Source organism: Schistocerca americana, chromosome 9 (assembly GCF_021461395.2).
Source record: "Schistocerca americana isolate TAMUIC-IGC-003095 chromosome 9, iqSchAmer2.1, whole genome shotgun sequence".
NCBI lineage: Eukaryota > Metazoa > Arthropoda > Insecta > Orthoptera > Acrididae > Schistocerca > Schistocerca americana.
In genome coordinates, this window is record NC_060127.1 from 8,494,554 (window position 1) to 8,624,907 (window position 130,354).

Genomic DNA, 130,354 nt, shown 5'->3' on the forward strand with positions numbered 1-130,354 from the left:
TTGGCAATAGTAATGAAGGTTTGTGCAGATGTACATTAATATCTTGGTGTGTAAAGTAGATGTTTACTGGTATAGCGAGTTTTGGGGAAGGGAGATTTAAGGAGGGGGAAAGAGGGAAGTAATGAGGTGAAGTGCATTCATGTACAGAGGAAGGCATTACTGTTGCGTAAGTAGATACGTCATAAACTGTTTTTTTGAAGCCGGACAGGTTTTTAAGTTCTCTAATATAACGAGGGAGGTTATTCCAGAGCAGGGTTCCCGCTACTGTAAAGGACTTGGAGAAGGTGACTGAGCGATGCAGTGGAACACAGAGTATTTTATTATGATGGGAACGTGTGTTTCTGTCATGTTGTTCCGACATAAGCGTTAAGGACGAGGAGAGATATCAGGGACAGTGTACATTTATAAGGCAGTAGATGAGACAGAGTGTATAGAAATCTCTGTGTTTGTCTGCACGCAGCCAGGACAATTTTGCATATGCTGGTGAAAAGTGATCAAAAAGTCGAACGTCACAGATATATCGGACGCAGGCATTCATGACCAGTTCTAGACGTCGCGAATTTTCCTGAGATAGGCCTTGTAGGATAATATCGCTGTAGTCAATGATTGGGAGTATAAGCGTTTGTACTAATTTCTTTTTCAGATCGACGGACATGAAGGGATGCTGATGCTTTTTTGCACACTGCAGTTACGTGCTCTGTCCAATTTAGATTTTCATCCATTATTACTCCCAAACTCTTTGTTGAGGATTGGCTGCAGGCAATCAGCTAACCTCCCCCTAATCTACACACGGCCATTACTGGCGCCGAGGCAGAACCAGCTTTCATCAGAAAACACATCGGACCTCCATGGTGCCCTCCAATAAGCTGGCACCACTGAAACAAGAAAGGCGGTGGTTTGGGGTCTGTGGAATGTGCACTGTAGGGCATGTCTCGGAGCTGTCATGGAAGTAACCGATTTGTAACAGTTCGTTGTGTCACTGTGGTGCCAACTAGGTTTCTGCTGCAGATGCAGTACGATTTGCCAGAGCCAAAGACCAAAAACACGACGGTCTTCCCTCTCCGTACTGCCACGTGGCCATCTGGAGCGCAGTCTTCCTGCGACCGTGCATTCTCGCGACTACCGCTGGCTGCCATCAGTGGCTACGTTCCTGCCAAGTCTTTCTGCAGGGTCGCTGGAGGATCAGCCTGCTTCTCGTAGCCCTGTCAGACAACCCGGTTCGAACTCAGTGATGTGTTGATATAGCATCTTTATCGCCTTAATGGCATTCTTGACTAGTGTGACCTAATCTCGTCTAGTATCAAAGGTAACTAACGCTCACGACCAGTGATCTCCGTACAACCTGGATGATGAACTTCAGCTGTCTGATCGTGCCTGTCATAGATGCTCATACTAGGTTTCTTGCCAAATTACAACATGGCTGGTAGGCTATGTCACGAGAACAAGAAAAGGAAATACTTTTCGATTCCGCTCCCACATCAGCCTATTACATCACATATCGACATAAAGCTCACAATAATAAATCAGTCTGCAATTCTTTGTCACGTACAGACCGATGGACATTTGTTTGCCAAACTACAACATGGCGGACGATGCAAAGCACACGTGTAGATTAGATTAGATTAATACTTGTTCCATAGATCATGAATACGACACTTCGTAATGATGTGGAACGTGTCAGGTTAATAAAAGATGTCTGTACAAGATATTACATTACACAAAATATTGCATGACCCTAATGTTTAAGTTGTTTTTTCCCCTTAATTTATATCTAAAAATTCAGCCAATGAGTAGAAGGACTTGTCATCTAGAAATTCTTTTAATTTATTTTTAAATGTTAGTTGGCTATTTGTCAGGCTTTTGATGCTGTTCGGTAGGTGACCAAAGACTTTTGTGGCAGCATAATTTAACCCTTTCTGTGCCATAGTCAGATTTAACCCTGCATAGTGAAGATCATCCTTTTCTCCTGGTGTTATAGCTATGCACACTGCTATTACTTTTGAACTGGGATGGATTATTAACAACAAATTTCATAAGTGAATATATATACTGTGAGGATCCATAGATCCTTAAATAGATGACTGCACGATGACCGTGGGTGGGCTCCAGCAATTATTCTGATTACACGTTTTTGAGCAATGAATACTTTTCTACTCAACGATGAATTACCCCAGAATATGATGCCATACGAAAGCAGTGAATGAAAGTAGGCATAGTAAGCTAATTTACTGAGATTCTTATCACCAAAATTTGCAATAACCCTAATAGCATACGTAGCTGAACTCAGACTTTTCAGCAGACCATCGAAGTGTTGCTTCCAGTTTAACCTCTCATCAATGGACACACATCAAAATTTTGAAAATTCTACCTTTGCTACAGACTTCTGTTCAAAGTCTATGTTTATTACTGGAGTTGTGCCGTTTACTGTACGGAACTCTATATACTGCGTTTTATCAAAATTTAAAGAGAGTCCGTTTGCTGAGAACCACTTAATAATTTTGTGAAAAACATTTACAATTACATCACTTAGTTCTTGGTTTTTGGATGTTATTACTATACTTGTATCATCAGCAAAAAGAACTAACTCTGCATCTTCATCAATGTGGAATGGTAAGTCATTAATGTATATCAAGAACAGTAAAGGACCTAAGACCAATCCCTCTGGGACCCCGTACTTGATAGCCCCTCAGTTTGAGGAATCAGCTTTTCTTTTAACATTACATGAACCACTTATTTCAACTTTCTGCAGACACGCTCCAGTCCTATACTCAGAGATCAGACTTCTACATCCAGGATGTGTAGGGATCACTGCTCACAACCGTTAGGGTGGGTATTTAAAACGAACTTGATTTGGATTCTCATATTGGTGATAATGGTGGAGTACCTGCAGTTTACACGAGAAGAGAATAGAAGCTTTTGAAAATAGACCGTTGAAAATTAGATGTGTAGTAAGGATTCCCAGTGAAGTGATAGTAAACAGAATTGGGGAGAAGAGCAGTTTCTGGCACAACTTCATTAAACTAAGGCTTCGGTTAATGGAACATGTCCTGAGGCATGTGCGCGATCGTCGGTTTGGTAATGGAAGCAGCTCTGCACCCGGGGTGGGGAGGGAGATGGGGGGGGGGGGGGGGGGGGGGGAAAGAGGTAGAAATTGTGGAAGCAGACATGTACAGTAACTTCATGTGTACAGTAATCAGGTTCAAGTGGGTGTAGGTTGCGGGAGTTTTTCGAGATGGACAATCTCGAATGACGTAGGCAAGTGTAGAGAGTTGGTCAAACCAGTCTTCGTAACAGAGAGCACAATAAACAAACAACAACAACAACGACGACGACGCTGTAACTGCGCTCAAACAGTCCAGTGCACTGCTCTCACTGGTAACAATACGTTCGTAGCTGTGGTACCCACCTGTGTGACAAGGGCCGAGAGCAGGCTCAGAAACGCTAGAGGCTGCAGAAGGCGCATTTTTAAAACCACCTGCTGCTACAGTTGTTGGACGTCTTGTCTGTCGGCCGCTACACTGAACGGACACTACGAACACTCGCGAATATATGCCAGAGAAGAGCCGATCGAGTCGAGTGTGACAGCGGGGTTCGCTTGCTGCTGTGTCCGTGGCAGGCTGAGATAGCGTCGTTTTGTGCCTCCCGGGAGCCGCGCAGGAAGGCCGGGAGCTCTATGGCGATAAGATAAATGCATGTCACGTCTAACAAATAGCTGTTGACAGGTACTTGAAAACCTGGACTGCATTAAGCAAGTAATACTTCAGAGTATCTGCGTCTTTGTATTTCCCACTTGGGCACTTCATTATCAATTTTATTAACTTGGCAATTTTGGCTGATTTTGCAGATAAGGACGTGATCGTTTGAGAGATTAACAAAGAAACGTCTGATCAAAGAAGTGTCGCTATCACCCGTTTTGCGGTTGCTCACTTCTAATGTTGTGACGGCCTGTGTCTCGCTTTGACTTCATGTAACGACGGCTACAGAAAAGTGCCTTTCTGTACCTATGAGCACTAACCCGTGAGAGTACAGGCTGACAATTATTGAACTATATGAAATAAAATCGTCATACTGAACGGTCTGCATCAGAAGTGCAAACAGCACGGATGGCCGAGGGGCATGATGGGGATTAATATGCGCATGCGCACACGCCTTGTTGCTGTCGGCCATGGTCATTTGGACGCGTTCGTCAATAAGCAAAACTGGCGCGTTTGGGGGACTCAGAATCCGAAATCGACGATTCTCTTCACTCGCAACGGGTGACTGTGTGGTGCGCAACCTCCAGTCACGGAATAATCGGTGCGATATTCCTTGATGGCACAGTGAGTACCGAACGGTGCGTGAAGGTTTTGGGAGATGACATCATCCCCATTGTCCAAAGTGACCCTGATTTCAAAAAGATGTCGTTCATGCAAGACGGAGCTCGACCCCATCGAAAGAGGAAAGTGTTTGATGTCCTGAAGGAGCACTTTGGGGACCGCATTCTGGCTCAGAGGTACCAAGATGCCCATCGCATGGGCGTCGATTGGCCTCCATATTCTGCGGATCTGAACACAGGCGACTCCTTTCTGTGGTGCAGTGTTAAATACAAGGCGTACAGCAGTAACCTGAAATCCGTTGCTGAGCTCAAAACAACCATTCAGGAGGTAGTCCACAGCAGAATTTCGCTATTCGTCTGTGCCTCACCACCGCCAATGATGGGAGGCATATCGAACATGACATAACCTAAATCCGAATATCTGTAGTGACGTTCACATGTTGGACAAAATGTTTCCACACCGCAGTTTGTAATTAATTTACGTTTTTTTTTCATGCAGTGCAGTAATTGTCAGCCTGTATTACACTATTGGCCATTAAAATTGCTACACCAAGGAGAAATGCAGATGATAAACGGGTATTCATTGGACAAATATATTATACTAGAACTGACGTGATTACATTTTAACGCAATTTGGGTGCATAGATCCTGAGAAATCAGTGCCCAGAACAACCACCTCTGGCCGTAATAATGGCCTTGATACGCCTGGGCATTGAGTCAAACAGAGCTTGGATGGCGTGTAAAGGTACAACTACCCATGCAGCTTCAACACGATACCACAGGTCATCAAGAGTAGTGACTGGCGTATTGTGACGAGCCAGTTGCTCGGCCACCATTGACCAGACGTTTTCAATAGGTGAGACATCTGGAGAAGGGCAGCAGTCGAACATTTTCTGTATCCAGAAAGGCCCGTACAGCACCTGCAACATGCACTCGTGCATTATCCTACTAAAATGTAGGGCTTCGCAGGGATCGAATGAAGGGTAGAGCCAGGGGTCGTAACACATCTGAAATGTAACGTCGACTGTTCGAAGTGCGTCAACGCGAGCAAGAGGTGACCGAGACGTGTAACCAATGGCGCCCCATACCATCACGCCAGGTGATACGCCAGTATGGCGATGACGAATACACGCTTCCAATGTGCACTCACCGCGATGTCGCCAAACAAGGATGCGACCATCATGTTGCTGTAAGCAGAACCTGGATTCATCCGAAAAAATGACTTTTTGCTATTCGTGCACCCAGGTTCGTCGTTGAGTACACCATCGCAGGCGCTCCTGTCTGTCAAACAGCGTCAAGGGTAACTGCAGCCACGGTCTCCTATCTGATAGTCCATGCTGCTGCAAACGTCGTCCAACTGTTCTTGCAAATGGTTGTCGTCTTGCAAACGTCACCATCTGTTGACTCAGGGATCGAGACGTGGCTGCACGATCCGTTACAGCCATGCAGATAGGATGCCTGTCATCTCGACTGCTTGTGATACGAGGCCGTTGGGATCCAGCACGGCGTTCCGTATTATCCTCCTGAACCCACCGATCCCTTATTCTGCTAACAGTCATTGGATTTCGACCAACGCGAGCAGCAATGTCGTGATACGATAAACCGCAATCGCGATAGGCTACAATCCGACCTTTATCAAAGTTGGAAACGCGATAGTACGCATTTCTCCTCCGTACACGAGGCATCACAACAGCGTTTCACCAGGCAACGCCGGTCAACTGCTGTTTGTGTATGAGAAATCGGTTGGAAACTTTCCTCATGCCAGCACGTTGTAGGTGTTGTAGCCACCGGCGCCAACCTTGTGTGAATGCTGTGAAAAGCTAATCATTTGCGTATCGCAGCATCTTCTTCCTGTCGGTTAAATTTCGCGTCTGTAGCACGTCATCTTCGTGGTGTAGCAATTTTAATGGCCAGAAGCGTATAAAGTGTATCAGTATGAATGTTTCTACGACCGGATAACACAGCTGCTGGTAAACGTTTGAGGCTATATGATCGTGGCCCACGAAACCCTTCTCTTCCTAACGTTTCGTCCACTACTGTGCTGGACATCTCCGGTAAGTCCCGCGCCGTTGTGAATGGAACGTTAGAAACGCAAGGGTTTCGTGGGCCATGACCACACACACCGAACAGCTTACCAGCAGCAATGTTACCAGGGGCATTCAGTAAGTAACACAACACATTTTCTGTAAGCAGGTTGGCTTTCTTCACGTTTAGAATACACCATATTATTCCCCAGTATTTTGCCCAAAAAAAACTGTTTTTCAGCACAACATCCGTTTAGTGCGACGACCTTACGACACGTCCCTGGGACCAGCCCTATGCCCGCACACTATCACTCTACGGGTCGACGTCGGAGCCAACACCTTGGTGCGTCAGTGACCTCCTCCATTCAAACGTCGAGCATGCTGCCTCGCACTAGACGTGTTGATTTCCTATTGGCTGAGCCTTACCACTCTGCAAAGGCTACCCATTGCAACTGACCAAGGACGGACTATGCTACAGATATTGGACAGTGGTAACTGATTATCGTAGTAACAGCTCGCGATTTATCAGGCATGTAAAATGTGAGAAAATGAAAGTTGACAAATATCACAGGCAACTTCCAATGTATTGCTGTCTTACACTCAGTCTTCTGGTTCAGATTAGAGTTGTAAAACTTCCTTAGCTACCGTAGACTACCACAAGTAAAAGCAGACTACGGTAGTTTCAGCCTAGTATATTTGGTCAGTTGAGGTTGCACCCGCATGTCCCCCAAGTTAAGTGTGTTGCATACCTATTGGGCGTTACCTCAGAACGACCGCTTCTTTTATGTATGCGATCAGCGTCTTACCAGGTTCTCCTAGAAGCCGGAAATGGTAAATCGTCTACAAATTGAGTGACGATAGCACCTACTCAACATTTTTGTTCTACAAGGTTATCGTCCTGTCTGTTACTTAAAAATAAACAGTATTTATAGCAAAATTGTACTTGTCAATGTTTAATTCACGTTTTTTTCGGAAAATTTTTATTTATAATGTGAAACAGGAATGTTGTAGTAAAAATGAGGAAAACAATACAGGTCTCTCATAAAGCGAAAAAATGCGATTCTCTCAACAAAAAGGTAAAATAAAGAAAAAAGTGAAAAGAAAAATATATCAAACATCGCTTCAATACATTGTCGAACTTACATGAGACAAGTCTCTGGTGTTTGTGAACAACTTTTGCATTTACTAATAACAACAGCATACTCTTGCCTTTGATCATGACTCTTAATGTTCTGTTGAACACAAAATAACAACAACTATGTACATTTTTTAAGTTTGTGCATGTAAACTTCACTTGCATCAAAGTAATCGGTTACACCAAAGCGCAGAAGTTACATAATCAATTAATTTTTATTACTTATAAAATGCAGTTTATATTCTGCATTGATACAAAACACACAATGGACTAATATTGCTGTTTTAATTATGTGCAAAAGAAATAACGAAATAAACAAAGAGAAATTGTCGGCTGCTGGTGTCTCTCTTACACATTCATTTATGTTTCTTTCCCTCAGAGTGCTACCATTACTACAGGTAATCCTACCATTTACTATGAAATTTGCCCACTGTGCCCAAACTATTGAACCGTAATTTTGGTAGAGCGCAGCTCTCATTTAGATGAAAAATACAGTGTTGGAGCTATATTCTACGAACATTTATTCATTATTCCACGTCTTCTCTAATCCTCCTTGCAGTGTTACATTTCCTCCTGTCTCTTGAGTTCTGCACATATTATACTTCCCATCTCGCTTAATGTTTCACACTCACCAGATTGCCGATGCAATGTTTCGCCTCTATTCTTTTTATTCTATTGCCAGATGGCTCAGTAGATAGCCGACTAATCCAAGTCTTCTGCTAATAATGATTTATCAGAGATGTTTTCACTTGTCTATTCATTCCACTGTTTCTCAATTTCGTGCATTAGCCACGGTAAACACTGTAGATCACTTTTAACACAACACAAATGTCACTGCGCAATCTTAGTCGACTGTATGCTTTGCGGCCAGAACGTGGACATTCAGTTTGAGCCTTTCCACTGACAGAACAGCTGTTAGCCGCAGGCAAGGGAACTGCGTGTTACTTATGCTGCACGGAGTTTCAGAACCACATCAGCGGAGGAAATCTTCGTGGTCTTAGGAGTATACCCGATAGATTACAGCATAAAATATCGGGCCACAGTATACCAGCTGGGTATGGGAAGGCTGCGCAAAGGAACTGCCGTAACTGGAGAAGGAGTCAGAGACAAACGCCAGTTACAGTAGTGGCTGCTGGAGACCTGGGAGAGCAGTGATAAAAGCTCCCTCCTTATAAAACATAATTAAAGTGATATCTGCAAAATTAGCTGCAGTAAGGTAATATATTTAATATTTTACAGGACATCCGAGTTCCTTATTAACTGTCATTATCAAGTGAGCAGCGAAAATAACGCTGGTAAGATAATTTGTATTTAAATTGTGTCTGTTTATGTTTACATTTGCATTGGTGCTTATGTCTTGTTGAAGGTGATGACCATATTACACCTACAACACATTTTTTTTTTCTGTCAAGTCGTGGTAAGTATAACATTTTTGAAGTTATACGACAAAAAAAACTCCTTTTTGAAAGATGCTTTGACAGTTCAGTATTTTGACAGTTCTTTACTACGATACTATTCGCTTACAAAGTATGCACAGGTTACCAGCAACGATATTACATTTCATTATCTTGATCTTCCTTTGAATTTTACTTATGGTCTGTGTATGTTTTATTTTCCATGTGACTATCACTTTTTGTATTCTGTTATGTCAATAAAGTCTTTGAGATAGTATTTATGTTTAAAGTCTGTGTGTTCATTTAGTATTTCGTGTGGATATTTTCTTGTATGACCACACTGGCTTTAAACAGACGTACGATCTCGAAAAATTTATCGATAATAGAATACAAAAAGGGAAAGTCATGTGGAAAACAAAACGTATACGGGCCATACATAAAACTGAATGGAAAATAAAAACAACGAAATGGAACATCATATCTGGTAAGCCGTACATGCTTTGGAAACGTATAGCATGGTAGTACAGAATTATCAATATATTGAACTGTCAAAATATCTTTAAAGAACTTATTTCTTACCTTTCGCAAGTGCAAAAAATATTATACTTACCTCGACTTTACAAAAAAAAAAAAAAAAAAAAAAATTACTATAGATGCAATATGGTCGTCACATCCTATACATATGTAAACATAAAATAGGAACGATTTACGTATAGATTATCTCATCAACTTTAGTTTGATAAGTCACTTGATAATGGTAATTAAGCCAAAACAGGCCTGTCGTGCAAAAAATTAAATATATTACCTTCTTGAAGCTAATTTTGGAGTTTTCATTTTCATTATCTATTATAATGACGTATACTATGCTGCGGACCTAACAGAACGTAAAATCTGTCTCCATCCGAATAGGTGTCGGAAGGCCAGATGGTACCGACCGACCGCCGTGTCATCCTAAGCCAACTGACGTCATCGGAGGCAGACACGGAGAAGCGTGTGGTCAGCACGCCGCTCTGCCGACCGTTGCCAGGTTTGGTGACCTGGAGCGGCTACTGATCGGTCAGGTAGCTCCGCAGTTCGCCTCGTGATGCAGTAGCGCTCCGGAAGGCCAACAGCACACGGCGGCCCAGGTGGTCACCCATCCAAGTGCCAACTACGCCCGACGGTGCTTAACTTCAGTGATCTGACGGGAACGGGTGTATCCACTGAGAGAAGTGGTAAGTGTATACCTTATGCCCCAACATCAAGGTATGTCGAGCAGAGTCCAGGCAGGGTCTATTCCCTCACTGGACACGACCCTCGTCCCATGCATCTGCACTGCATGAACCTCACGCTGTATCAGCATTTGTACTCTGGAAACCAATGCGAAGGGTGTTCAATAAGGTAAACCCCATTGAACCAGTAATGAGGGCTTTTTCGTGTTATACTCGCGTGTGGAGCACAGGAAGAATGAGTGCTTAAATACTTCTGTGCGTGGCGTAGTTAGTGTAATGTTGTCCTCGCGATCGCTGTAGGAGCAGCATGTAGAATACGATACTGCAGTGCGTGTGTTGTTAAGAGGTACTGTGCAGCGCTGCTACGGACATGCATAAAGACTGAAAATGCCAGGCAGCGACTTTCAGTTAAAATATCCTGCATTAAGCTTGTTGCCTGCTGAAACGGTTTTGTCAAAAGCCAGTATTTGATGTTCTTATATGGTGTTTAAAACTAACAGTTTCTGCAAAACTCGATATTTGCACTCAGCTGCTTAAAGCAAAAGTCGATAAATGCAAACTGTGCTTTGTCTTCTGAGAGATCAGAAGAGAGAGTAACAAAACTGGGACGCCGTTGTCAACGATAATGTGAGATAATGAACTGTAGAACGAACCGTAGGCAAGCACTTGCGCCCAAAACCAACAGCCGTCCACGGTGGCCGAGCGGTTCTAGGCGCATCAGTCCGGAACCGCGCGACTGCTACGGTCGCAGGTTCGAATCCTGCCTCGGGCATGGATGTGTGTGATGTCCTTATGTTAGTTTAAGTAGTTCTAAGTTCCAGGGGACTGATGACCTCAGATGTTAAGTCCCATAGTGCTCAGAGTCATTTGACCCAAAACCAACAGTAGGAATAAATTAGTGGCTTACACAACAGCCTTAACTCCTGCTTATTGCTCAGTGCTAACAGCTTTGTCACAGAGAAGGAACGTCAGAAAAGAAGCAAAAATGAGGAATACTGTTTCGATAAAGAACAGCACAAAGGAAAAAAGATAGACAGTACCTCTATGTGCCGCAACATTTGAAACTATCAGGGATGTCCAAAGACACAAACCCAAATGGGTATTAGACCAGGAGCAAACGAATCAACTGATAAACCACATGTTGCATAAACTTCGTGCAAGAAAGTTCTACGCAGTAACGAAAGAGGAAAATCAAGTTGTGGTTAAAGTATGTTTTGATATACGACAATACAACAAAACTGGCCCATACCAAAGTTCTCCGTAAGTGAAGTATCTGTTCAAGACAGGTTTGGATGTACAAGCTGTGCATTATAATTTATTTCTGAGCACGGGCAAAGGAAAGGATTGCTTTTTACAGTTGGCTTGAGACGGGAAGGACTGAAAGCGCGTAACGAAGCAACCTCTGCCCTACTGGATTTCCTCGGAAACCTTGAGGTGTCACAGCCAGAAAATGGTCCAAATGAAATATATTTATCTGCTTCATCCCGTACCGATCAAATTAAAAATATAGTAACTATGTGCAAATTAATGGCCTTCACGGAACAAACCGAAAAATTTTACAAGCTGGTATATGATTTCCCTGTTCGTCACAGCTGTAATCCTAACAGTGTTTGCCGGAGTGTGGTGATGTTTGGTCTGTGGGGCACTCAACTATGCGGTCATCAGCGCCCGAACAAAGTCCCAATCTTTACGCAGTACAATCTAGCCACTGCCACGGATGAGAGGGGGAGGGGTGAAAAGATGAGGACGACACATATACCCATTCCCCGCGCAGAGAAAATCCCCAACCCGGCCGGGAATCGAACCCGGGACCCCATGATCCAGAGGCAGCAACGCTAGGCACCAGACCACGAGCAGCGGACTTGGTAGAGTGCGTGAGGACTACCGGCAAAAGGAAGATAATATCTCAGCGCCTGAATACTGCTGGAACAACATGGCATCGTCAAGATGCTAAGTAAAGTTTGGGAAGAAAAGGATCTAAAGACCAGTGCACTAAAGGCCCTGAGATGTAAGATGCCTTTAAAAATACCTGCTCAGCGAATGATGGCTTATGAAGGTCTAACGAGAAGCTGTTGCTGTCAGTGTGGGGTACTTATAATGGCAGTCTCGTTGAGGTATAGAAACGACAATCCAGAAACTGCAGCCACGAAGTGAGAAAAGGAACCACCTTGGAAAAGGAGAACACGGCCAGCAAGGAAAGAGAAAAGATGTCTTAAAACTTATGAGGGAGTTTAACGTAAAGAACCGCAAGGAGCAGAAGAGTTTTGTAAGGATATTGTTGAAAGCGCTCAATATGTTCGAACTTTGGTATTGCTGCAGCCAGTATTTTGCTTTGTATTTCAGTATCGTTTGTTGCTATTTTTCACTTTGCTCATCAAGTATTTATGGAATATCGTGACACTAAAACATTACATTGCAGTAGTTTATTGCATTTCTATGCAAAATGAAGAATAAAGCAACTTTCTTTCTAATTAATGTTAAAGATAAAAAACGGCAAAAATGAATTTGAACGAGAATATTAACACAACTTTTAATTCACATCTTCGCTTTATCGGCTTTTGAAAAAAAACTTATAAAGTTTGTGCTTCTATTCTGAAATAAACAATGAAAATTTTAGAAAAGTCGAACACACAATCGGAATGGCGCGTAAAAAAGTTGTGTAAATGTTAAATTATTTCGTTAAAGTAATTGGCCTTTCGGTGTGATACTTAAAAAATACCTTTCCTCAAAAATGTACTCTTTTGCTTTTATCGAGTTTTGAAAAAAAGTCGTCTGCATTTCCCTAGTATTTTACCAACACCTTACTCAAGAGTGAGCCTATGTGATCATTCAATTTGACATTCTTACAGATGTTTACATTCAGTTATTTGCACGAGTTTATCGGTTGCAACTGTACAGCTGTCATACTGGAGACTACGTTTTCTTCGTTTTGCCAAGTTCACAATTTTACATTTCTGAACTTTTGTAGCAAGACGACAGTCTCTGCCCCACCTTGAAATCTTATCAAGATCCGACTGAATGTTGGCGCATCTCTTTTCACTTCCTCATTACAGATAACTGAATCGTTTGCTAAAAGAGTAACGAAGAATTTGCTTGTGGGCAGAGAGGCTCCCCAGAGCACGTCGTAATACACCGCAACCTTCTCACGCAATCCGCACGACTTCAGCTCACGTACGATAACGTACAGAAACAGACCTTAAATGCGACACGGGAGGCAACGCACAACCACAACAGAGGAAGACGACGAAACTGTTGCAAGCGACAATACAGATGAAAATGCCGATAACTATTAGCTTGGTGCTTGAGTTAGCAGCGTTTTTGTTTTGCGTATTAATATTCCGCTTGCGATGGGATTATTTATCGATCGTCGTTTTCTATTTGTATTTCACTGTTTCTGAATTTACATATTGTCGCTTTGTCCTCTGGAGACAGTGAGTGGAGCGGTGGTGGAGAAATCGGAACAATCCCGACACATTCGTCGACCATCGTGCGACATTTGAATGCGAAACAACAGAAATCAGCGAGTGGACTTGCGATGCATCTCTGCTTGCACGTCATCAATTGGTTCATGAACAACATCGACAGTTCCCAACCTGTATCGTTAGTGGCGACGAGAAATGGCGTCTTTGTGCTAACAGAAGGGAAAGGAAGGAATGGCTGAGCCCAGACAACAGACAAAGCAGCAGTTCCCCATACGAAGACTTACTCGCATCTACAAAAGACAATGTGGTATGGAACAGCGACGGTGTGGAGCGGAGTGCTACGAACTGCTTTTCCTGTGTGTAGCCATCACTGCTGACATTTACTGTCAACAGCTGAGACGTCTTGGACCAGGAAGACTGTTGTGAAGTGAGTCTACTCCACGGTAACGCCCGCCAGCCATTCTGCTAGACTGACGAGAAACACTGTGCAGGAGCTGGGTTGGCAAGTCATTCCGCGCCCACCTTATTCACCTGATCTTCCACCTCAGATTTTAACCTTTCCCGTTCTCTATCGAACAACTTTAAAGGAACTTTCTTTTCGGATGAAAATGACCAACGAACATGGCTTGACGAGCTATACGATTGAAAACCACATGATTTCTAAAGTGGTGGAATCGAAAAACCAGCGCAGCCTTGGAAAACTGTTGTAATTACTGAAGAAGAATATATTGTTGATGACTAGAGTCTCTGTTATGTGTACCTGTTGTGTTTATTAAACTTATGGAGAAAATCTACGAACATATGCAGCTACCAAATACATAGCCTGAAATTATTTAGTCTATAAATCCTGACGGGCTATTGTATCTTGAACCACTTTAAACATGTAACGTAGATTTAGGTGTAATAGATAAGTGACGATATGGTCTAGAGCAACATTTCGAGGTAACGCCTCCAACCCCCCCCCCCCCCCCCCCTTCCTCCAACCCTTCCCCATGACGCACCATTGACAAATCGAATCTATAACGCTCCTTTATTTTTTGCCGTCTTTACGCTTTTTTCAGTTACAGTAACACAATTGTAAAGTTTCATCTTCCGGCAGATGTAAGTCATTTTTGTTTCAATAGTAAGAAGTTGTGGGTGAAGAAAGTAGTATGTGACACCTAAATATGTGGTCCGCCTCCGAGGTGGACACTCCTCGAGATCTTCACCGTGAACGAATTGGGTCGGTTTGCTAAATGAAAAATTATGTCTCTCTGTAATTCTTCAAAGATACGATATTTCTACGATATTTCATCTGTGTCTCCGATTTTGCTTGGCCCACATTGGGCTTCTACACGACGCCATGAATACATATATAATTTCATATTATCATTTCATACGTCTGATCTCTTCACTGACCGCCAACGTAGCTGAGTGGAACAGCACGCCAGCTTGCCATGCCGGAGGGCCCGGGTTCGATTCCCGTCTGGGTTGGAGATTTCCTCCGCTCAGGGACTGGATGTTTGTGCACCCGTCACCCACCTGTCAGCCACCCGTCAGCCACCCGTCAGCCACCCGTCAGCCACCCGTCAGCCACCCGTCAGCCACCCGTCAGCCACCCGTCAGCCACCCGTCAGCCACCCGTCAGCCACCCGTCAGCCACCCGTCAGCCACCCGTCAGCCACCCGTCAGCCACCCATCAATCACCCATCAATCACCCATCACCCATCCAACATCCATCCATCACCCATCCATCATCCATCCACCACCCACCCATCATCCATCCACCACCCATCATCCATCCACCACCCATCATCCATCCACCACCCATCATCCATCCATCAGCCACCACTCATACATCAGCCATCACTCATACATCAGCCATCACTCATACATCAGCCATCACTCATACATCAGCCATCACTCATACATCAGCCATCACTCATACATCAGCCATCACTCATACATCAGCCATCACTCATACATCAGCCATCACTCATACATCAGCCATCACTCATCCATCAGCCATCACTCATCCATCAGCCATCACTCATCCATCAGCCATCACCCATCCATCAGCCATCACCCATCCATCAGCCATCACCCATCCATCAGCCATCACCCATCCATCAGCCATCACCCATCAATCAGCCATCACCCATCAATCAGCCATCACCCATCAATCAGCCATCACCCATCCATCAGCCATCACCCATCCATCAGCCATCACCCATCCATCAGCCATCACCCATCCATCAGCCATCACCCATCCATCACCCATCACCCATCCATCACCCATCCATCACCCATCACCCATCCATCACCCATCACTCATCCATCACCCATCACTCATCCATCACCCATCACTCATCCATCACCCATCACTCATCCATCACCCATCACTCATCCATCACCCATCACTCATCCATCACCCATCACTCATCCATCACCCATCACTCATCCATCACCCATCACTCATCCATCACCCATCACTCATCCATCACCCATCACTCATCCATCACCCATCACTCATCCATCACCCATCACTCATCCATCACCCATCACTCATCCATCACCCATCACTCATCCATCACCCATCACTCATCCATCACCCATCACTCATCCATCACCCATCACTCATCCATCACCCATCACTCATCCATCACCCATCACTCATCCATCACCCATCACTCATCCATCACCCATCACTCATCCATCACCCATCACTCATCCATCACCCATCACTCATCCATCACCCATCACTCATCCATCACCCATCACTCATCCATCACCCATCACTCATCCATCACCCATCACTCATCCATCACCCATCACTCATCCATCACCCATCATCCATCCATGACCCATCATCCATCCATGACCCATCATCCATCCATGACCCATCATCCATCCATGACCCATCATCCATCCATGACCCATCATCCATCCATGACCCATCATCCATCCATGACCCATCATCCATCCATGACCCATCATCCATCCATGACCCATCATCCATCCATGACCCATCATCCATCCATGACCCATCATCCATCCATGACCCATCATCCATCCATGACCCATCATCCATCCATGACCCATCATCCATCCATGACCCATCATCCATCCATGACCCATCATCCATCCATGACCCATCATCCATCCATGACCCATCATCCATCCATGACCCATCATCCATCCATGACCCATCATCCATCCATGACCCATCATCCATCCATGACCCATCATCCATCCATGACCCATCATCCATCCATGACCCATCATCCATCCATCACCATCACCATCACCATCACCCATCATCATCATCCTGATCGATGTGCAAGTCGCCTCAAAAGACCTGCAGCAGGGGGTCAGGTCTACCCACCGGAAGGCCCTCGCCACACGACACTCCAATTCATCTCTTCGCTTTCCTCCGCATGACTGGCTAATCGAGCGTTTTCTGGTGTACGTCCGAAATGTCGATTCCATTTTCTGCCCGACAGCCAGGCAAAGCGACCAAAACGTGTGGTTCAGGTGCTGTGCTGTGCTTTTATATGTACTGTGTGGCACTGAGCCGAAGTACCTTTGAGTCTTTCGTTTGAGGTTGTACACAAGTGACCCACCAAATATGAGCCGAATGTGTTGGCTGTGTCTGAAGCTTTGTCCTGGTTACTGAGCCAAAGTTGTCTAATATTTTATAAATAATAATAGTGTACTATAATTATGGATTGCTGGAAGAAAAGGTAACACGCTTAAGCATACAGTCAGTTTATTGGCAGATGAGATGACAGGTAGGTGATCACCGTTGGAGTACACGCTGAGCTAATAAAGTCATGACACACCTCCCAGTACCGTGACGGACCACTATTAGACCGGCGTAGTGCAGCAGTTCGACATGGCGTGGACTCAACAAGCAGCATCTTAAGGTGGGGAAACTAATAATGATTGGCTGCATCAGCCGCTACGGAAGATGGTCACACGGTCGTTAAACACTAAGCCGTGTGCGGCTCGCGTTGATGCCGTTCATAGCTTGGCATCTTGTAATAGCGATAGAGGCGTCTCCTTATCTTAGTGTGGTCACTGGCGCCACTACGTTTGCTCCCCATGTCTGTCCGTGAGTGGCAGCAGCAGCGCTTATCGATAGCGCGAACTATGTTACCATCTTTGGAGCGGCCTCTAGTATTTCCGGGTCGTCGTGTGTCGAGCGAGGAGAGTTGGGACGGAGCAGCAGTGAGGTCCGGACAGCCAGTACTCGCCCGACCGCTGGCGACACACGTGCACTGACCGACGGAAGGGTGTGGTCGCGAGAGTGCACGACCACGTCAAGAACCAGATTTTCAGCGAGTTTTAGTTGAATGGACCGTGATGTTCGAGTAGTGCAACTTTCACCTTTGTGTACGTCTCCGCCCGTCGAAGTGACCTCATACCAATAAGTTGTCAGTCGGCGATTTATGCTGGGATCACACACATCCAAGCCCGAAGCAGTATTCGAACCTGCGACCGTAGCAGTAGCGCGGTTCCGGACTGAAGCGTGTAGAACCTCGCGGCCGAGGCATTGTGGAACTGCAACGAAATGAGAAGGGATAATGATCAGAGATACCACTCGGCACCTTTAACGGGAGAGGGGAGGGGCGGGGGGGGGGGGGGGTTACACTGAATACTGATGCCACTGTTTGGTCATCCTTTGCTGTGAAACTTGTTTCATTTGGCCTGAATTTATTGTTACACCGAGGTGACACGAAATTATGAAACCACAAAATTAATCAAAGGTAGACTGATTGACGTCTTTCAAGAGGTTGCGAAACTCAGAAGATGTTAATGCATGGAGAACTTTCGAACAAGCGTGAATACAGCAGTGCATAGAAAATAGCTGCTGATGTTGATGCCGCTAATGAACTGAAAATTAGACGTCACGCATATTCCTCCCCATTACCTCGCATGAGTACCGTGGGACTGATATTTGGACTGAGGTGGGATAGCAATATGGACGTATACAGATGGTGGTTGTATCGGCCGGTCGTGGTGGCCGAGCGGTTCTAGGCACTTCAGTCTGGAACCGCGCGACCGCTACGGTCGCAGGTTCGAATCCTGCTTCGGGCATGAATGTGTGTGATGTCCTTAGGTTGGTTAGGTTTAAGTAGTTCTAAGTTCTAGGGGACTGATGACCTCAGATATTAAGTCCCATAGTGCTCAGAGCCATTTGAACCATTTTTGGTGGTTGTATCGCGTACACAAGGTATAAAAAGGCTTTGCTTTGCTGAAAGAGACATTTGTAATCAGTTGATTCATATGAAAAGCTGTCCGAGACGATTATGAACGCTCGACGGGAATTAAGACTCAGAACGCGGAATAGTAGTTGGAGCTAGACGCATGGGACATTCCATTTTGCGGAATTGAATACTCCGACATCCACAGTGTCAAGAGTGTGCCGAAAATACCAGATTTCAGACATTACCTCTTACCACGAAAGCCGCAGTGGTCGAGGGCCTCCACTTAACGACCGAGAGCAGCGGCGTTGGCGTAGAACAGTCAGGACTACCAGACAAGCAATACTGTGTGCAATAACCCCAGAAAACAGTGTGGGACGTACGGCGAACGTATCCGTTAGGACAGCGCGGCAAAGTTTGGTTCAAAAATGGCTCTGAGCACTATGCGACTTAACTGCTGAGGTCATCAGTCGCCTAGAACTTAGAACAAATTAAACCTAACTAACCTAAGGACATCACATACATCCACGCCCGAGGCAGGATTCGAAACTGCGACCGGAGCGGTCACGCGGTTCCAGACTGCGGCGCCTTTAACCGCACGGCCACACCGGCCGGCGGCAAAGTTTGGAGTTAAAGGGCTGTGGCAGCAGACGACCGACGCGAGTGCCTTTTCTAACAGCACGACATCGCCTGCAGCGCCTCTCGTGGTCTCGTCACCGTATCGGTTGGACCCTAGACAACTGGTCAGATGAGTCCCAATTTCGTTTAGTAAGAGCTAATGGTAGGGTTCGAGTGTGGTGCAGACCCCACGAAACCATGGACATAATTTATCCACAACGCATTGTTCAAGCTGGTGGTGGCTACATAATGGTGTGGGTTGTGTTTACGTGGAATGGAGTGGGTCATCTGGTCCAAATGAACCGATCAGTGACTGGTAATGGCTATGTTCGGCTACCTGGAGTCCATGTGCAGTTATTCATGGACTTCATGCTCCCAGACATGATGGAATTTTTGTGGATGACAACAAACCGTGCCACCGGGCCACAATTGTTCGCTGTTGGTTTGAAGAACATTCTGGACAACTCGAGTGAGTGATTTCGCCTTATACAGGGTGTTACAAAAAGGTACGGCCAAACTTTCAGAAAACGTTCCTCACACACAAATAAAGAAAAGATGTTATGTGGACATGTGTCCGGAAACGCTTACTTTCCATGTTAGAGCTCATCTTATTACTTATCTTCAAATCACATTAATCATGGAATGGAAACACACAGCAACAGAACGTACCAGCGTGACTTCATACACTTGTGTTACAGGAAATGTTCAAAATGTCCTCCGTTAGCGAGGATACATGCATCCACCCTCCGTCGCATGGAATCCCTGATGTGATGATGCAGCCCTGGAGAATGGCGTATTCTATCACAGCCGTCCACAATACGAGCACGAACAGTCTCTACATTTGGTACCGGGGTTGCGTAGACAAGAGCTTTCAAATGCCCCCATAAATGAATGTCAAGAGGGTTGAGGTCAGGAGGGCGTGGAGGCCATGGAATTGGTGCGCCTCTACCAATCCTTCGGTCACCGAATCTGTTGTTGAGAAGCGTACGAACACTTCGACTGAAATGTGCAGGAGCTCCATCGTGCATGAACCACATGTTGTGTCGTACTGGTAAAGGCACATGTTCTAGCAGCACAGGTAGAGTATCGCGTATGAAATCATGATAACGTGCTCCATTGAGCGTAGGTGGAAGAACATCCGGCCCAATCAAGGCATCACCAACAATGCCTGCCCAATCGTTCACAGAAAATCTGTGTTGATGACGTGATTGCACAATTGCGTGCGGATTCTCGTCAGCCCACACATGTTGATTGTGAAAATTTACAATTTGATGGCGTTGGAATGAAGCCTCATCCGTAAAGAGAACATTTGCACTGAAATGAGGATTGACACATTGTTGGATGAACCATTCGCAGAAGTGTACCCGTGGAGACCAATCAGCTGATGATAGTGCCTGCACACGCTGCACATGGTACGGAAACAACTGGTTCTCCCGTAGCACTCTCCATACAGTGACGTGGTCAACGTTACCTTGTACAGCAGCAACTTCTCTGACGCTGACATTAGGGTATCGTCAACTGCACGAAGAATTGCCTCGTCCGTTGCAGGTGTCCTCGTCGTTCTAGGTCTTCCCCAGTCGCGAGTCATAGGCTGGAATATTCCGCGCTCCCTAAGACGCCGATCAATTGCTTCGAACCACTTCCTGTCGGGACACCTTCGTTCTGGAAATCTGTCTCGATACAAACGTACCGCGCCACGGCTATTGCCCCGTGCTAATCCATACATCAAATGGGCATCTGCCAACTCCGCATTTGTGAACATTGCACTGACTGCAAAACCATGTTGGTGATGAACACCAACCTGTTGATGCTACGTACTGATATGCTTGATGCTAGTACTGTAGAGCAATGAGTCGCATGTCAACACAAGCACCGAAGTCAACATTACCTTCCTTCAATTCGGCCAACTGGCGGTGAATCGAGGAAGTACAGTACATACTGACGAAACTAAAATGAGCTCTAACATAGAAATTAAGCGTTTCCGGACACATGTCCACATAACATCTGTTCTTTATTTGTGTGTGAGGAATGTTTCCTGAAAGTTTGGCCGTACCTTTTGTAACCCTGTAGGATCAACGTTTATGACACGTAACCGGGAAGTCAGTTCCTGCAAAAAAATCCTGCACCGCCAACGCTTCCACAATTATTTGGGGCTATAAAGGCAGCATGGGTCGGTATTTCTGCAGGGGACTTGCAACGACTTGTTGAGTCCACGCGACGTCGAGTTGGTGCACCAGGGCCGGGCTAATGGTGGCCCGTAACGGTACTAGGAGGTGTGTTATGACTTTGTCAGCTCAGCGTATACTCCAACGATGATCGCCTACCTGTCATCTCATCTGCCAATAAACTGTAGAGTGTCCTACACCAGATACGTTTCTCGTTTATTTACAAACCTCCTTCTGTGTCACTCGTTGGTTCTGCTACTTCTTTATATATTCTGTAAACCACGGATTTTTCAAACTTAATCTGCGATAAATGCAGTGGTTTGCTGAAGACGAAAAGCATCAATGGCCACAGGAGTAGCTGTGCAAAATAGAAGCGAATTGCATCTCGTGTAAAACACTAACTGCAGTAAGCTCCAGCCGGAAAAACCAATAACAACTAACGATTGTAAATTTTTAGAATTTTTTGCCACTTGCGGACTCTTATTACTGAAGAAACCATATACCTCATTATGCGAAAATACAAACGCCTTTAGTAAAATATCAGTAAACTCCTTTTCTCTAACCAATCGAAACCTCATGTGTAAAACGGCTTCAAACGCCTGATTACTTTACAAATGAGTTAACGTGTTAAGTATTTGACAAACATGTATGCGAGAGAAACTTTAGGAAAGATTTGAAATTACGCTCGACGTTCGTTTGACATCGGTGAGTGCCCTTACTATGAAACAATTGATTAAAATATTCTGGGTAATTTGTGCTTCACTTTGAGCAGAAAGTAATTATTCACGTATCTCCATGTTTATGACGTCCACTATGGGGCGTACAACGATACAGTATCGCAGGTAATTTGACTCATACGTTGGTACCGTCCGCGAAATGTGCTGCGCGTGGAGACGATAGCAAAGCTGTAATAAATTAAAATGTAATGTTCCATGGTCAAAATTTGCTGCATGAACAGAGAAAATGTAATAAGCGATAAAAATTTTATCTCTCACCATTTTGCAAGGGGTGTCAGCGAGTAAAAGTTTCGTAACTGTTTGAAATTACATGTAAAGTAGGTTTCAAGTCTTAACTCCTCTCACTTTCAAATTCCTGGTGAATGTACACTACTAGCCACTAAAATTGCTACACAAATAAGAAATGTAGATGATAAACGGGTATTCATTTGACAAATATATTATACTAGAAGTGACATGTGATTACATTTTCACGCAATTTGGGTGCATAGATCAAGAGAAATCAGTACTCAGAACAACAACCTCTGGCCGTAATAAGGGCCTTGATACGCCTGGGCATTGAGTCAAACAGAGCTTGGATGGCGTGTACAGGTACAGCTGCTCATACAGCTTCAGCACAATACCAGCGTTCATCAACAGTAGTGACTGGCGTATTGCGACGAGCCAGTTGCTCGGCCACTATTGACCAGACGTTTTCAGTTGGTGAGAGATCTGGAGAATATGCTGGCCACGGCAGCAGTCCAACATTTTCTGTATCCAGAATGGCCTGTACAGGATCTGCAACATGCGGTCGTGCATTATCCTGCTGAAATGTAGGGTTTCGCAGGGATTGAATGAAGGGTAGGACCACGGGTCGTAACACATCTGAAGTGTAACGTCCACTGCTCAAAGTGCCGTCAATGCGAACAAGAGGTGACCGAGACGTGTAACCAATGGCACCCCATACCACCGCGCCGGGTGATATGCCAGTATGGCGATGACGAATACACACTTCCAATGTGTGTTCACCGCGATGTCACTAAACACAGATGCGACCATCATGATGCTGTAAACAGAACCTGGATTCATCCGGAAAAATGACATTTTGTCATTCGTGCACCCAGGTTCGTCGTTGAGTACACCATCGCAGGCGCTCCTGTGTGATGCAGCGTCAAGAGTAACCGCAGCCATGGTCTCCGAGCTGATAGTCCATGCTGCTGCAAACGTCGTTGAACTGTTCGTGCAGATTGTTGTTGTCTTGTAAACGTCCCCATCTCTTGACTCAAGGATCGAGACGTGGCTGCACGATTCGTTACAGCCATGCGAATAAGATGCCTGTCTTCTCGACTGCTAGTGATATGAGGCCCTTGGGATCCAGCACGGCGTTCCGTATTACCCTCCTGCACCCACCGATTCCATATTCTGCTAACGGTCATTGGATGCCGACCAATGCGAGCAGCAATGTCGCGATACGATAAACCGCAATCGCGATAGGCTACAATCCGACCTTTATCAAAGTCGGAAACGTGATGGTACGCATATCGCCTCCTTACACGAGGCATCAGGACGATGTTTCACCAGGCAACGCCGGTCAACTGCTGTTTGTGTGTGAGAAATCGGTAGGAAACTTTCCTCATTTCAGCACGTTGTAGGTGTCGCCACCGGCGCCAACCTTGTGTGAATGCTCTGAAAAGGTAATCATTTGCAAATCACAGCATCTTCTTCCTGTCGGTAAAATTTCGCGTCTGTAGCACGTCATCTTCGTGGTGTAGCAATTTTAATGGCCAGTAGTGTACTTCCAGTATTTCCGCAGAATCACGACGACCGTGCTGTTTCTAATCGCAGCACTTGTCTTATTATGTTAAAGTTTCAACGTGGTAGACAGAAGAGCCAAAGAAACTGGCCTAGTACCGTGTAGCGCCCACGCGAGCACGCAGAAGAGCCGCAACACGACGTGGCGTGTACTCGTCTAATGTCTGAAGTAGTGCTGGAGGGAATCGACATCATGAATCCTACAAGGCTATCCATAAATCCATGAGAGTACGAAGGAGTAGAGATCTCTTCTGAACAGCACGGTGCAAGGCATCTCACATGTGCTCAATAATGTTCACGTCTGGAGAGTTTGTGGCCAGAAGAGTGTTCCTGGAGCAGCTTCATAGCAGTTCTGGACTGCTGGAACTCCCCGAGTCCGTCCATCGACATGAATGGATGCAGCTGATCAGAAAGGATGCTTGCGTACGTCTCACCTTTCAGAGTCGTATCTGGACGTATCAGGGGTCCCGTATCGCTACAACTGTACACGCCCCACACCATTACAGAGCCTCCACCATCTTCAACAGTCTCCTGCTGATATGCAGGGTCCATGGGTTTATGAAATTGTCTGCATAACCGTACGCGTCCATCCGCTCGACACAGTTTGAAACGAGACTCGTCCGACCAGCCAACATGTTTCCAGTCTTCAACAGTCCAATGTCAATGTTCACGGACCCAGGCGAAGCGTAAAGCTTCGTGTCGTGCAGTCATCAAGGGTACACGAGTGAGCCGTCCGCTCCGAAAGCCCATATCGATGGTGTTTCGTTGAATGGTTTGCACGCTGACACATGTTGATGGCCCAGCACTGAAATCTGCAGTAATTTGCGGAAGGGTTGCACTTCTGTCACGTTGAACGATTCCCTTCAGTCGTCGTTGGTCCCCTTCTCGCAGGATCTTTTTCCGGCCGCAGCGATGTCGCAGATTTGATGTTTTACGGCATTCCTGATATTTACGATACACTCGGGAAATAGTCGTACGGGAAAATCCTCACTCCATCGTTACCTAGGAGATGCTGTGTCCCATCGCTCGTGTGCCGTCTGTAACGCCACATTCTAACTAAGTTAAATCTTGATGACGTACCACTGTAGCAGCAGTAATCGATCTAATAACTGGGCCAGGGAGTCGCTCTCTCATATAGGCGTTGCAGACCGCAGCGCCTTATTCTGCCTGTATGAATATATATTTCAAAACGGATGCCTATACAACTTTGGCGGTTCAGTGTATTATATCTCTCAGAGATTACATTATGACATTAACTTAACTTTCTGAACTGTCAAGAATTGCATAAAATATTGAAAACAATTTTTTTCCTTGTGTATGCCGTTTCATTGGCAACCCGCAACTGGTATTGAGTTAGGCGACAGTGGCGCAGTAGTGGCGGTTGTTTTGGGTTTGCGAGAGGGGTAGGGGAGGGAGTGTTGCGGCGCAAATAACACTTTGCACTTCCATACTACACAGAAGTATTCTTTGGACAAAAGAAATAAATTACACTACTGGCCATTAAAATTGCTACACCACGAAGATGACGTGCTACAGACAAGAAATTTAACCGACATAAAGAAGATGCTGTGATATGCAAATGATTAGCTTTTCAGAGCATTCATACAAGGCTGACATGAGGAAAGTTTCCAACCGATTTCTCATACACAAACAGCAGTTGACCGGCGTTGCCTGGTGAAACGTTCTTGTGATGCTTCGTGTAAGGAGGAGAAATGCGTACCATCACGTTTCCGACGGTCGGATTGTAGCCTATCGCGATTGCGGTTTATCGTATCTCCACATTGCTGCTCGCGTTGGTCGAGATCCAATGACTCTTAGCAGAATACGGAATCTGTGGGTTCAGGAGGGTGATACGAAACGCCGTCCTGGATCCCAACGGCCTCGTATCACTAGCAGTCGAGATGACAGACATCTTATCCGCATGGCTGTAACGGATCGTGCAGCCACGTCTCGATCCCTGAGTCAACAATGCGGACGTTTGCAAGAGAACAATCATCTGCACGAACAGTTCGACGAAGTTTGCAGCAGCACGGACTATCAGCTCGGAGACCATGGCTGCGGTTACCCTTGACGCTGCATCACAGACAGGAGCGCCTGCTATGGTGAACTGTATGACTCACCTGGGTGCACGAATGGCAAAACGTAATTTTTTCGAATGAATCCCGGTTCTGTTTACATGATCATGATGGTCGCATCCGTGTTTGGCGACATCGTGGTGAACGCACATTGGAAGCGTGCATTCGTCATCGCCATACTGACGTATCACCCGGCGTGATGGTATGGGATGCCATTGCTTACACGTCTCGATGACCTCTTATTTGCATTGACAACACTTTGAGCAGTGGACGTTACATTTCAGATGTTCTACGACCCGTGGCTCAACCCTTCATTCGATCCCTGCGAAACCCTACATTTCAGGAGGATAATGCACGACTACATGTAGCAGGTCCTGTACGGGCCATTCTGGATACAGAAAATGTTCGACTGCTGCCCTGGCCAGCACATTCTCCAGATCTCTCACCAACTGAAAACGTCTGGTCAATGGTGGCCGAGCAATTGGCTCTTAACAATACGCCAGTCACTACTCTTGATGAACTGTGGTACCGTGTTGAAGCTGCATGGGCAGCTGTACCTGTACACGCCATCCAAGCTCTGTTTGATTCAATGCCCAGGCGTCTCAAGGCCGTTATTACGGCCAGAGGTGGTTGTTCTGGGTACTGATTTCTCAGGATCTATGCACCCAAATTGCGTGAAAATGTAAACACATGTCAGTTCTAGTATAATATTTTTGTCCAATGAATACCTGTTTATAATCTGCCTTTCTTCTTAGTGTAGCAATTTTAATGGCGTGAGATTCATACACAGACAACTTACAGAATAAGTAAGTATACATCGTAGGCATGGGCTCGTACTGTATTTCAACGCGGGTGAAAGAGAAGTACTGGAGCACAAATTTCCACGATGTAGGCGCCTAAGCGTGTTACTTTAAATAGGAGGTGTACACCTTTCAGTTCACTGTACATTCTGTAACGGAATACGATGTATTGTACACGTAACTAAGTGAGCACATAAGCGTACAGTTGCGGTATTGAGTGAGCAATCAGCTGCGGCAGTGGCTGTCGGTCTGTGCGACACGCAGTGGCAGCTGGCGCTTACCGGTTAAGCCTGCCCGATCTCTGCGAACACCTGGCCACCGCATGATCACACGTGATATCGACACACTCGTCTTATCGGTAAGGACCGATATCTGCTGCAGACACTTGACCCTGATCATGTTAAGATGAAACAGTAATATCACAACACGATGCAATACGATCGGTCTCCACGTTTATAAACTCACCATGAGAATTTGAGCTCTGTACAACCACAGCCCATTCCGATGGTCGCAGTTTGCACTACTTAGATCTCTTGTGTGATCACTTATATAGCTCCCACTACTACTCAAGCCTCTAACTCACCCCTCAATTTTGAAATTGAGTCTTTACGTCCCACTAACTTGTCCCCTAAGTTCGTCGCACTCTTATACGCTAAGCCGTTCCTTTTTCTTCTCTCTTTCTTTTAGAACAGTATAGCATTTCTACATTATACATCAACATCTCTGCGCCCCAAACCTAACACCCACAAGGTGACTCGTCAGAAGAAGGAATTTCGGGTACAGAGTTTATGCCATACGTTTCCAGAGAGACACACATTGCTCAAAAATTACGTAAAGACTGCAGATTATTCAAAAACCGGTCCAGAGTGTCCAAGCTTCTACTGACGGGACCCATTCTTAGCACACTGCGTGCGTGTGGAAAGTGTGTGTTGGAATGACTGTACGATGCGTCAGTGCCAGGATTTCGGAACAGAAACGGTACCGCAGGTTGGGACAGGTGGAGAAATAGGCCGGAAACGGACCGCGCGCTGCGTTAGACTCACCACGTTATGAAATCCGCCGTTACGCAGGTTTTCACTGTGGAGGAGACATACCACCCATTTGTTCAGGAAAGCCATAGAAATACCCAAACATCACAGTAGTTTCAATAAAAAATACACCCACGGTGTACAGATTGCAACCCCAAGAAGGAGTTATGCGACACGAACGACACTTGGTACGCGTGTTTCTACATTTGAAAGATGACATCTACTCAAATTTCGCGCTAGCCGCTTAAGATAGGCGCTAGTAGCGCAGCCATGACCATGTAATCAGATTTCCTGTGAAGACACGCCGTAACGACCGTGAGACCCTTGAGATTGGGCATCGTGAATTGATGTTAGTTATGAACGCCTTTAAGGCGACAAAGACGCCATCTCAGCAGTATTGGGATACTTAGTAAATCACAGTTCAGATTTCAAAAATACTGTTCCACTGAGAAAGCAGTATACGATTTCACTGTCCACATAATAGAGTATTTAAATAGTAAAATGTCACCAATAGAAATTTGCTGCGACTTGTCCAAAGCATTTGACTGTGTGAACCATGACATTATGTTACAGAAATTACAGTTCTATGGTATAAATGGAATAGTATATGAGTGGTTTAAGTCATACCTACAGAACAGGATTGAAAAAGTTTCTTTATATGGGTCAAGTGATATAAATAAGTTTGCCACTTCATCTAACTGGGGTGATATTACATTAGGTGTTCCACAGGGTTCAATCATGGGTCCCTTTCTGTTCTTGATATATGCGAACGACCTCCCTCCCTATCTGAAACAGGAAGCAGAACTGACACTGTTTGCTGATGATACAAGCATCATTATTAATCCAGTAAAATAAAATCTAATAGAAAATGATACAAATAAGGTCTTTGGAAAAGTCATTCATTGGTTTTCTGCAAATGGGCTTGTTCTAAACTTTGAAAAAACACAGTACATCCAATTTTATGCTGCAAAAAGTACAGTTCCTTCAATAAATATAACACATCAACATAAGTCAGTAGACAGTTTTTGGGTGTACACATAGATGAGAATCTTAATTGGAAAATTCATATTTTGGATCTTCTAAAGCGACTAGGTTCAGCAACTTTTGCAATCAGAATAATTGCCAATTTTGAGGATATAGAAATTAGTAAGCTAACATACGTTGTATACTTTCACTCTCTGAAGTCAAACGGAATAGTATTTTGGGGTAACTCAACATTTAGACAAAAAGTATTCACTGCTCAAAAGAAAGTGGTTAGAATAATGTGTGGGGTTCATAGCTGCATATCTTGCAGGCATCTTTTCAAAAGATTGGGAATTCATACAACAAGCTCACAGTACATTTACTCACTAATGAAATTTGTTCTCAACAACAAGGACAAGTTTAAAAACAGCAGTGACAGTCATGATTATAATACCAGAAAAAAGAAAGACTTACACTATCCTTTACTCAACCTATCTTTGACACAGAAAAGGTAAAATATGCTGCTATAAAAATTTTCGACAAATTACCAGATGAAATAAAATGTATGACAGACAGCAGTAATAGCTTCAAAAATAAATTGAAATCATATCTCCTTGACAACTCCTTCTGAATCATAGATGAATTTTTCAATAGGAATAAATAAATCTATAAATATAATACCGGATATGCATTTTCTGCCATTTAAGGGAATGGGGTAAATAATATGTAAATCGTAGAAATGTTGTTGTTGTGGTCTTCAGTCCTGAGACAGGTTTGATGCAGCTCTCCATGCTGCTCTATCCTGTCCAAGCATCTTCGTCTCCCAGTACCTACTGCAACCTGCATCCTTCTGAATCCGTTTAGTGTATTCATCTCTTGGTCTCCCTCTACGACTTTTACCCTCCACGCTGCCTTCCAATGCTAAATTGGTGATCCCTTGATGCCTCACAACATGTCCTACCAACCGATCCCTTCTTCTAGTCAAGTTGTGCCACAAACTCCTCTTCTCCCCAATTCTATTCAATACCTCCTCATTAGTAAAGTGATCTACGCATCTAATCTTCAGCATTCTTCTGTAGCACCTCATTTCGATAGCTTCTGTTCTATTTTCGTCCAAACTATTTATCGTCCATGCACCACTTCCATACATGGCTACACTCCACACAAACACTTTCAGAAACGACTTCCTGACACTTAAATCTATACTCGATGTTAACAAATTTCTCTCCTTCATAAAACATTTCCTTCCCATTGCCAGTCTACATTTTATATCCTCTCTACTTCTACCGTCATCAGTTATTTTGCTCCCCAAATAGCAAAACTCCTTTACTACTTTAAGTGTCTCATTTCATAATCTAATTCCCTCGAGTTAATTCGACTACATTCTATTATCCTCGTTTTGCTTTTGTTGATGTTCATCTTATATCCTCCCCTCAAGACTCTGTCCATTTCGTTCAACTGCTCTTCCAAGTCCTTTGCTGTCTGACAGAATTACAATGTGATCGGCAAACCTGAAAGTTTTTATTTCTTCTCCATGGATTTTAATACCTACTCCGAATTTTTCTTTTGTTTACTTTACTGCTTGCTCAATGTACAGATTGATAACATCGGGGAGAGGCTACAACCCTGTCTCACTCCCCTCCCTACCACTGCTTCTCTTTCATTTCCATCGACTCTTACGACTGCTATCTGGTTCCTGTACAAATTGTAAATAGCCTTTCACTCCCTGTATTTTCCCCTGCCACCTTTAGAATTTGAAAGAGAATATTCCAGTCAACATTGTGAAAAGCTTTCTCTAAGTCTACAAATACTGGAAACGTAAGTTTGCCGTTCCTTAATCTTTCTTCTAAGGTAAGTCGTAAGGTCACGTGTTCCAACATTTCTACGGAATCCAAACTGATCGTCCCCGAGGTCGGCTTCTACCAGTTTTTCCATTCGTCTATAAAGAATTTGCGTTAGTATTTTGCATCCGTGACTAATTAAACTGATAGTTCGGTAATTTTCACATCTGTCAACACCTGCGTTCTTTGGGATTGGAATTATTATATGCTTCTTGAAGTCTGAGGTTATTTCGCCTGTCTCATACATCCTGCACGTCAGATGGCAGAGTTTTGTCAGGAATGGCTCTGCCAAGGCTGTCAGTAGTCCTAATGGAATGTTGTCTACTCCAGGGGGCTTATTTCGCCTCAGGTCTTTCAGTGCTCTGTATTGTAACATAGATATTAAAAAATCTTGTTTCATATGTGCATTTCTTGTCCACTTGACACGTTCCACATCATAACGGCTACCGTGCCGTGCGATCGCACCTACTAACACCTCACTGAGTTTGAAGCTGGATGTTTCATCTGCGAAAGACTTTCCAGGAACGTAGGTATCCACTGTACATGACTGCTGCTAGCGGTGGTCACCAGACTGTACGGCCGCAAGAAGACCGTGCTCCGGACGGCCACGGCACTACCGAGAGGAAAGACCATCATGTTCGGCGTATGGCTCTGACGCATCGTACTGCATCTGCAGCAGCAATTCCAGTAGCAGTTGGCACCACCGTGACACAACGAACTGTTGCAAATCAGTTACTTCAAGGCAAGCACCGAGCGAGACGGCCTGTAGCGCGCATTCCTCTGACCCAAAACCACCGCCATTTGTGGCTGCAGTGGCGTCAAGCGAGAGCTCATTGGAGGGAAGGGTGGAGGTCTGTTGTGTCATCTGATGAAATCTGCTTCTGCCTGTGTGTCAGTGGTGGCCGTGTGTTGGTTAGAGGGAGGCCAGTGAAGGGCCTGCAGCCAACCTGTCTGCATGCCAGGTACGAGGGACCCGCAACTGGAGCTGCGGTCTGGGGTGCGATTCCGTGTGACAGCAGGAGTACTTTGGTGGTTATCCACGCACCTTAACGGCAAATCGGTGCGTCAGTCTGATGATTCCACCTGTTGTGCTGTCACTCATTAACAACATACCAGCGGGTTGTTTTCCAACAAGATAGCGCTCGCCCACAGACCGCTGTTGGAGCCCAACATGCTCTGCAGAATGTCGATCACTAAATCTGTCTCCATTCGATCACATATTGGACATCATCGAACGCCAACTCTAGCATCATCCACAATCAGCATTAACCGTCCCTCTGCAAGAGGCTTGGAACTCCATTCCACAAACCGACATCCGGCAACTGTGCAACACAATGTGTGTACGTTTGTAGCGGCTTGCATTCAACATTCTGGCTGTTACGCCGGTTATTAATATACCGGCATTTCACATTTGCAGTGGCTTATCTCACGCTCACATTAACCTGTGATCTTGCAGTATTAATCACTTGCACTGTCACATAGATAAATGTACTTCCTAAACTTCAATACTCTATGTTAATTATTTTTTGATCTTATGATTTCTTCCTGTCAGTGTAGCGAAGTCTCGACGTACACAGCGCCTCGATTCTACCGTTGCATGTAACAAGGGAACGACCACTTCAGTAACTACGACGAAAAGACTCACCTTAGGCACTTGCACGGCAGATACATTCGTATAACTTCCTGCTGCGGAATCTACTCCTGATAGCCAGCAATAGTGGAGGTTCTGTCTTTGACAATGGCGAAACGTCAGGACAACCACAAAACGATCCACGGTCGATATCCGGAGACGAGCGTCAACGAGCAACACGTCAACAAGTGGCTGCGAAAGCCTCAACAATTGTCTACACTTACACCATCACCCTGCAGGCCTCTGAAGCGTACAACACGGGCTACTTACGATGGTACCATTTGTTAGAGTTCCTTCCCGTTCGGAACGCGTATGCTGCACCATAAGAATCGCGGCTTCAATATCTGTATGAGTGCTGTGACTAGACTAATCTTTCTTTCACGATCACTAAAGGAGTGGTATCAGGGGTATGAAGAATTTCTCTACTCCTCACGTTGCACTGACTCTCGCAAAATTGTAAACAGTTTTACGTAGTTAAATCGAGCATTTAAAAATTGACACTGTTCAGAATATTCATAACGCTCAAGTACATATTTTTGCAATCTGCAGTAATGGCCGTTCTCCAGAACGTGTTGATGAACAGCCTGCAGATTCCGTAAGTGCTCTTCTCACGTTGACCCCTTGGCCCAAATTTCATTAAGCTAGTTCATAAAGTAAGGAATGTGCTGAATAACTGATCCAAATGTTATTGATAAATTCCAGGTGCAGTTGTTTAAATTGATAAGGGCTGAGGACTCCAGGAAGCGGTGTGCAGTGACAGCTCCTGGTATGGATCATGCAAGTTGATGCATGAAGAGTACTGGCCCTTGACAACTTCGACAACAACACCTCTGACCACGGAATCGAATATGAGTCTGTGGAACAATGTGCGTTGACTTTCTGTTTAAAACCGCCACAGAGGAGCACGGCGCCGTCCAACATCTGAATCAGTACCAAAGGGGTGACCCACTGACTCCACGGAACAGCACAAATGACACAGGGGTCCTGGAAACGCTACAACCCTGCCTCGACCATGCCACATGTGGCGATAGGAATGGGGTGGCGGTGAGAAAATTTAAGTATTTTGGACAGCGTAAGGGAGAAATGTGCCTCTAAATTTTCTGCCTAATCCAAAGTATTCTCAAACAATTGATAATACGACTAACTGAAACCCTCAGCTGCGGACAGGTGTTGTTGATATACCTCGATGTGGACAGCTGAAAATGTGTGCCCCGACCGGGACTCGAACCCGGGATCTCCTGCTTACATGGCAGACGCTCTATCCGTCTGAGCCACTGAGGACACAGATGAATAGCGCGACTGCAGAGACTTATCCCTTGCACGCCTCCCGTGAGACTCTCATTGCCAACTGTCCACAATTCTACATATGTAATGTACCTTATAGACATTTGCCCATACACTCATTACTCGCGCACGCTTTGGCGATTCCCGTAAGAGTTTGGACAACCTGTGCGCATACCCACAGATGAAGGTCAATGGCTGGGTAGGATTTAACTATATATATGAAAACAGTATCTGTTCTCGAAAGAACACATTACTGTTGTTGACCGTGCAGCTCTGCCCTGGAAAAATGATGACTAACTGTGCGTATGCGCACAGGTTGCCCAAACTCTTACGGGAATCGCCAAAGCGTGCGCGAGTAATGAGTGAATGGGCAAATGTCTATAAGGTACATTACATATGTAGAATTGTGGGCAGTTGGGAATGTGAGTCTCACGGGAAGCGTGCAAGGGATAAGTCCCTGCAGTCGCGCTATTCATCTGTGTCCTCGGTGGCTCAGATGGATAGAGCGTCTGCCATGTAAGCAGGAGATCCCGGGTTCGAGTCCCAGTCGGGGCACACATTTTTAGCTGTCCACATCGAGGTATATCAACAACACCTGTCGGCAGCTGAGGGTTTCAGATAGTCATCATTTATTCCAGGGAAAAGCTGCACGGTCAACAACAGTAATCTGTTATTTCGAGAACAGTTATTGTTTTCATATATATAAATTGATAATACGACGATATAGAAGAGTGAAGATCTTGGAAGGAGATCGACTGAGACACTAAATTTACTATGTCAACTATCTTGAATGCAAAATCAGAATAGACGTCTAATCTACTTTGCGTGAACGGTGAGTTAACCAAAAATGGCTCTGAGTACTATATGACTTAACATCTGTGGTCATCAGTCCCCTAGAACTTAGAACTACTTAAACCTAACTAACCTAAGGACATCACAAATATCCATGCCCGAGGCAGGATTCGAAACTGCGACTGTAGCAGTCGCGCGGTTCCGGACGGAGCGCCTAGAACCGCTAGACCACCGCGGCCGGCGGTGAGTTAACCACTAACGATATAAGTTGCCGTTCCACATTCTTACGTCTTGCAGAAACGAACACTTGTCCCTCAAAGTAATACACTGTTTACAATAGGGCACAACCTGATGTCATTGCAACGCAGGGTAACTTAAGAGCCGGTATGTACAGTGTCTTAGATAATGTCAACCCACAGGGGAGCAGTTAATCCCCTTTCAGTAACAGTAATGTGTCATCCACACATCTCCTGGAACATTTAGTTTTCTGTAGCTAGTGTTCTTAGCTGGTAAATAATTTTTCTTAGAAATGTTTTCTGTATATGTCACCTACAGGGTGTTTCAAAAATGACCGGTATGTTTGAAACGGCAATAAAAACTAAACGAGCAGCGATAGAAATACACCGTTTGTTGCAATATGCTTGGGACAACAGTACATTTTCAGGCGGACAAACTTTCGAAATTACAGTAGTTACAATTTTCAACAACAGATGGCGCTGCAAGTGATGTGAAAGATATAGAAGACAACGCAGTCTGTGGGTGCGCCATTCTGTACGTCGTCTTTCTGCTGTGAGCGTGTGCTGTTCACAACGTGCAAGTGCGCTGTAGACAACATGGTTTATTCCTTAGAACAGAGGATTTTTCTGGTGTTGGAATTCCACCGCCTAGAACACAGTGTTGTTGCAACAAGACGAAGTTTTCAACGGAGGTTTAATGTAACCAAAGGACCGAAAAGCGATACAATTAAGGATCTGTTTGAAAAATTTCAACGGACTGGGAACGTGACGGATGAACGTGCTGGAAAGGTAGGGCGACCGCGTACGGCAACCACAGAGGGCAACGCGCAGCTAGTGCAGCAGGTGATCCAACAGCGGCCTCGGGTTTCCGTTCACCGTGCTGCAGCTGCGGTCCAAATGACGCCAACGTCCACGTATCGTCTCATGCGCCAGAGTTTACACCTCTATCCATACAAAATTCAAACGCAGCAACCCCTCAGCGCCGATACCATTGCTGCACGAGAGACATTCGCTAACGATATAGTGCACGGGATTGATGACGGCGATATGCATGTGGGCAGCATTTGGTTTACTGACGAAGCTTATTTTTACCTGGACGGCTTCGTCAATAAACAGAACTGGCGCATATGGGGAACCGAAAAGCCCCATGTTGCAGTCCCATCGTCCCTGCATCCTCAAAAAGTACTGGTCTGGGCCGCCATTTCTTCCAAAGGAATCATTGGCCCATTTTTCAGATCCGAAACGATTACTGCATCACGCCATCGGGACATTCTTCGTGAATTTGTGGCGGTACAAACTGCCTTAGACGACACTGCGAACACCTCGTGGTTTATGCAAGATGGTGCCCGGCCACATCGCACGGCCGACGTCTTTAATTTCCTGAATGAATATTTCGATGATCGTGTGATTGCTTTGGGCTATCCGAAACATACAGGAGGCGGCGTGGATTGGCCTCCCTATTCGCCAGACATGAACCCCTGTGACTTCTTTCTGTGGGGACACTTGAAAGACCAGGTGTACCGCCAGAATCCAGAAACAATTGAATAGCTGAAGCAGTACATCTCATCTGCATGTGAAGCCATTCCGCCAGACACGTTGTCAAAGGTTTCGGGTAATTTCATTCAGAGACTACGCCATATTATTGCTACGCATGGTGGATATGTGGAAAATATCGTACTATAGAGTTTCCCAGACCGCAGCGGCATCTGTTGTTGAAAATTGTAACTACTGTAATTTCGAAAGTTTGTCTGCCTGAAAATGTACTGTTGTCCCAAGCATATTGCAACAAACGGTGTATTTCTATCGCTGCTCGTTTAGTTTTTATTGCCGTTTCAAATATACCGGTCATTTTTGAAACACCGTGTATGATACCAGATGTACGTACATGATCCGATTGGTCTGTCGCCTCAGCGTGGAATAACACTCGTCAGTTCCAGTGTCTTTCTTCGATTGCTTCGTCCACGTTATATGCCTACCAGACCACGTTTCACTGTTACGAACATTTGTCCAGGTTATATGCTGTCTGCACCAAATTTTACTGTTATGAACCTTTGTCCAGGTTATATGTCTACTGGACCACGTTTTACTGTTACGAACCTTTGTCCAGGTTATATGCCTACTGGACCACGTTTTACTGTTACGAACCTTTGTCCAGGTTATGTGCCTACTGGACCACGTTTTACTGTTACGAACATTTGTCAAGGTTATATGCATCTGCACCAAATTTTACTGTTATCAACCTTTGTCCAGGTTATATGGCTACCGGACCACGTTTTACTGTTACGAACATTTGTCCAGGTTATATGCCTTCTGGTCCAAATTTTACTGTTACGAACTTTTGTCGAGGTGATATGCCTGCTGGGCCATGTTTTACTGTTACGAACCTTTGCATCACAGATGAATTGTTTTGGAGTTCCAGTTCGCCCTGTAATTCCCTGCTCACAGAACACCCTTGCTATTGTTTTGTTGCTGAGAGAATCCTGCAGTGCGGAATGCAGTTCTGCAGTGACTTTCGCAGAACCTGCAGGCTTGACTTGCACCTGCATTCACGTTCAAGTACGCATTTTCCGCGGTGTTTTCACTTTTTGTGTCCAACATCTGTTTCACTCCGTGCATAGGCAACTGCTCACAAGTTGCTATCACTAAATGCTTTGGAAGCTGGTTAGTCCGCCACTGATGACTTTATTCAAATTCGTACTATTATACGCTGACTGACAAAAGTCGTGGGGTAGCGGCGTGCACATATAGAGATCCCACTAGGTGAAATGGTAGTTGGAGCTGGACGCATGGGACTTTCCACTTCGGGAATCGTTTGGGAGTTCAATATTCCGACAGCCACACTGTTGAGACTGTGCTGAGAACACCACGTGGCACGCACCACCTCTCACGACGGACAACGCAGTGGCCAGTGGCCTTCACTGAACGACCGACAGCAGCGGCGTGTACGTAGAGCTGACAGTGCTAACAGACAAGCAACAGTGAAGACCTTTCTGAATGTGAAGAACACCTAACGAACAGCCTTACTAAACTTTATGAGTATTTTGAGACATGGCGACTGAGACCAAATGCTTCTAAAACCGAAGTAAGTCTGTTCCACCTTTGTAATAGCCCTTCATCAGCAAAGATCAGTCCACAGTTCGGCCCTCTTAGCACAGTCAGATACAACGAAAGCCCAAAATACTTGGGAGTCACTCTGGACGGAACTTTAACATACAAAAAACACCTTTCCAACTTGGCCAAGAAGATACAAACACGAGTGAACATTGTGAGAAAGCTGGCAGGCAGTACATGGAGAGCAACCACATCAGTCCTCCGACGAGCATCCCTTGCACTGGTATACTCTGCAGCAGAATACTGTGCGCCAGTTTGGCTCCAAAGCGCGCACGTAGTGAAAGTAGACGTCCAGCTGGATTCAGTTACGAGAATAATTAGAGGTAAAGTCCGGCCTACACCTACTTGCTGGCTACCAGTGCTTTCAAACATCAGTCCACCAGACCTCCGTCGAAAGGCTGCTGTTTAAAAGCTCTGTCAGCAAGTTTCTGAAAACAACTCGATCCCTCTTCATGACGATTTGCTATCACTGCCCAGGAAACGCCTCAAATCTAGAACACCAGCATATGAAATGGGAGTCCAAATGCTATACACAGGATTCGACCAGGACGCAGAGTGGAAAAGTGAGTGGGAAGCTACAAGAACCCGAAACCACGAACCTGTAGACACTCCAACAGTTCCAGTTCCTGGCTTCCGCCAACCGAGGGAGGTATGGGTGCAGTTAAACAGATATCGGACCGAAGAGGGTAGGTGCAAATACAACATGCACAAGTGGGGCTTTTCAAGTGACAGTGTGTGTGACTGTGGTGACACCCAAACAATGAGCCACATTGTGAATGAATGTCCAATCAGACGCTTCCCTGGTGGCATTGAGAAGCTCCATCAAGCATCCCACGAGACACTTCGCTGGATCGAGTCCATCAACATCCGAGTGTAGTCTGAGCCGTTTTAAAACTTGTGTACTATAAATATTTTCACGTGTTCACTTTTATATATATTTCTTTGTTTTGCTACATGTGTATTACTGTAATTGATGCATACGATAATAATAATAATAATAACCGCAGAAATCAAGGTGGGACGAGCGACGAATGTATCCGTTAGGTCAGCGCGACGAAATCTGGCGTTAATGGGCTGTGACAGCAAACGACTGACGCGAGAGCCTTTGCTAACAGCAAGTCATCGCCTGCAGCGCCTCTGCTGGGCTCTAGGCCATGTCAGTTGGGACCTAGACGACTGGAATACCGTGGCCTGGTCACTTGACTGCCGATCTAGATTGCTAAAAACTGATGGTAGAGTTCCAATGTGACGCAGACCCCACGAAGCCGTGGACCGTGGTGGCTCCATAACGGTGTGGGCTGTGTGTACATACAACAGACTGGGTCCTCCGGTGCAAATCAACCGAATGTTGACTGGAAATGGTTATGTTCGTGTGGTGTGCGTACTGTAAGACCTTCGGTACACACACCATCAGATTAGTTGACTTGTCGCTCTAACGAAGTAGGCGAGTGTCAGCAATATGTCTCGTGGTCTTATCGTGGCGTGTTTATCTTCTGCCATTAGGTCAGACGATAGAAATGCCACTTGCACGCTTAGAGTAGCAGATTGACGGTGACCAACTTTAAACAGAACTTGATTAATTTTCACACACGTTTATTAAAATAATAACAAGCATAGATATTACGTAACTTGATTCTGGATGCTGTTTACAATTGACAATCTGAAGTTGCTTTGGTCTTGGTACCTTAATCTTATTCTCACATATCCCTGATACTTGACAAAGTGCCTATACATTTATCTTCATGGCTATGTACAGGAATATGATAACCTTATTAGGCGCAGACTGAAACTTGACTATAGACTAACGCAGACTGGTGCAGACAAATGCAGACTGACTCATCGGAGGTCTGTACACTCGTTATAATACCTCGCACGTTCAGGTGTCACTGCGCGAGTGTGATCCGCGAGGAGAAAAGGTTCTACGTTAGCAGCAATCTCATTGGCTGCGTGACATATTTATACGCGGATCGGCGGAAGCAGAATTTGGTCCGTCTCTAAGGCAGCGCCATCTCGTAGTCTGGAGACGGACGAGCGCTGCGCCTGCGCTGTTGTGCTGAGTGGGGCGCGCTCTAGTGGGAAAGTTGTGTACGCGCTGACTACGCGGAACTATGTACACAACAGTTTGTCTACATCGAGACCTTCTGCAGCCATTCAGGTACTTCACATTCCCAAACAACAATGGAATTTTTAAGAATAACAATGAGCCAAGTCATTGAACCACAGTTGTTCGTAATTGGTTTCAAGAGCATTCTGCGGAGTCAGCTGTAGACTGGGCCCTGAGAAATATAAATAATGAAAAGTGGAATATCGTTGCCTGCTAATTGGATTTCAGGTGGTAATAAAAAGAACCTAGGTCGTCTAACCTGGGATACAGGATGCTGCTTTGTTACAATGTCTCACTCGAATAGTGTCACGTTATGTATGAAACGAATTCGTGTTGCAAAGTACTCACCCTGAAAACCATTTTGACTTTGTACACACAGGGGAGGCAGCCCCATAGTAAAGCTGGACCATACTGTCGGAAAAGCAACACATGTACGAGCAATCTGTTCTATTCCTAATGCTGTTCATTTGCAGGCTACTTCACACATTAAAATATACAGTTTGCATTCCTTTTCGTTGCACTGAATGCACGAAATTGTGTGCTGTGTGAATACTTCTGTCTACTTCGAGTCAGATCCCGTTACAAAGTTGTTCCTTTTGGCGCCATAAATCTACAATCTCCATACCTTCGAAGTATCACAGCTTGTTGGCCACTGTCTACAACAGTAGTCTATGCTCCTTTATAAATGTAGTTCACCCAGAATGGTGGGTCTTCAGGACGTCTGTCACAAGGCTACCAACGGCCTTTCTACCGTACGTGGGAGCTGTTTCTTCAAAAACTCGCAGAATAATGAAGAGGCATAAAGTGGACCATCGGTCAAGACGTCAACTCCTCTGGCATCTGCTTTTACGAAAGGTTGGCGCATATGAAGTTCCTTACCAGTCAGTTAAAAGGTACGCACTGTACAAACACCGTCCGACGGTGATACATCCGCCTACTACAGCCCAATAGATCTACAGTGACAAATTATATATCCACTGGGCATTGCACGGATAACAGGAAAGTCAACATTACGCCCACAGCCTGATCCTACAAGCATCCAGTTACCAAGAAAGCTGCGAAAGTATGGCTGGCGAGGAAACTGCTCGACCGAGACGAGAGTTTCAATCTCAACAAATCATTGAAAACCGCTCTTTCCACTTCTGCAGTCTCAGAGGAATTATTGCTCTGAGTCCCGGCTGCCTGGCAGTCCAACACATGTCACCCATTTTAATAATCAACCACATCACTCTTAAGCATCGTGGATTTGTTGACTCTGTGCTTGCTTTGTTTTACTCTTAGAACGCGTAACGTTTCACCTGTGACCGACGCTTTTGTTGCCGTTTGCTTCGCAGTATTGCGTCAAGTGGTTTAGATCCCGCCAGCATCTCACCTTGAAAGTGAAGTGTACGTTTATCAGGCCAACTATCGGGAGATGAAGCGATACGTCCGAGAGATGATAGAATGTTCCATCCGCCGGTAAATTCGAAAAGCAGTAGTGTTGTAATTTACAGTTTGTCAGCAGCGATAAGAATATAATCTGCAACGGCGTAAAAAGAGTACAGAGAATACAATGAAGAAGGCGACGCATGTCCAATTCAGCGCCCTGATATTATAAGTATACTGATAAAGTGTGAAGAACAGAACTACTTAAATCAAAAATTCTTCAACCTAATACGTCAGTATGTACGATTTCATCAAAGATAAAAGTCAGAGAAGGCTTTTGTTTTCAGGTCAGACAGACCACAGCAGCTCATAAATGATGGATATGTCCATTAGAATGATTCGTTCGAAATTAAATTACATGAGAATGGGGAACTAGCTGGGCCGGTTATTAAGAATATGTCATGTCCCAGTTATGAAGTCCACTGAGAATGCAACCAAATACAGGGCAGCAGATACTTATAAAAAGACATACAACGTCATAAATACACTCCTGGAAATGGAAAAAAGAACACATTGACACCGGTGTGTCAGACCCACCATACCTGCTCCGGACACTGCGAGAGGGCTGTACAAGCAATGATCACACGCACGGCACAGCGGACACACCAGGAACCGCGGTGTTGGCCGTCGAATGGCGCTAGCTGCGCAGCATTTGTGCACCGCCGCCGTCAGTGTCAGCCAGATTGCCGTGGCATACGGAGCTCCATCGCAGTCTTTAACACTGGTAGCATGCCGCGACAGCGTGGACGTGAACCGTATGTGCAGTTGACGGACTTTGAGCGAGGGCGTATAGTGGGCATGCGGGAGGCCGGGTGGACGTACCGCCGAATTGCTCAACACGTGGGGCGTGAGGTCTCCACAGTACATCGATGTTGTCGCCAGTGGTCGGCGGAAGGTGCACGTGCCCGTCGACCTGGGACCGGACCGCAGCGACGCACGGATGCACGCCAAGACCGTAGGATCCTACGCAGTGCCGTAGGGGACCGCACCGCCACTTCCCAGCAAATTAGGGACACTGTTGCTCCTGGGGTATCGGCGAGGACCATTCGCAACCGTCTCCATGAAGCTGGGCTACGGTCCCGCACACCATTAGGCCGTCTTCCGCTCACGCCACAACATCGTGCAGCCCGCCTCCAGTGGTGTCGCGACAGGCGTGAATGGAGGGACGAATGGAGACGTGTCGTCTTCAGCGATGAGAGTCGCTTCTGCCTTGGTGCCAATGATGGTCGTATGCGTGTTTGGCGCCGTGCAGGTGAGCGCCACAATCAGGACTGCATACGACCGAGGCACACAGGGCCAACACCCGGCATCATGGTGTGGGGAGCGATCTCCTACACTGGCCGTACACCACTGGTGATCGTCGAGGGGACACTGAATAGTGCACGGTACATCCAAACCGTCATCGAACCCATCGTTCTACCATTCCTAGACCGGCAACGGAACTTGCTGTTCCAACAGGACAATGCACGTCCGCATGTATCCCGTGCCACCCAACGTGCTCTAGAAGGTGTAAGTCAACTACCCTGGCCAGCAAGATCTCCGGATCTGTCCCCCATTGAGCATGTTTGGGACTGGATGAAGCGTCGTCTCACGCGGTCTGCACGTCCAGCACGAACGCTGGTCCAACTGAGGCGCCAGGTGGAAATGGCATGGCAAGCCGTTCCACAGGACTACATCCAGCATCTCTACGATCGTCTCCATGGGAGAATGGCAGCCTGCATTGCTGCGAAAGGTGGATATACACTGTACTAGTGCCGACATTGTGCATGCTCTGTTGCCTGTGTCTATGTGCCTGTGGTTCTGTCAGTGTGATCATGTGATGTATCTGACCCCAGGAATGTGTCAATAAAGTTTCCCCTTCCTGGGACAATGAATTCACGGTGTTCTTATTTCAATTTCCAGGAGTGTAGTTATGTACCAATCCCAGCTGGAGCTACATTACTTGTCAGGTACTTTAGCTGAGATCTTTATAAACGAGCTAGAAAATAATTTTTTCAACAAAATCCTACTGTATTCGAAAAAACTGTGTATTACAGACATTATGCAGGTGACATACTACTGTACGTGAGCTAACACACAGGATCACTGGGACGCACCACAAAATTTAGTTCACAATGGAACTGGAAGAAGGATGTTTTTTGGATCTTAGGTTAACTAAAAGAGATGGAAGACCTAACATTAGTATATTCTGGAAGACGACGGCTACTGACTTGATTATAAACGCGAAATGCTGTCACCTTAAGAAGCATAGTTCTGCAGAGTTCGGAGCTCTGAGTAACAAGATGCTAAACCTAGCACTCATCCCTAACGATCAAGAGGAAGACTTAAAGTAAAATTTTGTATTTGTGGGGATCCACAGCCTCCACATGTTTAATAAAAGTAAACATCGTCCTTAGTAGGCTGCAATCTGATTTTTGTTTAATCGTGCGATTAGCTAATGTCGACTACTTGTCATTATCAAGCAGCTGTAGAACTAACATGGAAAAGCACTACATTGTCTGCATAAATCGCTATGAATAAATAACCATTTACACAGCTCGCATTACGGTAAAATGTAATGTCAAGTGTGTAAAATGTTATTTGTACATATGCAGACAATGTAGTACTTTTCCACCTTGCTTTTACAGGTGCTTGATAATGACAAGTAGTCAACATTAGCTAATCGTATGATTAAATAAAAATCACATTACAGCCTGCTACGGCCCATGTTTACGTTTACTTGAAGACTTAAAATGTTATTAAGTACATAGCCAGTGGAAACTGATACAGGGGCCGTGATGTAATGAACATTTATAGCAAACGAAAGCCAAAAATGGGTGACAAGGAGGAGACAATAGATCCAGAGGGCAAGAAGTTTTTTGTTGCTGTGTCATACAGTATTACAGTTTCCGTCAGAATTGCACAAGCCGTCAGAAAAACGAAACTAAAAATTGGATTTCAAACTACAGGTACAGTTGGTTCTAGGCTACGCCAGAAAGCTGCAAATATTTACATCCTGGTGTCTACAAGATCAGCTGCCAAGACTGTGAAAATATTTATATGTGTCAGACAAGAAGAAATTTTAAGACACGTTTAGAGAACATACGTATAGCCGGAATATTTGGTACACCTTGAATAAAGAAGAGCATATGGCAGCAAATAAACAGAATAATATGGATGTGTCGCTTAAAGCACCAAAAGGACAATTATTGACTCTACTAGAAGAAATGGAAACTTAGGTACATAAAAAATGGCAACCGGGATTATCGCTTAATGAACACAATGAGTTTAACTCGAATGCGTATTCTGAAACCTACTTGTCTGGGCAGCGTAGCGCGCCGTAGCAGCAGCTTGGCGGCGAAGAGACTGGCTGGGCCCTCTTCCAGCGAGCTGCGCCGGAGGAAAACAAAAACTTCTCACAGGGAAGTGACGAGCCGGCGCCACTGACGTTGCACTCCGAATGTGTCCTCGAATATCCAGATTTTAATTGAGGGCACTACAAGCTGACCGACCGACCGACAGACCGACAAATTGGACATGTGCAGGCGTTTTGACCGACCGACTGACGAACTATGGGATGTCGGACTGATAGGACCAAACGAAAATCCGAAGAAATTCTGGTCGTATGTAAAGTACACAAGCGGCAAGACGCAGTCAATACCTTCGCTGCGCAGTGCCGATGGTACTGTTACCGACGACTGTGCCGCTAAAGCGGAGTTATTGAACGCAGTTTTCCGAAATTCCTTCACCAGGGAAGACGAATGGAATATTCCAGAATTTGAAACACGAACAGCTGCTAGCATGAGTTTCTTAGAAGTAGATACCTTAGAGGTTGCGAAGCAACTCAAATCGCTCGATCGGGCAAGTCTTCAGGTCCAGATTGTATACCGATTAGGTTCCTTTCAGATTACGCTGATACAATATCTCCCTACTTAGCAATCATATACAACCGCTCGCTCACCGATAGATCTGTACCTGCAGATTGGAAAATTACGCAGGTCGCACGAGTGTTTAAGAAGGGTAGTAGGAGTAATCCATCGAACTACAGACCTATATCATTGACGTCGGTTTGCAGTAGGGTTTTGGAGCATATACTGTATTCAAACATTATGAATCACCTAGAAGGGAACGATCTATTGATACGTAATCAGCATGGTTTCAGAAAACATCGTTCTTGTGCAACGCAGCTAGCTCTTTATTCGCACGAAGTAATGGCCGCTATCGACAGGGGATCTCAAGTTGATTCCGTATGTGTAGATTCCCGGAAAGCTTTTGACACCGTTCCTCACAAGCGACTTCTAATCAAGCTGCGGGCCTATGGGGTACCGTCTCAGTTGTGCCACTGGATTCGTGATTTCCTGTCAGGAAGGTCGCAGTTCGTAGTAATAGACGGCAAATCATTGAGTAAAACTGAAGTGATATCAGGTGTTCCCCAGGGAAGCGTCCTGGGACCTCTGCTGTTCCTGATCTATATAAATGACCTGGGTGACAATCTGAGCAGTTCTCTTAGGTTGTTCGCAGATGATGCTGTAATTTACCGTCTAGTAAGGTCATCCGAAGACCAGTATCAGTTGCAAAGCGATTTAGAAAAGATTGCTGTATGGTGTGGCAGGTGGCAGTTGACGCTAAATAACGAAAAGTGTGAGGTGATCCACACGAGTTCCTAAAGAAATCCGTTGGAATTCGATTACTCGATAAATAGTACAATTCTCAAGTCTGTCAATTCAACTAAGTACCTCGGTGTTAAAATTACGAACAACTTCAGTTGGAAAGACCACATAGATAATGTTGTGGGGAAGGCGAGCCAAATGTTGCGTTTCATTGGCAGGACACTTAGAAGATGCAACACGTCCACTAAAGAGACAGTTTACATTACACTCGTTCGTCCTCTGTTAGAATATTGCTGCGCAGTGTGGGATCCTTACCAAGTGGGATTGACGGAGGACATCGAAAGGGTGGAAAAAAGGGCAGTTCGTTTTGTATTATCACGTAATAGGGGAGAGAGTGTGGCAGATATGATACGCGAGTTGGGATGGAAGTCATTAAAGCAAAGACGTTTTTCGTCGCGGCGAGATCTATGTACGAAATTTCAGTCACCAACTTTCTCTTCCGAATGCGAAAATATTTTGTTGAGCCCAACCTACATAGGTAGGAATGATCATCAAAATAAAATAAGAGAAATCAGAGCTCGAACAGAAAGGTTTAGGTGTTCATTTTTCCCGCTCGCTGTTCGGGAGTGGAACGGTAGAGAGATAGTATGATTGTGGATCGATGAACCCTCTGCCAAGCACTTAAATGTGAATTGCAGAGTAATCATGTAGATTTAGATGTAGATGAGAAACCTCCCGCCCCGCACCGCTCTACCCAACAAACTGTGTTGTGTGTCGTGCCAACGTTCCGACGAAAGTTCGTCTTCTGTCACTGCGCGCGGGATTAAATGCTGTTCTACAGAATGCAAGCGGGATGAAACCTTAAGGGCAGTGCTTCTGATTAACTTTAAAGACTGCAGATTTTTGTGGGATACGTCGTGCGAGGAATATAGCAATATAGACAGAATATATGAAGCACTTTTCACATTTTTTAATGAATGCATAATGGTTTCGTGTCGCACTGGGAATGAAACTCCGTCAGCCTTATGTATTTCTGGCTTTAGCTTTGATATCCGGTACGTATCGGAAATGGAACATAAAACCGAAATATCGACATTCAATGGACGTTAATTTGTAAAATATACTTGCTTCATTGTTATAGAAGTCCAGCCTTTACAGAAGTCCTCTGCTACGAAGAGATATGTTTTTTTTTTTTTTTAACACGTTTCCCAAATGCTTCATTTCCTCTGTATCTGTTATTTTCTTTCTTGTTTGTATTTGAAATTACTTTCTTACACTTACGTGTCATCTGTTATGCTCCATACAGAGTCACAGTTATTAAACCATATGAAATAAAATAGTCAGAGCTTCTGAACTGTTAGCGGTAGGACGTTCAGAATGGACAGTTGGCCGTGGGGCATGATGGGAAACAGTATGGGAATGCACACCCACCTTCTAATTGACGGCCAGTTTCATTTGGATCGGTTTGCCGATAAACAAAATTGGCGCATTTGGGAGACTGAGTCCGCATTTCGCGGATTTTGCCCAACGGGTGACAGTGTGGTGTGGAAAGTCCAGTCACGGAATAATCGGTGCGATATTTCTTGATGGCAAGGTGATTGCCGAACGGTACGAGAAGGTTTCGGAAGATGATTTCATCCCAATTATCCAAAGTCACCCCGATTTTGACAATATCCGGTTCATGCAAGACGGAGCTAGATCCCATCGAAGCAGCAGAGTGTTTGATGTCCTGGAGGAGCACTTTCGGGACCGCTTTCTGGCTCTGGGGTACCCAGAGGCCACTGGCTTGGACCTCGATTGGCCGCCGTATTCTCCAGGTCTGAACACATGCGACTCCTTTTTGTCGGGCTACATGAAAGACAAGCTGTACAGCAATAACCCCAAAACCATTGCTGAGCTGAAAACAGGCATTCAGCAGGTCATCGACAGCATCAATGTTCCGACGCTTCAGCGGGTCATGCAGAATTTCGCTATTCGTCTGCGCCACATCATCACCAATGATGGCAGGCACATCGAACATGTCGTAACCTAAATCCAAATATCTGTAGCGATGTTTAGATGTTGAATAAAGTGTGTACACGCCGTAGTCTGTAACTAACTTATGTTTTTTTCATATAGTTCCATAATTGTCATACTGCACAAAAATAAATTAACGACGTTCACATGAACGTCTTTTCTTTCATTTCTTTTGTTGTAGCCTGATGTACTTCCTCAGTCAACTATAAGTCACATTCCACGATTCAGGAATACTTTAATAATTGTGGGGCTACAACAGCAATGAACTTGAGGTCCTCGTAACTCCTGCCCATCGCTAGAAACCACAAAGCATCTAACAGCCTCTCTCGTGGCTGTATACTTGTTCGTTCAGAATGGTTTGCTAACATTGAGCAACTTCGAAATGCATGATTCATCCATTCTTAGGCGTTTAAGCAACAGAACGTTGGTGAATTCCTGTCCTCGCGTTATCCACTTCTCTGCCTAAAAGCTTTCTTTCGGCCCTTTTTGGTCTCGTTACCTCTAAAACAACCAAGGCCAAACCCCGTCTCAGTTTCTGTGTGAAATCATGCGGGGTTTTGCAGAACGTACACCACTGAGCCAGGACATTGAGTACTTCAGCCTCACTGCAACGATCACAACTTGAGGCAAAGCGTTTCAGCTGAAGCTGATGCAGATGCGCGACTTGCTCGTGAAGTATCCTCCGTGCTGAAGTTGGCAATATACTACGTGCCAGGGACACTTGCCTTTCTTTTATTCATTTGGCCTTCCGAATAGCAACTCGACTTAGCCATCAATAACACGTATTTGCAATGTACACAGAATTGGATAAAAGAATACAGAAATGCATATTTACAAGCAGAGAAAGCTCAAACCGTTACAGTTTGAGCTATATTTTTGCAACAATTAGATTAAAAGGTCGTTAGAATTGTGTTGAGTTACAGCTCACACCATTCCTGATATATTTTCAATAGTAAAACAGAAAAATAGAAAGTGTACATCATTAAAACCTACAGATTGTGCCTAGTACTGTTACCGAAATCAACAATCACATTATAAAGTCCAACGTCATTGGTAAATAAAAGAGAATTATCTTATTCACGAAGGTGGTATCTCATACTCAGCGATGTCTTCAGAATGTCCAGTCCATGTTCGCAGTCAAATGTGGGATAGAAAAACAAGATATGGTTGACGTCACCTTCCTGCTCAGTATCACACCCACATGCCTGCGAAACGTAAGCATTGATTCCATGAAGATGTTAAGGAAAAGAGGAGCGATTGAAGCAAAGTCGTATGAGAGCAGAAATCGTGGATCGGCCCAAATGTGACGTCATGAACCACGAGCCACTCGTCTTGTGCTGATACCTGGCTCTTCCGCGGCAGCCCACAAAATGTGCTCTTCCTGGTCTCAGGCGTACGATCAACGCATTGTCTTTCTCGACCAATCGTCTGTGGTGCTACGGATCCAGTCTTGCCAACGAGTCGATACACAGCGCCAAAGGGTGGATCAGTCAGCTGTCTTCGATCTGGAAACGCCATCTGATACAGCCGTGCAGTCCATTACTGTTCGCGTGGCCATAAGTAAAAATCATGTCTGCAAGCTCACGAAATGAATGTCCTACTATCGATATTTCTCGGTTTACAAGCCGCGTCACTTCGAATAAAAAACACTGGGGTTTCAGATAGCTGTTTCCACCATCGTCATCTGGGATTAAGATCACTGATTGTCGGAGCTGGCACAGAATTCTGCTTATATAGATGTAATGGCAGCGTCTGGAACCTTGCAGAGAGGGCCGGAGTGATGAATGTACGAAAGCAAATGCATAGGCTCGACGTTTGTAGGGACGCGGGGGCGGCTGTTCCAAACGCGGCGCCGGCTGCACAAGCCGAGGACCACGGGAAAGACAGGCCGCGGCGAGTACGTCACGCTCGCTCGCTCAACTCTGCGGACAAACTGCCTTTCCACACCTGTTAACTCGTAACTGCGTGTGCAAGTCCAAACGAGGATTTCATCTTCTACTGGAATCTACTATCACCGTTATTAGGCCTTCAAAGATCGGAAGTCCGAAGGCCTACTAATAATTTGCTATGGCTGTACTGCGCTACAATAAAATTAAAACCATGCCAAAATGATTATCATTTGCATAAGGCACCACATATTGTATGATATGAGGATTTCTAAACATAAAATATTAAATCCTCTAACAAACCGTTATATCATTTACCCCCCCCCCCCACCCCCCCCCCCCCCCCCCCCCCATGAACCATGGACCTTGCCGTAGGTGGGGAGGCTTGCGTGCCTCAGCGACACAGATGGCCGTACCGTAGATGCAACCACAACTGAGGGGTATCTGTTGAGAGGCCGGACAAACGTGTGGTTCCTGAAGAGGGGCAGCAGCCTTTTCAGTAGTTGCAGGGGCAACAGTCTGGATGATTGACTGATCTGGCCTTGTAACACTAACCAAAATTGCCTTGCTGTGCTGGTACTGCGAATGGCTGAAAGCAAGGGGAAACTACAGCCGTAATTTTTCCCGAGGGCATGCAGCTTTACTGTATGGTTAAATGATGATGGCTTCCTCTTGGGTAAAATATTCCGGTGGTAAAATAGTCCCCCATTCGGATCTCCGGGCGGGGACTACTCAAGAGGACGTCGTTATCAGGAGAAAGAAAACTGGCGTTCTACGGATCGGAGCGTGGAATGTCAGATCCCTTAATCGGGCAGGTAGGTTAGAAACTTTAAAAAGGGAAACGGATAGGTTAAAGTTATATATAGTGGGAATTAGTGAAGTTCGGTGTGAGGAGGAACAAGACTTTTGGTCAGGCGAATACAGGGTTATAAATACAAAATCAAATAGCGGTAATGCAGTAGTAGCTTTAATAATGAAGAGGAAAATAGGAGTGCGGGTAAGCTACTACAAACAGCATAGTGAACGCATTATTGTGGCCAAGATAGACACGAAGTCCACACCTACTACAATAGTACAAGTTTATATGCCAACTAGCTCTGCAGATGATGAAGAAATTGATGAAATGTATGATGAGATAAAATAAATTATTCAGGTAGTGAAGGGAGACGAAAATTGAATAGTCATGGGTGACAGGAATTCCAGAGTAGGAAAAGGGAGAGAAGGAAACATAGTAGGTGAATATGGACTGGGGGAAAGAAATGAAAGAGGAAGCCGTCTGGTAGAATTTTACACAGAGCATAACTTAATCATAGCTAACACTTGGTTCAAGAATCATAAAAGAATGTTGTATACCTGGAAGAATCCTGGAAATACTAGAAGGTATCAGATAGATTATATAATGGTAAGACAGAAGTTTAGGAACCAGGTATTAAATTGTAAGACATTTCCAGGGGCAGATGTGGACTCTGACCACAATCTATTGGTTATGAGCTGTAGATTAAAACTGAAGAAGCTACAAAAACGTGGGAATTTAAGGAGATGGGATCTGGACAAACTGATTAAACCAGAGGTTGTACAGAGTTTCAGGGAGAGCATAAGGGAACAATTGTCACAAATAGGGAAAGAAATACAGTAGAAGAAGAATGGGTAGCTCTGAGGGACGAAGTAGTGAAGGCAGCAGACGATCAAGTAGGTAAAAAGACGAGGGCTAATAGAAATCATTGGGTAACAGAAGAAAAATTGAATTTAATTGATGAAAGGAGAAAATATAAAAATGCAGTAAATGAAGCAGGCAAAAAGGAATACAAACCTCTCAAAAATGAGATCGACAGGAAGTGCAAAATGGCTAAGCAGGGATGGCTAGAGGACAAATGTAAGGATGTAGAGGCTTGTCTCACTAGGGGTAAGATAGATACTGCCTACACGAAAATTAAAGAGACCTTTGGAGAGAAGAGAACCACTTGCACGAATATCAAGAGCTCAGATTGAAACCCAGTTCTAAGCAAAGAAGGGAAAGCAGAAAGCAGAAAGGTGGAAGGAGTATATAGAGGGTCTGTACAAGGGCAATGTTCTTGAGGACAATATTATGGAAATGGAAGGGGATGTAGACGAAGACGAAATGGGAGATACAATACTGCGTGAAGAGTTTGACAGATCACCGAAAGACCTGGGCCCCGGGAGTAGACAACATTCCATTCCATTCCATTAGAACTACTGACGGCCTTGGGAGAGCCAGTCCTGACAAAACTCTACCATCTGGTGAGCAAGATGTATGAGACAGGCGAAATACCCTCAGACTTCAAGAAGAATTTAATAATTCCAATCCCAAAGAAAGTAGGTGTTGACAGATGTGAAAATTACAGAACTATCAGTTTAATAAGCCACAACTGCAAAATACTAACGCGAATTCATTACAGACGAATGAAGAAACTAGTAGAAGCCAACCTCGGGGAAGATCAGTTTGGATTCCGTAGAAATATTGGAACACGTTAGGCAATATTGACCTTACGACTTATCATAGAAGAAAGATTAAGGATAAGGCAAACCTACGTTTCTAGCATTTGACAATGTTGACTGGAATACTCTCTTTCGAATTCTAAAGGTGGCAGGGGTAAAATACAGGGAGAGAAAGGCTATTTACAATTTGTACAGAAACCAGATGACAGTTCTAAGAGTCGAGGGACATGAAAGGGAAGCAGTGGTTGGGAAAGGAGTAAGACAGGGTTGTAGCCTGTCCCAGGTGTTATTCAATCTGTATATTGAGCAAGCAGTAAAGGAAACAAAAGAAAAATTCGGAGTAGGTATTAAAATCCATTGAGAAGAAATAAAAACTTTGAGGTTCGCCGATGACATTGTAATTCTGTCAGAGACAGCAAAGGACTTGGAAGAGCAGTTGAACGGAATGGACAGTGTCTTGAAAGGAGGATATTAGATGAACATCAACAAAAGCAAAACGAGGATAATAGTATGTGGTCGAATTAGGTCGAGTGATGCTGAGGGAATTAGATTAGGAAATGAGACACTTAAAGTAGAAAAAGGCGTTTTGCTATTTGGGGAGCAAAATAACTGATGATGGTCGAAGTAGAGAGGATTATAAAATGTAGACTGGCAATGGCAAGGAAAGCGTTTCTGAAGAAGAGAAATTTGTTAACATCGAGTATTGATTTAAGTGTCAGGAAGTCGTTTCTGAACGTATTTGCACGGAGTGTAGCCATGTATGGAAGTGAAACATGGACGATAAATAGTTTGGACAAGAAGAGAATAGAAGCTTTCGAAATGAGGTGCTACAGAAGAATGCTGAAGATTAGATGGGTAGATCACATAACTAATGAGGAGGTATTGAATAGAAATGGGGAGAAGAGGAGTTTGTGGCACAACTTGACAAGAAGAAGGGATCGGTTGGTAGGACACGTTCTGAGGCATCAAGGGATCACGAATTTAGCATTGGAGGGCAGTGTGGAGGGTAAAAATCATAGACGAGACCAAGAGATGAATACACTAAGCAGATTCAGAAGGACGTAGGTTGCAGTAAGTACTGGGAGATGAAGAAGCTTGGACAGGATAGAGTAGCATGGAGAGCTGCATCAAGCCAGTCTCAGGACTGAAGACCACAACAACAAACATATCATTTATATTGAGAATTGATCTTAAATTTTGTTGTACGACTAGTAATCAGTAACACTTCATAATAGCAGATTCCAGTAGAAGATGCAATGCTTTTTAGTACGTAAACACCCAGTTGCTAGTTAACCGTTGCAGAAACGCATTTTGTATGCTGAGCTGAGCGAGCCACCCAGTTCAGGCCTACCTTCGCCACGTTTGCGCCGCAGCCTGTCTTGCCCGTGGGCCTCACTCACTCCCGCGATGTGCCGGAGCTGCTAGGACCCCTACCTGCCCTCCGCGCATGCGTCACTCCTGCCCTCCCTGGAAGACTCCAGTCGCTGCCATTGCATCTATTTAAGCAGAACACCGTGCAAGGCCTGGCAACCAGTTATCTTCACTCCTGCTGCCGATGGAGGAGACAGCTCTCGAAAACTGGAGTGTTTTATTTGAAGTGACGCGGCTCGCAAACCGAGAAGGATTTATCGAAGCATGTCACCGCGAAAGAGTCCAAGAACAATATCCTGCCACGTTTGAATAGAGAAGTCTCAGTTAATGATTATGAAGAATCCGCCTGGATTGCAAATTGTAACCGGATGTCGACCTAGGTTTCGGCGCGGATAACCACGCCTGCTTCGGAACACACTAAAACTAGAAACTGCCTAAAGTGGCATGGTCCAACATTAATGCAGAACGCCCATGCCTGTTTAGGAAGTTTGTAGTTTTAGTGTGTTCCGAAGAAGGCGTGGTTACCCGCGCCGAAACCTAGGTCGACATCCGGTTTCTATTTGCAATCAAGGCGGATTCTTTATTATCATTAAATTATTCACGATTGCTGACACGCTGCAATGTTAAAAGTTCTCGAGTTTCAGTTAAAGTACTGCCTGCTGTACATGTAGACAACGAACACCTTGAAGGCAGGGAAATGTAAACAACTCTCCCTGGCAAAGACAACGCCATCTACGATACAATGAGTTAAACGGATGGGCAGATAAGTCATGTTCTTGGGTTCTATGTGGAAGGCCGTTAAACGTCAATAACTCTGAAACGAAGGATTTTACGACGTACGCCTACATTAACTTTTTCCTTGTGTTGGTGTGAGAAAACCGACTTCAAAGTTTGTGAAAGTAGTTGTGAGACACCCTGGAAGAAACAGAAATTCTAGCATTTCTTCTTGGTAGTTTGCATAACCTCATGTCACTAAAAAATTTGTTTAAAAATTCTTATTTAAGTCAACGTTTACGGCAACGGAGCTTGTGGATTCAGAAATTTGCCATGTGTGGTGTGATCTAAGCAAGTAGCCGTGACAAAAATTACGTGTAGTCGGAACTGAATGCGCCACACCACTTCCTCCAAGACTGCACTGTTGCAAATATTAACGTTCCTGCAGATATTTAAATTCGCAGTCGTATTATGCAATTAATATTATTTACAGTGTCTCTGAAAAATATTCAAAATTTTTGCTCGATATTATAAGTAATTTTCATGAACACCATAGACAAGTGATATGTTGCAACTGAAAAAGCACATCACCTTCAATCGGAAACGCTACAAAGTAGATAAAGTGCTTTGTCATTCCAAATGAGAAATCAAATATGAGGGGCACTAGGCATAATAAATGCAGAGCAATACTACTACTCCAATTGCTACTACAATTAATCCGTTGTTGAGTCACCTCGTCGTCAAGAAATGCTCTTACGCGTACGGGGCTCCAGCGTGACGTTCCATCGTGCTGAGAAATGAAATGTGCAGCCTTTCCTCGCAATTGTGATGAACGCGACATCCCCGACACCACCTGTTACACGGCTGCTGTCAGCGTACGAGCTCCAGCAGGCAGACCACTACCACCATCTGGCGTCAGCGTAAACATTCAGTTTTGGGTGCGTAAGGTACGATTCATCCCCAGCGTCTCTCTTCAATCATGCACAAGACAAAGTATTGTGAAGCGGGATGAATCTTTCTAATACATTCTGTACATTTGATTCTTATTCCTTTCCAATAAGAAATAGGGAGAAATAAGAAAACGGCCAATGTCTAGTAACTACGTGGAGAAGAATTTCTATGATGATGGTCAGTTTGGCTTCAAGGAACATGAGGGACGACTTCAACCGGATGACATATAAACCAACGACATCGTTAATGATTCCAACTCATGTGACTGTGTAAAACCAATCATGATGCCAATGGTAATCTCAAAGAAAGTTTAGATGATGGCATGGATACATTGATCAGCCACAACCCACCTAATAGCCGCTATGTCCACCTTTGGCACGGCTAACTGCGGCGACGCGTCGTAGCACGGATGCAATGAGGCTTTGGTAGGTCACTAGAGGGACTTGGCACCACATCTTCACACAAGTCACCTAATCCCCGCAAATTCCGGGGAGGAGCTCCACGTTCAATCACATCCCAGATGTCTTCGATTGGGTTCAGATATGGCGAGCTGGTGGAGGGGGGGGGGGGGGGGCAGCGCATCAATTGGAACTCGTCACTGCGTTCCTCGAATCACTTCGTAACACTACTGCCGTGTGGCTTGGTGCATTATCTTGCTGAAAGACGTCATTGCCCTCGGGAAATATGATCGTCATGAAGGGGTGTGCGTTGTCTGCCACCAGTGTACGATTCTCCTTGGCCGTCGTGGCGCCTTGCACGAACTCTACTGAAGCCATGGATGCCCACGCGAACGTTCCCCAGGGCATAATGGAGCAGCCGGCACCAGATTGCCTCCGTCCCGCAGTACAGGTATCGAGGAACTGTTCCCCTGGAAGACGATTGATTCACGCCCTCCCATCGGCATGATGGAGGAGGTATCGGTATTCATCAGACCAGGCAGCCCTCTGCCGCTGCGCCGACGTCCAGTGCCGATGGTCACGTGCCAATTGCAGTCTTAGTTGCAGATGTCGTGGTGTTAAAATCGGCACATGCACAGGTCCTGGGCTGTGGAGGCCCATAGGAGGGTTCGGTGCACTGTGTGTCCAGACACACTGGAACTCTGACCAGAATTAAAGTCCGCTACAGTTCGCTGCCTTTACTTTTTGAAGAGTCTGCCCAGCCTACGACGTCCGACATCTGTAATGTGGGGTAGCCGCCCAACCCCACGACGTCTGGACGTGCTTTCGCCACGCGTTGAAGACACTCAGTAAGTAGGCTGTTTAGATTCTTATACTGGTAACGCCACCGCCACGTGGCGCTCTGTATGAAAATCACTGGCTGTGCTGTGTGGAGTCTGTGGCTGGGTGGCATTGTTGGAATTTGCTATTGTAGTGTTGGGCAGGGATGTTAACAGCACATAGCGTTGCGCAGTTGGAGGTGAGCCGCCAGCAGTGGTGGATGTGGGGAGAGAGATGGCGGAGTTTTGAGAGCGCATGATCTGGACGTGTGTCCATCAGAGAAAGCAAATTTGTAAGACTGGATGTCATGAACTGATATATATATTATGACTTTTGAACACGTAAATACATTGTTTGTTCTCTATCAAAATCCTTCATTTGCTAACAATGCCTATCAGTAGTTAGTGCCTTCAGTAGTTTGAATCTTTTATTTAGCTGGTAGTAGTGGCGCTTGCTGTATTGCAGTAGTTCGAGTAACGAAGATTTTTGTGAGGTAAGTGATTCACGAAAGGTATAGGTTATTGTTAGTCAGGGCCATTCTTTTGTAGAGATTATTGAAAGTCAGATCGCGTTGCGCTAAAAAAATATTTTCTAGGGGTACGTTTCAACCACAGCACTCCTCGAGCACCCGACAAGTCGTGCAGTTTCCGAAACGCTCGTGCCGAGCCTCCGGGCCATCACAATCTGCCCTCGGTCAAACTGAGATAGATCGGGCGCCTTCCTCATTCTAGACTCTGATACTACATGCATGCTGCAAGTGTCTGACGGGCAACCATTCCTCGCCAGGTGACGCCGCTCTCGCCTAGACAGGTTTATGTCAACAGTAGGTCGGTGGTCATAATGCTATGGCTGGTCAGTGTGTAATACAATGACTGACCCAGGGCTGTTATATGGTACAGTAACACTGAGTACAACGAACAGCGATGAGGAAACATGACGGCGCTTGAGAGGAAGATCCTGAAAATAAGAAAAAGGCTGGCTGAAGGAAGAAAAAGGCTGGAGGAGACTGAAACACGAAGTAACGTACGCTGTGACGAGTCAGCCAAATACAGCACAAAAAGCGAAAGTTAAGCGACTATCACGAGCTGTAGATGTTGCCGGAACGAAACAATGCGCTGTGCCAAAACTAGTGTCAGTAGGAACGGCAGAGGCAAAGCACCCCCAGGGAAGACCAAGAGCAAGGTCCATCATGGACGGGGCACATCCGCTAGTTATGTTAATGTGAATGTCAATTAAATTCAGCAACAGCCGTGTAACTTAATATGTTATTTTATTTTATTTTGAAGCTTACCAGCTTCATTATGCCACCTTCAGGCCCTATATGCATGTCTCCAAATAAACGAAAATATCATATAGAGCCACAAATCTCTTGATGTCGTGAATTGAATGGTTACACTAGTGCTTTATTGGAAGACTTGATTGCAATCAAGTCTTCAAAATGAAATAAAATAACATCTTAAGCTTCACAGCTGTTGGTGAATTTCTTTGACATTTAGTAACAGCAAGGTGGGAGGACGGACTACAGAAACACCTGCAGCAAATAGGTTCACAACAGACAGGATGGAAGCTGCACAGCAGAGGATCTGTAGGAGGCAGTTTTCAAGTTCTGAGCAAGGTCTGTGAGGCCCCTGGCCGCAGGCTAAGTAAGCAAAACAGCGCCAGAGAGGCAGCTCTGAAGCTGAGATTTACGAAAGTAATCTCGCTTAACAAAAATCAGTACACGTGTGAGGCATGGATGTTATTTTGGTTAGTCTGAAAATTCTGGTTATTACGTGCAGGGTCACAGTTATTCAACTACATGAAATAAAATCGTCTTAACTTCTGAACGGTTTGCGTTAGGACGTTCAAACTGCAAGGTTGGCTGCGGGGCATGATGGGAAGTGCTATATGCACTGTTGTTTGGATTAGCGACGAAACCCATTTTCATTTTGATGGGTTCGCTAATAAGCAAACTTGGCGCATCTGGGGCACTGAGAATCCGCATTTCGCGATCGAGAAGTCTCTTCACCCTCAAGGAGTGACTGTGTCGCGTGCAATGTCCAGTCACGGGATAATCGATGTCAGGGTGACTACCGAACGGAACGTGAAGGTTCTGGAAGATGACTTTATCCCCATTATCCAAAGTGTCCCTGATTTCAACAAGATGTGGTTCCTGCAAGACGGAGCTCGACCCCATCGAAGCAGGAGAGTGTTTGATGACTTGCAGGAGCACATTGGGGACCCAACTCTGGCTCTGGGGTACACAGAGGCTTCACGCATGGGCCTCGGTTGGCGGTCATATTCTCCGGATCTGAACACATGCAACTCCTTTTTGTGGGGCTATATTAAAGACAAGATGTACAGTAATAACCACAAAACCACTGCTGAGTTGGAAACAGCCGTTCAGGAGGTCATCGGCAGCGTCGATGTTTCGACACTTTAGCAGGTCACGCAGAATTTCCCTATTCGTCTGCGCCACATCATCGACACTGATGGCAAGCATATCGATCATGTCATAATCTAAATCCAATCTTTGTGGTACGGAATTTTCCGTTATAATTTTTCAATGTCGCTTTACTGCTCAATGCTGTGCGCTGGTTTCAGAAATCTGCAAAAATGTTTGGCAAGACACAAGACACGCGAAAATACACTTCAGGGTCAGGATTTTCTTTCCATGTTCAGTTGCGTATTTCCTTCAGGCGCCAGGTTGCATTCAGGGTAGCACTGCATTTTTATAGAAACAGTCAGCATCAGTTCGTAGGCAGTGTTGAGCAAATCACATTAGGCCTTGGCATAACTCAGTGTAGTCCGACGTTTGAACGGGTACACAGCAATTAGTTCGTTTCGTAATCATTATTGAGCAGTTTTGGTAGACAGTTTCATGAAGATTCATTCAGTTAGAAGCAGACAATCGGTTAAGGTACAAACGTTCATAGTATCTATTGACTTAGGAAAAAGTGTTCTTCAACATAAAGTGGTACAAGATGTTGTAAACTTTCAGCGAAGTAGTCGTAAGCTGTAGGGATAGACAGTTGATATACAATATGTACAAAAACGAAGAGGGGAAAATGAGAATTGGAAGCCAAGAGCGAAGTGCTCAGATTAGAAAGGGTGTAATACAGGGATTTAGCCTTTCGTTCCCACTGTTCCATCTTCACGTCGAAAAAGCAATGACAAAATTCAGGAGTGAAACTGAAACTCAGGGTGCAAGGACAGCGCTGACTAAGACTCGCTGATGACACAGCCATCCCCAGAGATGGAGGCCTGCAAGACCAGTCTAATGAGCACGTACTACAGCTTGAAAAGAATATACGGAAGTGTTGAGGGGTAGCAGAATTGTGATCAACAACTTATCAAAAATGTGATGCAGGAGGTAGACGAAGTTGTGGAATTCTCCTACCTAGGGAGCAGAAGCAAGGGGGAGAAGTAATGCAGAATGGCACAGGCAAAGACAACATTCGTAGCCAAAATAAGTCTGCTAGTATCAAGCATTGGCCTTAATTTGGGGAATAAACATCTTTGAACGTACGTTTCCAGCAAAGTGACGTTTAGAAATGAAGCGCAGTCTGAGAGAAAACAGTAAAAGAAGAGTATCGACGCATTCGAGATATATATGTTTGACACTGGGTCAATCGTTGGGACTGATCTGAAGGTTACATTACTCTTGAAGAATCAAGTTTTCCAAGGTCGCTAGTAATTCATTTTATTACTATTACCGGTTTCGGCAGATCTATACTGTCATCATTAGATGATGTTAAAAAATCCGACGATGACAACGTAGATCTGTCGAAACTGGTAACAGTAATAAAAAGAATCACTAGAGATCTTGGTAAACTTGATTCTTCAAGAATATTATGTTCAAGATATACTTCCTTAGAAGGGTGGTGAAAATTTATAATATGAAATGAGGGGATTCTGTGCGGATTCGGCGAGGAAGATAATATGAGGAAAGCATCGAGACACGAAGGGATATGATAATAGGACATGTGTTAAGGCATCAGCGATTGACATGCACGGTACTTGAGGCTGTAGAGGTTAAAAACTGTAGAGGCCGACACAGAGTGGAATATGTCCAATATACACTACTGGCCATTAAAATTGCTACACCAAGAAGAAATGTAGATGATAAACGGGTATTCATTGGACAAATCTACTATACTAAAACTGACATTTGATTACATTTTGAAGCAATTTGGTTTCATAGATCCTGAGAAATCAGTACCCAGAACAACCACCTCTGGCCGTAATAACGGCCTTGATGCGCCTGGGCATTGAGTCAAACAGAGCTTGATTGGGAGTAAAGGTACAGCTGCCCATGCAGCTTCAACACAATACCACAGTTCATCAAGGGGAGTGACTGGCGTATTGTGACGAGCCAGTTGCTCGGCCACCATTGACCAGACATTTTCAATTCGTGAGAGATCTGGAGAATGTGCTGGCCAGGGCTGCAGTCGAACATTTTCTGTATCCAGAAAGGCCCGTACAGGACAGGGAACATGCGGTCGTGCATTATCCTGCTGAAATGTAGGGTTCCGGGTCGTAACGCATCTGAAATGTAATGTCCACTGTTCAAAGTGCCGTCAATGTGAACAAGAGGTGACCGAGACGTGTAACCAATGGCACCCCATACCATCACGCCGGGTGATACGCCTGTATGGCGATGACGAATACACGCTTCCAATGTGCGTTCACCGCGATATCGCCAAACACAGATGCGACCATCACGAACCTGTAAAAAGAACCTGGATTCATCCGAAAAAATGACGTTTGCCATTCGTGCACCTAGGTTGGTCGTTGAGTACACCATCGCAGGCATTCCTGTCTGTGATGCAGCGTCAAGGGTAACCGCAGCTACGGTCTCCGAGCTGATAGTCCATGCTGCTGTAACGTCGTCAAACTGTTCGTGCAGATGGTTGTTGTCTTGCAAATGTCCCCATCTGTCGACTCAGGGATCGAGACGTGGCTCCACGATCCGTTACAGCCATGTGGATAAGATGCCTGTCATCTCGACTGCTAGTGATACGAGGCCGTTGGGATCCAGCACGGCGTTCCGTATTACCCTCCTGAACCCACCGATTGCATATTCTGCTAACAGTGATTGGATCTCGACCAACGCGAGCAGCCATGTCGCGATACGATAAACCGCAATCGCGATAGGCTACAATGCGACCTTTATGAATGTCGGAAACGTGATGGTACGCATTTCTCCTCCCTACACGAAGCATCACAACAACGTCTCACCAGGCAACGCCGGTCAACAGCTGTTTGTGTATGAGAAATCGGTTGGAAACTTTCCTCATCTCAGCACGTTGTAGGTGTCGCCACCGGCGCCAACCTTGTGTGAATGCTGTGAAAAGGTAATTTTTTGCATATCACAGCATCTTCTTCCTGTCGGTTAAACTTCGCGCCTGTAGCACGTCATCTTCGTGGTGTAGCAATTTTAATGGCCAATAGTCTATAACTGCGGTCGTCGTTGCTACAGATCAATTTGTGGCAGGTCACATCGAAGGAGTCAGAAGACTGATTAAAAGGAAAACTGAGAAAAAATAATGAGGCCTCCTTTCATAGCGTGTGCCACGCACTGACGCAGGATATGCTTGCTTTGCTGCTTCCAGTCCCAAATTCCCGTCGAGTGAATCCGCGGAGTTTGAAGCCAGCATGTCACACACACGTCCTGCCTGACCGTAGTCTCACCGTCGCTTTTCGGGACGGTCACGGGATCGACTCCCTCCCGGGTCGCTACGAATAGTGTGGTTCATGCTGTGCCATTGTCAACCGTAGCGGCCATTTCTCTCCGTTCGCTGACGACTGCTGCCAAACCCGTTCATCCCGTCGTTGTTCCTTTTCCATGAGATCCAGTCATACAGCAGCCGTGGACGAGAGCAAAGTTTCCATTTCCATTCGCACACAGAACTTTGCAGTGTTTTGGACAACACTGCGGCCCGTACAGAGCCACCGTCCGGATGACGGATCTACAAACTTCCCCGTCAGTGCGGTCGACCGCTTGCTACAGAATTACTTCACGTCCAAGAGTTGTGATGGCTGGTGCTGCCTCCATTTGACCAACCTGCGCTGACATCATTCATTGTGGGAGGACGCTGACACTTTCCCAGGTGGATGAAAGAGTAAAGTATGCACGGTGTAACGGAAATCAAGCGTTACTGCAGCGTGGCCCCGGTAACTGCTTGTTAACGGCGTCTGCTGTTCCGGCGTAAAGTCAAGCGCCGGCACGCCGGTCTGAAAAGTTACGGCAGAGGGGGCTGTGAAGAAGAAGTTAGCCAACTGCACGCGAACCGACCCCTCTCTAGGACGACAACGTGACGGCAGCGTCCTCTACGCGAAGACAACACAAGCGCTGCACACGACTGGTCGTGGCCCAGTTCTCCCAGTTCTGGGAGTTCTACAGAAGCGGTAAGACCAGCCACCTACATAGCAGCATCCACTGTATTACTTCTCTCGTATTCAGGAGAAATAAAACTGGCGTTCTACGGATCGGAGCGTGGAATGTCAGATCCCTTAATCGGGCAGGTAGGTTAGAAAATTCAAAAAGGGAAATGGATAGGTTAAAGTTAGATATAGTGGGAATTAGTGAGGTTCGGTGGCAGGAGGAACAAGACTTTTGGTCTGGTGATTACAGGGTTATAAATACAAAATCAAATAGAGGTAATGCAGGAGTAGGTTTAATAGTGAATAAAAAAATAGGAATGCGGGTTAGCTACTACAAACAGCATAGTGAACGCATTATTGTGGCCAAGATAGAGACAAAGCCCATGCCTACTACAGTAGTACAAGTTTATATGCCAACTAGCTCTGCAGATGATGAAGAAATTGATGAAATGTATGACGAGATAAAAGAAAGCTAACACTTGGTTCAAGAATCATAAAAGAAGGTTGTATACCTGGAAGAATCCTGGAGATACTAAAAGGTAACAGATAGATTATATAATGGTAAGACAGAGATTTAGGAACCAGGTTTTAAATTGTAAGACATTTCCAGGGGCAGATGTGGATTCTGACCACAATCTATTATTTATGAACTGCAGATTGAAACTGAAGAAACTGCAAAAAGGTGGGAATTTAAGGAGATGGGACCTGGATAAACTGAAAGAACCAGACGTTGTAGAGAGTTTCAGGGAGAGCATAAGGGAACAATTGACAGGAATGGGGGAAAGAAATACAGTAGAAGAAGAATGGGTAGCTCTGAGGGATGAAGTAGTGAAGGCAGCAGACGATCAAGTAGGTAAAAAGACGAGGGCTAGTAGAAATCCTTGGGTAACCGAAGAAAAATTGAATTTAATTGATGAAAGGAGAAAATATAAAAATGCAATAAATGAAGCAGGCAAAAAGGAATACAAACGTCTCAAAAATGAGATCGACAGGAAGTGCAAAATGGCTAAGCAGGGATGGCTAGAGGACAAATGTAAGGATCTAGAGGTTTGTCTCACTAGGGGTAAGATAGATACTGCCTACAGGAAAATTAAAGAGACCTTTGGAGAGAAGAGAACCACTTGTATGAATATCAAGAGCTCAGATGGCAACCCAGTTCTAAGCAAAGAAGGGAAGGCAGAACGGTGGAAGGAGTATATAGAGGGTTTATACCAGGGCGATGTACTTGAGGACAATAATATGGAAATGGAAGAGGAGGTAGATGAAGAGGAAATGGGAGATACGATACTGCGTGAAGAGTTTGACAGAGCACTGAAACACCTGAGTCGAAACAAGGCCCCGGGAGTAGACTACATTCCATTAGATCTGCTGACGGCCTTGGGAGAGCCAGTCCTGACAAAACTCTACCATCTGGTGAGCAAGATGTATGAGACAGGCAAAATACCCTCAGACTTCAAGAAGAATATAATAATTCCAATCCCAAAGAAAGCAGGTGTTCACAGATGTGAAAATTACCGAACTATCAGTTTAATAAGTCACAGCTGCAACAAAATACTAACGCGAATTCTTTACAGACGAATGGAAAAACTGGTAGAAGCGGACCTCGGGGAAGATCAGTTTGGATTCCGTAGAAAAGTTGGAACACGTGAGGCAATACTAACCTTACGACTTATCTTAGAGGAAAGATTAAGAAAAGGCAAACCTACGTTTCTAGCATTTGTAGACTTAGAGAAAGCTTTTGACACTGTTGTCTGGAATACTCTCTTTCACATTCTAAAGGTGGCAGGGGTAAAATACAGGGAGCGAAAGGCTATTTACAATTTGTACAGAAACCAGATGGCAGTTATAAGAGTCGAGGGACATGAAAGGGAAGCAGTGGTTGGGAAGGGAGTGAGACAGGGTTGTAGCCTCTCCCCGATGTTATTCAATCTGTATATTGAGCAAGCAGTAATGGAAACAAAAGAAATATTCGGAGTAGGTATTAAAATTCATGGAGAATAAGTAAAAACTTTGAGGTTCGCCGATGACATTGTAATTCTGTCAGAGACAGCAAAGGACTTGGAAGAGCGGTTGAACGGAATGGACAGTGTCTTGAAAGGAGGGTATAAGATGAACATCAACAAAAGCTAAACGAGGATAATGGAATGTAGTCAAATTAAATCGGGTGATGCTGAGGGAATTAGATTAGGAAATGAGACACTTAAAGTAGTAAAGGAGTTTTGCTATTTAGGGAGTAAAATAACTGATGATGGCCGAAGCAGAGAGGATATAAAATGTAGACTGGCAATGGCAAGGAAATCGTTTCTGAAGAAGAGAAATTTCTTAACATCGAGTGTAGATTTAAGTGTCAGGAAGTCGTTTCTGAAAGTATTTGTATGGAGTGTAGCCATGTATGGAAGTGAAACATGGACGATAACTAGTATGGACAAGAAGAGAATAGAATCTTTCGAAATGTGGTGCTACAGAAGAATGCTGAAGATAAGGTGGGTAGATCACGTAACTAATGAGGAGGTGTTGAAAAGGATTGGGGAGAAGAGAAGTTTGTGGCAGAACTTGACTAGAAGAAGGGATCGGTTGGTAGGACACGTTTTGAGGCATCAAGGGATCACAAATTTAGCATTGGAGGGCAGCGTGGAGGGTAAAAATCGTAGAGGGAGACCAAGAGATGAATACACTAAGCAGATTCAGAAGGATGTAGGTTGCAGTAGGTACTGGGAGATGAAGAAGCTTGCACAGGATAGAGTAGCATGGAGAGCTGCATCAAACCAGTCTCAGGACTGAAGACCACAACAACAACAACATACAGAGTGTTACGAAAAGGTACGGCAAAACTTTCAGAAACATTCCTCACACACAAAGAAAGAAAAGATGTTATGTGGACATGTGTCCGGAAAGGCTTACTTTCCATGTTAGAGCTCATTTTAGTTTCGTCAGTATGTACTGTACTTCCTCGATTCACCGCCAGTTGGCCCAATTGATGGAAGGTGATGTTGACTTCGGTGCTACTGTTGACATGCGACTCATTGCTCTACAGTACTAGCATCAAGCACATCAGTACGTAGCATCAACAGGTTAGTGTTCATCACCAATATGGTTTTGCAGTCAGTGCAATGTTCACAAATGCGGAGTTGGCAGATGCCCATTTGATGTATGGATTAGCACGGGGCAATAGCCGTGGCGCGGTACGTTTTTATCGAGACAGATTTCCAGAACGAAGGTGTCCGGACAGGAAGACGATCGAAGCAATTGATCGGCGTCTTAAGGAGCACGGAACATTCCAGCCTGTATCTCGCGACTGGGTAAGACCTAGAACGACGAGGACACCTGCAATGGACGAGGCAATTCTTCGTGCAGTTGACGATAACCCTAATGTCAGCGTCAGAGAAGTTGCTGCTGTACAAGGTAACGTTGACCACGTCACTGTATGGAGAGTGCTACGGGAGAACCAGTTGTTTCCGTACCATGTACAGCGTGTGCAGGCACTATCAGCAGCTGATTGGCCTCCACGGGTACACTTCTGCGAATGGTTCATCCGACAATGTGTCAATCCTCAGTTCAGTGCAAACGTTCTCTTTGCGGATGAGGCTTCATTCCAACGTGATCAAATTGTAAATTTTCACAATCAACATGTGTGGGCTGACGAGAATCCGCAGGCAATTGTGTAATCACGTCATCAACACAGATTTTCTGTGAACGTTTGGGCAGGCATTGTTGGTGATGTCTTGATTCGGCCCCATGTTCTTCCACCTACGCTCAATGGAGCACGTTATCATGATTTCATACGCGATACTCTACCTGTGCTGGTAGAACATGTGCCTTTACAAGTACGACACAACATGTGGTTCACGTACGATGGAGCTCCTGCACATTTCAGTCGAAGTGTTCGTACGCTTCTCAACAACAGATTCGGTGACCGATGGGTTGGCAGAGGCGGACCAATTCCATGGCCTCCACGCTCTCCTGACCTCAACCCTCTTGACTTTCATTTATGGGGACATTTGAAAGCTCTTGTTTACGCAACCCCGGTAACAAATGTAGAAACTCTTCGTGCTCGTATTGTAGACGGCTGTGATACAATACGCCATTCTCCAGGGCTGCATCATCACATCAGGGATTCCATGCGACGGAGGGTGGATGCATGTATCCTCGCTAACGGAGGACATTTTGAACATTTCCTGTAACAAAGTGTTTGAAGTCACGCTGGTACGTTCTGTTGCTGTGTGTTGCCATTTCACGATTAATATGATCTGAAGAGAAGTAATAAAATGAGCTCTAACATGGAAAGTAAGCGTTTCCGGACACATGTCCACATAACATATTTTCTTTCTTTGTGTTTGTGGAATGTTTCCTGAAGTTTGGCCGTACCTTTTTGTAACACCCTGTATACGATGGTTGGAAATTAAATAGCGGCACCTATTTATTCACAACCGATACAAAAGATCTACATGTTTTCACCTGTTACTGTTCTTCAGAGTAGTCACCAGCGTTGTGTAGAACCCGTTGCCAGCCATGTGGAAGGCGTAGTATACCGTTAGGAGAGCTTGTTCTGTTGATGGTGCGAATGGAGCGGTCTAAAGTTATGGTGATCCTCGTGTACGACTGTGATGGTGTTATCCTAACGCATTACGTTCCTCCACGGCAGACCGTCAGTGCACAGTATTGCTGTTCGTTTTTGGAGCATCACCTGCGACCAACTTCGCGAAAGAAGCGGCGACACTTTCTGCGCAACACACGCATCATTTTGGACGACAATGAGCGGGCGCATACAGCGCAAGCTGTGGCTGCTCTGTTCGGTCGATGGGACTGGGAAGTACTGTACCATCGACTTACGTCCTTGTGACTTTGATTTGATTCCGAAGATGAAGTAACCATTTCGTGGCATTCGCTTTAGAACTGTTCCAAAGATTCGACGTAGTAGGCCGCTCCATTCGCACCATCAGCAGAACAGGCTCTGCTAACGGTATACTACTCCTTCCACATCGCTGACAAACGGGTTCTGCACAACGCTGGTGACTACTTTGAAGGACAGTAACAGGTGCAAACATGTAACTCTTTTGTATTGGTTGTGGATAAATGGTTGCCACTATTGAAGTTCCAACCTTCGTAGTGAATAGATTTGTTGTTTGTCTGTCGCCCTTTGCTCGCGACGCCTCTGTAATTCTCAAAGTTAAGTATTGTCATTTATTTTCTGTAATAAAATTCATTAATGCTATTTGCTTGAATTATTGTGTAGCGATCTGAGAAATCAGGTTTCCTAGGCACCCCATATTTGACGAGTAGGCAAGATGCAACATCTACCATACATTCTTTTTAAGAGATTTGCAGGTAAACCAAAGCAACATTTCATCATCTTCATTATAAATTTTCGGCACACACATTCTTAAATACTTCTTCTGTCTGTAAATGATTTGAATTCATTCGAGTCTTTGGTCATTATCATTAGTCATAATAATTGTCCCTGTTGATCCCTATTTATATTTTTTATAAGTTTCGCATACTAATGTGTTTCGACCACAGCCGTCATCAGAATCACAATTAAAACCTGGATGCGCTGTGTCTTGTGAGTTACCACCTACTTTTGCACCACAGATTAATCTATGGTGATACAACTGTACACGAGAACTGACAAGGTACAGAACATCGAGATGTTAAACGTGCTTCTGATGACAGGTGAAGGCGAAACGCGATAGGCTGCATAACTTATAAAAAAGAATAAAAATGGTCGAGACTGACAGTTATTCAGTCATCAGCCAGAACATTATCATCACCGACCTACTATCGATATAAACCCGTCCAGGTGATAGCAGCGTCACCTGGCGAGGAATGACTGCTAGTGAGACACACGCGCCGAGCATGTAGTATCGGAGAGTGTGCTGTCCATGTGTAGAATGGGGAAAGCGCGCTATCTATCTGAGCATGACTGAAGGCAGATTGTGATGGCCCGGAAGCTCGGCACGAGCATTTCGGAAACTGCACGGCTTCTCGGGTGCTCGAGGAGTGCTGTGGCGAGTGTCTTCAACGCGTGGCGAAACCGAGGTGAAGGCACGTCTACATAGGCGTAGGTATTTTCGTCAGGACGGACTAACACTCCTCTCTCGCTTACGACGACTTTACAGGCCGTCGCTGTGTCCATGCACGTGCGTCATCCATTGACTGTATGTTCACTTTACTTGCCCCCACATGATGCACTTGATGAAGCGGCCCTCACCAACCTTCTTACACAGCTCCCCCAGCCGTTCATTATTTGCGGTGATTTTAATGCCCACAATGTGCTTTGGGGCTCTGCAATTACCTGTCCCAGGGGTAGAGCAATTGAGAGGCTTCTCCTGTCATCCTGTACCTACTTGCTGAATGGGGGACAGAGCACTCACTTCTGCACAGCGAATGGGTCGTTCTCTGCCACTGATCTCTCGCTTTGCTCTCCAGCTCTTGCCGCCAGTGCTGAATGGGTCGATATCGTGGGGTTCGGCGGCCACCTCACATTTACAGATGTCGGATGTCTTAGGGTTGGCAGACTGGTAAAACAGGGCAGGCAGCGAACTGTGGTGGAACTAGAATCTGACCTGAGTGCTGGACAGAGTACAAGTGTGTCTGAACACGCAGTGCACCGAACACTCTTAATGATGGGCACCCACAGTCCTCAATCCATGCATGTGCCAATGTAAAAACCACGACATCGTCAACAATGACTGAGCTGGAAACGTGACTGTCGGCTATGGACGTTGGCGCAGTGGCAGAGCGTTGCACGGTCTAACGAATCCCGACTGATGACCTTAGCCCTTAAGTCCCATAACATTTCACACAGATTTCAACATTTTTTTGTTCTTTTAGTTTCATTCACTGCTACAAGAGACTTTCTGTTTGCGTGTGTGTGTGGGGGGGGGGGGGGGGGAGGGTTGGTGGGCGGGTGTGTGTGTGTGTGTGTGTGTGTGTGTGTGTGTGTGTGTGTGTGTGTGTGCGCGCGCGTGCTGTAAGTGCACTGCTGGATGTAACTGATCACTAAGTGGAAAATCAGACCTGTCAATGTATGACTCTGTCACAACTTGAATATCTAAGTTAAGGATGAAAAAGTGAGGACTGTTGGTGACTTAATCAAGCGAAAACCGGTTCGTTGTAAGCAAATATCAGTGGAACAAAATGCTGTATGTACCCTGTATACCCTGAAGTACAATTTCAGTCTTGGAATTATCAGTTTGCGTAGTTCCAAGTACGTACAAACAAATGTGCACTGGACACTCCAATAAACCTGTTTCAAATGTGACCTTTAAGTATGTCTGTGTGTGTAAATAAGTTAACTTTAAGAGGCAGCAAATGACTAGCTGAAAAGAACTAAGTAATCTGCTTATTACTTCAGAAGTTATTGTGATGTTACTGTGAAGCAAGACGGTCAATGTCTTCATGGAAAAATGTTGGCCGATGCCTCTGGAAACACGATTGGTTCAAATGGCTCTGAGCACTATGGGACTTCGCATCTGAGGTCATCAGTCCCCCTAGAACTTAGAACTACTTAAACTTAACTAACCTAAGGACATCACACACATCCATGCCCGAGGCAGGATACGAACCTGCAACACTAGCAGTCGTGCGGTTCCGGACTGAAGCCCTTACAACTGCTCGGTCACCGCGGCCGGCGAAACACAGTTGTTCCAAGGAAACCGACGGCCACTTGTGTGTCCGTTCAGGGCTCCAAAAATACGGAAATCGCATGGGGAGAGCTGGGGAGACTGTGTGGAGCACGTGTATAATGTCTTCCCGGTGAAACTTCTGCAACGGGGTCGAAACAGCCTTGCCAACATTTCCGTTGAGCGTTAACCTGAAACCTAATGATTCCTTTTATAGTACAATACGAGAATTCAGCTGCGAAGCCGTCACACATCTCTCCCCATGTAATTTTCGTATTGTTGCAGTCCTGAACAGAGACATTCGTGGTCGTAGATTTGCTTCGGACCGAAAACATTTTTCAGCGAAAGCAATGACCGTCTTGTCTCACACTGGTGTAAAGGTATTAACTGTTATGGCGATTACTTTTTAAATAATAAACAGTTTACTTAATTTTTTCCATCTGTATTTTTTCATTTGACTGCTCCCCTCATACGCTTCTCTATATACCAAATTTATCTATTTAGTACTGCAGAGAAAATCACGAGTACGTGGGGAAATTACAACTAAAATACATTCATTGACTGGAAGAAGGATCGAAACGTGCTGTTAGGCCACCAAACGGATTTTGCTATCTCACTGCTTCTGGATTTTTCAAGTATAGGTTAAGGAGAGCTAGGTTGACACACGCTCCTCCTTTCCCGCAAACACTCTGTGTCGTTCAGTTACGAAATCTGCATCGTGAACGGTAAGAATTACTGAAAACACTATCACGTCTTGTTATATAGTGAACACTACTCTACTATCAGATTTATGTCTTGACGCCGGCCGGTGTGGCCGAGCGGCTCTAGGCGCTTCAGTCTGGAACTGCGCGACCGCTACGGTAGCAGGTTCGAATCCTGCCACGGGAATGGATGTGTGTGATGTCCTTAGGTTAGTTAGGTTTAACTAGTTCTAAGTTCTAGGGGACTGGTGACCTCAGATGCTAACGAGAAATTCTACATTTGACGTATAAACATGTAACCATTTAGGTAGTCCTCCATGAATGAGAGAAGTCATTAGCAAATTTCTTTGTTGCGTATTGCAGTATGCTGAGGTATTTCGAATTATCACTTAATTTATTTACTGAATCTACATTCACTGTTTCGTGTTATACCACATAAATCTAAAAACTTGCTGAAACAGTAACACTATAAAATCGGCTGGAAACTTGAAACTATGTACTGCAAATCGAGACAAAAGAAAAGAACGTGGATCATCAGCAAAGAAGCTCATTAAAATTGAGATGGCGTAACTGCCGCGTTATTTTATGAAATACTTAAACTTGTACGGCCGGAACGTGTGTGACGTTAAGTATTTTATATAGGATGAAAAGTATTTAAACCGACAAACTCTGGGAGGTTGTAGGGGACATCAGATATTTTTCCCTAATGTCATTTTTTCCTATGAGGATTATTTAAACCGGTGGAGGCCGTATTACGCTCTTCAGTTGTTAGAGGGCATATCACGCTCTTCAATTGTAGGCAGTTGCTGTCCAGCAGTGTAGTAGTGCATTGTCTCTGTTTACTAATGGAGCGATACACCTGGAGTGAGTACGCTGATATGGTTGGTGTGTACTACGTAGCGCACCACAACGGACGAGCTGCACAGCGGGTTTATCAACAACAATATCCTAATCGCCGTATCCCGCATCATACGACCTTTGCTGCTGTGTACCAACGTCTGCTTGAGACCGGGTCATTTGGCAGATTACCTGGACAGGGACGCCGTCGCACGATGAGAACGCTGCAATTTGAGGAAGCTGTCTTGCAGCATGTGGAGCGGCATCCTTCAATCAGCAATCGTGAAACTGCACGTAACATGGGGACGAATCAGACGAATGTAAGAACAGTCCTTTGAGAGCAATTTTTACGTCCATTTCACTTACAGAGTGTCCACGACGTGGAACCAGTTGATTATCCACCCAGAGCACAGTTTTCGCAGTGCTACCTGGAACAGTGTGAAATGCATCCTACATTTCCATCCTCTGTGTTGTTTACCGATGAAGCAACGTTCGGGCGTGGTGGAGTCTTCAACATGCACAATTTGCATGTTTGGAGTGAGGATAACCCGCATGTCACAGTTACTAGCTCTCGTCAAGTGCGGTTCTTCGTTAATGTGTGGGTCGGTGTTGTTGGGGACTGTTTAATTGGGCCGTATCTCTTACCTAGGCCATTGAATGGCAGGCAATATTACAATTTTCTCGCCAGAGCATTGCCAGAATTGCTGGAAGACGTCCCGCTCACAACAAGACAACGCATGTGGTTCCAACATGACGGGGCGCCGGCACATTTCAGTCGTCGTGTGCGTCGATTCCTGGACCGACGGTTCCCAGAAACATGGATTGGCAGAGGCGGTCCTGTACCATGGCCTGCTCGATCCCCAGATATATCCCCTCTGGACTTTTTTGTGTGAGGAGAGATGCGCAACCTTGTTTACACAACTCCTGTTGCTCCCCGGATAGTAGCAGCAGCAGGAACAATTCAGGATACTCCTGGAGTTTTTGCCCGTGTCAGACAGAACATGATCCGACGGTGTAACCTTTGTTTACGAGTCGATGGAGGCATTTTTGAAAATCTACTGTAATTGAAATTGGGTTGTGTTAATGTGTTGTCTATTGGTCATAAAAAATGGAGAAGTGTTTGTTGGTTTAATTAATCTTCCTCTACCGGTTTAAATACTCCTCATAGGAAAAAATGACAGTAGGGAAAGATGCTTGTTTTGATGTCCCCTACAACCTCCCAGAGTTTGTCGGATTAAATACGTTTCACCCTGTATGATGACACGGTGGCACACCCACAAAGGAAGGATTTAATGAGAGGGTGGCAGGCAGTGGAAGGTTACGTATGTGTGTAAGGAAAGTAAGTGGTATTCGTTGTGCAGTTGTACATTTATTGTTTAATACAGAGCACGTTTATGACTCTCGGCAGGTGGTCCGTCCTCTTAAGCTGAAGATCGCAGAATTTTGATCGTGCAGACGTGCGGCCCGCGGCGTTGGCACCTCCGCAGCGGGTGTCGGTGTGAGCCTGCTGGAGAGGCGGCAGAGCCAGGCGGGATGGCAGCGAGGCAGGCTCCAGGGGCCTCGCAGGCGGCGGCTGCCACGACTCTAGTAGCCGCCGTCTGTACCGCCGGAGCGCCTGCTCTCCGACTTCTGCAACACGCAACACACACAGCACAGCACAGCACGGGGTCGCCTCCAGCACTCTACTGCCACACCTACGACAACAACCGTCACTCGACAAGGCGGACCACTGGCGGTATAGCTGCCTTGCTCACGTGACCAGCGACAGGGCCGAGTTCTGAGTTACACTGACAAGGAAAGGGCCTCAGACACGGCAAACCGATTCGGCCCACATTTGTTGGTTGCTTGTGCATAACCTGAAATGAAAGACTCTCCCAAAACAGAATGGTCCAATCCGACACTTCGAAACCTACCTGGAAATTTTTTAAACAGGAAGAAGACACCGAAAGGTATACAATGTGTAAATTTTAATCGCTAAGACACACTCCAAGTACTTCTTTAAAAAAAAGTTGAAAACACGCAAATTCGTAGCTCGCCAGGCAGCTGAGGAAATATGTGCTCCTACTACAGCCGTAGCTGACAGCGCATGCGCAGTACGGCAGGCACATATCCTTAACTGACGGCGCGTTGGTAAACAGGTAGCACGGCACAGTGCCATCGTAATTTGGTAATTTATAAAACGAATTTCAATTCCCATTGATAGGATGACTGACATACTTGTCCACAGTTACTGCTCATTCGAATTTGCAACTCATTTACTACCCACAATAATCAGCAGTTGCTTGTAGTATCGCTAAGTCTTAACAAATGAACGTGAAATTTCTCACACACAAACAGCAGTTGACCGGCGTTGCCTGCTGAAACGTTGTTGTGATGCCTCGTGTAAGGAGGAGGAATGCGTACCGTCACGTTTCCGACTTTGTGGTTTATCGTATCGCGACACTGCTGCTCGCGTTGGTCGAGATCCAATGACTGTTAGCAGAATATGGAATCGGTGGGCTCGGGAGGGTAATACGAAACGCCGTGCTGGATCCCAAGGGCCTCGTATCACTAGCAGTCGAGATGACAGGCATCTTATCCGCAAGGCTATAACGGATCGTGCAGCCACGTCTCGATCCCTGAGTCAACAGATGGGGCCATTTGCAAGACGACAACCATCTGCACGAACAGTTCGACGACGTTTGCAGCAGTATGGACTATCAGCTCGGAGACCATGGCTCCGGTTACCTTTGACACTGTACCACAGACAGTAGCGCCTGCTTTGGTGTACTCAACGACCAACCTGTGTCCACGAATGGCAAAACGTCATTTTTTCGGATGAATCCAGGTTCTGATTACAGCATCATGATGGTCGCATCCGTGTTTGGCGACATTGCGGTGAACGCATGCACATTGCAAGGGTGTATTCGTCATCGCCATACTGGCGTATCACCCGGCGTGATGGTATGTGGTGCATTGGTTACACGTCTCGGTCACCTCTTGTTCGCATTGACAGCACTTTGAACAGTGGACGTTACATTTCAGATGTGTTACGACCCGTGGCTCTGCCCTTCATTCGATGCCAGCGAAACCCTACATTTCAGCAGGATAATGCACGGCGGCATGTTGCAGGTCCTGTGCGGGCATTTCTGGATACAAAAAATACTCGACTGCTGTCCTGGCCAGCACATTATCCAGGTCTCTCACCAATTGAAAACGTCTGGTCAATGGTGGCAGAGCAACTGGCTCGTCACAATACGCCAGTCACTACTCTTGATGAATCAGTACTCTTGATGAACTGTGGTATCGTGTTGAAGCTGCATGGGCAGCTGTACCTGTACACGCTATCCAAGCTCTGTTTGACTCAATGCCCAGGCGTATCAAGGCCGTTATTACCGCCAGAGGTGGTTGTTCTGGGTACTGATTTCTCAGGATCTATGCTCCCAAATTACGTGAAAATGTAATGTCAGTTGTAGTATAATATATCTGTCCAATGAATACCCGTTTATCATCTGCATATCTTCTTGGTGTATCAATTTTAATGGCCAGTAGAGTAATTATTTTGTGTTTTCTTCATATAAGCCTGCTAATAGTATCTGCCTTTGAGCAGATTCCAGAGTTTCACAGTAAGCTGGTATCTACGTAGGTTGGGACTTCAATAGTGGCAACTATTTACTCACAACCGATAAAAAAGTGTTTCATGTTTTCACCTGTTACTAATCTTGACAGTAGTCACCAGTGTTGTGTAGAACCCGTTGCCCAGCGATGTGGAAGGCGTAGTATACCGTTAGCAGAGCCTGTTCTGTTGACGGTGCGAATGGAGCGGTCTACTGCCTGTCGAATCTCTGGAACAGTTCTGAAGCGAATGCCACGAAATGGTTCCTTCATCTTCGGAATCAAATCAAAGTCACGGGGACTTTCGTCCGGGGAGTATGGCGGATGGTACAGTACTTCCCAGTCCCATCGACCGAACAGAGCAGCCACAGCTTGCGCTGTTTGCGCCCGCGCATTGCCGTGCGTAATGATGGGTGGGTTGCGCAGAAAGAGTCGCCGCTTCTTTGGCAAAGCTGGTCGTTTTCGGAGCATCACCTGCCTGCTGAGATTTTTGGGAAACCTCAGGAAGAATTTTAGGACGGAACGCAACATTTGTGGTGGTTCTGATACGGTCTATGTTGAGACACAAAAGCACTTCTTTTAGTTTAGCAAAGGCCCCTGGTCGGACATGCTGTATCATTTGGCCAGTCCAAGTAGTGATATCTGTAATAAATGTGTTATTCACTTCAGGCCTAAATGAAAACTCAATACACGCTGCTCGAAGTGGCCATCGGAAAAATAATTTGGGAGCGTAACATCTTCTCCTCCATGCATGGGAATTTACAAGTCGCGCACTGGCTGCTTCTCCAATAGGGAAAAGAATATTATTAACTTTGGTTAGGATTGGCCAAAGGGTAGAGCAGAGTAGCTAGAGGGGAGACATAGCGCTCTTGGAGTCTTGTAATTGGCACAACCTTGTGGAGGTGGTTGTGTGGGTGCTATTTGCGGGTTTATCAAGGTTTGATGGAAAGTCTGAGAGGAGAAATGGGGCTTCTGATGCAGAATATGGTCTGGAGAGGAGATTCTGATCTTGAGTGTTAATGTGGGCGGGATGCACTTGGAACACTCGTCCTGAGCGTGACTTCGCACTGTCACTGATTTTGACTGGCGAGCCCGTGGTGAAGACTCAGCTCTACCGTCAGTTTAGACCTCAATCATGTCAGACAACTCACTGTGTCGAGAGCAATCTTATTTGTATCAGGTCTGCCACCGTGGCATCTGACCTCCTTGTGCGCACTGGCGTATAACTGATTCAAATTGGTCCATGGCGTGAGCGGTGAACGGGAGCGTCACACGCTGCGATCTGCACGAGCTTACAGGGCTCGATCTGAGGGTAACTGCGATCTGTCTAACATTTCGCCTGCCCGTCACTCTACATATTTCGTGCCCACACATTACAGGCAGGTGCCACAGCATCGCTACTCTGCAGAAGCTTGCTCCACGAGCGACACTCGAGACAGTGCCACGCGTTCAGAAAGGGATGTAGTATCGCTGCTCCATCTTGTTAGGGCGAACAGAATCACGGTCTCGCCTCCTGTTCTCAGCTTCATCGACGGAGTACAATTCTGGTGTGGAATAAATCCATCAAAGCGTTAAGTAATTTCTGATTACGTTATCCACATTTTGAGCCAGTGCAAACAGATTAAACAGATAAGCCGTCGCCTTTGCCAACCAGACACCTCCGAAACGAGTGCTAATCATTTGTTGCTTCTATCTGCGTTGCCAACAGTTCACGATTTATTTGTCATCTCGCTTAACTTGTATTGTCTATGATATTTTATGATCAGTAAACTTTTACCATTGTTTTACAAAAGATTAATCCCATGTTGATATATTAATCACCCATCAATAACTGACTACAATAATGACATGGCCACCGTTTCAAATAAATTATTTCAGCATTCAAGCTTTATTTAAGATTCTGATAATAGTGATAACCTCCAAATCAGGCTTCAAAGCAGCTACTGTCAGAGGGCAGAATCAATTCAGCAGATGCGTCGCTAAGTAGACAAGCGGAAGGCTTACAGATTAACCTGACTGCTGTCAAGGTGTAAACTTACAGTCGCCTGTAGCCTTTCAAACCGAACCACAAGACCGGCGCAGTCTTGTAAGTGTACCTGCTTCGGACGGTCTTATGGCAACTACCTTCCACGTAGTTGTTCGAGGATAACTAAGGACACGTAACAGAGTGACTGAACGAGCTGCTGTACATTTACCAGGATTAAATTTTTACTAAACTCAACCTTCCGTCGGTTCTTGGCAGAATAACATTATAGGAAAACGAAAAGTGCTAGTTTGCTTTTTTTGTACAGTATTATTTTTATTGTGTTAACCGGTTTTCGGCTTACAAGGCCATCTTCAGACATTTACTGAGTATTGCCACCAAAGAAGTCACAATGTTTGTAAACAACACTGGACGAGAAGTAATACATTTAGAATGGAGAAATCTTTGATAGTGTGGTGGTAATGCAATGTAGAAACTAGCAAGCAGAACAATAAAATAAATAAAAAAAAATGGCTCTGAGCACTATGGGACTTAACATCTATGGTCATCAGTCCCCTAGAACTTAGAACTACTTAAACCTAACTAACCTAAGGACAACACACAACACCCAGCCATCACGAGGCAGAGAAAATCCCTGACCCCGCCGGGAATCGAACCCGGGAACCCGGGCGCGGGAAGCGAGAACGCTACCGCATGACCACGAGATGCGGGCAAAATAAATAAAAGTAAAGTAAACAGGCAAAGCCTTTACACAAAACAGGAACAGCAGCCTTACATAACAGTATATACCAATAAACGAAAACAAAACAAAAATAAAATTAGTAGTTGACCAGGCTACTTCAGGAGGTATAAAACATGGAGAGTGATACACAAACCAATTAAAAGAAGAAAGAATTATCAATGTAACTACAGAATGGGTAAGGAACTTAAGCAATAATCATAAAGATGAACAGAAATGAGTAAATGGAGGAAAACTCATTTACCGTATGTTCCCTCACACTCCTCCATTTTCCTGCATTTATTCGTTTTTGTTTATCTCAGTGATATAAGTTCCTTATATACTCCGCAGTTACATTGATAAGTCTTTCTTCTTTTAATTGGTTTGTGTATCACTCTCCATGTTTTATTCGTCCTGAAGTAGCCTTGTCAAGTACTAATTTTATTGGTTTCATTTATCAATATAAACTGTTATGTAGGCTTGCTGTTCCCGTTTTGTGTCAAAATCTTTCCCTGCTTACTCCGTTTTTATTTATTTACTGTTCAACCTTTTACTTTTTACATTGCGTTACCCCCAACATTGTGAAAGAACTTATTTACTGCACGTTTCTGCTTCAATCTAGATGTGTAACTTCTCTTCCAATGTTGTTTACATACAATACTCATTTAAATGTCTGATGATGGTCTTGTAAGCCGAAAACCGGTAAAATAAAATTTATCGCATATGTCATGAGACACAACACCTTCGTCAATAATATTCTTGAAGGGAAGTACAGAGAAAGGAAAGAAGCTGACGGTGTAGGATGAAGTATTTGGAAGCCATCCAGAGGAATGTAGGATGTGACAGTTACATGGAACTGAAACGAACAGCCACTGACAAAAGAGAGTAGCATTTAGAATATGTGTGTATCAGGCTCAACAGATGAACATTACAAAAATAAAATCATACAGACCTTTAAAATTACACGCACTACATGTAATGAGCGAGTACATATGTAACTTATTTAGATCACGTAAGTTAGAATAATAATCACAAAAAATGGCTTTACTTACTGTTATTAAGGACGTTTCAACGACTTGTTCCCAGAAGTCACCCAAGACGGCCGTCTGATTGCCTCTGAGCTGAAAAAAAATTAATAAAGGTGTAGAATCAGCAATAAAGAACGAACCCAACATCAACAGTTGAGACAATGTCGCACAAGCATTCGTTATCTGAATCCGCGGTCACACGCTTCTACTGTTCCTATGATCTGCGTAATATAGATCACCAACGTTGTCCTGCTCCACTAACGTTAAACCGCAGTCGCTAAGAACTAACCTACATAACATCTTTTGTGAAACGACCGTGTTACGTTTACAGAGAAATAAATTTTCAAGGGAAAATAAATACAAAAATACGTTACAATCGGCTAGTAAAGGGACTACGACCAAATAGAATCCACGAAAAAAAATACGAATATTAACAGAGACACATTTGCGACAACCTACACTTTAAATTCGCCACCTGTGACGGAAGACGTTTTGATACATAGTAGTCCAGAAGACAATCGCAACAAAGAGAAATCTAAATAAAAATTGTGTGGCCCCCCACTAACCAGTGTAAAATTTGTGAAGAGATGGGTAGCCTCAAACACGGGTTTCTAGGTGGAGGGTACTTTATGTACTGGGTTATAGACGTACTGGGTTATGGAGTCAAAATAACTTGGTGACAATGGAAACAATAAACCCAAACAACAGTCATGTAGGTACTGTTACGATCAGAATAACGTTTCACCCTAACTCCTAAAACAACATTGAAAATTCACTAAAAGGAAATACGGTGCATTTCGGCTTTTCCTACAGTGGCAAATCCCATCGTCCACTCACTACCTACTGCCTGGACTGTCAGACACTGACAGACTCATCAGCAGGTCGCAGTGCACTCGAGGAACACACCAGACACGGTCAGCAAACATAACAACGTCGTACCTAGCAACTTCACGGGAACTTTTCAAAACACGTTTATCTACTGAACGACTCACGCTAGACTACTGCAACGAAAACCACTGACGCTCTAATTCACTCTACTTTTAGTCTGTTGATGTCAATACACATTGTTCCATTAACAAAAGTCTACCTTTGCACAAAAAATACGCTTTCTTAGTAGTATTACTGTCTGTTTATTGGATAATAATACGAGCCCTTGATAGTCAATTCATTCTGTGGAAACCGCGCCAACCGCACTTTCCATTATCCTGGTACGTACGGTGCAAGTTTAAGTGATACACCCTGTATATACACAGTTTGTTAATAAAGGTAGTAAACTCACTGCATGACACCGCAGTCATTATTAATTTTTTTAAATTATGTCGTGTAGACCTCTCAATGTACTTTCAATTATTACGCCGTTTCGCCTACCCTCATCATCAGATCCTAACTTGCAACCCGCAGTTCAAAATTTCGACCTGAGACCTTGTAATAAATGAAAATGTAAAGAGTGACCTATACGGCATTTTTTCTCCCCAGTTCTATTCAGTTCTTCCTCATTAGTTACGTGATCTACCCATTTAATCTTCAGCATTCTTCTGTAGCACCACATTTCTAAAGCTTCTGTTCTCTTATTGTCTAAAATATTTATCGTCCATGTTTCACATCCATACACAGCTACACTCCATACAAATATTCTCAGAAAAGACTTCCTGACACTTAAGTCTACACTCGATGTTAACAAACTTCTCTTCTTCGGAAACGTTTATTTTGCCATTGCCAGTCTAAATTTTATATCCTCTCCCTAAATAGCAAAACTCATCTACTACTTTAAGTGTCTCATTTCCTAATCTAACTCCCTCAGCATTCCATTATCCTCGTTTTGCTTTTGTTGATGTTCATCTTACGAGCGTTGGAACTTAAATAGTGACAACTATTTATTCACAACCGATACAAAAGAGTTACATGTTTGCACCTGTTACTGTCCTTCAAAGTAGTCACCAGTGTTGTGCACAACCCGTTGCCAGCAATGTGGAGGGCGTAGTATACCGTTAGCAGAGCCTGTTCTGTTGATGATGCGAATGGAGCGGTATACTGCCTGTCGAATCTCTGGAACAGATCTAAAGCGAATGCCACGAAGTGGTTCCTTCATATTCGGAATCAAATCAAAGTCACACGGACTTAAGTCCGGGGAGTATGGTGGATGGCACAGTACTTCCCAGTCCCATCGACCGAACAGAGCAGCTACAGCTTGTGTTGTATGCGCCCACGCATTGTCGTGCAAAATGATGGGTGTGTTGCGCAGTAAGTGACGCCGCTTATTTCGCAAAACTGGTCGCAGGTGATGCTCTAAAATCGAACAGTAATACTGTGCACTGACGGTCTGCCGTGGAGGAACGTAATGCGATGCATGTCTGCCACAGTTTGCAGACCTTACTTGAAGGCTTTTACCCAACGTGCCACCGTTCTGTACGGCAATGCCGATTCCCCGCACACCTCTTGAAGGCCTTGATGACACTGTCGTGCTGTACGACCTCTGGCACATTCAGTCTTGGTCCAACTCCGTTGTTCCTGTTTCCTTTACTGCTTGCTCAGTATTTAACATGAATAACATCGACGATAGGCTACAACCCAGTCTCACTCCCTTCCCTAACACTACTTGCTTTCATGCCCCTCGACTTTTATAACAAACTATTTTTTTCTGTACAAATTGTAAATAGTCTTTCGCTCCCTGTTTTTACTCCTGCCACCTTCAGAATTTGAAAGAGAATATTCTAGTCAACATTGTCAAAAGCTGTCTCTAAGTCTACAAATGCTAAAAACGTAGTTTGCCTTTCCTTAATCTATCTTCTAAGGTAAGTCTTAGGGTCAGTATTGCCTTGCGTGTTGTAACATTTCTATGGAATCCAAACTGATCTTCCCTGGGGTCGTCTTCTACCATGTTTTTCCATTCGTCTGTAAAGAATTCGTGTTAGTATTTTGCACCCGTGACTTATTAAACTGATAGTTCGGCAATTTTCACACCTGTCAACACCTGCTTTCTTTGGGATTGGAATTAATATATTCTTCCTGAAGTCAGAGGGTATTTCGCCCGCCTCATACAGCTTGCTCACCAGATTGTATAGTTTTGTCCTGGCTGGCTCTCCCGAGGCTATCAGAAGTTCTAATGGAATGTTGTCAGGTCTTTCAGTGCTCTGTCAACCTCTTCACGCAGTATCATATCTCCCATTTCATCTTCATCTACGTCCTCTTCCATTTCCATAATATTGCCGTCGAGTACATCGCCCTTGTGCAGACACTTTATATACTCCCTCCACCATTCTGTTTTCCCTGCTTTCTTTAGAACTGGTTCTCCATCTGAGCTCTTGATATTCACGCAAGTGGTTCTCTTTTCTCCAAAGGTCTCTTTAATTTCCCTCGAGGCAGAATCTATCTTGCTGCTAGTGATACATACCTCTGCATCCTTACATTTGTCCTCTAACCATCCCTGTTTAGCCATTTTGCACTTCCTGTCGATCTCATTTTTGAGACGCTTGTATTCCTTTTTGCCTGCTTCATTTACTGCATTTTTATATTTTCTCCTTTCATCAATTAAATTCAGTATTTCTTATGTTACCCAAGGATTTCTATTAGCCCTCAACTTTTTACCTACTTGATCCTCTACTGCCATCATTATTTCATCTCTCAAAGGTACCCATTCTTTTTCTACTGTATTTCTTTCCCCTGTTCTTGTCAATCGTTCCCTAATACTCTCTCTGAAACTCTCTACAACCTCTGGTTCTTTCAATTTATCCAGGTCTCATCTCCTTAAATTCCCACCTTTTTTGTAATTTCTTCAGTTTTAATCTATAGTTCATAATCAACAGATTGTGGTCAGAGTCCACATCTGCCCCTGGAAATGTCTTACAATTTAAAACCTGGTTCCTAACTTTCTGTCTTACCATTATAGAATCTATCTGAAATCTTCCAGTGTCTCCAAGCCTCTTCCACGTACACAACCTTCTTTTATTATTTTTAAACCAAGTGTCAGCTATCATTAAGTTATGCTTTGTGCAAAATTCTACCAGGCGGCTTCCTCTTTCATTCCTTACCCCTATTGCACATTCACCTACTACTTTTCCTACTCTTCCATTTTCTAGTATCGAGTTCCAGTCCCCAGTGACTATTAAATTTTCGTCTTCCTTCACTATCTGAATAATTTCTTTTATGTCACCATAAATTTCTTCAATCTCTTCATCATCTGCAGAGCTAGTTGGCATATAAATTTGTACTACTGTGGTAGGCACAGGCTTCTTGTCTATCTTGGCCACAATAATGCGTTCACTATGCTGTTTGTAGTAGCTAACCCGCACTCCTATTTTTTTATTCATTATTAAACCTACTCCTGCATTACCCCTATTTTATTTTGTATTCATAACCCTGCATTCACCTGACCAGAAGTCTTGTTCCTCCTGCCACCGAATGTCACTAATTTCCACAATATCTAACCGTAACCTATCCATTCCCCTTTTCAAATTTTCGAACCTACGTGCCCGATTAAGGGATCTGACATTCCACGCTCAGATCCGTAGAACGCAAGTTTTCCTCCTCCTGATAACAACATCCTCCTGGGTAGTCCCGCCCGGAGATCCGAATGGGGGACTATTTTACCTCCGGAATATTTTACCCAAGAGGACGCCATCATCATTTAATCATACAGTAGAGCTGCATGTCCTCGGGAAAAATTACGGCTGTAGTTTCCCCTTGCTTTCAGCCGTTCGCAGTACCAGCACAGCAAGGCAATTTTGGTTGACGTTACAAGGCCAGATCAGTCAGTCATCCAGACTGTTTCCCCTGCAACTACTGAAAAGGCTGCTGCCCCTCTTCAGGAACCACGCGTTTTTCTGGCCTCTCAACAGATACCCCTCCGTTGTGGTTGCACCTACGGTACGGCTATCTGTATCGTTGAGGCACGCAAGCCTCCCCACCAACCGTAATGTCCATGGTTCATTTGTGGAGATAAGCATTGGATGAGAATTAATATTAAAAATAGGAAGACTATTACTAGAAAGGCAAACCAAGACAACCATAAGATTAGAACAGGGTACAGTTCAACATGGAAAGAATTTCAAATGCTTAGCCACCTCAATAAATAAGGATAAAATATACAATCACGAAATAAAAACAAAAATGTAATGTATAAGAAAGCATTGAATAGCAAATAGAAAATGGGGTGTAGAAAACAAGAGACAGTTAGAAAAAGTCTGGTCATATGTTTTGAGTGTAGAGTGGTTTTGTGTGGCATAGGAATGCGTACGGTATGGAAGGAAAATGGGAAAAGACTGAAGTAGTCTGAGTTGAAGATTTGAGGCCGGATGGAAAACATAACTGGAGAAAAATAGTAAAGAATGAAGAAGTATTAAGGACGTCGGTGAAAACAGACAAACACTACAGCATATTTTTAAAGGAAATAAGAAGATTTTTATGCTGCCTCCAGAACATTTGACGAGCAAGTTATTTAGGTTAGCTAAACAGACACGTTAACAGTTATCGTTTCAATTTCGTACATTCGAAAGCAACACTAGTTTAAGGAATTATACCTTGTTCACATACAGTGAGGCTGGAACTGAGCTGAACACAACAGGTATATAGTACGACTCACCCCGTTCAGTGTGACTGTCGGAACAAAGGTCAGCGCAGGGCTCAGGTCGCTGGTAACGTTCCCGTACGCCCTCAGGAGTTCATTGCCGGCCTGACCATTGGCGCAGTCTGAAATGGTTGGGAACGGCAGGCCCAACTCGCCAGCACACTGCAAACATTCGAGGAAGGAAAAATAAAAGACACATTAATTAGCTATACAAATACACAGCTACCCAGCTAACACTGCAAGATGGTTGTGTGCTGCAAGAATAGCTTTACAAATGCGTGAAGTTACACTTCAATAGATACACTACTGGCCATTAAAAATTGCTACACGAAGAAAAAAAGAAGACGATAGACGAGTATTCATTGGACAAATATATTACACTACAACTGACATGTGATTACATTTTCACGCAATTTGGGTGCATAGATCTTGAGAAATCAGTAGCCAGAACAAACACCTCTGGCCATAATGAATGCCTTGATACGCCTGGGCATTGAGTCAAACAGAGCTTGGATGGTGTGTACAGGTACAGCTGCCCATGCAGCTTCAACACGATACCACAGTTCATCAACATTAGTGACTGGCCTATTGTGACGAGCCAGTTACTCGACCACCATTGATCAGACGTTTTCAATTGCTGAGAGATCTGGAGAATGTGCTGGCCAAGGCAGCAGTCGAACATTTTCTGTGTCCAGGAAGGCCCGTACAGGACCTGCAACATGCGGTCGTGCATCATCCTGCTGAAATGTAGGGTTTTGCAGGAATGGAATGAAGGGTAGAGCCACGGGTCGTAACACATCTGAAATGTAACGTCCACTGTTCAAAGTGCCGTGAATGCGCACAAGAGGTGACCGAGACGTGTAACCAATGGGACCCCATACCATCACGCCGGGTGATTCGCCAGTATGGCGATGACGAATACACGCTTCAAATGTGCGTTCATCATGATGCTGTAAACAGAACCTGGATTAATCCGAAAAAATAACGTTTTGCCAATCGTGCACCCAGGTTCGTCGTTGAGTACACCATCGCAGGCGCTCCTGTCTCTGATGCAGCGTCAAGGGTAACCGCCCGCCATGGTCTCCGAGCTGATAGTCCATGCTGCTGCAAACGTCGTCAAACTGTTCGTGCAGATGGTTGTTGTCTTGCAAACGTCCCCATCTGCTGACTCAGGGATCGAGACGTGGCTGCACGATCCGTTACAGCCATGCGGATAAGATGCCTGACATCTCGACTGCTAGTGATACGAGGCCGTTGGGATCCAGAACAGCGTTCCGTATTACCCTCCTGAACCTACCGATTCCATATTCTGGTAACAGTCATTGGATCTCGACCAACGCGAACAGCAATGTCGCGATACGATAAACCGCAATCGCGATAGGCTACAATCCAACCTTTATCAAAGGCGGAAACGTGATGGTACGCATTTCTCCTACTTACACGAGGCATCACAACAACGTTCCACCAGGCAACGTCGGTCAACTGCTGTTTGTGTATGAGAAATCGGTTGGAAACTTTCCTCATGTCAGCACGTTGTACGTGTCGGCACCGGCGCCAGCCTTGTGTGAATGCTCTGAAAAGTTACTCATTTGCATATCACAGCATCTTCTTCCTGTCGGTTAAATTTCGCGTCTGTAATACATTTCGTGGTGTAGCAGTTTTAATGGCCAGTAGTGTACAACACACAAAAAGCATTCAAATGTTAAAGTTGCTGAGGACAAATCGAAGGTGTCGTTGCAGGCCCCTTGCCGCTCACTATATTCACGTATATGGTCTTGTGTCGCAAGCCGTAGATAAATTTGTCACACACGGGGAACTCGAAACGCTGGGAAACCGCAGTCAAGTCCAGAAAGACGTGTGGAGGCTCGATTGTTACGTCTGGTGGGGACCTAAAGAGGAATGGCCTCCTAAAATTACTTGCAGTAGAGGCAGATGCCAGGCCGAGATTCATTAGTGGAATCCTAATGGAATACAATTCACTCATGCAACAGGTAGTGTGGAAACCCCGCATACATTTCAATCGTTAACTTCGTACTTTAGTACGATTAAAGCAGGAGAGGCAAAAGGTCCGACGAAGACAGCGTCGATTATTCAGGGCTTCGTTTAGCCAACGTGACGACATTATGGACAAACCCCAGTGGCAGGCGGTAAAAGGCGTTGCGCATTTCGCAGAGGTTAACCGCCGAGATTCCTAGACCTTACGTTCTAGCAAGAGTCAGGCAGCATGCGCAAATTTCGTGAAATTATCACGTTTTTAAATTGGTGTAACTCAATCTCATGCGACCATATAGAGGTTTGCCACCAGGCGCTCTACCTGTGAACCCGTGGCAATGGAAGGGGAGTGGCGGAGGGGAGTACGTACCCTCAGCCACACAGCATAAAGTGGCTTACCGAGTATATATATATATATATATATATATATATATATATATATATATATATATATATATATACTGAGGTGACAAAAGTAATGGGACACTTCCTAACATCGTGTCGGACCTCCTTTCGCACGGCGGACTGTAGCAACTCTACGTGGCATGGACTCAACGATTGGTAGCAAATCTCCTCCAAAAATAGCCATGCTGCCTCTATAGCCGTCCATAACTGCGGAAGAGTTCCTGGTGTAGGAGTTTGTGCACGAACTGGACTCCTGATTACGTCCCATAAATGTTCAATGGGAGTCATGCCCGGCGAGCTAGGTCACCTAATCATTTGCTCGAATTGTCCAGAACGCTCTTCAAACCAGTGGCGAACAATTATGGTGGTGATCTGACGCACTGTCATCCATAAAAAATTCCATCTTTTTTGGGAAAGTCAAGTCCATGAATGGCTGCAAATGGTCTCGAGGTAGTGATTCGTTCAGCTGGGCAAGAGGACACAGACAGTTCCATGTAAACACAGCCCACACCATTATGGAGCCACAACCAGCTTGCACAGTGGCTTGTTGACAACTTGGCTCCATGGTTTCGCGGGGTCTGTGCCACACTGGGACCCTACCATCGGTTCTCACCAGCTGAAATCGGGACTCATCTTACCAGGCCACCGGTTTCCAGCCGTCTAGGGTCCCACCGATGTGGTCACGGGCAAAGGAGCGGCGCTGCAGGTGATCTCGTGCTATTAGCAAAGGCACTCGCATCGGTTGCCTGTTGCAGTAGCCCATCAGCGCAAAATTTCGCCGCACTGTCCTACCGGATACGTTCGCCGTACGCCCCCTCATTGGCTGGTGTGCTTATTTCATGCAGTATTGCTTGTCTGTTAGCACCTACTTGTCTACGCAAATGCCACTGCTCTCGTTCGTTAAGTGAAGCCCATCGCCCACTGCATTGTCCTTGGTGAGACGTAATGCCCGAAATCTGGTATTTTAGGCACCCACTTGATACTATAAATCTCGGAAAACTGAATTGCCTAACAGTTTTTGAAGTGGAATGTCGCATGCATCTAGCTCTAATTACCACACTCGAAGTTTCTTAATTCCCACCGTGTGGCCACAATCACGTCGGACACCTTTCGACATGAATCGTATGCCCTGCCCCTTTACTCAGAGAGTGATTTGCTCTTATGTACCGTTTGATGAAGTGTGTGTGTGTGTGTGTGTGTGTGTGTGTGTGTGTGTGTGTGTGTCGTCCCGCCGCCGCAACTTGCGATCGGGCGCGTTATGGAAACCACAGTGTAAACCAAAAATGTTTTATTTGCAATACTTAGCTACACCTTTCAGGTACTTCTTTACATAGTCACATCTCCGGTTCTGACGCTTGTCGAAGCGTTGCACCAACTTTCCGATACCTTCGTCACTCCGTTCCTCTAGTGATTTCCGTCAATTCCCGACGGTGTCTGGGCCCAAATGCTCTCCTCGTAGTCAGAAGTTCATGTGAGCAAAGAGATAAAAATAAGAGGGAGACAAGATCGGGCTGTATGGTGGGTAATGAAACACTTCCCATGGGAAACGCTGCAGGAGCGTCATCATTGCACGTGCAGAGTGTGGCTGAAACTGGCATGGAGAGGCAAACGCATGGCATTTACGTTATACGGGGTGCATGAAATCAGGCGAAATCCTTCAGCGGGTGGTTCACACTTGGCGGGAGAGAAAATTTTTCGGGCACCTTGCCGTGATCATAGTGCAATCAGAACTAAAATGTTCGACATGATGCGACAGACGGACATGCTAGCGAAACAGCGCAGCACATCTGCACGAAGCTTCGCCGGATTTTCACTGTGGATTCAGTTTTGCAACCGATCGTAGGTTGCGAAAAAAAATCGCCCATGCAAGTGCATCGTTACCTCTGCAGTTAAGAACAGGGCCATAAGAATAATAGCTGACAGTAGCACACGGGCTGGTGGCATTACCAAAGGTGAGTCCGCTGTGCAGTCATATTCAAAGCAGAATGTTTCGATAGGCGGTATATGGCTGGCAAGATGCCGTGTGGTGGCTGGGCCATGTGAGCTGAGCAGGCACTGAGCAGTGAAAGGGGGTGGGCGACCCAACTGGAGGTCCCAAAGAGATACCGAGGGAGTCGACGGAGCACGCTCTTGAAAGTGGAACAGTATGGCCAGAAACTGACAATGTTAAATCTTCGTATATCCATAATTGAAACGGACGACTTGGGACGTCAGCTGGTATAATATGTTAAAAAATTACGAAATTCCTCCAGCCGTATTAAGGTGTTGGTTTTATTGGCAGGTAGTTTCGACGTTGTTACAACATCATCTTCAGGCCCATACTTGTTGACAGCAACTGTATGTGTCTAACACTAGTAGTCAGTGGTGAGACAGGTGTGTTCCATGCGGAAGGTAGGTAGGTACGTAGGTAGGTAGGTAGGACTACCTGCCTTCCGCATGGAACACACCTGTCTCACCACTGACTACTAGTGTTAGACACATACAGTTGCTGTCAACAAGTATGGGCCTGAAGATGATGTTGTAACAACGTCGAAACTACCTGCCAATAAAACCAACACCTTAATACGGCTGGAAGAATTTCGTCATTTTTTAACATAGACAATGTTACAGTTTAACTTTAGAATATTCTCTGAAAACACTGAATCTACTTCCAGACGAAATACCAGAAATCTAAACACTGGGTTCATCTCTCATTAGTGCGATGAGCCCATTAAAACGGTTATCATTTGCACATAACCGTTATTGACAAAGCTATTGACATACACACAGACGTAAAAAGTTGGAACATCGATAAGGAGCCGTACAACATAAACGTCTTTCTACATCCGAAAGACGATGTATATTGAAAATTCACGCCACTTGCACAAGAGTGGCGCAAATGAGGTTGCTTTAAATGTACACTGTAACATTCCTGATCGTTAGTTACCTTTCAGATCGGACGTTGTCAGTTGAAGCTAGTCAAGAATGCCTTTAAGGTGACAAAGATGCCGTTATCAACACCTCACTGAGTTTGAACGACGTGTAATACGGCTATGAGAAGGCGGCTGTTCCTTCTGTGATACTGCACAAACGCCTGGCAGGAATGTGGCAGCAGTACACGATTTCCGGCAGCGAAGTTCACGAGAATATTTGGTCGCAAGAAGAAGTTCAAAAAATGTTCAAATGTGTGTGAAATCTTCTGGGACTTAACTGCTAAGGTCATCAGTCCCTAAGCTTACACACCACTTAACCTAAATAACCCTAAGGTCAGACACACACACACACACACACACACACACACACACACACACACACACACATGCCCGAGGGAGGACTCGAATCCCCGCCGGGACCAGCCGCAAGAAGAAGGTGCTCCTGACGGCCACGTAGCATTACCGAGAGGGGAAACCAGCGTGTTCGGCGTACGGCTCTGGCAAATCGTACTGCACCTGCAGCTTCAACTTCAGCAGCAGTTAAGGCCACAGTGATGCAACGAACTGTCACAAATCGATTACTTCTGGGCTACAGCTCCGAGCCAAATGACTTGTAAGCGGGCGTTCCACGGACCTCAAACCACCGCCATTTGCGACTTTACTGGTGCCGAGCCAGAGCTCATTCGAGGGCAGGGTGGAGGTCTCCTCTGTTTTGTGATGAAAGCTGGTTCCGCCTCGGTGCCAGTGATGGCCGTGTGTTGGTTAGAAGGAGGCCTGCGTGCTAGACCCACTGGAACTACACCTGGAGTTTACGGTCTGGGGTGCGACTTCGTATCACAGCAGAAGCACCCTCGTGGTTATCCCATGCACCCTTACTGCAAATTTGTACTCCAGTGATTCGACCTGTTGTGCTGTCACTCACGAACAGCATTCCAGGGGGTGTTTTCCAACAGGATAACGCTCGCCCACATTCTGCTATAGTCATCTAATATGCACCGCAGAGTGTCGACATGTTGCCGTGGCATGCTCGGTCACCAGATCTATCTCCAATGGAGCACGTATGGGACATCTTCGGACGACAACTGCAGCGTCATTCACACACAGCATTAACCGTCCCCGTACTGACCGGGGAAGTGAACCTCCGTGTCACAAACTGACACTCGGCTCCTCTTGTAATGGTTCTCTATTTACGTGACCACTACGGCACTCCAACCCCAGTTCTCGATACCAGTAATATCGTACTACTTTTGTGCGAAGTAACAGACATATTTTTGTGACAATATTCAAAAAATGGTTCAAATGGCTCTGAGCACTATGGGACTTAACATCTGTGGTCATCAGTCCCCTAGAACTTAGAACTACTTAAACCTAACTAACCTAATGACATCACACACATCCATGCCCGAGGCAGGATTCGAACCTGCGACCGTAGCAGTCGCGCGGTTCCGGACTGCGCGCCTAGAACCGCTAGACCACCGCGGCCGGCGACAATATTCACATTCGGTTTTATTAATGTATAGTTACTCCGATGTATCGATATATTACAGTGATGTGGTTCTTGTGTGTATTCATTTCTGTGAGACTGTCATAATATTTGACTTATTTGTGACCGTTTTGGCGCGAATGCGCACAGAGCAGTCCATGTTTCACATTGCAGAAGTTGTTATTTCGCTTTATAAAAGAAGAGTTAAGTCTTGTGTTTGGTTAAAGTGGAAATTAAATATATGAAGATTGATACAAAACTGTTTTCTTGATGATGTGACAATAAAGAAAACGTATATGTGAATTTACAAGAAAATCAATAAAAATGTGGATCGTGAACACCAAGTCAAAAATTATTTCTACTATACCATTGTTCTGATCTGGGATTCTTTGATCATTAAGAATTTCCTGAAAAACGCATTCATTAGGTCTTCAAATATTGCTAAAATACAGATCTGGCCTTCCAGCTGTCAAAGTGAAATCACCCTAGAATCAAGAAGATGAGCCATAACAACTTCGAAGAAATCTACGTGGGAATCCATTCAAGATAAGTGCCAAAATTAATGACTTTTTTACAGTGACTTCATTATTTCCATTCTGAGGATACCATCCACAATCAAAAAAATGGTTCAAATGGCTCTGAGCACTATGGGACTTAACAGCTGAAGTCATCAGTCCCCTAGAACTTAGAACTACTTAAACCTAACTAACCTAAGGACATCACATACATCCAAGTCCAAGGCAGGATTCGAACCTGCGACCAGACCGGTCGCGCGGTTCCAGACTGAAGCGCCTAGAACCGCTCGGCCACCCCGGCCGGCTCATCCACAATCAACAACTTTGTTGTTGCCCGATAAAGCAAACATATACTGCGTGAGCAACATTATTAATCTGATTTCTAACCTACTTTGCAAGTGGTGGCATTGTCAGACTGTACAACACAAAGCATGCACATTTCTATGTTTGCATTCGAGATTCTGGCGGTCACATCGGTTATTAATGTACCAGCGTTTACACTTTAAATGGCTTATCTCGCGCTTACATTAACCTGCGGTCATGCACTGTTCATAAATTACACATGTTACCTAGACTAATATATTCCAGAAATTTCACTACGCTACATTATTTTTTTCGTGGTGCGATGTTTTTGCGTTATTGTACATTAGAACAACACAGGTACTGCAATATAGTACTGTAAGTTTCTGAGCATCGCCTGAATCAAGTAGGCTGAATTCCTTTGCTCTTGTTTTACTTCTATGATGAACTTGTGGAGTTCTATGGTTACAACATACGACATTATGTCTGCTCAATGCACTATCCATTCGTTTCAAATGGCCTTCCAAGTCCTTTCCTAGATATGCCGGAATTACAATCTCTTACAGTAAAGTAATATTACAAAAAAGTAAGCACATTGAGATAATGGATTCATACCCCATTTATAGAGACATAAATCCTCTCCTTTTTAATGACCGACAATTCAACAAAGCTTCTCCTCCTACCAACATTAACCCTCAACTCTGATTCCCTTTCCAAATTTCTTGTTCGTTTCCTTCGGTACTTGCTCAGTGTACAGATTCATACGTATTGAAATATCAGTGACCTTGGGTTACGAAGGACCCTGAAAAGATAGCTCACAGTATAATGTGTGCTGCAGGTTTGCAGAAATAAAAAGTTTCAGACTGTACTCACCTTTTCTGAAGCTGACTCAACGTCGGTGTAGTTGCTCATCATACACGCGGCATACGAAACCTGCAGCGTTCTGCTCTCAGCCAATGCAATGCCACACGCGTGTAGCTTGTTGCCCAGACATTCCGTAGGCCCGTGCTGACAACTAAACTCGTAGCCGCTTGAGGTCGTGGTGACCTGGAAAGAGGAGGATAAGAACGTTAGCACAAAAAGACAGTGATGTAAAGTGATATGTAAAGCTCAACTCTCTCTAATACTTAGACCAGTGATGACAGATTTTCCAGAATTTGAGGAGTCGGATGAGCCACCGTCCCTTTGTTTATAACTGCAAGCAAGGGCGTCAGTCTCCATGTGACAGGACAGAGCTAGAGTATTAGCTCTAACGACGTACTCTGAGGCGACAAAAGTGGTGGCACACCTCCCAATATCGTGTCGGACCTCCTCTTGCCCGGCGTAGGACAGAAGCTGGACGTGGAATGGACTGAACAACTAACTGAAAGTCCCCTGCAGAAATATTGTATCACGCAGCCTCTACAGCCGTCCACAACTGCGAAATTGTTGCCGGTGCAGGATTCTGTACATGAACTGACCTCTCGATTGCGCCCCATAAACGTTCTAGGGGATTCGTATCGGGCGATCAGGGTGGCCATATTATTCGCTGAATTGCCCGGAATGTTCTTCAAACCAGTCGAGTAGAATAGTATGACCCAGTGACATCGTGCGTCGTTGTCTGAGAACATGAAATCCACGAATGGCTGCAAATGGTCTTCAAGCAGGTGAACATCTACATCTACATCGCAAGCCACCCAACGATGTGTGGCGGAGGGCACTTTACGTGCCACTGTCATTACCTCCCTTTCCTGTTCCAATCGCGTATGGTTCGCGGGAAGAACGACTGCCGGAAAGCCTCCGTGTGCGCTCTAATCTCTCTAATTTTACATTCGTGATCTTCTCGGGAGGTATAAGTAGGGGGAAGCAATATATTCGATACCTCATCCAGAAACGCACCCTCCCGAAACCTGGCGAGCAAGCTACACCGCGATGCAGAGCGCCTCTCTTGCAGAGTCTGCCACTTGAGTTTGCTGAACATCTCCGAAACGCTATCACGCTTACCAAATAACGCTGTCACGAAACGCGCCGCTCTTCTTTGGATCTTCTCTATCTCCTCCGTCAACCCGATCTGGTACGGAGCCCACACTGATGAGCAATACTCAAGTATAGGTCGGACGAGTGTTTTGTAATCCACCTCCTTTGTTGATGGACTACATTTTCTAAGGACTCTCCCAATGAATCTCAACCTGGTACCCGCCTTACCAACAATTAATTTTATATGATCATCCCACTTCAAATCCTTCCGCACGCAAACGCCCACATATTTTACAAAAGTAACTGCTACCAGTGTTTGTTCCGCTATCATGTAATGATACAGTAAAGGATCCAAGTATTCGCAATACATTACATTTGTCTATGTTAAGGGTCAGTTGCCACTCCCTGCACCAAGTGCCTATCCGCTGCAGATCTTCCTGCATTTCGCTACAATTTTCTAATGCTGCAACTTCTCTGTATACTACAGCATCATCCGCGAAAAGCCGCATGGAACTTCCGACACTATCTACTAGGTCATACATATACTGTGAAAAGCAATGGTCCCACAACAGTCCCCTGTGGCACGCCAGAGGCTAAGGTGCACCAGAGCACTCACTCCGTCCCATGTAAACACAAAACACAAGACACCACCAGCTGGCGCGGTGCCTTGCTGACAAGTTGTGTCCCTGGCTTCGAGGGGTCCGCGTTGCACTCGAACCCTACCATCTGCTCATACCATCTGAAATCGGTAGTCATCTGCCAGGCCCGGATTTCCAGTCGTCTAGGGTCCAAACGATACGGTCACGAGACCAGGAGAGGCGCTGAAGGCGATGTCGTGCTTTTAGCAAAGGCACTCGCGTCTGTCGTCCGCTGCCACAGCCCATCAACGTCAAATTTCGCCGCACTGGCAAAACGGAACCGTTCGCCGTACATCGTACAGAGACTTAGTATTAAGAAAACAGTCTTAAGGGGGGTAGGACGTCAAACTGGCCGTCTTGGAGTAGGAGAGACACCACAGGACATTTTAATTTCCACTGTCTATACTTTTACGAATAAATTCATAGAACTTCGTCAGCATGGACAGGAAGGATTAACGATTCACAATCATAGCAGTGGAAGTTCAAAAATATAACAAAATAATTTTTTTACGTGTGAAACTTCATCATTTTTTCACTTCTATTGGCTGCGTTTGTAGCTATATGCACACGTTTCTTCATAAGTAAGAGAGATTCTTCGATGAATTTTGTACAGCATAAAACCATACTTACAGGTGTACGAAACACTAGAAATTATTTAATTTATGAGAATATCAATGTGCTGTTACATTTTAAACTTCATCTTTACAAAAAACTCAAATTTTATAGTTACTTAACTCAACTTTTACCACAGTTTTTAATAGATTTGGAAAATTCTAGTTTTATACACCTGTACCCTATGGTTTGTATGCTGTGCAAAATTCATTGAAGAATTTCCCTTACTTATGAAGAAAAGTGTACCTATAGCAACAAATGCAGCCAATGGTCAGTGAAAAAAAGGTGAAGTACAAATGTAAAAAAATAAATTATTTTCTTTTATTTTTGAATGTCCACCACTATACGTGTAAATCCTGAATCCTTTCTGGTCATTCTGGCCACGTTTTATGAATTTATTTTTAAAAGTATAGACAGTCTATATTAAAAATTCCTGTGCTGTCTCTCCTGCTCCAAGTCGTCCAGTTTGACGTCCTACCCCCCTTAATAGCGTTTTTTTGTTTATTTAGTGCCGACCGGTTTCAGTCAATGGCAGGGCCATCTTCAGGGCCAACATATGGCCGGCTGCTGGTGGCGTCACGCCTACCAAGGCCTGTTCGGACGGAGTTTAGTTTTCTTCTGTCATCAAAGAGTACCAGCGTCTCTTAATAGTGCTACTAAACTTTCTTCTGCACACAAAAAATATTTCAGTGAACAGGGTAAATCTCGTATAAAGTGTGACTTTAGGTGTCAGAGTGAACTTATCTATTTCTACGAAGGGAGACTGCTAGTTTTTGCAGGCTTTCTATGTGTTACTGAAAAAACTAGATATTAGTTTAAGATGGGATAACAAGAGGTAAATGTACAGTGTGTAAAAGTAGTAGCAGAGGCAGAAGTGAGCCAATAATATAAATTATAACACAGTTAAGATTACTGACTGCTAGGCAGTCCAAATTGCCCAGTTTTGTTTACCAAGCTGCGACATAGCCGCGAATGGAACAGTGACCCGAAAATGTAGAATAAATTTCTTTTATTCCACGTCTGTGGTCACGAACGTTTAAGTCCTCATACTACCGGTTTCGATCAGCAATGACCATTTTCAGATCTGTTTTATACGAACACGTTCTAATATTGTGGAGCAATTGACGATGACACTATGGCTTCAGTTTATTAGGACATGTTTTTATAAAACGGACCTGAAGATGGTCATTGCTGACCGAAACTGGTAGTCTGAGGACCTACAAGTTTGTGACCGCAGACATGAAATAAAAGAAAGTTATTGTACAATTCTGTGTAAATATTCTGGCTTGATACAGTAGAACATGATAAATCGTAGCATCGTTACAGGGACGTAATCTGGACAAGGGGAGAGACTCACGGTTGCCTTCCCGAAAGGAATCAGCACCGGCCGCACCAGCTCCGGGTCCCTCAGGACGGCGGGCAGCAGCTGCTGGACCACGAAGTCGCGTGAGTCAGGGCACTTGGCCTCGTAGTAGACGGTCGCCAGCACCGGCGAGGAGCTCACGCCCTGCAAGTAAACAACAACAACAACAACTAGAGGCGGAAGGTGTCAACATATCAAACGAAGTGGAGTATCGGCAGAAAGAGTATTGTCGGAAGTGGAGTGAGTCAGAGAATGAAGGAATACAGGTGAAAGAGGAATAGAGGATGAGAGAATACAGGTGAAAGAGGAATAAAACTCGAAAAGTGGAGCCAACTGAAACGATAAAACAAAAACGTAAGGGATGACGTTACAGTTTCCACATTCGAATCAAAAGTTCAAGTGGAACAGAGAACGTAATTGAACCTATATCTACATCTACATACACCTACATACATACTCCGCAATCCCCCATACGGTGCGTGGCGGGGGGTACCTCGTACCACAACTAGCCTCTTCTCTCCCTGTTCCACTCCCAAACAGAGCGAGGGAAAAATGACTACCTATATGCCTCTGTACGAGCCCTAATCTCTCTTATCTTATCTTTGTGGTCTTTTCGCGAAATGTAAGTTGGCGGCAGTAAAATTGTACTACAGTCAGCCTCAAATGCCGGTTCTCTAAATTTCCTCAGTAGTGATTCACGAAAAGAACGCCTCCTTTCCTCCAGAGACTCCCACCCGAGCTCCTGAAGCATTTCCGAAACACTCGCGTGATGATCAAACCTACCAGTAACAAATCTAGCAGCCCACTCTGAATTGCTTCTATGTCCTCCCTCAATCCTACCTGATATGGATCCCAAACGCTCGAGCAGTACTCAAGAATAGGTTGTATTAGTGTTTTATAAGCGGTCTCCTTTACAAATGAACCACATCTTCCCAAAATTCTACCAATGAACCGAAGACGACTATCCGCCTTCCCCACAACTGCCATTACATGCTTGTCCCACTTCATATCGCTCTGCAATGTTACGCCCAAATATTTAATCGACGTGACTGTGTCAAGCGCTAAACTACTAATGGAGTATTCAAACATTACGGGATTCTTTTTCCTATTCATCTGCATTAATTTACATTTATCTATATTTAGAGTTAGCTGCCATTCTTTACAGCAATCACAAATCCTGTCCAAGTCATCTTGTATCCTCCTACATTCACTCAACGACGACACCTTCCCGTATACTACATCATCATCAGCATTGCTATCCACCCTATCCAAAAGATCATTTGTGTAGATAGAAAGCCGGCCGGTGGGGCCGAGCGGTTCTAGGCGCAACAGTCTGGAACCGCGGGACCGCTACGGTCGCAGGTTCGAATCCTGCCTCTGGCATGGATGTGTGTGATGTCCTTAGGTTAGTTAGGTTTAAGTAGTTCTAAGTTCTAGGGGACTGATGACCTCAGATGTTAAGTCCCATGGTGCTCAGAGCCATTTGTACATATAAAACAGCAGCGGACCTATCACACTTTCCTGGGGCACTCCAGATGATACCCTCACCTCCGATGAACACTCACCATCGAGGACATGTTGAACATGTGTTGACATAACCATGTGTAATTAAAAAAAATCAAAAATTCAAGAAATTCCAAGGACCAGACAGGATTTGCTTAGAACAGATTAAAGGCGTTGGGAGTATTGGCTAATTTTAGAATTTAACATCTGATCGACAGCTGCTGGCTAAAATATTAAAATTCCAGAAGACTGGCTTACAGCAAAAGTGTTGTCATCGTTTAAGAAATGATATCGTAACAAAACTTCAAACTCCCACCAGGTCCGGTCACAGGCCGACGGAGTTTGCTTCCAGAAGCTCTATGGGTCCCCTGTTAATCAGAGTGTTAGAATCTGAGGCCATATACATGCAGTTACCGATTTCCTAGTCTCTTCGGCGTTAAAATGGTTGAAACAGCGTTTTTAAAATATTTTTCTCACTTTCGGCATTTGCAAATATCTGAATTACGCAATGAGACTTTGTGATCATCAGCACGTATGGTTAGGTGGGACTTCGTGGCGTTTCGTAGTATCGGTTCGGCTTGTACACTGGTTCTCCTTCAGTACATTAGTATGAAAGAGATAAGACAGTAGATTGGTTTAATAATTATTTAAAATAATCACTCAAAACAAACCTACTCTCTTGTCTTTTTCATATTAATCTCTCAATAACGCTCTCTAACGTTTCCACAGAGTTGCGTAAGTAATTTCTCACCATAACTGATCCTTCTTTGTGACTTTCAACACGGGGTATTAGGCAGTGCCCCACGTCGCTCGTGACGTCTAATAGATCTGCATCTACATCTACATCTACACCCGTACTCTGCAAAACCACTGTGAAGTGCATGGCAGACGGTGTGTTCCATTACACCATTTATTAGGGTTTCTTCCCGTTCCATTCACGTATGGAGCGCGGGAAGAATGACTGTTGCAATGTCTCCGTGCGTGCTGCAATTATTCTGATCTTGTCTTCACGATCCCTATGTGAGCGACACGCAGTGGATTTTAACAGAGACGTCATTTAAAACTGGTTCTTGAAAGTTTGTTAGTAGACTATCTCAGGATAGTCTACATCTATCTTCAAGAGTCTTTGAGTTCAGTTTCTTCACCATGACTGTAACACTCACCCACGGATCAAACAAACCTGTGATAATTCGTGCTGCCCTTCTCTGTATACGTGCAATATCCCCTCAAAAATGGTTCAAATGGCTCTGAGCACTATGGGACTCAACTTCTGAGATCATTAGTCCCCTAGAACTTAGAACTAGTTAAACCTAACTAACCTAAGGACATCACAAACATCCGTGCCCGAGACAGGATTCGAACCTGCGACCGTAGCGGTCCTGCGGTTCCAGACTGCAGCGCCTTTAACCGCACGGCCACTTCGGCCGGCGCAATATCCCCTGTTACGCCTATTTGGAACTGGTCGAACACGCTTGAGCAACATTCTAGAACCTGTCGCACGAGTTATCTACAAGTAACCTCCTTTTCAGACAGATCGCACTTCCCCAGTACTCTACCAATAAACCGAAGGCTGTACCCACGACTGAATCTATGTGGTCATTCTATTACATATTTCTACAAGGTGCGACACGCAGCTACTTGTATGAGTTGGTAGATTCTAACAGTGACTCATTGATATTATAGTCATAGGATTGTACATTTTTTCGTTTTCTGAAGTGCACAATTTTACATTTCTCAACATTTAAAGCAAGTTCTCAATCTTTGCACTACTTTGAAGTCTTATCAAGACCTGACTGAATATTTATGAATCTTTTTTCGGGCAGTACTTCATTATAGATAACTGCCTCATCTACAACTGAGGTTACTTCTGATATGAGACTCCCTGGAAGATTAAAACTGTGTGCCGGACCGAGACTCGGGACCTTTGCCTTCCGCGGGCAAGTGCTCTACCATCTGAACTACCCAAGCACGACTCACGCCCCGTCCTCACAGCTTTACTTCCGCCAGTACCTCGCCTCCTACCTTCCAAAAGCTGTGAGGACGGGTCGTGAGTCGTGCTTGGGTAGTTCAGATGGTAGAGCACTTGCCCGCGGAAGGCAAAGGTCCCGAGTTCGAGTCTCGGTCGGACACACAGTTTTAATCTGTCAGGAAGTTTCATATCAGCGCACACTCCGCTGCAGAGTGAAAATCTCATTCTGAAAGGATAGTAGCTCAGACCATTTACTTCGTTTTTTTAGTTCGTTAGTAAAACACTGTCTAACAATGGCTACACCGAATGGTGCTGGTATTAGCAGTTAACTTTACTTCCACTTTCACACTGAAGTTTGTGATTGCTATAATGCTTTTCCAAACCAAACTCTCACGCTATAAAATGTCGACTGTAGCCTTCATAATTGTTCAAGTACTAAGAGTCCGTTAACTGTTGCTAATGGATAATAAATACGATACTGATTTGTGCACTGATTTCCTATGTAATTACGCGCAACCTCTGTGAATAATCCGATTAATTATTCACTGTTATCCTATCACTCGACTAAATACTTCCAGACTCACAGTTTACCAACATCTGTGCGACTCAACAACATGCTATCGTTTAACACGAAACGTGAACCACGACTACCCTCGCCTCGAATAAAGGCGCGCAGACAGCAGTGGCTGACCAGTGTTGAACGAGGACTCTTGTCGGTGAAGGCGCGGCCAGTCCAAATGTTCCAGAGGTCCAGCGATGGGCAAAGGGTACGGCTGACTATCGATACTAGTGCCTCTTACAGAGTTCGCGGTGTAAACAATCCACCTCTGATTGTTGGAAACTAAGGCTACAGTTAAGTACATAAAAGTACAAAGTAATATCTTAAATCTTCCTATTTCTAAACCCACCACCTTTTGACGATTCACTGGTAAGTGAAAACCCACCGATTTTTGTGGCATGAGGTTACAAACAAAATAAAAGAATTTCGTTGAATCTGACACTTTCTTTCTTACGGGGCTTAACCAAGAGGCTCTTATGTTTGGTTTTTCGCTGCAGAAGGAAAGGGATGGGGTCGGTGCTGTACCCTGGGGCTTATAGCCTCCTGCAGTACAGCCGTGTCTGACGGGTTGCGTTCCCGTCAGATGTCAACAGCGTAACAACAACATGTGTGTACGATCATGCTTACGGTAGGCGCCAAAGCCGTCGCAACACTTCCCTACACGAGTCAGATGTGCGGAAACAGAGCAGGGCCAGGGCAGCTAACGTTCTGCCCAGCTTGTCTTTAGGAGGCCACACAGATACACGACAGGCAGTCAAGTCAAGTCGTGTAAGTAGTCGAGCGGTCACCTGCGAGTTGGGAGTTAGCGGCAGTTAGCTCCGACTTCTCCACGAGTTGTCAGCAACAGCAGCAGTTATCAGCGAGTTGCCAACTAGCGGTCGTCGAGTCACCTCGGCGCGGCCTTCGAGTTACCTGGTGGACGACGCGCTGCAATGCAGTGCTCACGGATTCCGCTTAGAACCGGTCACATACAACTTACTTTGTTGTCTCAGTGATCATTAGTGGAGTTGCTTATTTTACATTGCTTCTCCCCGTACGAGTTCAACTGTATGTACTTTGCCTTGAATAAATGTGACGATTTTTGTTATTTCTATCACTCGTATCAGTGTAGCCATCTGGATAAAGTGAGAGTTACTTCGTATTCAACAGGACTCTGTGGAAACACAACAGTCGATGTCGGCGACCCTCGTTGCTAAGCGAGGAGTGGGACGATTCTGATATCATTAACCACTAGAGACGTGACACATTGCAACAGTTCGTGCACATAATTATCAAAAGGGAAATACGGAAAACAACTGAAACGTAATCTGTCTACAGCAAATCTACTTTAATTTAAAAAAGTAATCCGCAGACTCTTTTTTTATATCCGTTTCACAAAACTAGTTGGCGACATTGGAAATTTGGAAATTGGAAATTTGTGGTAAGGTCTTATGGGACCAAACTGCTGAGGTCATCGGTCCCTAAGCTTACGCACTACTTAATCTAACTTAAACTAACTTACAGTAAGGGCAACACACACACCCACGCACGAGGGAGGGCTCGCACCCCCGACAGGGGGGGCCGCCCGGCCGGGGAAAATACGCCTCAAACCGGGCGGTTACCCCGCGCGACAGCGACATTTTGGCAGTCTTTCGCCAACATGCTCTTATCTTCAGGTCCCGTATTTTGTTATTACCTTATGTTGTTCGTGTGCATTCTTTCAAGAGGTAATGCTTTTTCTGGCTGCTGGAAGAGTATGCATAGCACGACGTAAATTAATGTCATAATAGAATATGGATGCATGCACGTAGCAGGACGGTTCCAAGCATCGTCATGAGGACTAGTTTTCCTATTTTGGTCCACACTGCCACATCTCAAATTATGGAAAGCAAAGAGGTTCCGGGAGAAGAGTTTTGTTTCACGGTATCGAAGATCAAGAATTGCTCATAGCTCCTAAGAAACGCGTTTTAGAGCCCATGTTTACTTGAATCTCTTGTTTAGAATAGTCATTCTTGTCACGTTCCTGCATATTGACCATTGCTCCTGGAAAACCGTGTATACTGATGATGTTTTTCTGGAGGGTGGATGCCGCGCAGAGTAGCCGCGCGGTTTGAGGCGTCATGTCATGGACTGCGCGGACCCTGCCGCCGGAGGTTCGAGTCTCGTTCTTAGCATAAGTCATTGTGTGTAAGACTAGGGACCGATGACCACCGATGACCTCAGCAGAGTCCCTTAGGAATTCACAGACACACATTTTGAGGGGTGGCCTTGTGAGGAAGTGAAATGTGAGCGATAGACGGGGCTGAATAGAAGCTTTTGAAATGTGGTGCTACAGAACAGTCCTGAAGACAGATAGATCGACTAACTAATGAGAGGTACTGAATCGAGCTGGAGAAAAAAAGAGGCGTACAGCAAGAATTAAAAGAAGGAATCGGTTGACAGGACGTATCTTGATGCTCCAGTGGAAGGTTAATTTGGTAAGGAGGGACGTGTAGAGGGTAATCATTGCATCTGGGGCGGAGACCTGACCACAGTACTAGCACCTCCAAACAGATGTAGGGTGCAGTGGCTACGCAGAGGTGACCAGGGGGTTGCACCGGATGGAGTAGCGTGGAGAGCTGCCTCAAACCACAAGTCACAACAGCAAACAATACCATCACAGAGCTCAAACAGTTCCATTGCAATATGAATAAATTTCATTGGTAATGAACCCTGTGTATGAAACTTCCTGACAGATTAAAACTGTGTGCCCGACCGAGACTCGAACTCGGGACCTTTGCCTTTCGCGGGCAAGTACTCCACCAACTGAGCTACCGAAGCACGACTCACGCCCGGTACTCACAGCTTTTGGAAGGTAGGAGGCGAGGTACTGGCGGAAGTAAAGCTGTGAGGACGGGGCGTGAGTCGTGCTTGGGTAGTTCAGATGGTAGAGCACTTGCCCGCGGAAGGCAAAGGTCCCGAGTTCGAGTCTCGGTCGGACACACAGTTTTAATCTGTCAGGAAGTTTCATATCAGCGCACACTCCGCTGCAGAGTGAAAATCTCATTCTGGAACCCTGTGTATAACTGTAGTACTCACCTGTCCGCCAAGTGCTGCGACCAGGCACAGAAATGCTACAGTGTGCACGGGGTGCATTTTTAAGCACAGTTGTCGTTAGGATCCCTCAAAGGACTCGCGGCTCGCCAGACAATGGCACAACTAGTAGACGGGTGTTAAGGAAACGTCCGCTGCTGCTACCAGAACTGCTGTGTCCGTATCACGCTATACCAGCGCTGTTTTGTGCCAAGCGGACTCACAAGTAGCACAAGAAGTCTCCTGGCGATAAGATAAATTCGTGTCACTCATCCAGAAACCTATTGATAGAGGAGCAGGTACTCGAAAACCCGGAGTGTTTTATGTAAGTATTGCTTGAAAGTCACCTGTATCCTGTCAACCAGTTCGACACTTACCTTCACCTGAATCTCTACGATACCTGACAACAGCTAGAAGCCTCGTTGCTTCTCTTCCAGACAGTAAGGGCGTGACCATTTTAAGACTCCTCAAAGAAGCGAGTGCTCAAAAAACGTCACCCTTTTCATGGACGACAACTTCTAATGCACGAGGGGGGTTTGAAAAGTCCGTGAAAAGTCCGAGATATGGCACCACCGGAGCGTATCGAGGTCATGTTTAGTTAGTAGCGTCTTTGGAAAGAACGCACACGAAGTTTCAGCCATGTTGGGTTGGTCTATTTCTTTGTGTTCGCCATTGGTGTGAATCAAAGAACTCGAGTGATTGTCAAAAAATGGACGAAAAAGAATTTCGCATTGTGATTAAACATTACTTTATGAAAGGCAAAACGCCTCAGGAAACTAAAGAGAAGCTTGATAAACATTACGGTGACTCTGTACCTTCGATAAGAACAGTTTATAAGTGCTTTGAAATTTTTCAGAGTGGCCATATGGGCACAAGTGATGCCGAACGTTCTGGACGACCTGTGGAGGTTACGGCTCCAGAAGTCATTGATAAAATCCACGATATGGTGATGGATGACAGAAGAGTTAAGGTGCGTGAGATTGCTAGTGCTGCGGGCATCTCGAATGAACGGGTACATAATATTTTGCATAAACATTTAGACATGAGAAAGCTATCCACAAGATGGGTTCCGCGATTGCTCACGCTTAACCAAAAACGGAATCGTGTAAAGTGTTCCGAGAATGGTTTGCAGCTGTTCAGGAAGAATCCGCAGGTCTTTAAGCGTCGTTTCGTCGCTGTGGATGAAACATGGATACATTGCTATACTCCTGAGACCAAACAACAATCTGAACAATGGGTTACCAAGGGATATCTGCACCAAAAAAGGCGAAGACCATTCCTTCGGCCGGTAAGGTTATGGTGACTATTTTTTGGGAGTCTCAAGGGATAATCCTCATCGACTATCTGGAAAAGGATAAAACTATCACAGGTGCATATTATTCATCGTTATTGGATCGCTTGAAAACCAAACTGCAAGAAAAACGCCGACGATTGGACCTCAAAAATGTCCATTTCCATCACGACAATGCACTAGAACACAGCTCAGCAGTTGTGGTCGCAAAATTATTGCAAATACGATTCCAACTCGTTTCACATCCCCCCTATTCTCCAGACTTGGCTCCCTCGGACTACTATTTGTTCCCCAATTTGAAGAAATGGCTGGCGGGACAAAGATTTTACTCGAACGAGGAGGTGATTGCAGCAACTAATAGCTATTTTGCAGACTTGGACAGTTCGTATTATTCGGAAGGGATCAACAAATTAGAACAGGGTTGAATGAAGTGTATAAGTCTAAAAGGAGACTATGTCGAAAAATAAAAAAGGTTTACGCCAAACACGAAAGTAGTTTTTGTTTTTGCACGGACTTTTCAAACGCCCCTCGTATTGCTGTTTTATGCTCACGCTATTGGCTGCATTTACACTGTAGTGTCAGTATCTAGATAGTTTCAGTAGAACTTGGAATAATTTATAGGAAGCCATAGTGTAGCGCTGCATTAAGCTGCCGGACAGCATATGCGTCACGGCAATGTATACGAAAAGGATTGCAGGACGAGCATGTCGTACTCAGTGGGAAACTGCAGCGCACAGCAGTAATAGCTGGAGCAGGCATGACGGCATCACCATACCAGCGCTAAACTCTTGTTATGAGCTACTGGGGTTTTACTGCAACAGGTGCATACCAGAGCCATACAAATAGCAGCGGATTTTGAGGCAGAGATTTTCCGAGTCCAGCAGCAACATCACGACACGGCGGTCACGCTAGACGACAAGACGACTGCGCACCGCCACGGGTTCGAGACCAGATCGGGCCAGCTGCCTCCAGCACTGAGTCTCCTTGCGGCTTGGCGGCACGGCGCCGCTAACCCGCCGCCCACGCCTGCCGGGGGCAGTGGGTCGTGTCCCGCGCACGGCAGTCCCCCCCTGTCATCGCAGTGGGCGTCGCTGGGCCAGAGATCGCAGAACGCTGTCCCGAACGACAGGGAGCTCTGCTGATGTCAGCGCCATCTCAGCCATCCTCTTCTTGTTGGGAATCTTTACAGAGCCCACAACAAACTGTTAAGCAAACGCAGTGGAACGAGAACCGCTGAGGACTCGTAAGGAAGCAGTCCACATTTTATCCTTATTTTGCACCTACAGACGTGATTGTATTCAACACACTGGAATTATGAATTAAAAAACGCCTTCAGTCCCAAATTTTCGGGTTTTATTGAATACACGATGCATTTCGGACACTGTGGGCGCATCCTCAGGTGTAAGTTGTCTTAGTACATGATCTATTTTTGCTCTTAAATGAAGTCAGTGCATGTTCCTGTTCTTTTCGTGAGAAAAACGTGCATTTCACCTCATGCAGGAGCAAAAATAAATCATGTACTGAGACAACTTACACCTGACGATTGCCACTCAGGGTCTCAAATGCATCGTGTGTTTAATAAATCCCGAGAATTTGCGACTGAGGGCGTTTTTTAATTCATACTTCCATGCGACATTCAGTCCTAACGTCATTACTTCACGCCAATCTCCATAAATACCCCAGTTGTCCGGTTCTGAATACAGATGGCTATTACGTGTATTGACAGCCACGTGTTAGATGTGCAAGCACTCCTCGCGAACGCTGCTTGCTGCTGCTGACATGAAAACATCCAAAGTAACCACCACCTCCCACTCGTGGGACTTTGCATTCGTCGCCGCCTACCGCATTGCTGACTGAGAGACAGAGGGACTCCAAACACATCTCACAGTGCTTATCGCACAGAAATCACCGTTGCTGCTGGGAGAGAGGCTGCCACTGTTCCTGATCGTCTCGGCAGGCACTTTGGGGTGCCGGGGCCTACCTTCCTGTCAGGCCAGGATTATCTGACCACAGCACTTCCGACAGCGTCCCGGTCGTCTTCATCTTCCAGAGCGACACTGAGTACCCTACAAACACTGGCGGCTCACTCGTACACTACGCGTTCGCCTGCAGGTCGCCGGGCGGCAGCCCGCAACACTTCAGTTGAACTGCTGGGGTAGCAGCCTCGGCAACGAACCGAGACGCGGCAACGGCAGGGGCCAGTGGAGTTCCACCGTGTCACAGGCAGGAGGCGTCAGCCGAGGCTGACCAGGAGACACTCAACTGTGCGTCTTAACCAACAACTCTTAACAAGCCAGTCACGTTTTATTAGCGCCAAAATGACCACATCACCGTCCTGACCACATAAAGGTGTCCCGCTCAGCACTCTCACAGCACATGTGGCTAATATCATTTCATTAGCACACAGAGCACCGACCGCCCTTCATCACTGTACTCCATGCACTAAGTCAGTACCAGCTACGTGTGACAATTGTAGACGATTCGGTCATTTACCACACGACGGCTTTAGGCCATGATCCAGTTTGGAAACTAATGCATTTCATTGTTTCTGTAATGTAAGTGAACCTTCTCCCCATTTCTCTTCACTTCGCTTATACGGCTGGTCCCGGCGGAGGTTCGACTCCTCCCTCGGGCATGGGTGTGTGTAAGCTTAGGGACTGATGACCTTAGCAGTTAAGTCTCATAAGATCTCACACACATTTGAACTTCTTTTATAAGTCCAGTAACTGTACAGGTAACAGCGGCAACAAACGACTACGACAATTAAGAATCCTCGAGCAACGTGTTCACGTGTTAATACGAAGCTGTACGATACCTGTACTGGCGAGTTTCTTGCGAGTGTAAAATGACAGCAAAGAGAAGTGTAAAATTACAGCAAAGATAAGTTAGCGTTAGATGACTTGAATAGGACGAATAAAGAAGAATTATTGAGAAATAGCCGGCCGCGGTGGTCTAGCGGTTCTAGGCGCTCAGTCCGGAACCGCGCGATTGCTACAGTCGCAGGTTCGAATCCTGCCTCGGGCGAGGATGTGTGTGATGTCCTTAGGTTAGTTAGGTTTAAGTAGTTCTAAGTTCTAGGGGACTGATGACCACAGATATTAAGTCCCATAGTGCTCAGAGCTATTTGAACCATTTATTGAGAAATGATATCGTTGAAGCATTAGCAAATATTCCACGATGTTCAGGAGGAGGTCTTAATGATGGAAATGACAATGATGCAGGCCACCGTACGATCGCTGATTACGAAATTATAGCCTTATAGCCATCTGCTCATCTGCAGACAATGACGACAGTGATCATGCTATAGCTGAGGACGCTGGCTCTCAATCTGAGGACATCGCGAAACATACACAGGGCACAACACACGGGATCGCTGTTGACTGGTATAGAATCAAAATGGTTCAAATGGCTCTGAGCCCTATGGGACTTAATATCTGAGGTCATCAGTCCCCTAGAACTTAGAACTACTTAAACCTAACTAACCTAAGGACACCACACACATTCATGCCCGAGGCAGGATTCGAACCTGCGACCGTAGCAGTCGCGCGGTTCCCGACTGAGCGCCTAGAACCGCGAGACCACCGCGGCCGGCGACTGGTTTAGAAGTCCAGGCAGAAACGACTTCAATCAAACTGATGCTGGCGGAACGCTATCATGTTGGTGCAGAACACCAGCGACCTATGAATCTTGCTGAAGACAAACTTACTCATTATTTGAGGTTATTAAACTCAATGTGTTTCTTTTTCAGCATTTGTCCATAATTTATATGAAAGTAATGTATAGCCTTTCTGAACGGGACATGCTTTGCTCGGGCTTTCTCTTTTCATTTCTTTCTTGAACTGGTGAAAAATGTTCAGGTTAATCGTCTCATTTGTGTAGCACCTACCTTATTCGAAGTATTTCTTTACAAACTGAAATTGAAATTTTACTTTCGGTTGCAAGGGCGAGTAAGTTCTGTGTTTATCCAGAATTTCGACACGCTACGCATATTTTTAAACCAGGGACATTGGGGAAGTGGGGTAAATAGTTTATAAAGTTTTGAAAATTTGGGAAAACACCCATAAGGGATGCAGTAGTAATAAACAGAAAAGTTTCCTCCTCTACCGTGTTAGCATCCACCCACCACACCCTGTGAGACAACAGGCGAGTTGTGGCGCCCTGAAAACGTACTACTTTTGGAGTTGGCGTGGCCATGCAGGCCCCTCGGCAGGCCAACCACATGGTACCGGACAAGAGGGGTAGCCCAAGCACGTGGTCCAGGGACCGCGTGGCTGGGAGTTCCATGGTGACACTGTGTCAATGAAGGAGACACGCCGGGAGTGCCAAAGCTGGCGGACTTTGTGAAATCTTAATGGCTGACATTTCACAGTTCCTATAGAAACTAATAGTAGCCGGATGAATCATGTTACTTCAAAAAGAAACATGTACATTACCATTATTTGGACAACGATTCTGATAGTGCAATCAGATTTTCAATATATTTATTAGTTTAAAGTTTAGTATCTCACGATAAATTGTACAAGTAACACCCAACAACGAATTTCCAAAATCTAAATGGTTCATCCGATTTTGTCGATCGACGTGTCTTTAGAAAGCTATTGGTGTAAACCTAAATTGGTATAAATTACAGGCATGTAGCTTGTACAGTACGTGCGTTATTGGAGGTCAAAGTGGCCGATTACCATTAATCGCGTCAGGCCATAAGTACTCCACAGTTACACCAAAAAACAGTAGCAGCATGCTTATAAATATATTTATTCGTCTATGTCTTTGTTTATATTCGATATGTTGTTGTTGTTGTCTTCAGTCCTGAGACTGAATATATAAATTGGTTAAATATTTACTGTATTTTAGAAAGCACAGAGACATTAGGCTACTGGCCTACCTTTTGTTTCTATTCCTTTGATATATGTTTATTTGATTTGTTTATGTATTTAATAATGTGTGTTAGAGCGTGGTACAGTAATAGGAATATTTATTTAATTTCAAGTTATTTGAGTGTAAATCCATTATTTTGAATGTGCTTCATTATATTTGTGAGTGTGCGTTGGCTTCAAGACATGGTGGGATCACTCTAGCCAATCACAGCGCTCGTGAATGGGGAGACTGGGTGGAAGTGTGGGCAGTACGGGAGAGGACACGGGAGAGTCCTGGGCAGTACGGTGCGAGGGAGAGTCGCACAGGACACGAGGAGAGACTTGGAGAGTGTGGAGCGGTTTGTGCGTGGTCACGGGAGATAGAAATATTTCGTGGTGCTGACTTGTGCACTTGTGAGATTCCAGTGGCTTCTGCAGTGGAGACATAGTATGCGTTTAGAAGTGAATATGTCGCGAGCCATGTTGTTGCTCATAACTGATTACGTGAAGTAGGAATTTATAGTTTCCCTGTTATTCAACTTATATTTTATTTAATTGCTGGACCATCGACACCAGTAAGTGTTTTACAGTAATAAAGGGCATTCTTAAAGGTACTTCTGCTATCGTACTCATCAGTTAAAGTCGTTAAAGTAGTACCTGCATGTTTTATTTAATTGCAATCTTTCATTTGTAAATTTCTATGTAACATCCAAAATTCGCAACTGCCGAGTGATAGGAACCTTCGACCATTTGATTCATGTGTATATTCATATTGTATATTGTAGACTCAGCAATATTTGGCTTGTAATGCGGTAACTATGTATCCCAGCCCCTAGACAACGAAACCAGCCAAAACTTTCAATATTTCAACTCTGTGTCTGAGGGAATATAGTTGAGGGCCACACCACATTTCATTCTATTTGAAAGTCCGCACCCCTTAACTCAGCTTCTTTTAAATATTTTTCAATGTTTATCAAAAAACGGTTCATTTCTTGAAGACACTTCCTATGAAAAAAATAAAAAATAGTGAAATTCCGCTCAGGGAAGGTCATATATACGTTTCAAGCACGATAACCAGTTTGTGAGACATTCTGTCTCGAAGATTAAATATCCATTACCCTAAGACCTTGTCACAATTTTAAATTTTTCTTCTGTTTCTTCAAAACTACTTGCCTTTTGTATATACAGAAACATATGTGTAGCAAATAAATTTTAGCACTAAAATCTGAAGGTAAGAAGAAAAATTCGTTTTAGAACTGACTTTTACTGATTCAGAGAAACTCTACTATACAGCTCTTTGTTCAGGATTACGCTCCTTAAAATTCATATCACATGCAAAACCATTTGACATGAGAGTTAAGAATTGTTGTAGAATTAATCAACTACTACTGTCTTTATTATACATATATCAAATAAGGTTTTGCATCACCCCGGTTCCCAAAACTCCTGAAGATAGACGTTGACTGTGGATATTGTATCACAGACACAGTCCTTTTGACTGTTCAGAGGTGTCACGAAACCCGCCCAAAGATGTAAACAACCACGCATGAGCAGCTCTTATTAGACGGAGGGTGTCCGACAGCCGAGCAGTTCCAGTCATTCCACCAGGAAGGTGGTACACGGCTCGTGTTATCTGCAGTTCAACCATGCCTAGGCGGTCAATACGGCGGTTGGATCGCGTCCGCATTGTTAGTTTGTGCCAGGAACGGCTCAGAACAAGGGAAGTGTCCAGACGTCTCGGAGTGAACCAAAGCGATGTTGTTCAGACATGGGGGAGATACAGAGAGACAGGAACTATCGATGACATGCCTCGCTCAGGCCGCCCAAGGGCTACTACTGCAGTGGATGACCGCTACCTACGGATTATGGGTCGGAGGAACCCTGACAGCAACGCCAAGATTTGAATAATGCTTTCCGTGCAGCCACACGACGTCGTATTACGACTCAAACTGTGCGCAATAGGATGCACGAAGCGCAACTTCACTCCCAACCTCCATGGCTAGGTCCATCTTTGCAACGAAGACGCCATGCAGCGCGGTACAAATGGGCCCAACAACATGCCGAATGGACCGCTCACTATTGGCATCACGTTCTCTTCACCGATGAGTGTTGCATTTGCCTTCAACCAGACAACCGTCGGAGACGTGTTTGGAGGCAGTCTGGTCAGGCTGAACGCCTTAGACACACTCTCCAGCGAGTGCAGCAAGGTGGAGGTTCCCTGCTGTTTTGGGGTGGCGTTATGTGGGGCCGACGTACGCCGCTGATGGTTATGGAAGGCGCCATAACGGCTGTACGATACGTGAATGCCATCCTCCGACAGATAGTGCAACCATATCGTCAGCATATTGACGAGGCATTTGTCTTCATGGACGACAATTCGCGCCCCCATCGTGCACATCTTGTGAATGATTTCCTTCAGGATAACGAAATTGTTCGATTAGAGTGGCCAGCATGTTCTCCAGACATGAACCCTATCGAATATACCTGTGATGGATTGAAGAGGGCTGTTTATGGGCGACGTGACCCACCAACCACTCTGAGGGATCTACGCCGAACCGCCATTGGGGAGTGGGACAATCTGAAGCAACAGTGCCTTCGTGAACTTGTGGATAGTATGTTACCACGAATACAGGCATGCATCAACGCAAGAGGACGTGCTACTGGGTATTAGAGGTACCAGTGTGTACAGCAATCTGGAGCACCGCCTCTGAAGGTCTCGGTGTATGGTGGTACAACATGCAATGTTTTTTAAGAAAGAAGCTTAAATTTTTTTTTACCTACCCCATTCCGTTAAATGGGACGAAATGCATATATTATACCTGTAGATTTATTGGTTCCTATCCAAGAATTTATCTGTGGTGTGGAAGGAGCTGTGAAGCGCGTTGTGAAGCGGCGTTTGCCTGGAGCTGTCAGTGCTAACAGAGAAGCAACACTTCGTGAAATAACCGCAAAAAACAATGGGACGCATGACGAATGTATCCGTTAGGACGGTGCGGGGAAGTTTGCCGTCAATGTGCTACTGCAACAGACGACCGGCGCCAGTGCCTTTGCTAACAGCACGGCATCATCGCCTGCAGCGCCTCTGCTGGGTTGGTGACCATAGCGGTTGGATATTAGAGGACTGGAAAACGGTGGTCTTCTCGGACTAGCCCCGATTTCAGTTGGTAAGCGGTGATTGCAGTGATATGGTGTGGGCTGTGTTTACATTAAATGGACTGGGTTCCTCTGGTCCAACTGGACCGATCACTGACTGGAACTGGTTCTGTTCGACTACTTGCAGACCATGTGCAGCCATTCATGGACTTCACGTTTCCAAAAAACGATGGAGTTTCTATGGATGACAATGCGCCATGTCCTTGGGGCACAGTTCTTCGCGACTGGTTTGAAGAACATTCCGGACAGTTCGAGCGAATGACTTGGCCACCCAGTTCGCCCGACATGAGTCCCATATATAACATTTACGGCATGTAATTGAGAAGCCAGTTCGTGCACAAACTCCTACATCTGCAACACTTTCTCAACTATGGACTGTTACACAGGCAGCATGGATCAATATTTTTGGAGGGGACTTGCAACCACTTGGTGAGTGCATCTGCCGGCCGCGGTGGCCGAGCGGTTCTAGGCGCTACAGTCTGGAACCGCGCGACGGCTGCGGTCGCAGGTTCGAATCCTGCCTCGGGCATGGATATGTGTGATGTCGTTGGGTTAGTTAGGTTTAAGAAGTTGTAAGATGTTAAGTCCCATAGTGCTCAGAGCCATTTGAACCATTTGAGTGCGTGTCACGTCGAGTTGCTGCACTATCTCGGGAAAAAGGAGCTCCGACCCGACATAGAGAGGTGTCCCATGAATGTTGTCGGCGCAGTGTGCTATCTACTTGCGCAGCTTTCTGGTTAATTACGTTGCTTAATATATTCATGCCGACATACCTTACTCACTTCAGTCGTGTAGAAGAGTGTGAGCCTCATCCTTCCATTACTTGCTTACAGGCATAAATGTTTCCAATTTCTTCGTCTCTCTTTCAAAATTCAAATGGCTCTGAGCACTATGGGACTTAACATCTGTGGTCATCAGTCCCCTAGAACTTAGAACTACTTAAACCTACCTAACCTAATGACATCACACACATCCATGCCCGAGGCAGGATTCGAACCTGCGACCGTACCAGTCGCGCGGTTCCGGACTGCGCGCCTAGAACCGCTAGACCACCGCGGCCGGCGTCTCTCTTTCCGAAACAGGTTTACCGCAAATAAAGTAGATGGTTGGGTCCAGCGTTATTCTTCTCTCCGAAGACAAAAAAAAAGAGATTAACAAGAAATACCACATAACATAAAAAACTGGAGCGCCCCGCACGGCTTTAGTAAGTCTACGACATAAACTCAACTGAACTGGGCGCATGCGAGAAAAACAGCAGTGACAGTAGAAGACGAACGGTGAGTGAATGGGAAGAAAACTTCCCGATTTCATTGTTGGGCACCTAGTCCGGATTTTAACAAGACACTTCCATCAAGTAGAAAATATACCGTATTTTACGAAGACGCATTTATTTCTTAGAAAAATTGCCTACAAAATTTCGGGGCGTCTTATACTCTACATTAATATGAAAACGTACAGTGTTTGATTTAATAATCCCGCCAGTCTTAAAGATGGCCGTATATTCGATGCCACGCGAGACCTGTCTCTGTCTGACTACACTGGGCTCAACTGGCAGCAGCAGTGCACCGATGCGACGAACATGAGTTACGGGGATTCGCAAGCGTGCCGAGACTGCCTCCCTCCAGCATCGGCGGCACAAACCCAGAACACCGTCTGGCCTGTGAGGCGTCACTGCAGTCCACGGTGCTCGTCTGCATCTACATCTAGACCTACATCTACATCTACATCTACATGCATACTCCGCAAGCCACCCGTCGGTGTGTGGCGGAGGGTACCTTGAGTATCTCTATCGGTTCTCCCCTCTACTCCAGTCTCGTATTGTTCGTGGAAAGAAAGATTGTCGGTATGCCTCTGTGTGGGCTCTAATCTCTCTGATTTTATCCTCATGGTCTCTTCGCGAGATGTACGTAGGAGGGAGCAATATACTGCTTGGCTCCTCGGTGAAGGTATATTCTCGAAACTGCAACAATAAACATCAACAAAAGCCCATACCCAGCTACTGAGCGTCTCTCCTGCAGAGTCTTCCACTGGAGTTTATCTATCATCTCCGTAACGCTTTCGTGATTACTAAATGATCCTGTAACGAAGCGCGCTGCTCTCCGTTGGATCTTCTCTATCCCTTCTATCAACCCTATCTGGTACGGATCCCACACTGCTGGGCAGTATTCAAGCAGTGGGTGGACAAGCGTACTGTAACCTACTTCCTTTGTTTTCGGACTGCATTTCCTTAGGATTCTTCCAGTGAACCTCAGTCTGGTATCTGCTTTACCGACGGTTAATTTTATATGGTCATAACTCCTAATGCCTACTCCTAGATAATTTATGGAATTAACTGCTTCATGTATTGTAGGTAAATGATAAAGGATCTTTCTATGTATTGGCAGCACATTACACTTGTGTACATTGAGATTCAATTGCCATTCCCTGCACCGTGCGTCTATTCGCTGCAGATCCTCCTGCATTTCAGTACAATTTTCCATTGTTACAACCGCTCGATATACCACAGCATCATCCGCAAAAAGCCTCAGTGACTTCAGCTTGAACTGAAAGTGATCTGTGTTATCGGCTACATACAATATTTTTGTTAGCAGCTAGTTTCGCAACGGAAAAAAATGATGTGGGTTGTAAATAGAAAGTAATGGCATATTGAGAAGAATGTGGAAATAGAGCAGCTGAGTGGCGTTTCGGCCCTCCGCCAGCAGAAAAAAACATCCACGACTGGCGGGCTAGTAAAGAAGAGCTCGAAAAAATGAGGAAGACTAAATCTGTAAATAGAGGACTGAATGCAAAATGCCCAAAGCCAGAAGACGACAATTTTCGGGGGTTTTAAAGGCCAGTTTTGTCTTATAAACTAAGAATTTTTCTTTAGTCTCGTTTTGCAATGTAATAATTAAAATTGTAAAAATCTAATTTTTTAAAAACTGTTTAAAAATTAAGTTGCGTATACGGTACCAAATATATTTTCTAATTACAGTTCTCTTACAAAAATGAATCATTTTGAGCAAAAATTTGAAAAGTGGAATAGAAAAAGAGAAGACGCTCCTTTGGTACCAGGAGAGGGGGGAGGGGGGGGGGGGTTAGGTTTCTCACTACTACACTCCATATGAGTATTTTCCGAAAGTTTCAAAACTTTATAAATTGGTTCCCCCCATTTTCTATTTTTTGACTGATATGCCTACGGTATTTATTCTTTTTAATACATTCGACTATCATCAACTGTTGGCCCTTCTGCTACACTGATAGTCAAAATGCACGCTAATCTTACCAGAAATTAGAAACATTTAAAGCTGAATGTTAAATTAGTTAAAATGACAGGAATTCGCGAATAAGTACTGTCTTGCCTTTCTTTTTCCTGTTAATTTATCCGCTTTTATGACATTGTTTAGAACCTTTTCTTGCTCTATCATATTGGTAACACTGAACTATTTTGTTACGGGAGTTCGCTCCCCTATTTACACTACTGGCCATTAAAATTGTTACACCAAGAAGAAATGCAGATGATAAACGGGTATTCATTGGACAAATATATTATACTAGAACTGACATGTGATTACATTTTCACGCAATTTCGATGCATAGACCCTGAGAAGTCAGTACCCAGAACAACCACCTCTGTCCGTAAAAACGGCCTTGATACTCCTGGGCATTGAGTCAAACACAGCTTGGATGGCGTGTACAGGTACAGCTGCCCATGCAGCTTCAACACGATACCACAGTTCATCAAGAGTAGTGACTGGCGTATTGTGACGAGCCAGTTGCTCGGCCACCATTGACCAGACGTTTTCAATTCGTGAGAGATCTGGGGAATGTGCTGGCCAGGGCAGCAGTCGAACATTTCCTGTATCCAGAAAGGCCCGTACAGGACCTGCAACATGCGGTCGTGCGTTATCCTGCTCAAATGTAGGGTTTCGCAGGGATCGAATGAAGGGTAGAGCCACGGGTCGTAACACATCTGAAATGTAACGTCCACTGTCCAAAGTGTCGTCAACGCGAACAAGAGGTGACCGAGACGTGTAACCAATGGCACGCCATACCATCACGCCGGGTGATACGCCAGTATGGTGATGACGAATGCACGCTTCCGATGTGCGTTCACCGCGATATCGCCAAACACGCATGCGACCATCATGATGCTGTAAACAGAACCTGGATTCATCCGAAAAAATGACGTTTTGCCATCCGTGCACTCAGGTTCGTCGTTGAGTACACCATCGCAGGCGCTCCTGTGATGCAGCTTCAAGGGTAACCGTAGCCACGGGATCCGGGCTGATAGTCCATTCTGCTGCAAACGTCGTCGAACTGTTCGTGCACATGGTTGTTGTCTTGCAAACGTTCCCAACTGATGACTCAGGGATCGAGACGTGGCTGCACAATCCGTTACAGCCATGCGGATAAGATGCCCGTCATCTCGACTGCTAGTGATACGAGGCCGTTGGGATCCAGCACGGCGTTGCGTATTACCCTCCTGAACCGACCGATTCCATATTCTGCTAACAGTCATTGGATCTCGACCAACGCGAGCAGCAATGTCGCGATACGATAAACCGCAATCGCGATAGGCTACAATCCGACCTTTATCAAAGTCGGAAACGTGATGGTACGCATTTCTCCTCCTTAAACATGACAGTAACGTTTCACCAGGCAAGCCCGGTCAACTGCTCTTTGTGTATGAGAAATCAGTTGGAAACTTTCCTCATGTCAGCACATTGTAGGCGTCGCCACTGGTGCCAACCTTGTGTGAATGCTCTGAAAAGCTAATTATTTGCATAGCACAACATCTTCTTCCCGTCGGTCAAATTTCGCGTCTGTAGCACGTCATCTTGGTGGTGTAGCAATTTTAATGGCCAGTAGTGTATTATAATTTCTATCGTTTCAGTTCTACTTAATCAAAAAAACTTTTTACAATGTAAACTAAACCTCGAGATCATTACAGAGCAATCTCGATATTTTTTCCGTGAAAAATACACTGATACGAAAGGGACAGGTCTATATCTACATCTACATACATACTGCGCAAGCCAACGTACGGTGAGTGCCGGCGGGTACCCTTTACCACAACTAGTAGTTTCGCTTTAGGTTCCATTGGTAAACAGGGCAAGAGAAAAACGACCGTCTATATGTCTCCGTACCAGCACTGAGAACTCTAAGCTCATCTTTGTGGTTCTTACGCGAAATGTAGGTTGGCGACAGTAGAATCACTCTACAGTCAGCTTTAAAGTCCGGTTCTCTAAATTTTCTCGATAGCGTTCCTCAATAAGAACGTCGGCTTCCCTCCATAGATCCTCTTCTGAGTTTCCGAGGCGCCTCTGTTATACTTGTGCGTTGTTCGAACCTACTGGTATGTGATCTGGTAGCCCGATTCTGGACTATTTCGATGTCTTCCTTCAATCCGACCTGATACGGATGCCAAACACTCGAGTAGTACTTGAGAATAGGTCGCACTACTCGTATTGTCCTATATGTGGTCTTCTTTACTGATCAACCACACTTGCCTAAAATTCTCCCAATAAAATGAAGCCGATCATTCCCCTTCTCTGTTACAACGTTTACATATTCACTCCATTTCATATCGGTATGCAACGTTACGAGTAGACATTTATTCGACGCCACTGTGTCAAGCAGGACACTACGAACCCTGCTTTCGAATATTATGGATTTTATTTTCCCACTCATCAGCATTAACTTACATTTTTCCGCATTCAGAGCTAGCTTCCATTCATGACACCAATTAGAAATCTTGCCTGAGTCATCTTGTATTCTCCTACAGTCAACGTCGACCATATCCCATACAGCACACCATCATCGGTAAACAGCCGCACACTGCTGCTTACCCTCTCCGCTGGATTATTTATGCATAACAAGAAGAGCAGCGGTCCTGTCACACTTCCCTCGGGCACTCCTGGGGATCCATTGCCTCTGATCAACACTCGCGGTCGAGGACAACACACTGGCTTCTGTTAGTTGCGGTGTCGTGGTGACCACCGTGGTGCGATGGCGACAACTTCGGGCACTCTGTACCACTTCAGTTGTCCAAAACAACAGCAGCCGCCACCGCACAACCACTACTCGACGACACAAAGCGCAGCATCAGACACAAAAGCGAGTGATTGGCGGTGGCTGGTTTCGGAGGCATAGTCAACGCATTACTACATTAGTTTGTGAATGTACTGATTTCGGTATCTGTGTTGTTGGTGTGGACTTTAGTTGAAAGATTGATCTGATGCAGCTCTCCATGCTGCTCTACCCTGTGCAAGCCTCTTTATCTCCAAAAAAACTACTGCAACCTACATCCTTCTTACTGTAGTCATCTCTTGGCCTCCCTCTACGGTTTTCAGCCATTACGCGCTTTTCTCCAGTATTAAATTGGTGATCCCTTAATGCCTCAGAATGTGTCCTATCAACCGATCCTTTCTTCTAGTCAGGTTGTGCCACAAATTTCTATTCTCCCCAATTCTGTTCAGTACCTCCTCATAAGATACGTCATGTACCCATCTAACTTTGAGCATTATTCTGCAGCACCGCGTTTCAAAGGCTTCTGTTCTTTTTTTTTTCTAAACTTTTATTGTCCATATTTCACTTCCATACATGGCTACACTCTATACAAATATTTTCAGAAAGGACTCCCTGACACTTAAATTTCGACTCGATGTTAACAAATTTCTCTTCTTCACTAACGCTTTTCTTGCCATTGCCTGTCTACATTTTATATCCTCCCTACTTCGAGCGTCATCAGTTATTTTGCTTCCCAAATAGCAAAACTCATCTACTACTTTAAGTGTCTCCTTGCCTAATCTAATTCCCTCAGCATCAACTAATTCGACTACATTCCATTACCCTCGTTTTGCTTTTATTGATGTTCATCTTATATCCTACTTTCAAGACACTGTCCATTCCGTTTAACTACTGTACTCTTCCAAATCCTTTGCTGTCTGTGACAGAATTACAGTGTCACTGGCAAATCTTGAAGTTTTCCCATCTTCTCCCTGGACTTTAATTCCTATTCCAAATTTTTCTTTTGTTTCCTTTATTGCCTGCTGAGTATATAAATAACATCGGGGGTAGGCTACAACCGTGTCTCACTCCCTTCACAACCATTGCATTACTTTCGTGCCTCTCGACTCTTATAACCGCCAGCTGGTTTCTGCACAAATTGTAAATAGCCTTTCTCCTCCTGCCACGTTTAGAATTTGAAACAGAGCATTCGTGTTTACATGTAAATAAATAAACGTGTGTCTTTATGACATTCACCTCAAGCGACACTATTTTTTTCCGGAATTCCCGAATTATGGGGCTTTTCAATAAAACGGATGACCCACTGTCCCAGTAAGTCCGTAGGAACGAAGTTCCACCGTGCTTGGGTACTAAAAGCGCTTACCTGAGTTATGAAGGCGGTGGCAACGAGGCAGAACGCCGCGAAGCTACACGGCAGGGACATCCTGCGGGGTGACAGCGTCCAGTGGAGGGATGCGGGGCGGCTGGAGCTGGAACGCACAGCACACACGAGACAGACGGGTACCGGCAGAAACGTCAGGGGCCGTCTCACGGTCTCGTAGCTCCTACTAGGACTGCGTTTCGGCCTCGGTTTCCGCCGCGCAGCCGTCACCAATGCAATAGCTGTGGTCGCCCGTGCGAGGATAAGATAAGAGCCGTCACACGTCCACCTAGACACTCGACGACCTTCCAAGCCATAGCGACCTTCCCCGACGCTACGAGCTTTCTTAAAACACCAACACCGGCTCGCTCAAAATGTCGTTTACAAGTGTGGCGCTCGCAGGCAGGAGCTCCCTGCATCTGCGTCTGCTTCTGCATTGAGGTGATGAAAGTCACGGGATACCTTCCTAATATCCTGTCGGATCACGTTTTGCCACGCGTATTGCAGAAACGTGACGTGGCATGGACTCAACAAGTGGTTGGAAGTCTCCTGCAGAGAAACTGAGCCATGTTCCTCCTATAGCAGTCTGTAACTGGGAGAGAGTTCCTGGAGCAGGATTTTATGCACGAACTGACGTCGCGATTATGTCCCACTAATGTTCGATGAGATTCATATCGAGCGATCTGGGTGGCAAAATTATTCCCTCGAACTGTCCAGAATATTCTTCAAACCATCAGCGAACTTTTGTCGCCCGGTGACATAGCGAATTTTCACCCATAAAAATTCGTCATTGTTTGGGGACATGAAGCACTTGAATGGTTGCAAATGGCGTCCAAGTAGCCAAACATAACCAATAATCGGTTCCTTTTAACCGGAGGACCCAGTGCATTCTGTGTAAACACAGGCGACACCATTATGGAGCCACCACAGTTACAGTAGTTTTGGGCCAGCTTGTCTCACGAGAGGATTTAATGGCCTTATGACACCTGTCCCAAGTGAAGCAGTGCGCGTATCCAGCGCGCAGAGGCTGTTACGTCATACAGAGAAGTCGACGCACAACGGCGAGTTCTCTTTGTATTTCACTCGGTACTGGAATCACTGAAACAACATCACACACCCTCTTAATCACTAAACTTTAATTTCGTTCCTCATCCCGTTTTGGGTTCTCCACTTTTTCAGGTTATCGACTGCATGTCATTTTGCATAGAGCAGCTGCAGCATTCGAAATGCAGTCGATCGAAACGATACACTGTCGAGGATAGACACTGATGACCCAAAATATTGAGACCCCCTGGTTAACAGCATGTTGGCACACACTTCGGAACGCAATACAGCAGCGATGCTACGTTCGATTTATTCGAAAATTCCTGGCAGGCGTCTGGAGATATGCGCCACTACAGGTCACACAGTTACGAATAAATTACGGGCCGTTGATTTGTGGGCTCGGTGCTGGTGCCCCGTAGCATCCCAGGCAGATTGCAGCGAATTTGGTGGCCGAGACATCGAAATGAGTTCTTATTTGAATTTAAATTTGTGGTAAGGTCTTATGGGACCAAACTGCTGAAGCCATCGGTCCCTAAGCCTACACACTACTTAATATAACCTAAACTAACTTACGCTATGGACAACACACACACATCCATGCCAGGGGGAGGACCCGAACCGCCGACGGGGGGGGAGGGGGGGGGGGGGAACATGAGTTCTTATCTTGCCCATCACCCCACAGCAGTGACTCTACGCTTCTGACGCCGACAGATGTCCTGCTGGAAGAGGCCACCGCCGTCTGGGAACGCGTGAAGCATTACGTGGTACACTTGGTGTGTGGAAACGTTTACCAAGTCCGTTGCTGTCGGGACATCCTTGGTTACTACCAGCCGCGTAGGCGCTCAGACTAGATTACGTGGAAGGTTTGGACAGGATTTCGGGTAAACATCATGTAGCGTTAGTAAAACATTTATTACAAAGGATCGTAAGTATAAATTTCCAGTTCCACATTAAGCATAATTTCAGCATACTTCGGCCGGCCGTTGTGGCCGAGCGGTTCTAGGCGCTTCAGTCTGCAGCCGCGGGACCGCTACGGTCGCAGGTTCGAATCCTGCCTCGGGCATGGATGTGTGTGATGTCCTTAGGTTAGTTGGGTTTAAGTAGTTCTAAGTTCTAGGAGACTGATGACCACAGCAGTTAAGTCCCATAGTGCTCAGAGCCATTTGAACCAAGCCATTTAGACACTCGCGTCTGTCGTGTGTTGCCACAGCCCATTTTCGCCAAATTTCGTCACACTGTCCTAGCGGATACGTTCGTCGTATGTCCCACATAAATTCCTGCGGTTATTTGACGCAGTGTTGCTTGTCTGATAGCAGTGACAACTGTACGCGAACGCCGACGATAAGTGAATGCGTTGTCCGTTGTGAGTGGTAACACCTGAAATTTGGTATTCTCAGCACACACTTGACACGGTGGATCTCGAAATACTGAATTCCGTATTGATTTCCCTAATGAAATGTCTCATGCGTCTAGCTCGTACTACCATCCGGCGTTCGAAGTATATTAATTCCATGAGAACCTTTAACATTGCAGCGGGTCAACAATCGTGAATAATTTGATGATTATAAAGAATCCGCCTCGATTGCAAATAGAAACCGGATGTTAATCTAGCTTTCGGCGCGGATAACCACGCCTTCTTCGGAACACGCTAAAAGTACAAACTGCCCAAAGAGGCATGGTCCAGCATTAATACAGAACGCCCAAAAGGGCAAAAGACTCGCATAAAATGTAAAATAAACGTTACGTTTCTACCGTGTCAATAGCTGTACTTGGCTCAAACGTCAGAAGCGTGCTCCCTCGCCCCAGCCGACGTTCGGTGGGCCGCGGGCTCAGGTAAACCGAGGTGGCGCCGGCAGCTAGGCCGTGAGAATGTCGGAAAGGAACGCGTATGAGCAAATTGAGATATCGTCTTGTTCCATGTGACTGGCATAAATGTGTTACGAAAGTGGTCTGATCACCTGGTTAAAGGTGCAGGGCCGCGCGGGATTAACCGGAGATTCGAGTCCTCCCTCGGGCGTGTGTGTGTGTGTGTGTGTGTTTGTCCTTACAAGGGAACCTCCCCATCGCACCCCACTCAGATTTAGTTATAAGTTGGCACAGTGAATAGGCCTTGAAAAACTGAACACAGATCAATCGAGAAAACAGGAAGAAGTTGTGTGGAACTATGAAAAAATAAGCAAAATATACAAACTGAGTAGTCCATGCGCAAGATAGGCAACATCAAGGAGAGTCTGAGCTCAGGAGCGCCGTGGTCCCGTGGTGAGCAACTGCAAAACGAGAGGTCCTTAGTTCAAGTCTTCCCTCGAGTGAAATGTTTAATTTTTTTTCAGACAATTATCAAAGTTCAGGCACTCACACATAATCAACTTCGCTCTCCAAAATTCCAGGACATGTTCCGATTTGCTTGGCCATATGCAGGATTTGACGGTCTACACACGGAAACATTTGAAAACGTAAAAAACATGTTTTGACAGAGCACAGGGAAAACTGTGCGACTGTGAAGCTGTTGAATTCATTTTTTGCAGTTTATGTGACAAACTCTTATGTTTTCATCACTTTTTTGGGAGTGATTATCACATCCACAAGAAAACCTAAATCGGGCAAGGTAGTAGAATCTTTTTACCCATTCGCCAAGTGTGCAAGTTAGGTGGGTCGACAACATATCCCTGTCATGTGACGCACATGCCGTCACCAGTGTCGTATAGAATATATCAGACGTGTTTTCCTGTGGAGGATTCGGTTGACCTATGACCTTGCGATCAAATGCTTTCGGTTCCTATTGGAGAGGCACGTCCTTTCGTCTACTAATCGCACGGTTTTGCGGTGCGGTCGCAAAACACTGAGACTAAACTTATTACAGTGAACAGAGACGTCAATGAATGAACGGACAGATCGTAACTTTGCGAAAATAAAGAAAGTAACATTCTCACTGGAGGGAAGACTCGAACCTAGGACCTCCCGTTCCGCAGCTGCTCACTCTAACTACGGGACCACGTCGCTCCTCAACTCATATTGTCCTCAATGTTGCCTACGTTACGCATGGACTACTCAGTTTGTATATTTTGTTTATTTTTTCATAGTTCCACACAACTTCTTCCTGTTTTCTCGATTGATCTGTGTTCAGTTTTTCAACGCCTATTCACTGTGTCAATTTATAACAATCTGACGGGGGTGCGATGGGGAGGTTCCCTTGTTAGGATAATTTAGGTTAAGTAGTGTGTAAGCTTAGGGAGTGATGACTTTAGCAGTTAAGTCCCATAAGATTTCTCACACATTTGAACATTTGAAAGAAGCAGGAAGTTAATGCGTGTGTATGTATAATGTCCTAGCTTGAGGACTATTTTATAGAACTACATAACGTGGATAGGCTGATACTATAAATATGGGGTAGCAAATTCCGCGGATGCTCAAAACGCATGCACGCAGGACAGACAAAATACCATCAGCTAGAAGCAGGCTAAAAATATGTGGGATGAATAACCCATTTTTAAATTAGTTGAGGTCGGTCATAGTATTTAATGACTACGCTTGGATAAGCGTGTAAAGTTACTATATTAAATTCTAAGCGCTACTGATCAGCAAAGGGTCAAATTAGTATGACAGACTTAATGTAATTGCGTGAAAGGACGTACAACGTCGGCTTCATCGCCCTTAATATCTAATGACCGGCAGAAGTCATTTTGAATAGTGCTGTCGGATAGGTGCCAAAATAGTGTAAGAAGAACCTAAAGCTAAAATAACTTATTAAAATCAGGTATTTGAGGTACTGAACCATGAGGCTTAATCATGTGAGGTCTGTAAACGCATATAGCGTGGAGCAGACAAACTACCTTTATGTTCTAATAGCTGTTGACGTGAAAGGTTCAATAATGTAACGGGCTTGCGTGAAAGGACGTACAACTTCGCTTTCATTGCCCTTATTATCTATTGACCGAGAGAGGTCAAAATGATTAGTGCTATCAGGTGTTGCCAAAATGGTATGCAAAGTTATGTGTATATGCGTGAAGAGACGTACGACGTCACTTAAACCTTTTTTTTTTAAAAAAAAGTTTAAGGATTTATTACCTAATTTTAGGCCAGAGCTCAGTTTACCTGAGAGCCCGCGGCCCACCGAACGTCGGCTGGGGTGAGGAAGCACGCTTCTGACGTTTGAGCCAAGTACAGCTATTGACACGGTAGACACGTAACGTTTATGTGGTGTCACCGCCAGACACCACACTTGCTAGGTGGTCACCTTTAAATCGGCCGCGGTCCGTTAGTATACGTCGGACCCGCGTGTCGCCACTATCAGTGATTGCAGACCGAGCGCCGCCACACGGCAGGTCTAGTCCAGAGAGACTCCCTAGCACTCGCCCCAGTTGTACAGCCGACTTTGCTAGCGATGGTTCACTGACAAATTACGCTCTCATTTGACGAGACGATAGTCAGCATAGCCTTCAGCTACGTCATTTGCTACGACCTAGCAAGGCGCCATATTCAGTTACTATAATTACTTCAAGAGCGTATACTGAACAGATAATATTGTGAATCATGTACCGTCAATAGAGACGTTCATCATTAATGGATTAAAGTTAGGTATCAAACTAATTATGTCCGCTTTCTGAATTCTCATTCCTTTTCATGTGCCAGACCTCACGTCAGTATAGTTCTTCCCTCCTCACGCCAGCCTGCGTGAGCTAAAACGCGTGCATTTCGGCCTCCACTCGTAACACGGTGTTGGATCTTCTGCTAACACAAAAGTTTATTTTAGATTTTATGCGAGTCTTTTGCCCTTTTGGGCGTTCTGTATTAATAATGGACGATGCCTCTTTAGGTAGTTTGTAGTTTTAGTGTGTTCTGAAAAAGGCGTGGTTATCCGCGCCGAAACCTAGGTCAACATCAGGTTTCTGTTTGCAGTCGAAGAGGATTGTTTATAACCATCATATTAATTCCCATAGAGCGGCCATTATCAGGTCGAAAACTTTTCCACATGGATCGCCTGAGTACAAACGACAGCTCCGGCAATGCACTGCCCTTTTGTGCCTCGCTTACGCGATACTACCGCCACCTGTGTATCTGCATATCACTGCCGCATGACCTTTGTCACCTTAGTGTATAATCTGCAGGAGGACACCTCAGGCACCAATAGCGATATACACACTAATAGCCAAAATAGTGTGTCCGCTGAACACGCCTTCCGACACTGCGGACGCGTTGCGCCGTACGAGAAGAACAGAAGCGGCTCGCAGATGAATGCGGACCCACGGAAGTGACCGTATGGGCTGCAGTTGTGGATATCGGCCGACGTACGGGCTTTTGACAAAGTGCAGATTCTTACACCCCCGCGCCAAGGAACGAGCACCTCGCAAACAGCGAAGCTCCTAGCCTGTTCGCGTGATACCGTCGTGGACGTCTACACAAAGTGGATGCAGGACAGTGAAAGCGAGCACACGTGGCGAGGCGTTGGACGTCCAGGCTGCGCCACAGAACGAGGAGGCCGCATACTCCATCGCTCTCTAAAACAGGATAGCCACACTTTTGTGTCAGATCTGGCGACAGAGCACAACACTGCCGCAGGCACATGTGTTGCGGAGCTCACGGTTCAGCGCACACTGTTGAACATGGCGTTACACAGGAGACGATCCCGGCGCGTACTGGCGGAAAGAAAATCGCAACACAAAAAAAGTAGAGTAATGAATACATTTGTCTAGGTAACATACACTACTGGCCATTAAAATTGCTACACCACGAAGATGACATGCTACAGACGCGAAATTTAACCGACAGGAAGAAGATGCTGTGGCATGCAAATGATTAGCTTCTCAGAGCATTCACACAAGGTTGGCACCGGTGGCGACACCTACAACGTGCTGACATGAGGAAAGTTTACAACCGATTTCTCAGACACAAACAGGAGTCGACCGGCGTTGCCTGGGGAAACATTGTTGTGATGCCTCGTGTAAGGAGGAGAAATGCGTACCATCACGTTTGCGACTTTGGTAAAGGTCGGATTGTAGCCTATCGCGATTGCGGTTTATCGTATCGCGACAGTGCTGCTCGCGTTGGTCGAGATCCAATAACTGTTAGCAGAATATGGAATCGGTGGGTTTAGGAGGGTAATACGGAACGCCGTGCTGGATCCCAACGGCCTCGTATCACTAGCAGTCGACATGAAAGGCATCTTATCCGCATGGCTGTAATGGATCGTGCAGCCACGTCTCGAGCCCTGAGTCAACAGATGGGGACATTTGCAAGACGACAACCATCTGCACGAACAGTTCGACGACGTTTGCAGCAGCATGGACTATCAGCTCGGAGACCGTGGCTACGGTTACCCTTGACGCTGCATCACAGACAGGAGCACCTGCGGTGGTGTACTCAAACGACGAACCTGGGTGTACGAATGGCAAAACGACATTTTTTTCGAATTACAGCATCATCATTATGGTCGCATCCGTGTTTGGTGATATCGCGGTGAATGCACACTGGAAGCGTGTATTCGTCGTTGCCATACTGGCGTATCACCCGGCGTGATGGTACGGGGTGCCATTGGCTACACGTCTCGGTCACCTGTTGTTCGCATTGACGGCACTTTGAACAGTGGACGTTACATTTCAGATGTGTTACGACCTGGTACTCTAACCTTGATTCGATCCCTGCGGATAATGGTCGACCGCATGTTGCAGTTCCTGTACGGGCCTTTCTGGATACAGAAAATGTTCGACTGCTGCCCTGGCCAGCACATTCTCCAGATCTCTCACCAATTGAAAACGTCTGGTCCACGGTGACCGAGCAACTGGCTCGTCACAATACGCCAGTGACTACTCTTGATGAACTGTGGTATCGTGTTGAAGTTGCATGGGCAGTTGTACCTGTACACGCCATCCAAGCTCTGTTTGACTCAATGCTCAGGCGTATCAAGGCCGTTATTATGTCCAGAGGTGGTTGTCCTGGGTACCGATTTCTCACGATCTATGCACCTAAATTGCGTGAAAATGTAATCACATATCAGTTCTAGTATAATATATTTCTCCAACGAATACCCGTTTATCATCTGCATTTCTTGTTAGTGTGGCAATTTTAATGGCCAGTAGTTTATTTAAATGGATAATGCTGCAAGATCACAGGTTAATGTAAGCGAGTAAGTGTGAAATGATGGTACATTAATTACCGTTATAACCACCAGAATTTTTAATGCAAGCATTAAAACGTGCATGTATTGCCTGTATAGGTGCCAGAATTCAGTTTGTGGGATGGGGTTCCACGCCAGATGCACTTTGTCGGTCAATACAGGGACGGTTAATGCTGTTTGTGGGTGACGCTGGAGTTGTCGCCCGGTGGTGTGCCGCATGTGCTCGACTGAAGATGGATCTGGCAATGGTGCAGGCCAAGTCAACTTTTCGACACTCTGTAGAGCATGTTGAGTTAGAACAATGGTATGCGGTCGAGCGTTGTCATGTCGGAAAACACCCCCAGGAAAGCTGGTCATCAAAGGCAGTCCAACAAATCGAATCAGCAGACTGACGCACGGTTTTGCAGTCAGGTCGCGTCGGATAGCCACGAAAGGTGAAAGAAGAGGTTCATAACTTTCTGAACAGCATGGCTACGAGCTGATATGACATGGACATACAAAAACCGGCACAGTGTCTACAAAAATGCATCGACAGAAATGGTGATTATGTTTAAAAATAAATAAATGTTCAAGCTATAAACTGATGTAAACCATTGTAGAAATAAACAGGTCTATGTACTTATAAAGAAATAGGAGACCTTACTTTTGGAATTACCCTCGTATTATGAGGTGCATGTAAATGAGCTGCATCCGTCTCGAAACGAACGTGGCGAGTACTGTTCAATCTGTCCTCAGTTACTGGATCCACCAGACAAGTTTTACGAATACACGAGATGAGGGGAACAACACCGTGCCACAGAAGTTAAAAGCGCTTTGTGACACCACTTTCCTTCTCTCTCACCAGCGATTAGCGTCAGAAGCGGCCATCACCTTAGAAACTAACAGGCCGTAATTGAGGTTTTCCGCATTTATACGCGTGTATTAACATAATATGTAGTTTCAGTGCTACACTGCTCTAACGGTCTCTGCAAAACGCGTTGTTCAGAGTGTGGTTTGTTGCGCTACAGTGACAGGATGTGCGACTTCGGCCTGTAAAGTTTTTGCCACTAAGGTTACGAGCACATAATGGTTAATTTACGTGGCGAAAGCACATGTTTCTGTTATATGATGCATGGATAAAATTTGTATGTAAGGAAGTAAGCATTATGTAATTAACGAAAGGCAGATTTATGCTTTTACAGCAGCTCACTTTATTAAAAAAAGTGGTGAAAATCAATGCAGTACTGGCTGTATATTCAGGTAATGAGATACAAGTACTACCCGCTGGCTTTGAGAAAGTGAGTAATAATATTTCTGATGGCAGTACTATTTCAGATTGAGTGTTGCTCTGAATAAACAAAATCAATTCTACAGTGTCCTTTAGTGCAC

At 45.1% G+C, this 130,354-nt stretch overlaps 2 protein-coding genes across 2 annotated transcripts; one reads left to right on the forward strand and one right to left on the reverse strand.

The window, feature by feature from the left end:
• The first annotated feature begins 14,999 nt into the window (after positions 1 to 14,999).
• Positions 15,000 to 16,343, forward strand: LOC124551198 (early nodulin-75-like). Its single transcript, XM_047126189.1, has one exon. The coding sequence runs from the start codon at positions 15,000 to 15,002 to the stop codon at positions 16,341 to 16,343; it is 1,344 nt and encodes a 447-aa protein (XP_046982145.1).
• Positions 16,344 to 73,363: 57,020 nt separating this feature from the next.
• On the reverse strand, positions 73,364 to 121,047 carry LOC124551131 (GILT-like protein 1). Its single transcript, XM_047126092.1, has 6 exons — positions 120,835 to 121,047; positions 97,072 to 97,221; positions 93,382 to 93,555; positions 84,917 to 85,063; positions 79,363 to 79,431; positions 73,364 to 73,643 (listed from the first exon to the last, which is right to left on the reverse strand). The coding sequence occupies exons 1-6, from the start codon at positions 120,892 to 120,894 to the stop codon at positions 73,599 to 73,601; spliced, it is 645 nt and encodes a 214-aa protein (XP_046982048.1). The 5' UTR covers positions 120,895 to 121,047; the 3' UTR covers positions 73,364 to 73,598.
• Between the last annotated feature and the right edge of the window lie 9,307 nt (positions 121,048 to 130,354).

Bases quoted from the DNA above. Each gene is read 5' to 3' on its own strand.
- LOC124551131 (XM_047126092.1), bottom strand. From the start codon at position 120,894: ATGTCCCTGCCGTGTAGCTTCGCGGCGTTCTGCCTCGTTGCCACCGCC. The intron at 79,432-84,916 runs GTGAGTCGTACT...ATTTTTTTTCAG, and splicing joins CGACAGTCACACTGAACGGG to CTCAGAGGCAATCAGACGGC. The intron at 73,644-79,362 runs GTAAGTAAAGCC...TGCGTGTTGCAG, and splicing joins TTGAAACGTCCTTAATAACA to AAGTCGGAGAGCAGGCGCTC.
- LOC124551198 (XM_047126189.1), top strand. From the start codon at position 15,000: ATGTTTGTGCACCCGTCACCCACCTGTCAGCCACCCGTCAGCCACCCG.